The sequence below is a fragment of the Furipterus horrens genome, unplaced genomic scaffold (assembly GCF_987537825.1).
Source record: "Furipterus horrens unplaced genomic scaffold, mFurHor1.1.pri manual_scaffold_2, whole genome shotgun sequence".
Classification (NCBI taxonomy): domain Eukaryota; kingdom Metazoa; phylum Chordata; class Mammalia; order Chiroptera; family Furipteridae; genus Furipterus; species Furipterus horrens.
The window spans coordinates 48,062,980-48,207,158 of NW_028327172.1; the positions used below are offsets into that span (position 1 = coordinate 48,062,980).

General features: G+C 39.4%; 1 protein-coding gene across 4 annotated transcripts; it reads left to right on the forward strand.

Annotated features, from left to right (window-relative positions):
* The first annotated feature begins 12,220 nt into the window (after positions 1–12,220).
* Positions 12,221–94,675, forward strand: EMSY (EMSY transcriptional repressor, BRCA2 interacting). 4 transcript variants are annotated; one of them, XM_090265655.1, is made up of 21 exons: positions 12,221–12,336; positions 14,031–14,139; positions 19,388–19,487; positions 20,939–21,013; positions 22,332–22,373; positions 25,739–25,914; positions 27,538–27,690; positions 29,790–30,052; positions 38,447–38,723; positions 43,793–44,047; positions 57,166–57,315; positions 60,120–60,290; positions 66,345–66,481; positions 68,866–69,039; positions 70,867–71,065; positions 80,446–80,610; positions 82,328–82,483; positions 85,815–85,966; positions 87,874–88,437; positions 89,366–89,866; positions 92,629–94,675. In XM_090265655.1, exons 2-21 carry the CDS (start codon positions 14,070–14,072, stop codon positions 92,821–92,823), a joined length of 3,975 nt encoding a protein of 1,324 aa, XP_090121781.1. In that variant the 5' UTR covers positions 12,221–12,336; positions 14,031–14,069; the 3' UTR covers positions 92,824–94,675. The 4 variants fall into 4 exon arrangements, with proteins under 4 accessions (XP_090121781.1, XP_090121788.1, XP_090121786.1 ...); XM_090265662.1 differs by lacking the exon at positions 87,874–88,437; XM_090265660.1 differs by lacking the exon at positions 80,446–80,610.
* Positions 94,676–144,179: the final 49,504 nt, after the last annotated feature.

The following is a 144,179-nucleotide window of genomic DNA, read 5'->3' on the forward strand; positions in this document are numbered from 1 at the left end:
ATTAGGTTTTATGAAAAGTAAGGTGGCCCTATGAAGTCATCACTCTTTATAATGCAAACCCTGCTTATAAGTTAAACAAGGGAAGGAGATGGGTTTAAGAGAAAGTTGCAGTTCTCCAACAGCTACATTGGTTTTTCACTTTCACAAAGAAATAGACTATTCCCCATTTTTTGGAAGGCCTGGCTCTGTGGTCTAACCTCCATTTCCCCAGTTTCCACAGAGACACAGGTACTAAGAAATACTTCTCCCCTTAAAGAAAAGTAAGAATGCAAGTGTGATGACAAAGGGTGTGGTGGAGTTGAGCAATTTACAAAACACATGGCATCTGAGAAGGATAAACAACACTTAGCTCACGTGGGAACCGGAGCCTAGTGTGGCTAGATCTGCAGATCTTTCAACAAATGCTGGAGATCCAGAATTTTATGTGAAATTTTCCAATTTTAAAATGTTGGCAAACATTTTATTATTATTTTTTGAATGACTAAGGAGATGTTTATTTTTTAATTAATAGTTTTATCTTTATATTTTAATAATATTTTATTGAGTATGCTATTAGAATTGTCCCAATTTTTCCCCTTTTGCTCCCCCTCCATGCAGCAACCCCCACTCCCTCAGGCAATCCCCACACCATTGTTCATGTCCACGGGTCATGCATATACGTTCTCCGGCTGGCTACTCCGTTTCTTATACTGTACTTTACATCCCCTTGGCTATTCTGTAACACCTATTGTACTTCTTAATCCCCTCACCACTTCTCCCATTCCTCTACACCCTCTTCCTATCCAATAACTCTCCAAATGATCTTCATATCTATGGTTATGTTCCTGTTCTTCTTGTTTGCTTAGTTTGTTTTTTAGATTAAATTGTTGATAGATATGTATTTTTGCCATGTTATTCTCCATAGTATTGATCTTTTTCTTTTTCTTAAATAAGTCCCTTTAACATTTTATATAATAATGGTTTGGTGATGATGAATTCCTTTGTTTTTTTCTTGTCTAGGAAGCTCTTTATCTGCCCTTCCATTCTAAATGATAGCTTTGCTGGGTAGAGCAATCTTGGCTGTATGTCCCTGCTTTTCATGACTTTTAATATTTTTTGCCAATCCTTTCTAGCCTGCAAAGTTTCTGTTGAGAAATCAGCTGACAGTCTTATGGGAACTCCTGTGTAGGTAACTAACTGCTTCTTTCTTGCTGCTTTTAAGATTCTCTTTATCTTTAACCTTTGGCATTTTAATTGTGATATGTCTTGGGCCTCTTTGCATTCATCTTGTTTGGGATTCTCAGTGCTTCCTGGACTTGCGTGTCTATTTCCTTCACAAAATTAGAAAATTTTTCCTTTGTTATTTTTTCAGATAGATTTCCAATTTCTTGTCTTTCTCACCTCCTTCCAGCACCCTATGATGATGTGAATGTTAGACCTCCTGAAGTTGTTCCAGATGCTGCTTACACTATCCTCATTTTTTTTCTTCTTCTTGTTCTGATTAGTTGTTTTTCGCTTCTTTATGGTCCAAATTATTGATTTGATTCTTAGCTTCATCCACTCTACTGTTGTTTCTCTGTAAATTGTTCTTTATTTCAATTAGTGTACCCTTCGTTTCTGACTGGATCTTTTTTATGATGTTGAGATCCTCACTAAGTTCCTTGAGCATCCTTATAACCATTGTTTTGAACTCTGCATCTGATAGATTGCTTATCTCCATTTTGTTTAGTTATTTCTTTTTCTGAAGTTTTGATCTGTTCTTTTATTTGGGCCATGTTTCTTTGTCTCCTCATTTTGACAGCCTACCTGTGTTTGTTTCTATGTATTAGGTAGAACTGCTATGACTCCCTGTCTTGGTAGCATTGCCTAATGTAGTAGGTGTCCTGTATGGTCAAGTGGCACAGCCTCTCCTATCACTCAAGCTGGGTACCCAAGGTATGCCCTTCATATGGACTAAGTACACCTTCCTCTTGTAGTAGAGCCTTGATAGGTGTTGGCAGGTCAATGGGAAGGATTTACCCAGGCCAGTTAGCTGCAAGGATTGGCTGTGACTACTGACCACCAACCTCTGCCATCATGGAGAATCAGCTGTGCAGGGGCAGTATGATGGTGTTACAATGTGGTCTGTAGCTATCCAAAGGGTGCGCTGGCCCTGGGGTTTCCCAGGTGGTTCAGGCCAAGGTCAGCATTCACCCATGGTTTGCCAAGGGCCACCCTGCCTGAACTATAAAGCTATCTGAGATGGCTGCTACTTGTACTGGGCTTGGAAATTCCCAAAGAAAGCACATCTCTGGGCCAAATCATCCTAACTATTTATTACCTCTGTCCTGCAAAGTCAGGTCTAAGCTCCTTAACTTGGAATTCAAACCATTTATGACCTGACTTTTGCTCTTTTCCTTCCATTTCCCAACTGTGCTTCCATGCCACGCCAACCCACACATAGTACCCCAGACCCCAATCTCCTATCTTCACACCTCTGCATTACTGGTCTCTCTCTGGAATGCACATCCTCCTTTCTCTGCCTGGGAATCTTTTAAGGAACTTCTCAAGATTCAAATCAAGCTATACTGCCTTCTGAAAACTACTTTTTTCTTTATAAGGTTAGGTGCTCTTCATTCTTTTTATGCTCCTACAGTACCCTGAACATACTTCAACCAGAACTCCTACCACACTGTCCTGAAATTTCTGGCTTCCTTGTCTGTTGTGCACTAGCCTAAGAACTCCCTGAGAGAGGGACTTTCATAGTCTATGATGTGAGGGTGGGAGAGTAATAAATACACCAAAAATGTAAAAATAGTTTTATCACAGGGAAAAATGAAAATTAAAACAAAATAGCCAGAGGCCTGAACATTTCAAGTAATATGTCCAAGAGGTGATAGCAGGTGATAAAGAGAAGACAAGCTCAGGAGTCAGGAATTAAACAGGTTGAAAAGTGTAATGATTTAAGATAGAGGGTATGGATGAGGTAAAGGCATCTGGTGCCTGTTTTTACAGGGTGCTGAGATGTGATAGGGACATAGTTGGGTCTCGCTGCCTTAATGTGTTAGTACTGGGCTAGCTAGTAGCTTGGTAGTAGCTTGATAGTATCTTGATAGTATAATGAGTTCCTATTTTCCATTTCAAGGATTTATTTTTTCACTGAACATCTATTGGGCACTATTCTGTGCCAAACATTGTTAGGCACATAATTATAGAGAGGAATCAGATATGATCTCTGTGTTTTGAGCTTGTGGTCTGGTAGAGGAAACTGACATATAGATAATAACAAGAATGAAATAAATGCTACAACAGAGAGAAGCAGAGGGGACTATGATGGCACAGAGGAAAGGCTCTGGATCTATTAAAGCCCAGAAGTAGTAATTTACCTGATGTCATATAGCTGAAGGGAAGCAGAACCAGGATGAGAACTCAGGCCTCTCAGACTTAAAAGCCCACAAAAGAGTAGAAAATTGGGAGAAGACAGAAATGACTTTATGGTGATGGAAGGAATTTATATGTGTCAGCTTGGTTAAGCTGCAACCGTATGGATCTAGATTAAAGTTGGTTAAATGATAGTTGCTTGAGATTTAGGAAGCAAGAGTGAATCAGCAGCCATTGCTCTCCAACGATCATGGGGTTAGTTACAGCAACATCAGACATGGAAGTGCCATTGGATTTGAGCTTGTCTTCACTCTCTTGTGCTCCACATCAGTTCTTCCCTACTGCTGACTGTCCTGGCTCATAGTAGCTCCAAGCCCACCACCAGACATTTGGCTGTGGACCCAGAGACTTCTCCTGTAGCTCTCCCTTGATAGAAGCTGGTGTGCTTGGCTTCCTCTGTGATTGACTGGTTGGTGACTCCACTGATCCCCTCACCCTCTTCTTTCAGAGCTGTATTGTCCTAGCTTCTCCCACAATTGTGTAAGTTTGAATTTCTATGGAAAATTCCTATCGCATAACTCAGAGTAGTTCTGCTTCCTCAGTTGAACACTGACTGAAATACTTTGCTTTTCCTAAGGATGAAAATAACTAAGTGGATAGAACAGACTAAAGTTAGAAGTCAACTTCACCAACATCTCTATAACTCTAGTGCCCCTGCACTTAGTAGTTCAGTAAATATTTGTTGAATTGCATTAAATTTTCACATTGCTTCCATTTCTTCATTGGTACAGATATCATTTGCAAAGAATAGCTTTGTGTGTGTGTGTGTGTTGTTTGTTTTTTTGCTTCTGTTTAATTATTTTTTTAAGATCAATGCAAAGGTATGAAGTCCTTTATGGCTCAGACTCTGAAGTTTGACCCAGGACAATATTCATTGACTACATGTATTCTTCATCTCCTGGGTGTACAAGAGATTTACCTCTGGCTTCCATTTTTCTCCCTATCCCTCACCTTCCATCCCTCGTAAAAAGAGAAAAGCCTCCCTCTTGTGCATTTTCTCCAAAGAAAGTATTTCACATTCTAATCAGACCAGCCAAAAAAAAAAAAGATGTATTGGCTTACCCTTATGGGAATGTTTCTCTGGCCAGACTGGGTTGGAAGAAGGAGAAAGAAAGACATCTGGAAGTGGAGGCTCTGTTCACTTGGGCTGGACGGACAGCAATCCACTCTGAATCACTTAATTGCCAGAGAATTTCCTCCTTGCTACTTAGGTCATTCAGCACTTCTTGGGAGAAGACATGCTACATGTTCACTTTGCCTCCTGGAAGGCTGGATTAAATGTTTTAATTAGACAACCATTTATGGAATGTTTATCCTAAACTAGTCCCAATGCTAGTTGCTGGAGATACTACTCTTGAAGCATTATCAGCCAAAAAGAGCAGGAAACAGTAAGTTAGAGCGCAAGTCAGTCTATAATAAGTGCTGCAAAGAGGCATAAACAAAGCACCTTGGAACAGAGGGTCAATTAAACCTGCCGAAGGAGTGGTGGGGTGAGGGAAAGAAGTCTAAGAGAAGTGTCAAAGAATATATAGGCAGAGGGAGCTAACATTGATTAAGCACAGAGATGGGTTTCACAGAAGAATGTTAACCAGAGGAGAGAGCTAATAGTTACTTGCTAATTATCTATTCTATGCCAGTAACTGAGGTAGGCACTGTACATACATTATCCCCAAAACCCATCTGGACGAAACTGAGGCACAAAGAAGTGAGGTAACTTATTCAAGAACTTGAAAGCGGTGGAATTGGGATTCAAACAGATCTCTCTGACTTCCAACAACATGCCCTGCTCCCATCTGTGCTTGGAGAATTATTTTCAAAAGACATTTGAGGGAGGAGGGAGTATAAGGGGACTAAATGGTACTGGAAAAAAAAATACAATAAAGATTAAATGAAAGCCCTGGCTGCTGTGGCTCAGTGGATTGAGCATCAGCCTGAGAGCCAACTGTCGCTGGTTCGATTCCCAGTCCGGGCACATGACTAGGTTGCATGTCAGGTCCCCAGTTGGGGGCGCGAGTGAGAGGCAACCACACAGTGATGTTTCTCTCCCTCTCTTTCTCCTTTCCCCTCTCTCTAAAAATAAAACAAACAAACAAACAAATAATTTTTAAAAAATTAAATGAAAAAGAAAAAAGACATTTGAGTCCTGGCTGGTGTGGCTCAGTGTACTGAGTGCAGGCCTGCAAAGCGGGAGTCCCAGTTGGATTCCTGGTAGGTGGTGCATACCTGGGTTGTGGGCTGGTCCCAGTTCAGGGTGTGTGAGAGGCAACCAGTTCATGTAACTCTCACATTTCCATGTTTCTCTCCTTCCCGTCCCCTCTCTCTAAAAATAAATTAAATCTTAAAACAAACAAACAAACAAAAAAAAAAAACATTTGAGGTGGACTATAAAAAAAGAGAAGGATTTTGACAGCCTTCAAAAGGCAAGGGAGTGGAAGAAAGGATGGGGTAAAAGCATTCCGGGAAGAGAACACCCAGGCCGGGATGTGAAGGTACAAGACTGGTCTGGGGCATCTTAGGCAGTCTGGGGTGACTTTGTCAGATGCTCACACCAATGCCTTCTCAAGTTCGACATGCCATTCAGTAATTCCCTCAGCAGTGCTGGTGATTCAGAGCCCCAAAACTATTCCTTGCTCTCAAGGAGTCTCCAATCTAATTAGAGTCTGGTGAGATAACTGCTTTCACCATTGATTATCTTGTACAGTTTAGCTCAAGAGGGGTGTGTGTGTGTGTGTGCGTGCGTGCATGGATGCATGCATGTGTGTGTTGGGAACCCCTGACCCGCAGAGATCCCTTGGTGTCGCAGATGAAATGAAGACTTCCCAGGCACCTTGTGCGAGAGAGAGAAGGCCAGCAAATGTCTGAGAGACAAATGCCTCAATTGCCGTCCTCCAAGGTCTTTTATTGAGTGCAGTGAGCTTAAGGGCATATAGCATGCACTTAAAGCTCATCAATCAATGTTAAACAGTGCTGATTACAGAAAACAGATATTGTTCAGGGATAACAACTGAAGGAACATTGAGATTTCCCTCAGGTCAGGGTGTTTTGGACACAAAGACTTCAGATGGCCATAAAATAGGGAAGGTAAGTTCATTTTGAATTAAAGTTAAAACCTCTGCTGCTGGAATGATAAAGTGATCAAGTGAGGTAAACAGACCGGGCAAGCTTAAAAGGACATAAAACATTTCCTCATAGCCCAATTCCCACCAGGGCCCACTGGCTATAGCATCGAGGCACATATGCACCCAGCTTTCCCAGTTTTCCAGTCAGGTCTTATAGGCTTCATTTCCTTCACCTGGCCTGTGCAGGGCTCCAAGTCTCAATACTTTCCCAGGGGACTCCCACATGTGAGCATACTCATACAAGTGTTACCTGGACCACTTCCTTTCCACACTTATTTCTCAACACATATATTTGGTGGGCTCTCCATAAGCGTGTGTTCTTCTATTGCCTCTGCCTTTAGCAAAGCTTGGCCTTGATGTAATAAGTTTAGAGCCCATAGCATCTCAACAAGTGCCCTTTCAACCCAAGAGAAACCTGACATGGTTTTCCACTAGCCCACTTAAAAAATAATGATCAACCCTAGGGTTGCAAGGAAAAGATCTTCATTGGAACTGACAAGAAAGTGGACACCTTCTACCATTTCTCTGCAGACTTCACAAGTGCTCAACATGTCTTGAAACAGAATATGGCTCCAAGCCTTTCATTCAGCTGGCTGGAACAGTTTTAAAAAATGCATTTAGTCTCTGGCAAATCACAGCAGAACGTCATAAACAGCTGGAAACTCTCTGAGGTGAAGACAAGCTGGATATTATGTTTGGATTTATAGCCCCCTCCCCCCATGATAGCTGATTTCCATTTCCGACAGGGTTATTATTTCCATCTTTATAAAATATCTTGGATCTCACCTTGGATAATTACTGATTATCATCAGCTCCTCACCTGAGGTGGCTTAGCACTTGGGTGAACCCAAACAATTTTTTTCCCCCAAAAAAATCAACTAGGGAAAGCCCTGTGTGTGAGATTAGGTATTTCTATTTTCGTTTGCAATTCCCTTTGGCTTTCTAGTGATCAAGTCATTAATCAGTGTCAAATCACCATCCAGAGCACAGACAATATTTTGCCACTTGGGTTCCAGCATGGATTAAATGGCAATAACTTGTGCTATTAGGTCCGGTGCTCTCTTGTGAGTTACTGTGTTAATCACAAACGGAGACTTTTAAGGTATAGTCAAGATCTCAGTAACTATCTACAGTGTTTAGCTAAGGATATATATCACCAACTTTTGAAATTTGATAGAGCTCCCCAAGTTATTCTGACAAGTACAAGCAGTTGAGGACCTCTAGGAGTCCAACATTTCTCATTTCTTTCTTTGAGGTTGCTAATTCTATGCATCCTTTTATGTTTTCACCCCTTTGCTTTTTCTTCTTCTTCTGTCATAATACCCCATCCTCACCTCACTTCTCTGCCTGGTCAAGTACTGTTCACCCTATGAGCCCAGCCCAAATGCTACTTGTGCTGTGAAACCTTCTGTGATGGAATCCTTTTTCCCTGCTCCCAGAGCACTTCTTCAACACCTTTTTGAACGTTCTGAGTTACCAGGTTCTCCTACGGTATACAGAGCGATCCACATGTGTCTAAGTTCTCCACTCACTGTGAGCTCCAGGAGGATAACGGTTGTACTTTATTCATCTTCCTATTTCCAGGGCCTGGCAAGGCACCTGACACTCATTCATTGAACAAATGAGGAGGTTGACACCCAAAAGAAATATGAAGATTTTTCCTTTGGTCCATTTAATTTAGCCAGAACTAGGGTTCCTCTGCATTTATTCACTAAGTTGCTTACAAAGAAAGATGTGCAAGGATGTGAAAAGGAAGAACCTAAAGGGCCATGATGTTAGTTTTTCATATTCTTTTTAAAAAATCACTTTCCCACTAAAAGCAATAATAGCTGCTTTGATCCAAATTAGTAATGAAAGTCTCGATGTCAACTTGAAATTGAGGAATTGTTTTCAAGGAAATAAAACAATTAAAAATACAAAACTTAATTGATGGTTAAATCACTGTAGGCCAATGTTAGCCTAAAAATCAGACCCGTCCCCTGGTTCCTGTGTGGCTTGGACAAGCTACTTCACCTCTCTGGATCTCAGACACCTCTTCTGTAAAATGGGAGGTTACACTGATTATCTCTGAGGTTCTATTACTTTAATGAGAATCATTAGTCAACTGACACAACACTTTATTTGGTTCTACTCCATCCTTAGGAGAATGAAGTATTCTTAATGAGAGATTAAGAAGTTTATGTTGCTAAACCATAACAATAATATAAATACCTAAAGAAAACTTGTATAATAAAGGAAAAAGAATCACCCATTGTTCTATCTCTGTAATATGTTATTGTTTTGGTATGTTTTCTTTAAAAAAATTTTTTTTATATTTACATGTATATGCTTTTTCCATTTATCATAAACATATTTCTTGATGTTATTTGTAATTCTTATTTTAAATGACTGTGATTGAGATGTGTGGGATATGTACTCTTCTATTTTAATATAATTAGGTTGCAATTTTTGATAGCATTATATCTCTATAACTTTCCCCGGTTTTTATTTTTTATTTTTGAGTTCTTTCTCTTTAAAAAAACTTTTTTTTTCTCAATCCCCTTACCCACCTCCCCAACCAGGCTCCTCCCCAAAAGCTGTCAGCCTTTTCTCTTTATATGAGTCTGTCTTTATTTTGCTTGTTCATTTTGTTCATTGGATTCCATATATGAGTGAAATCATATATGGTACTTGTCTTTATCTGACTGGCTTATTTCACTTAGCATAGCATTCCCCAGGTCCATCCATGCTGTTGCAAAGGGTAAAATTTCCTTCATTTTTACAGCTGAGTAGTATTCCATTCTGTAAGTGTACCTCAGCTTTTTTATCCACTCTTCTATGATGGCTACTTAGACTGCTTCCAAATCTTGGTTATTGTAAATAATGCTGCAATGAACATAGAGCTGCATTTATTCTTTTGAATTAGTGTTTGGGGTTTCTTTGTATGTATGAGTGTATATGCAGAAGTGGAATCTCTGGGTCATTAGGCAGTTCCATTTTTAATTTTTTTTAAAACTCATATGAGAATATACTCCTTTATTATTGATTTTAGGGACAGAGGAAGCGGGGGAGGGAGAGAGGGAGAAAGGAAGAGAGGGAATGCGGGGTGAGAGAGAGAGAGAGAGATCGGTTGCCTTCCATACAGACCTTGACTAGGGACCGAACCCACAACCAAGAGATTAACCAAGTTAATGTATATAAAAGCATCTGGAATAGATAAAGCCTTGGATAAGTATTAGCTATTATTCTTATGTGCTGGGCACTAGAGTGCACACGCCTGGTCTCTCTCCTTAAAAACCTCATTGTCTAGTCAGGACGATTTTCAAATGAAAATCAATGTTCTGAATTCTGTAACAAAATGTGTAGTAAATGGTGTAGGAGGAGAGATGGGAATGCCTGTCTCATCCTTTAAGGCAAGGTAGGGGCAGGATTAACTTCTTGAGGGTGAAGTTTGAGTTTGATCCTTAAAGAAGAGAATTTAATTTGGGGACTACGGAGCAGTTGGAGGCAGCATGGGGAAGGCAGTCTCTGGCTACAAAAGACAAATACGGCTAGGAGGAAAGGGAGGATATATAGTAGATTAGAGTTTGTTGATGTCAGAACATCAACATCACTTGAAAGCTTGTTAGAAATATAGAATCTTAGGCCCTATCCAGACCTACTGAAATTTGTATTTTAACAAGATCTTCAAATGGTTCTTATTGAAACATTAAAGTTTGAGAACCACTGGTCTAGCCAAGCTGCTTAGGTTTAAATCCTGGTTTTACCACTTAATTATAATGTGTGACTAACTTCAAATAGTTTCTACCTTGTAAAGTTGTTTTAAGGACTAATGAATATGTGAATTAATATGTAAAATGCTTAGAACAGTACTGACACCTAACAGGCATAACAAAAGCTATAATAATTCTTGACTCATATGCTACTTATTACAGTCAGAGTTGGTTTTAAAAGTAGCTTGTCTCCATTTCTACTCTATTTAATCTGTCACGTTGACATTTGTTCTAGAGGAAGTCACTTAACTGTTAGAAGATCTGAGGTTATAAAGCCCACCTTCCTTCAATCCCTAGCTTTGTGAAATTGGGCAAGTTGCTGAATATGTTATTCTCATTCATAGTAGGGAGGAATCTCATACCTGCTTCACTAAGATGCCTTGAGGTGCTAACCTACAAAAGCTTCTATTAATGTTTCATTTACAACCTTTCCAAGAGTTCTTAAGTAATTGGACTGAAAATAGGTGGTACCTCAAGTTAGTGGAGAATAGCTGGAAGAGAATGCATTGAAAGATCACAGAGGGAAAGGAGGGAGATTACTTGTTCCACTTCATAACTTTCTGAAGGAGGCTTGGGTTTTAACAATAACAGTTTTCTGGACCTCAAGAGTATTTTTAGCTAATGGGCGAATAGTAGGAAATTTAAATGCTGTTATTTATTTTCCAAACCACAGCACCACTCAAGATCATGAACAGTCTCACATGTTTGTATAGTGGTCCACAATTCACAAATAATTCTTCCGTGTTATGCATCACAACATCTCCACAGGGTAGTTTTTTCTTTTTTTTAAAGATTTTATTTATTTATTGTTAGAGGGAAAAGGAGGGAGAGAAAGTGAGGGAAACATTGATAGAATGCCTCTCTCACACCCCCAAATCAGAACCTGGCCAGCAACCCAGGCATGTGCCCTAACCTGGAATCGACTCAGCAACTCTTCCAGTCAGGGTTCCAAAGGGTAGTATTGACCCCGTTTTTTTTTTTTTTTTTTTTTTTTTTAAGGAAACTTCGTTAATTCCAGAAAACACATTAAAAACCACTTGTATCAAATGTTTCCAAAAGTACAGAACTTGAGGACAATCATAAAATTTGATGGAATCCTTAATACCAGGTACTGGCTTAAATTTTATGGCTTGAGTAAACTATATGTTGGGACCCTTTTCTCATCTATGAAACAGGGAAAACAAAACCTTCACACAATTGCTCTGTGATTAGATAAAAACAAAAGCTAAAGGGCGAACCTGCCACGTCATAGGGCCTCAGATAAATTCCTTTTCCTCTTGTCTTTGACAGATACAGCACAAGACATCACTATCATTCTCACTTCACATGTGAAGAAACCCGAAGTCAAGGACGCTCGGGCTCCCCAACTCTGCAAGGCCCACATCAGGTACAGGCCAACTGCGATGTCTACTCCATCAGTTCTCATAGCGCAGATTCTCTCTCCCTGAATTGAGTCGGGGGTGGGGGGTGGGGTGTAGGAATGGAAGCCGCTGGCAATTCCTCTTATGCCTCTAATGAATACGATCCTAATCCTCCCCGGCGCTTCAGGAACAAGACTGCTTTCCTACTGTCCCTAACCTCGCTTAGAATAAAGGTCACATAAAACCTCAGCAGCTGCTACCAACGCCATTTTGACCGCTTCGTGTGACGCCACACGTAGCAGAGAGCGCAGCTGATTGGCTGGGAGACGGCAGTCGGAGGCGAGGCGCGCGAAGCCATAGAGAAGGGGCTTGAGAAGCCAAGAAAAGTACAATCCCAGTCCTTGTGCGTGCGACAGCGGGAGTTTGGGTTCGGACCACAACTCCCAGTACCCCTCGCGATGTCTCCCGTTTCCTTTCAAAACACGGAGGTAAAGAGGTACAGGGAGAATGGAGGCCTTCTTCGCTCTGTCTCCCAAAGGCGGGAAAGGCGAACTACAACTCCCGATTGGCAGCGCGTACTTGCGCCTGCGCCCTGAAACCTGTCGCCATCTTCCCCCTTCTGAGGCACCGCAAACAAACCCAATTCCTGGTGTCCCCTAGTCTTGGCGAAGGAGCCTTTTAGATGAGCCCCGAAAGGCCGGGCAGGTGGGTGACTCTGAGACAGGGTGCTGGGAAGAGCTGGCAGATTGGCCAGGCTGGAGGAGCGCTGGATCAAGCACTTAGAGCCCGGCTTGGGGCGCCCAGCCTCATCCTCCGTTGTCTCCTAACGGGATCGTTGGGCTCCCGAGGTGGGTTGAGGGGGATTCTTGGCAGGCCTCGTGCTGGGATCCCGGGTGTCCAGCTCAGGGAGCCTCCCGGTGAGTCTTGGTTGTCTGCCCGGCTGTCCACGCGTCTACTGTCTTGTCGTTGTCCTCTCCGCAGAGGAGGGAGCGAAGCGCTGATGTTGGCCGGGGCCCCTGACACCGGCTGCTGGTCCGAAGGGTTTGGGTCGTGGGCTTGACATTAGGGTTGGCGCTGAGCGGCATTGGCGAGGAGGGTGGCTGGTTGCTCTTGTAGAGCTGCGAGAGTGCGTGTTTGGGGAGGGGGCGGGGCGGACTTGTCTCCTTGACACTTGAGTAGAGGGAAGGATTATACTAGAGCCGGGTTCCGGGATCAGGCTCCGACAACTGCTGCACAGGTTTCCAGGGCGATGCGGCCCCGCGGACTGGTCCGCTTGCGGGGGCTTGTCGGGGTGCCGTTACGTGGTTGGTGTTCGATTCCGGCGGTCGCCGGCCGCCTCAGAGATCCTGTACGGAGGCGAGGACTGGGGCTGTGGAGGGAGCGAATTCCTTTGGCTCTGCCCCTTGTTCCTCCCCACCCCTTTTCTTTTTGTCATCCTGCCGGCTGGGGCGCGCTGTCCACTTCTCCTTGCGCAGGGTTGGTTCTGAGCTGAGAGGACTATGGGAAGTCGGGGGATGGGGACTTAACTCCGGGTGAGGAGTTGGAAGTTAGCAGCCCCAGCGCCTGGAATGGGACATAGCTGTTTAGTTCGTAGGGTTTGGTGCCTGACTCCTGGACCAGACCGTGAGCTCGCTCCTTCGTTCATTCATTTCCTCAGTCATTCATTTTACTCCTCTTAGTCATTTATTTATCTATGTAACAAATATTTACAGCGTATCTACTGTGTGCTAAGCAGGTGGTGTGCAAGTGCCCAGCTCTGTTGTCTTTTTATCCTCCAGATTAGGGAATTCCATTACCACGTAAGTTCCTGGCATCTAAACGTTTGGTAAATGATGGTTTGCAAATTATAGGGTGTACGTACATTCATCTTTCATTGTTAGGATTGAGGAGAAAGTTCTTCATTAAGTTCCAGTAACTCACGTAGGTGCTAGGATCTTTACATATTTTATCTCATGTAACTCACAAGTGAAAAAGCCCAGGCTTACACAGGTAGTAGTGCCCGTTTATTGAACAATGTACTAGCCACGGTGGTAAGAAGTTCACATACACAGTTCTCTAATCGTCATAACAGACTGGGTGATGATACCTCTTTTTAAGATGTGTAAAACATATATGCTTAGATAGATTCATTTTCCCAGGATCACACAACCAGTAAGTTGAAACCTGGAACTAGAATTGAGAGGTGTCTGGCTCCACTGTCAGAGGTGCTTTTTCCATTGCCATTGGCTGGAATAGTGAGTTCCCAAATGGTTGTTTAGTTCATTTGTCATAAGTTGGAAAAGTGTGGTGGTGAAATAGGACTGTGAGGTAGTCTTACTGGTTTTACTTTTTAGCCTTTGTATCTCCAGGTGAGTGGCCTTTTGAATGTATTTTGGTAATTTGACTTTTTGTTTTGGTAGAGAAGACAAGCTCTTTGGGGCTACCAAAAAGAAGCAGCAATGCCTGTTGTGTGGCCAACCCTTTTGGATCTCAGCAGGGATGAATGCAAAAGGATTCTTCGAAAATTGGGTATGCTTTTCATTTTCAATGTTTTATTCCTCTATGATACTTTTCTCTTTTTGTTTGGGTCATGGTTGTTTGCATGGATAACATATCCTTTGTTGCATTAGAAATTCTTTAGAGGTATTGTTCCCATCTTACTTATTTTTATTTCCCCAATGCCTGCCATTGTGCTTTGTACATAGTAGGTGCATGAGTCATAATAATCATAGCAACTCAGAGTTCTTGAAGGGTACTGGGCTCTTCTGGGCTGTTTACATTCTCCTTTAATCCTCAAAGCAAAAAGATAGGGTTTTTTTCTTTTTTTCTTTTTTTTTGTCCCTTTTTACAAATGACAAAACTGAAGCTTAGAACCCAAGGTAGTACTGATAGCAAGTCCTGGAGTCAGGATTTCAACCCAGGGAATATGAATCCTGTCTCACTTTAGCATACTTTTAACCTTCATGAATGTATGTGTGCATTACATATTGTTTCTCATTTGTAAGTTAATAAGCTATACGGACTTTCCCAAATTGTATTTTACTATCAGCAGTAAAACACCCTTTATGGTTGTAATGAATTATGTGGTATATATTTCTTTTCCTTTATAGCAGCCTTACTCAACTAGCATTTAGGGACTTAAGCCCCAGTGCTAAGGCATCCATTGTAAATAATGAACTAACTTCTTCTCATACAACTAGAAAGGTATTAGTTATGGGAAAAGTGAGAAAAAGTTACTCAAATCATTTTCTGTATTCTGTGGTTCAAAATGAAGATCCTTGGTTGAGAACCTTATTGTCTTATTTACCACTGTAGTCTTAGGCTAGCACATAGTAGATGCTCAATAAATGAAAAAATACTTGAAAGGAGCATTAAATGTTTTAGCAATAGATAAGAATTATTTGGATAGCTGTGATTTTGAAGGGGAAAGTGTAGGCCATGAATTCAGACAGACCCAGGGTCTTGGTTCTGTTACTGATGACCCAGGTGATCAAGGATAAGTTACTTAGTCTTCCTAAATCTGTTAATACTTTTGTAAAGGAAGGATAGCGATATCTGCTGCATAAGATAGTTATTTGGATTAACTGTGTATAAAAAGGGCCTATCACAGTGCCTGACATCTGTGAGAGTATAGTATTTTAAAGCAATTGCTTTCAGACATAATTTTTTGCAGATGAATCTTTTCTTCAAAGGAAATTTTGCTGGCAATTCCTCTGTATAAATCTGGTCATAGCTGCTCTGGTCCTGCCTGCTAGTAACTTGGGCTGTTTTTATTTCCCCTCAGGCCACTGTGAGAATTTCTTTATTTTAATCTACTACTTAGCATTGTATTTTAGCACAACTAGAGACCTTTTTTTTTTGGTCAGTCATTCCTGTATCTTTTCTTTAACCTTATATCTGAACTTTTAGTACTAATTTGAGGATGGTTTTCTATACACTTACATTCAACTGCTTTAATTTGCTAGCTATCAACTAGAGTTGGGCTTGTAATTATTTCTTAGTTGAAATAATTAGAGGAACAGATCACAGCTACAGTAGATTGATTAAAGTTTCTGGGCTTTTGGTGCCATGAATCAAGGCATTACATTTAAATATAAAAATGATAACCTTTAAGTCTAAATTTCTCCTTAATTTTCCTCAAAGCTGTGTGAGTAATGCTCCTGGAGAGCTGCTGTATACAAATGAAAACAGGCTTCCACAGGGTAATGTCATCTACAGTGACCCTTTACTTGGGGAGTTGAGCCTTGATGGTGATTTGCAGAAAGGTTTCCTCTCCACCCATTGGCTAATTATCATAATAATGAAACCTTTCTTGCAAACACTAGCTCCAGGTTAGAAATTTAGAGAAGATACTGTATATAAGAATTAGCTTAAAATATTTTAAGAATTAGCTTTGCCCTTTTAAAAGTTGTTGTAAATCATTGTAAGGTAAGATGCTAAACATGAAGATTTTGCTTAAATATAAAGACATTGGGATAGAGACTTTTTTTTAATGATGTACTGAACATACCAGTGATAGTTAAATGCTTCCTTTCTTTCATCCTGCCTCTCCCCTGCCCTCCCCACCTTTTTAAAATGAGGATTCTTGAGCTATACATCTAATGCGGGGCTTTTCGGACTATAATATAATTGAATGGCTGATTTGTTTAAATGGAATGGGTTGAGGGCTTTATAAAAATAATTTGGTAAATCTTATGTTTTCTGTGGTGTATGCACGTGTTTATTATTTCATTATACTTATGTGTCATTAGAATTAACATTATAATAGAATGGCACCAAAACTAATATCAGAAATTGGTATTTGTTAGTATCTGAGGATACCCATCAAACTGGAAATCAATAACTGTGAAGGAGCTATTAAAGGTTCTTTCCAATGAGTGAATTTCTGGGGAAGGGGAGGAAGTGTCTTGGATTTTGTAGCTATAATAACTGTTCTGAGTCCCAGTATTGTGTGAGGTTGTCACCTCTTACTTTTGTGCATGACTTTTAGTTAGACTTGGAGTCATGCTTGAGATGTCAAAAATCTTTGTCACATTTCTTTAGTTAATTTCATTTGTTTTGAAATAGTGTCACTATCACCATAAATTTCAAAGGCAAAAAAATCAACTTCTTTTTCTTTTTCCTTAAACCATTTTCTCTCTCTGACCTCTTTATTGTCTATAATATTGACATTCTCTTAAATATCTTGTAAACTGCAAAACCTGATTCCTTTCCTTCTGCCATTCCTTCCACATTCAGTTACTGAGTCCTATCAAATAAAAACTTTTTATACTAGCATCAGAGGCTTTTCTTAGTCTTACACCAAGCTACTTTTCCATTTTTATCCTTCCCTATTACCTTACATGAGTCCCTTTTTGGATTTTAATCACCTTGAGAATAGGGACTTTGTTTTGTTTATATAAATATTCTCCATGGTACCTAATAGTACTAACATTCAATTAGGAGTTTGGTTTGAATTAGTGACTGTCCAAATGTAGAGATATTTTTACTTCCCCTAGTGTGAAACTCTCAAAAGTCACTGACCTACTGGAAGTTTGATATCTGTATGAAACATTATATGCTCTTATTCTCTATCCCTTTTGCACAGTTGCTTTTCTTCCCCTGCCTGCTTGCCTGGAGCCCAGTTTTCTTTCTGATTAAAACTTATGCTTCCAGACTGGATGCTCTGTTTCATCTCTGTGCCTTTACCATTGTATTGTAAACTGTATTATAACTGTCTGATGACTTGTTTCACTGTAGTTTTATTCTAGAGTTAACTCCTTGAGGGCAGGATTTAGCACACTATCTGGTATATATAGAAGGACTCAATACTGATTTCATAAATGGGGCATAAACATTTAGAGTATAGTGATATCTTTGTTATCCACAGGGCCTTTCTGAACTATACTTTGGGTCCTGGTAATAAGTAAAATATATTTTTTGGAGCTAAGTATTTTCTTCACTGCTCCAGAGCAGCAGAGCTTTGTTCTTCCAGAGAGACCTCGTGAAACATCAACTTAATGTCCAGTATAGATTGGACATGCAGGATGTTTACATTTGGGATAATTCATTAATGTCCAGTATAGATTGGACATGCAGGATGTTTACATTTGGGATAATTCAGTTGGACCAGAGATACAGCTTTTTGTTGACAGAACTGTGAATAGTATGAACTGAATGAGACTGTTAGTTTATTATTCATGTAATACTCAGGATACGGGTATCCTTGCTTTCATTATTTGGCTAACATTGAGTGTCTGTTTTGTGTCAGGCATTGGCTAGTAGCAAATTCTGGTAGCAACTTGAATTTAGTAAGAAGATAACTGTAGTCTGGACACTTCCCATCATTTTGTTTTACTCAGCTATACCTGTTTTACAATATTAATGATTTAAAACAACAACTATTTTATAATTTCTTAATATTCTGTGGGTTGCTGGTCTTGGTCTTGCCTGACTGCTCTCATTTGGCTGTATTCAGTTGGTAGCTTAGCTGGCTGACTGGGCTCAGCTGAGATGGCTGTACCTCTCTTTCCATGTGGCCATTTATTCTGGGATTTTCCATGGCTTGGTGATTTCAGGGTTCCAAGAGAGCTATCCCCTGTGTGCAAATACTTATTTGTTTGTATCATATATGCTGATGTATCATGTATGCTGATGTTTCATGGGTGAAAGCAAGTCACAAGCCAAGTCAGTGTGGGAGGGGTCCTTATACAAAGGGAGTACACAAGGTGTGCACTGGAAGGCAGGCATGGTTCATTGGGAGCCATTGAGGACTTTCTGGTTTTATATTTTAACCAGTATTAGGGATTAACATTCATTTCATAGTGTTTGTTGCTGTGGAAAGGTAGTAAAATGTAACTGTCTGGCATCAGGGTTTAGTTTATTAAGTCCTGGCTGCTGTAAGAGCAATTCATGTTCCCTAATCTGCCTTAATCATTTTGATGGTGGTTTTTATAGAAGATCTTAGCCCTGGGAGGTACCTTTAAAGTCTCTCCTAGATAAAGAAACTGAGGTTCAGAGATGAGAAATGACTTGCCCAAGGTCGTACAACTAGTAAGTGGCAGTGCTGGAGCCAGATCTGTCCCAGTAGTTTCTTTTTCTTTTTTTTAAATCCTTTCTCGAGGATATGTTTATTGATTTTAGAAAGAGGAAGGGAGAGAGAGAGAAACATCAATCGGTTGCCTCCCATACGTGCTTTGACAGGGGATCAAACCCGCATCCTAAGTATGTGCCCTGATGGGATCAAACCTGCAGCCTTTCGGTGTACGGGATGACGCTCCAGCCAACTGAGCCACCCAGCCAGGGCTCCAGTAGTTTTTCAGTTGCACAGTACTCACCGTACTCTCACCTACCCAGGAGACATGTGGAATATAGTTTGAATTCTTAAGCAGGCCTTAGGAATTATTTCAAGGATTGGTAGTGAGGGTACCTTACAGTAATACTAAAAACTTCTTCTATTAGCCTTATTATGATATATCATTTAGAGCCTGTTTCCAGTTGTTGATAGCATCTGAATTGAATGTTCCTTTAGTGATAATATGTGAGACAAAATATTTACCATTAGATTGTTCTACCTACACATTTTAAATATGTGACTTCTTGAGGCAATAAAAAGAAAAGAAAATTATAAAAGCCACATTATGTTATTAGATAAATATTTTGAGAGGAATTTAGAAAAGTATTTATGTATTGATTTTTTAATTGATTTTTAGGTTTCTTGCCCTGAAGTTTCACTATATGTAGCCACAGTATTGAAATATTGAAGGCCTTTCTTGATAAAATAATTTTCTTTTTCTAGAATTGGAGGCATATGCTGGAGTTATCAGTGCACTTCGGGCACAGGGGGATCTCACCAAGGAAAAGAAAGATCTTCTTGGAGAACTCTCAAAAGTTCTTAGGTAAATTATCATAAAAGTTTGTGAGACATGACTAGAATGTTCATTTTGAGGGGTTTCAGTACTTTTCACACTTAGGTTGAAGACAGGTCTTCAAGTTGTTGGTGCTTAAACATCCCATCCCAGTTGTGTGCTTTGTTATAGAAAATTATGCAGTTTACTGTTTATTCTATAATATAATCAAAAAGAATTTAAGGCATGTTATTTTAGGCTTGGGCCATCTGGGAGAGGGAGGTGGTTTTGACATGGGTAGAGGAAAGAAGAGCTGACAGCAATTGGATAATGAAGATCTAGAGGGATCCAGTCACATTTTTTGAAGGGAAGGAGGAGACACTAGGAAGTTGTCTTAATTTATAGAAATGGGTGGTGATTATGTAGTCACAACCTTGAGGATAGTTTATTCCTTCAGCTTCCCAATAGAGTGGCACTTGAATTCATTAAAAAATTATCATGAAAGGAGTTCTTTGATATTTTGATTAATCCATTCTAACATCTTGAACTTTCTCAGAAAATATTCTGTTTTAATGGAAGTTTCCTTTCTACATTTCAAACAATTTTTTAAGAAGTGAATAAAGGGAAGCAGCAGCCTTTCCTATATTTAATTAACATTGGCATAAGGACATTATTAAGACAAATCCTCAGTCTTATTGTCCTCATATTTGACAGTTTATATTTTTTGTTGTTTATACTTCCTCATAAATTCTGCATTCTAGCCCCTTAAATTTTATTTTTGTCCATGGTGTAGATTAAGCTTGTATAATAAAGACTACAATTTGAATAGTGGCATTTATTTTATTGAGTATTTATGAGTAGAATGGGTGTAGTCTTTCTTCAGTTGTTTAGTATGAACTTTACATGTATTTAATCAGGGTCAATATAAGCACATTTTTACCATAGTAGTAACATGATATACTGTAGAAGACACAGCTGAAATGTGGAGTAATAAAGGAGTAATACACTGGTGTTAAGTTTCATAGCATCTAGCCACGAGAAACAGAGTATTTTGTCACTTTTCTTTATTATATTCATCAAACATAAAATTACAGACTCTTGAACTTTAGAAAGGACTTCAGAAGACTCTTTCCTGAGTAATTAGCAGTCATTCAGTGACTGTTTGTATATTAGACAACAGGAACCTCTGCTAATCTTGAACATGGTCTGACATTACTGAGTTTTGAAGGTAATGATTTGACATCAAGCTGAATTTGTCTTTTTGGGATTTCTAATTTGCAACTAATTCTCTCTGCAGTTACACAGAATCACTATGAATCCTTTTCTATGACTTTAATTCAGTAAAGCATTTGAAGGTATATGTTAGGCCCCATCTATATCTTTTCACAAATCAACCTTGATTTCCCCTTCCCCAAGCAAAATGTTGACTTAAACATTAATAAAAGTATAGAAAAGAGCTGCCTGCTTGGCAGAATTCTATAATGGCTATTTTTTTTTCATAGCATCTCAACAGAACGCCACCGTGCTGAAGTTCGAAGAGCAGTAAATGATGAACGGTTAACAACAATTGCACATAAGTAAGCCATTAGTCATACCACCCCTGATTTTTTATGATGCAGTATAATGTAGTTTTGATAGTCTTCTTATTGTGTAGCAGATTCCTGAGTCTTTTATCTTAAAACTAATACATATATACTCAGGGTTCCTGACCATAATGATATTGTTTATTCAATTGGTTATGGTTTTGCATTTGTCTAGGCAAGCTCTAATAGGTCAAATCCCATTACAATGTAATCTCTATATAACTAAAGGCCTCGGCAATTTAGCAGACGATTCAGTTGAAGCAAAGTTCAGTAACAAAGTAATGTGTTCCCCAAATTTGACATTCCCTCAGAGGTTCTTTGTAATGGTATTTGATATGTATATTGCCTTATAAATTTTTGATAACTAATATTTCATGTGTTTTGAGATTCACAAAAAGATTATAAAATATATTCTGCTTTTAAGAAATATGAATAGAGCATATTTTTAAAAAGCCAACAGAATAAAATTATAAAGGAGTCTTTCTTATCAAATTGTTTTTAGATCATTATAACATTAGATCATTTAGATGGGGTGGAGGGTGGTGGAGGACTAAGGAGGGTATGGGTCAAACGTTAGTGGAGTGTGTATGGAGACAGTGCCTCCTAAAGAATAGAAAAATAGAAATTATCCTTTAAATGTTAATGCAAGGTGATAGGATATTTCTTAAAATATGTTATAGTATAAGTCATTTGTTTTTTATTTTTATGTCTTAATGTGCAATAAAACTAAAGGAAAAAATTCAGTGCATTTTCATAATGTGATAAATAGTGCATTTAAACTAATTGACCCTGAAGATCCATTAGCTTCATGTTGAGCTTCACTGTTCCTCATTTTACTTAAACTATAAAATGGGTGCTATCTTTTTAACTGCAAAGTTTGAAAGTTTAGCTATTTGAATTTTGAGAGTTTTCAGTGGTAGATATGTATGCACTGCAGAAATTTTAAAAAGAAAAAACAAAAGAAAAAATTTTCGTTAGAGACATTAAGTATTTAGTTGTTAGGCCAGTATGGTTAAAACATTAAAATATTAATGGGTTCCTTCTTTAATTTGCTGTAAACTTCTGGATTGGGATGCTCTAAAAGTAATAACTGAGCCTAGATTCTAATTTTAGAACTGGTAATAGGAAATGTGTGTGCTAGATAATAGAGTAGTTAACAGTAACTTGCATTCAGAGGCACTTAGATACAAAATTAGTACCTTAAAACCATTGAAACAGTATTGTGGGGCAATTAGTTGTAAGTTGATGCATCGGTGTCATACGTGAAGATTAACATTTATTTAGTCTCCTTTTCCTTTTTTCCCCTTTAAAGAATGAATTTATCCTTATATTTGGGTGAAAGACCAAGTTACAGGTATGCAAATAGGTTATTATTATTTCAGGCTTTTTCTTGTATTTATTTCAAAATTGAAGCTCTCAATTATTCAGGGGCGCATATTCCATTTACAAATTAACCGTGCCCCTTGCTTTTCCTTCTCTTCCCCTCCTCCCCGACCTAATACTGCCCACCCTTTAGCCATTTTGCTGCTTGGGAGTACCTCTAGTCAGAGGGTGGGAAGGGAGAGGAGGTGAAAATTTTAATTAGTCATTTTACTACTTATTAGTTGTCTTGGAAAAAGTTTGTTGGAAGAATTTTCAAGTATTTGCCAAAGTATTTTTAGATAATATGTGGGTTTCTTTAATCTGTTTGACCTCTCCCTTTCCCTCCTCTATTAGCATGGATAATTGAGAGTTGGCTTTTATCTGCCTGTTTCTTTTATTTTCCCCTCTTCTTTCTGATTTAATACATGGATTTAACTTTTTGAAAAGTTTACCTCAGTGTATAATTTAAAGCTTCTTAGGTCTTTCCCTATTCCTGTTTTAATATTTTATATTGTGGTTTTAGTTTGACCATATGTCACTATCACTTGCTGAGCCCAAAGGTCAGTGAGTGGGAACGGTGAGGAAGTCATAGGTCCCCCAGTTCTCTCCATCTCCTCTGCCCTTCCCTCAGAGGTAGCAACAGAACCTAGTTTCAAAGAATAGCTATAGGAGGGGATCCTACTCAGAGCCTGAAAAAGCAAAAGCAACTTCAGCCAAGGAGGAATGCATCTGAACTGACTGCATTCCCTTTCTCCTCTCCCTTCCCTCCCCCAATCAAAACAGCAGCTTAGGCCCCAGGAATGTGGTTGAAAAGTGAAGAGAAAGCTGAGAAGATTGAGCACAAAGGAGGTAGAAACAAAAGGAGTGGAATGTCTGGAATTAAAAAAAAGAACCTTGCCTGTGGCTCGAAGCATAACATTTGTTTATTATTTTGCACCAGGCCATTTAATAAGTTTAATTCAGTTTTGAACCATGTCAGAATATTATAGTATTAAGGACTGGAATGCCAAGGGGCTTTAGAGTTTTTAATTAGTCCATTCATGCCAGCATTGTCTCTAGACTTCAAAGAAAGTGGCAATCTGGAATTATTGTTCTCTTAACTCCTTCATGAGCCCAACTTCATAGGATACTGTGTGAGTTTCTGTGTGAAGATGAGGATTTCTTGCTGATGCCCTGCACACCAAAGGATGTGAAGGCCAAGGTAGTTTTATTAGCATCATGTTAGATTTCTCAGAAGAGGGGCTGAAGCTGGGTTTCTACCCTCCTTTGCCATCTTAGTATAACTGAGGTGTGCCAGGGAAGCCCTGGAGTAAGATGGTAAAAATTTCTAAAATTTAGTTTAGATGATTCGTGCAACTAATGCATATTTACACCCTCATTACTAAGCAGATAGGAATTTTTGATCTAAATTTAACATGATGTTTAGTTTTTCATCACTTAAAGTTTGAGCATGTTTGTATATGTTGAAATTTGGAAGATTTATAGGTTAATAGTTGCAGTTGTATCTTTTGAGCTGCAAATTTTCTTTTCAATAGCATATATTCATGTGTTTCAAGTTATTAATCTTCCATAATTTCTGCCATTTAAATAATGCACCAGGTAAGTGTAGATACCACTTTATTTTTGTGGGGAACTCTCACCAAATAAGTTTATTAGTGATATTCTGATAAAATAATAGTAAAATTGGAGTTAGCCAAGAAAATGCTGAATAGCTTTTAGAATTTTTTCCTTTGACAATTAGCTATAGCTGTTTTCTGTGTCTCTTTCTTGTTTATACCACTCTCTGTTTCAAAACTAGATCAATTAGAGATAATGTAACAAATATGTAAGAGTTACTGGTGGTCTCAGGAACTCTTTGTCTTGTGTGAGGTAGGACTGTGTTAAATCATGAGGGAATTTGCAGATTTCTCAGAGTAACCCAATTGAATTCATTAACTCCTAGAAATTCCTTTCTAAAGTGAAAGTAAATCCTTCTCAAGTTGTAAAGTAATTTATTTGTTCCATTTCTTGAAAGTTGGTAGTAATTAGATAGCAGTACCCAGTTAGAATAAATCAAAGACAAAAGTTAGATGTAATACACGTTTGAACATTTTTATATTCTCTACATATAATGAGGTGAATAATTTCAGTAGCATGGTATATGCTTGTTGAAGGAGACATTTAGTAGCTGAGTGACCTTAGGCAAGTTAGTTAAACTCTCAGTTTCCCCAATACGTATCACCAATTTCATAGGATTTTTAAGAGAATTAACATGAGTTAATAATATATGTAAAATGTTTAGTATAATGCCTGACATATAGCAAGTGCTTAATTGATGTTAGCTATCATTATTACCATCATCATTATTATTCCACTGTCCCTTGATAAGGACTTTTATGTACTCTAAATATGAAGAACCAGTGGACATGGAGCCGTAAGCTCTAGGTTGGGTTGTAAAATCTTTGGTTTTGAAAAGGTACAGAAATATTTCTGATTTAGTGAAGAGCTTGCTTGCTTCTGAGTGACTTTTCAACTTCAACCCTAATCATTAGTTGGGAGAAGTGACACAGCTTCCTTTTATGGAGACAAGTAAAGAGAGGTGATACAGCTACCTTCTTATTTCAACCTCTGTTTGGATTCCTGGGATAAAATTTGCTAGAAAGTTTAGGGAAACTGAGACTAGTGTCTGCCTAAGGTAGAGTTCAACAGCCTCATGCTTAGAGTGAAGACTCTAAATAAATAAAATTAAAGTAGTGGCAGGTTTCTTCCAGTGTCCTCAGATCTAATCTATTTTAAGTGAGGATAATAATATAACACATTGCCAGTAATGTATATAGTCCTATTCTATCCCTGGAGTCTCCCTCATTTACTGTCTCAGTTGCCCATCTTTGAAAGCCTCAGAACCTCTGACCCTGCAGGCAGTTTAATAATTTTGTAAAGGTTCACTACATTCCACCCTTAATTATTACAGAAAATCTGATTTTTTAAAATTATGAGTACTTTTTACCTTTCTAATTTAATTTCAAAGTTAAGTTTTAAAAGTTAGTAGAAATGCTGGTTTTTATTAGCACTCCTGAATTTAAACTAATGAAATAAGGTCAATATTTATTTAGACATAGGAACATCTTTTATCATTTCAATTATGTTCATTGTAAGATTCAGATTATAGAATAAAATATGTAAGAAGCTATGTATATGTGAAATTCCTTGAATTCTGATTATTATTCATAATTTTGATCTTGCTTGCTTAAAATGAACCCTCTGCTATTCACCTAGGGTACTTTGTAAATTTAAAAAGTTGTGTTTGTTTGAGAAAACATATTTGATTCGCTTTTGGTGATTGAGAACCTTCGTAGCAGCGTTTTCTTTTTTGTTCAGTATGTCTGGACCTAATAGTTCTTCAGAATGGTCCATTGAAGGTCGTCGTTTGGTACCACTGATGCCCCGGCTGGTCCCCCAAACTGCCTTCACAGTAACAGCTAATGCTGTTGCCAATGCAGCTATCCAGCACAATGCATCTCTTCCAGTGCCTGCAGAAACAGGAAGCAAGGAAGGTGAGTAGAAAAACATTTGTGTATAGACATGACTTCTAGATTCTTTAAGAAAAGTTGTTGTATTTTTTTCATCTGTTTTCATCATAGTGTTTACAGGTTGCTGAGCAATTCTTATTCTGAAACTAGAAACTGCTAAGATTTTGGTCTCAACCAGAATTAAATCTCTCTTTTGTTCAAAGTGTGAATTATATTAATCACAAAATTGCAAATAACCTTCTTGGAATGAATTTTTGATATCAGTATATTTTGTTAGGAGTGAATAGATAGTCTTAATGGGTGACATAGAAAATAAATAAGATGATAGAAGTCAGTTAGCTGCTTGGGAAATATGCTGAACTTATACTTTAGACTATAAAGCTCTGTATTTGTCTTCTGGAATCAATGGTATATGATGCTTCTCTGTTCTAGTCAATGTGCCAAATCCATTAGGGATTACCTGACAGATGGAGAAAGCTTTCTTACTGTTATTCAATCTAGTGATTGACACGTACTTTAAAAATCTTTGAATTCTCCTGTGGTCGCTGAGAGTAATATTAAATTTGGGAGCGCACATTTTAATTGACTTTAGTAGCTTACTTTGGTGTTGCATGAAAATGGCCCTGAAAATAATGTAGTTGTCAGCTGACTTTAGGGAATTGTCTTTCTGGGCTAGTGGTGGGCTGTGGAGCAGAGTGAAACACACTTTTCATGCATGCCAGGCTCTCTTTTAAGCTGAAGAAAGCTATATTCAGAGAGAGACAATTACCAGTGTGTAAACTTGACCTCCATTGAGTTTCTGCTTTGTTTGTTGTAGGAGAGGTGTCTTTTTTCCCCCCACTTAACCTTTTCTATCCACCAGCTCTCTGGTAGAATGGAGAGAATATAGCATTTCCAATAGTCAAATCTATGTTTGAATCCTAGTTTTGTCATTTCCTAGCTATGTGACCTCCAGCAAGTTTTTTAGCTTCTGTGAACCTTGGGTTCCTCACCCTTAAAATGCAGATATGGTATTGTGACAATTAGTAATAATATATGATAAGGATTTAGCATAGTACATTGTACTCAGTAAATGGTACCTATGAGCTATTTTTGCTTGTTGTTGTTATTCAAGATACTGAAATATGATGTTGTCGTTACTTTAGTTGAGTTCTTGTTGCACTGCTTGGATGACAAGTGACTAGTGAGTTGGTTTATAATACAGGAACCTTGCCATGGTCGTTCCCCCCGCCCCCCCCCCCAACCAAGTTGGAACTTGTATGGTTAGGAAAAAAATTATCTCTCCATCATTGGTGCTATTAATATTAAAAGGGAATACAAGTACTGTTTAACTCCTACCATGAATGAAAAGAGATTTTCATTTTTCTCAGTATAGTTTTAGGCTTGATTTCTTTGTAAGTGTGTTCTTCTCCATTAGCAGTGTTACCTGTAGACAGTTGTTAAATACTTTGGGGAAACCCAGTTAAGTGATAATTTTCAGGAAAGGTTATTAATGCCTTTTAACTTCTAGATCTAACACCTAGCACTGGCCTCTAACTTCTGATCACATGAAAATGTTAAAATTGGCCTGCAGTAAAAACTAATATTTCTGTATGAGTGGACAGTTTTGGTGAAAGTTAACAGCAAACTTTTTTATTGTTCCTTCAGTAGTGGTTTGCTATTCCTACACAAGTACCACGTCAACCCCAACCTCTACCCCTGTTCCAAGTGGCAGCATAGCAACGGTTAAGTCTCCAAGACCTGCCAGTCCTGCCTCCAATGTAGTTGTCTTGCCAAGTGGAAGTACTGTTTATGTCAAAAGTAAGTGATATTCTCAGTGTTATTAGGGCCTTCTTGGCTAAATGCTACAGCATAGGTTCTGATTAGATCTGCCTTCCTGAATTAAGTTAATAATCCACTGGCTATTAGCAGTGGTTAGTTTTTGAAGGTTCTAAAGAGTTCTTTTCTTTACATGTGACTAGGTATACATTGCTTTTTAATCAGTTCTGGGCATTAAGAAAATTACTTCTTTTTTGTCCTCTGTGGGAATCTGCCCTGAACAGTGTTATCCTTCAAGCATTTGCTTGTTTTGATTGTCATGAAATAGTAATGTGAGTAGAAATGAAGGAATGAGCTTATTTGATTTATTCAGTGTTTACTCCTATAATTGTAATCTTCGTAGTATTTTTAAAAAATATTTGTGTAACATCTGTTAGATTCAGTGAAGCATTCTGGAGAATCTGTCTTTTATATTTCTAATTGACTAATTTTTTGAAGTTTATTTGCAGTTTTTAACCCCTTCATTCTACCTTATAAAGCAGTTTGAGGCCCAGTTCCTTTATTTTGTTTTTAATGTCTTTGTCTATTTTTCTGCTTTTGATATCAACTGGAGAACAGTAATATTTGATTTTCATTTTTCTCAATATAGTTATAAACTTGATTTCTTGGGGTAACTTTTAGAGGTGGGGTTTGCTGTTTTAGACGGGAATGATTTTCGGTTTTTGTCAGCCTTTAGTTAGAGTCTAAAAATTGAACATGTAAGGAGTTGTATTTTTAAATGTTTGCTCTGTAGAGATTTTCTGTGTATGTTGCAAAGTTTTATGTTTCTCATTTGATTTTTTTTCAAAACCAGTTGAGGCTTTAGTATATAAAGAAAAGACTAAAAATTTGGGACTATTAAGTTTGTATCTGTTTTCTGTGGATTTAGCCAAATGGTCTTTTAAAATAATTTTAGAGATCTACTTTTTGATCATTTAGCAAAACCTTGAGAGTGACTCCCAAATATGAAGGAACCATTTTATATAATATGTAGTTTGAAGTAACAGGAAGTTTATTGCTATATTCCTTTTTTTTTTTTTTTTTTTTTAGATTTTATTTACTTATTTTTAGAAAGAGAGGAAGGGAGAGAGGAAGAGAGACACTGGTGGGTGTGTGAGAGAAATAATTGGTTGCCTCTCACACGCCCTCAATTGGGGACCTGACCTGCAACCCAGGCATGTGCCCTGACTGGGAATCAAACCTGTAACCTTTTGGTTCGCAGACCAGTGCTCATTCCACTGAGCCAGAACAGCCACGGCTATTGCTTTATTCTTAAAAGTCACACAAGCAACATTAGTCTGGAATATAATCATTCATTCACCTAACTTTATATGTGCAAGGCACTACTGGGGAAACCAACCAATAAGACTTAGTTATGCCTTCTGGGAGCCCCTTAATTATGGGAGATACACAGACTGACAGTCACATTGCTATGGGGCAAATGATACAGAAGAGAATGTACAAAGGGCTTATGAGCTCAGAGGAGAGGTGGATTCACTGAGGAGATGGCTTGCAGAATGGTGAAGTGGTCATTGATGCGAAGTGGTATTGCCCAAAGATCAATAGGATGTAGAGACCTCAGATGGATAGAATGTGGTATGGCTTTGGGGAATGGTGAGCAGTTCAGGGTGCCAGGATTACAGAGATACACAGGGCTGAGTGGAACAGGGTACTCTGTTCTTGTAAAGATTAAGGACTTTGAATGATATGATGAAGATTTTGTGCCTCGTCTTGTAGGGAGATAAAAACTTAAAGAATTTGAAGCAGAGCATTCCCATGACTTAGATGTGAGATTTATAACTGATAGTAGGTTGGAGGGTGGAAAAGAACTAGAGAGATCAAAAGCATGAAAACCTTTTAGGAGGCTGTTAGTAAAATATAGGCAGGGGCTAAGAAGGTCTTGACATGGCCACAGGGTTAAATAAAGGAGGGAAGACATTCAAAGACAACTTCTCTGAGGGGGGGGTTGATAGGACTTACTGTCTGAGCATGAGGCAAAGGGGCAGATCAATGATGATTTGATAGCACAAAGATTTAAAAATAAAATATAAAATGCAGTGTTAGATTGGTATAAATATAGCAATATTGTCATTGCCTTTCAGGTGTTAGCTGTTCAGATGAAGAAGAAAAACCCAGAAAACGAAGGCGAACAAACTCTTCTAGCTCCTCCCCTGTTGTCCTAAAGGAAGTTCCAAAGGCGGCTGTTGTTCCCGTCTCAAAGACCATCACTGTGCCTGTGAGTGGCAGTCCTAAGATGAGCAATATCATGCAGAGCATTGCCAACTCCTTACCACCCCACATGTCTCCTGTGAAAATAACCTTCACCAAACCATCAACACAGACGACAAACACAACAACACAGAAGGTATGTGGTGGAAGGAGGCTCTGCCCGCCAATAGTTATTTCCACCTCTTTCCGTCAGTATGATTCAGGTTTAACAAACATACACTGAGTGCTTACTATGTGCTTGGCATTATGCTGGGAATGTTCACATCTCTTATTTTAATTATGCACATAAAGCCTTGGGATAGGTATTATTCCATTTTTTTCTAGATGAGGCTCAGAGATGGAAAATGACTTGCTTAATACATCACAGCTAGCAGATCCCCTACTTCTAAGACTTTCATTCTATTATTGTGAAGCTATTTGCAAAAATTTTTAAATACAAAAGATTTTTTTAAAACCTGAAATAAGATATAGGATGACTTTATCTTTAGAAACTCAGTTTTTAATTTGCCAGAGTAACAAAGTTGTCAGGTGTTTCATAGAAGGAGGAAACATATGAATAAGTGAATAACTGTTGTCTTCTCTTTTAATTCTTTGTTTGCTGTCATCAATTTATTCCTCAACTCTTGTCTCAGTATGTTTGAATCATCTGTATTCTGTCAATTTCATGTTGTTAGGACCTTCTAACATCCCACATTAATCTAGACTTGTTGCATGTCTGCATTTTTGGGATCTTCCTTCACCACATTCTGATCTTCCTCTTTCTTGGTTTATTTACTCATTTACTAGACCATATTCTGTGTTTCTTGGTGTATAAATGGGTGGAGGGTACATTTTTGAGACCTTGAATGGTAGACTGAAAATTTCTTTATTCTACTCTCCCGCTTTCTTGATGGGGTCATATTCGAGGATGGCGGTCATTTTCCCTAATAATTTTGAAGATAATTGTTCCATTGGCTCTTGGCTTCCAGTATTGCTTTTGAGAAGCCCAATGCCATTCTAATCTCAGATCCTCTTTTACTTTTTGAAAACTCAGTAACTTTCAGAGTTAGAATTTCAAGGTAGTTTTTCTTAGTGTGAGTCCTTATTTTATCCACTGGGTTGAGTACTCAGTGGCTTCTTTCATTTATTTATTTTTTTTATTTTTCTCTGTTCTCTCCTTTTGGACCACCTATTATTCAGGATGTTGAACTGCCCGGATTGATCCTTTAGTTTTTCTTATCCTTTCTCACTTACATTTTCTATTTGTTTGCTTTTTCTTTCTACTATAATTTAATGGTTTCAAGTCTGGATTTTGGAATTAGACTTCCTGAATTCAAATTCCAGTATTTGCCACCTACTGTCTATATGACTATTGGAAAACTAAGCTCTAGGCTTAAGTTTTCTCATTTGTAAAATAGGAAAAATAATATATCTATTTTATAGAGTTTAGGGGTATAAATAAATGAGATAATAAGTGTGAAACTGTTAGAATAGTGTTCTCCATAATAATTAATGCTTTATAAGTACTATTTTTCTTTATCCTTTACTAATTTATGGAATTTTTAAAATTTTGCTCTCATACTTTACATTTTTAGTAATTTTTTATTCTCTGAAAGTTCCCTTTAAAAAAAAAATAGCATCCTGCTCTTTCATACAATCACTATAGTCTCTTATCTGATAATTCAGGGTAATTTTCTTGATGTTTTCTTTTTTCATGTTTTCTCTTTTACCTGTAAGTTTCTTTTATCTATTTGTTTTGCTCTCTCTTATATCAGAGTTTCCTTCCATGCTGGCTGTCTGTTTATGTACAACAGTGGGCATTAAAAACCTGACAGAAAGCTCTGTGTATTGGGTGGGATATATTGGCGGGTGACTGTCACTGTAGGGTGGTCTAGCTGGGACGTTTTGTTGAGAAACATCCACTACCCTTTACCTCCACCAAGCTGTCACTCTCATTGAGGCGTTTTCATGGACTGGTTGGTTTCCTTAGAGGAGAATCTTTTAGTCTCCTATCAAGAGCAGTGAGTCTTTCTGCCCTTACTTTGAAAGTAAATGGAGAGAGGGCTGGATAATCCCACCATTTGTATATAGACTTTACCTCTGTTTTCAGCACAGCACCCACCCCACCCAGCCTGGTGTCATCAAATTCCCTTGGATTTAGTCTTTCTTTGGGATAAGGGAAGATAATGGGATTTAAATGCTATTTAAACAGACTTTCAACTAATTTTTTTCTCTCTAGTCCTACTTTTATCCCCACTTTAGATGTCTGTGGTGCTTTCAGTTCCTGAGTCTTTCTTAGGTTCTCTGATGCAAGTTATCTTATTTTTTGTTCTTCTGTTTGCTGTTTTAGGTTTTCATTTTTGGGGAATGCTTGCTTACTTACTGCTTGTCTTGCTTGTTTTCCAGTTTCAAAAAACTATAGCTGTTGTCTCCTTTCCATTTGACCTTATAGGTTTATGCCTCTTCCCTTTAAAAAAGTAAATCCCTTCATACTTTTAGAGGGATTTTGGGGAAAGAGTGGAGGTAAATTTTTGTGTTCAGTGTGTGGTCTTTCTCACCTTTGAATCTTCATATCCATGATAATTTTCATTTAAAGAACCTCCTTGAGTTTTCTAGAGAGATGGCATTCGATAACATATAAAAAATGATCATTTTTTTATAAACTAGAAATGATTATGAGTTGATCCATGGAATATAGTTCTGTTTTCAGTCTTAGAATGAAGCATTATGGTGTAGTGTTAAAGTCAAGCAAGAATTTTTGTAGTTAAAGCAGCCAGGCTTGGAACCTCAGCTCTTCCAGTCTGACCCAAGATAAATTAGTCTTTCTAAATCTGTTTACCCATCTGTGAGTTGAGAATAATGCCAGTCTTTCAAGGTTATTGTGAGGATTAAATGAGATTGCGTATTTCAAAGTGCAGCATTAACATATGTACTCAAAAAATGTTAGCTCCCCTCTCTTGCAGCTTTTTATGGAAAGCAGTGTTTTTTTTTTATTTGCACCATTGTGAGCTGTTCAAAATAATTGAATTCATCAGTTAACTGAAGCTTACCTCTTAATATATTGAAATTGACTATTTTTGATGACTTCTTAAGTGTTACACTGAATGTTATATCTGCATTTGTATTTGATGACTCCAAGGTAATCTTTCTGAATATCACTTAATATAGTTATGCTTTCTGGGCTAGCCCTATAGTAGGTGGCATCACATGCTATGTACTCAATGAGCTTTTAAGTGAACATATTATAATTTTTTTACTGTCTTTGCTGAATCCTATTTTATCAGTAATTCTTCTCTCCTCCCCCTTATCTACTTTTTTAAATTTGGTGTTTGAGAAATAGTGTAGTGTAGTGTAGAAGAGCACTCAGCTCCTATCCATGTCCTTCTATCCCCTTATTCTGTTTTATTTTTGTTTGTTATGCATATAACTAATTGACATTATATTACATATTTGTTTATTTCCTTTTAGAGTGTAAGTTGCCAAGGGTAGGGAATTTCTCTTATTCATCATTCCTTAGTGGTTAGAATAATGCCTGGCAGGTAGTAGGTGTTAATATTTGTTGGAATGAATGAATAGGTTTAGTTTCAGTACTGGCTCTACCATCTTTCTTGAGCTTCAGTTTGCTTATAAAACATTTAATGACTACTTACTCCCTAGGGTTATCAGGATAATTAAACGAGATGATTCATGGAAAGTGCTTTACGTAGTGCATATGCCAAGTTCTCTAAATTTCACCTAAATTATTAACTTTTGAGTTTTCTTTGGTAGATCTATATAAAGGTACTTAGACTAGATGGGGGTCATGTATAAGTGAAGCTGGTGAATTTTTTTTTTAATTTAGTGACTTTATCATATTTTTATTTTTGTTTTTTTCCTTCTGACTTGTCAAAGGAGAATGGATAGTTGAGGTTGTCATACTTTTGATGTTTATAAGAGGGCATATTTATCTCCAAAGTCATGTATGAGCCATACCATGAGATTTCAGGCTCAGAACCTTAGATTTTTTTCTATTGTGTTTAAAAAATAAACATTTAAAACAAGTTAAAAACAAGATTTATTCTTTCCATAAATGTTTATTATCTACTGTGTTCCAGATATAAAACTACTCTTTATTTATACTCAGTATTGTTGGTTTTATTATTTTTCTGGACAAGTGTGGGTAGGACTATTAGATATTTGTTGGAATTTTTATTTGTTTTTTGTTTTTCTTTTGCTGGGTAGTTGGATTTTTTGAAATCTTTGTGAGGCTGTTGACATTATTGTATTCACCTTGTATTTCTCACTAATGCTATGTAAGTTAACTTAGGAATTACTTCAGATAAAGTGACTTACATTAAATATAATTTTTTATGGTTTTGTGGACTTGATTCAATTTCAAGTAGGTCAGATATTTTCAGGGTAGACAAATTTCTACCTATGTTAATGTGGTGCCATCATTTTAAGTGTAACATTGGTATAGCACTTATATAAACAAAGCAGCAGAATATAGCTTTGTGCTTTCATGTGCTTGATTGATATTTTTCATTTTATCCTTAGGGTGCAAGTCCCAGCACTCTTAAGGAGTTTTTGTGAGTGCTAGAAGGTCAGTAATTTGAATTATGGCCTGAATAAACAATGTTTGGTTCACTTGGTTTCAAAGTCCCTTTATTTTTCCCTGTTGTAATAAGTAACTTTGAACTGCAAATAAATTTTCTTCAAGGTAGATTTCTAATTTTGGATAACCCCCTTTTAGATCAAAAATCGATTTGTAGACTGAAATCTCAAAATATGTTTTATCTTTGAATCTGTAACTTAAAACATGCTCTTAAAGACTTGAGATTTATTTTGCTGAAATTTTGTTTTCTTAATGTTAGAAGCCTATAAGCATACTCCAGTTCTGAAATTGCAAATATTTTACACGAGTGTGAATGTTTCCTCTTTCTCGCCCGTGACAGACACTGTTAATCATGTCATACTTTTTTGCCAAGCCTGGTGAATCCTCATCTGTATTGCGAAGTCCTTATAAACACTGTACTTCAGAAAGCTGCCACTATTAGTTCAGAATCGGCAAATGTGAAACCTAATAGCCATTAGTACTCTAATTGGCTTGGCTGTGGTAGTAGCTACCACAGTTCTTTTGGATCCTCAAGGGAATCAGAATTTTGGAAAAAAGTACCTAAAATTTTTCAATGAAACAAAAATAGAGACACTAAAATATGTTTCCAGATTGATTTTATATATAATGCCTTTACTATATCCTTTTAACATTTATTAAGTAGTAATAATAAGCCACTAATTAGTACCAATTGTTGACTGTCAAATATTGACCACCTGCTATGTGCCTAGCACTGTGTTAGATGCTTCATATCATTATCTCCTTTAATCCTTATAATGATTTGCAAGGTAGGTGTTATCATCCCTATTTTTTATTTTTTATTTTATGTATTTATTTTTAGAAAGAGAGAAAGGGAGGGAGAAAGAGAAGGAGAGAAACATCAATGGGCCAGAGAAACAATCAGTTGCCTCTCACACACCCCCAACTGGGGACCTGGCTCGCAACCCAGGCATGTATCCTGACTGGGAATCAAACCAGCAACCTTTCAGTTTACAAGCCAGCACTTAGTCTACTGAGTCATACCAGCCAAGGCATCATCCTGATTTTATAAATGAAAGTTGGAGCCCAGAGATTTGAAACACACTCAAGGGTCTGTCATTTGTCAGTGGCAGAGGCAGGGTAATCTCAGGTTCTTTTGACTCTTAAGTTTCTGGTTTTTTTTTTTTTTTTTACGGTATTAGTCTACTTCTCAGTTTATATGATGGCTGATGGTTGTTTTTGTAATAATACTATATAGGTATTTGCTGATCAAGTCTATATGGAAGTATGCTGGTCAACTCTATATAGGTGTTTGCTGCTCAAGACTTGTATTATCTCTCTTAACTGCTCAAATGATTAACAAACTCCTTAAAATAATGGATATGTACTAATTTTCTGTAACACTTGAACTATATATAATGATATAGTCAAAGATTCTTTGAGATTTAAGTACTGAGTAAAGACATACTTAGTAAATTTTGACTGATTTAAGTTCAGATCTTCCTTAGCAGGGATAGAAAAATGAAAAGGAATTTCTCCCTTCAATCCTTTGAGGTTTTCAAAAACAATTTTCTGCCCTCAGCACAAGAAATTATGGTGAAAGAGGAAAAAGACACTCGATTCTGTTTTGGTTATCACTACACCATCATTATATTCATGTGGAATAAAACTGTGATACTGCACATTTGTAAATGATTTTTGTGTTCTCAACTGTAAGATTGGGATAATAACAGTATCTATGTCATAGGATTGTTGGGAGATTTAAACAAGTTAATGCATATTAGTTCTAGGAACTAATCTTGATTCTTTTCCTTAATCCTACTATTTCCATACATTAAATCCTATTGACTCTACCTCTGAAAATAATCTGACACTGCTCACTTCTCTTTATTTCCACAAACACTCCAGTCTCAGCAGCCTCTGTCATTGCCTGGTCTACTGCAATGGCTTCTTTACTAGTTTCACAGCTTCCGCTCTTGCCTCTTTTATCACTTAGCAGCTGGAGTGATCTTTTAAAATAAAAATCAGATATTTTTGCTTTCCTGCTTAAAAGCATTCCATGGTTTCCATTATACGTAGTATAAAGTTTAAATTCTTCACTTTGGCTTACAAATTTGATCTGGCCTCTGCTTACTTTTCCACGCCCTCCTTGCCCTGTATGGATGGTTTTACCACACTGGCTTGCTTTCTGTTTCCCAGTACATGGAGCTGATTTCCCACCTTAGGATCTTTGCTCCATTCTGTTCTCTTTGAAATGCTTCATGTCTATTTCATTTACAATTTTTTATGCATACTGGCTAAACTAAGTTGCTTCCTGCCCTTTATTTTTTCTCTGTTCTCTGTGTCACCCTATGAGCAAATCCTGTTGGTTTTACCTTTAAATATATTCAGAATCTGTTACCTTTTCATTACTTCTACCATGAACATTTTGGTCACCATCATCTCTGCTTTGCTTATTGCAGGAGCCTCCTAATTTGTCTCCCTGTTTCTGTGTTTTTACTGTCTCTGCTCTACTATACTAACAGAGTAGTGTTTTCTATTTATTTATTTACCTATTTACAGAGGGGACGGGAGGGAGAAAGAGAGGGAGAGAAACAATAATGTGTGAGAGAATTATCTATCGGTTGTCTCTCACATGCCCCCACCCGGGGACCTGGCTCAGAACCCAGGCATTTGCCCTGACCGGCGACCTTTCACTTTACAGGATGACGCCCAACCAACTGAGTCACACCAGCCAGGGCTAGAGTAATGTTTTCTTTTAAAAAATACTTTATTTTTTAACAGTTTTAGATTTAAAGAAAACTTGAGAATAGTACAGAGAGCTCTCATATACCTTACGCTAAGTTTCCATTTTTAACATTTTATATTAGTATGGTACATTTGTTAGAATTAATGAACCAGTATTGATGTATTAACTAAAGTCCATGGTTTATTCAGATTTTTTAAAAAATTATTTAACCTATTGTCATTTTCTTTTTTGGGATACCATATTACATTTACTTACCATGTCTTTTTAGGCTCCTCTTGGCTGTGAAAGTTTCTCACTTTCCTTAATGTTTGATGACCCTGACAGTGTTGAGGATTACTATTCAAGTATTTTGTAGGATGTTCCACTATTGGAATTTGTCTAATATTTTTTTCATGATTAGACGAGGGTTATGGATTTTCAGAAGGAAGACCACAGATATAAAGTGCCGTTTTCATCATAATCAGATTAAGAAAATATACTGTCAATATGATCTTCCATCATCTAGTCCTCCATTACTTCTCTGAATCTGTCATCTATTGCTCTCTATACCTAATAAATTCCAATTCCGTTTATTAGGTCCTTGAAGTTTCTTAAACATACCAAGCTTGCTTCTGCCTCAGGGCCCTTGTGTTTACTGCTCCCTGTAGCCACATGGGTCATACCCGTTGGTTGCTTACTTCTAGTTTCTGTTCAAGTGTCACCTTATCAGAGAGATCTTCATTAAATCTTTATAAAAAGTCATAAAGCACTCCCATTATCTTTTATGTCCTACCCTGCTTTATTGTCTCTTCCAACATGACATGTGGTTTACTTATTTATTTGTTGTTACTCTCTCCCTACTAAAACATAGTTCCATGAAAGTACACACTTTGATTTGTTCATTCCACTATCCCCAGCATCTAGAATCATGCCTGGCACATAGTAGATGCTCAACAAATATTTATAAATGAGTGACTATATAAATTACTTCCTAAAAAGATTGTACCAATATATGTTCCCTTAGCAGTATATTAAAGTTCTATGTCTTGAACAGCATTGAATGTTGTCTTTTAAAATATTTGGTTGGTAAAATTTTTGTCTTTAAATATTTTTAGTTATATATTTATTGAATTGTTTCTTCATGCTTCATGTTTTGTAAGCTATTTTTTAATTATACATAACTAACTATGACTCTAGATATAGTAGTAGTATAGTAGGTATATGAAAAGAACTTATTTTTCCTTTCTTAGGTTATTATAGTGACCACATCACCAAGTTCAACCTTCGTGCCCAACATTCTCTCCAAATCCCATAACTATGCAGCAGTCACTAAGCTTGTACCAACATCAGTAATTGCTTCCACAACCCAGAAGCCACCGGTGGTTATAACTGCTTCCCAGTCCTCTCTGGTCAGTAGTAGCAGCAGTGGCAGCAGCAGTTCTACACCATCACCTATTCCTAATACAGTCGCAGTAACAGCTGTGGTATCTTCCACGCCATCTGTGGTCATGTCAACAGTAGCACAAGGTGAGTAGTAATTCAACCTGTAATTCTGTCCCTGTAGTTTATGAGAACTTTGAAGAAAACTCTATGGGTTTATTTTTCTGCTTTGGGTCTAAAGGTCCTTCCTGCTTCATCACAGATTACCACTCTCCCTCTCCAGTTAGAGAATGTCAGGATAGTGGGTTACTCATGTTTCTTATATTAATAAATGCTTACTTCAAAGTTTTTTATTCGTTTACGTAGTATCTACTCACATATGCAATTAACATTCCTAAAATGTAGGTTAAACCTTGTCACAACAAATTTCAAAGGTGTACACAAATATCTTTAGTAGGATTTTTTAATAAGGAACTTAAAATTATTTTCCTATAGGTTCTTTAGAAGAGACATTAAGTATATAACCTCTTCAAAGTAAGTTACCCAGTGATAAGAAGTAGGGGGAAAAGGATGATTTCAAGAATCTGCCATTTGCCTTTTTTTCAATCTCCTAAATATTTTTGTATGGGTGGGGAATGGGAAGTATTGAGAGGAACTGAGGCTGAACTGAAAGACAGTTGCTTCTTTATAGTAGAGGAAAGGATATGTGGGAACCCCAACTTTCTGTTAGCTTAAGTCAGTTTAGATCTCCTCTATATTTTTGTGCTCCTCACAGATGAAAGGCAAATAGCACATTGTTAGAAATTTTTTTTTTATGGTGTTGGTAAGTCTTAAGATGGGGCTCAGAGGGATATACTTATTACACAGAATTCATACCAAAGGCAGCATAGAAGCAATATAGAATAGTACTTAATATTACTTTTCTTTTTCTTTTTCTTTTTTACTTAATATTACTTTTCATTGAATTTTACTTGAGTAATATATAGCTCAAGATAGACCGAGACTTGGAAATATTTTAGTTTATGAACTAGTAGCAAATGCAAGCAAATATAATTGCTTTAGCCATGTTTAGTGTGTTCTATAGGAAGAGATTTCATAGATGTGATGTGGTTAGTATTCCTTTTTTATAACCCCCATGATATAATGTGAGAGCATCTGTTATTATTTTCTGAACCTAATACCTATTTAATGTCTCAGTCAATAAAAGGAAATAGCAGGCTTGAAACTTTCTTTTATTTGTTACCTTAATAACTTTTTAAAAACCATTCCAACTTTTCTATTTGCAGCAGTAAACTATAATATAGTATTATTAAAAATATAAATAAATTTTATATAGAAAGTTTGTTTAAAATGCTGGTTACAAACATGATCCAAATACATCATTTCTAAATTTGAAGGTGAGAGAAGGGAAGGCCACCTGTTTTATCACCTGACTGATCCTCATATCAAAACTATCATCCATTGAGAGTTATTTTTCCCTTCTAGTCCTCATTACAGTTTGCTAAAGTTTTACTATATTAGAAAGTTTGCTGTTCTTAGAACTTATTGAGATAAAAGGACTACTCCTCTTAGTTACTAATGAAATATCTTTAGATGAAATGAATATTCCATGCTTCTGTTTTTTTAACAATATTTTTAAAGTATATTTTATTGATTATGCTATTACAGTTGTCCCAGTTTTTTCTTATATAATTCCTTTTAACATTTCATGTAATAATGACTTGGAGATGATGAACTCCTTTAGCTTTACCTTGTCTGGGAAGCACTTTATCTGCCCTTCCACTCTAAATGATAACTTTGTTGGATAGAGTAATCTTGGTTGTAAGTCCTTGCTCTTCATCACCTTAAATACTTCTTGCCAGCCCTTTCTTGCCTGAAAAGTTTCTTTTGAGGAATCAGCTGACAGTCTTATGGGACCCTCTTTGTAGGTAACTCTCTGCTTTTCTCTTGCTGCTTTTAAGATTCTCTCTTTATCTTGAACCTTTGGCATTTTAATTATGATGTGTCTTGGTGTGATCCTCTTTGTGTCCATCTTGTTTGGGACACTCTGTGCTTCTTAGACTCATATGTATTTCCTTCACCGGATTAGGAAAGTTTTCTCTCATTATTTTTTCAAAATAAGTTTTAAATGTCTTGCTCTTCCTCTTCTTCTAGCACCCCTATGATTTGGATGTTGGTACATTTTGAGATGTCCCAGAGGCTCCTTATACTTTTTTTATTTAATTCTTTTTTTTTCTTGTTGTTCAGGTTGAATGCTTATTTCTTCCTTATGTTCTGAATCATTGAGTTGAATCTTGGCTTCATCCCCTCCACTGTTGGTTCCCTGAAGACCAGCCCTTTTCAACCTATGGGTCACGACCCCTTTGGGGGTCGGACGACCCTTTCACAGGGGTTGCCTAAGGCCATCGGAAAACACATATATAATTACATATCGTTTTTGGGATTAATCACTATGCTTTAATTATGTTCAATTTGTAGCAATGAAAATACATCCCGCATATTAGGTATTTACATTACAATTCCTAAGAGTAGCAAAATTACAGTTATAAAGTAGCAACAAAAATAATTTTATGGTTGGGGGTCACCACAACATGAGGAACTGTATTAAAGGGTTGTGGCATTAGGAAGGTTGAGAACCACTGCTATAGACTTTTCTTTATCTCACTTAATCTAACCTTTGTTTCTGCCTGGGTATTTTTTATGCTATTGCCATACTCAATGAGTTCTTTGAGCATCCTGATAACCAGTGTTTTGAACTCTGCATCTAATAGTTTGCTTATCTCCATTTATTTTTGTTCATTTTTTTAAAAAATTTATTATTTTTAGAGGGGAAGGGAGGGAGAAGAACAAGAATAGAGTTGCCTCTCGCCTGCCCCCAACTGGCGACCTGACCTGCAACCCAGGCATGTTCTCTGACTAGGAATCGAACCTGCAACCTTTCAGTCAGTAGGCCAGCACTCAGTCCACTGAGCCACTCCAGCCAGGGCTTATTTAGTTCTTTTGGGGCAGGGTGGAGGGGTTGGTTCTGTTGTTTCATTAGAGCCATATTTCTTTGTCTCTTCATTTTGGCAGCCTCCCTATATTTGTTTCTGTATATTAAGTAGAGCTGCTTTGACTCCCCATCTTAGTAGCGTGTCCTATTGTAGAAAAGTGCACCTGTAAGTTGTATGGGGCTGAGCCTTAGGTAATCGCCTTAGGTTAAGGCTTTTAAATAGTTTAAAAATAATAACTTTCCCTTGTATAACACTTTATGCTTATTGAGTCACAAAATGTTGGTGCCTAAAGGGGCTCCAGTGATAACTGGTTCAGCCCAACTAAGCAATATAGCACACATGCCACCAAAACTAGTATTCAATGGGAGTTGGAAGTGGGCAAGATAGGAGCATGTGTAAGTGAGTAAGCCCTCCATTTCGTAGACAAAAATATGACTACAGTAGTCCCTTTCTATATCGTGGTTCACTTATTGAGGCCTCACTGTATCACAGGATTTTAAAAAATATTATTTTTAATTATCACGGATTTTTCGCTATATTGTGGGATTTTGTGGTACTGTATATGTATGTTGTTAAAGTTATGTAGGTTTAAGAGTGTAGAATATGTTTAGGAACATAAGTAGTGTTTATAAAAGTGTGGAAAAGGTTAATAAGGAAGAGGGAAATGTTAATAAGGGACTGGGAACGGTTTATAAGTGTGTGGGAAGGGTTTATAAAGCCTTAAAATATATATAAATATTAAAATAAATGTAAGGTTCCTACTTCGCAGATTTTCACCTATCGCAGGGGACAGATCTAGAATGTAATACCCGCGGTAAGTGAGGGAATACTGTACACCTTTTGTCTACTGTGAAGGATTTCTCATTCTGTGATTTTACCTGACCCACACAGCAATCCTTAGACTTCTAATGCAAGGAAAATTCAACAAATGAGGAGGCTGAGGCCCAGAGAGTCAGAGTGAATTCTTAAGGTTTCTTCCCCATCTTTATTATTCTCCAGAAACATTTTACTTAAGGATGTGATATTATTTAAAATGTTTCTGTGATACAGTGTCATATGGGGGTGTGGAGGAGGAGGGTGTGAAATAGCCTAAGTACTTTATAACTAGGCTATTTATCAGTTTCTTTTCATTGTTTCAGCTGTGTTCAGCAAGTTGAGTATGGTGAGCTATATTCTAGGTTCTTTCTGTTAGGAATATTAATTCATTTACAAATAGTCCTATTGTGTTGTTGGTGAACTATAAAATTATTGATGAAAAGTTGGGGGGGAGGGAAAACTTTCTCTCAGACTCATAGATTTTAGTGGAAGTTATTGGTACTCTTTAATTATTCATGCTTGCTGATACTAGTTTTGCACTGAAAAGAAATGTCTTACAGCCTGTTTTCATTGAGTTTTTTTGCTATGGATATATTGAGTATGCCCACTTGTAACTTTTCATATGATTATATAATGACCCAATTAGAGGTTTTTAAAATTATTTTTTTAGAGAGATGGGAAGGGAGGGAGAAAGAGAGGGGATATGAGAGGAAAACATCAATTGGCTGCCTTTTGCACGTGCCCCAAGGGATGGAACCTGCAACCCAGGCATGTGCCCTGAGTGGGAAAAGAAGAGGTGACCTTTTGTTCACTGGACAATGCCCAACCAATTGAGCTACACCAGCCGGGGTCCAGTTAGAGTTCTTAAATGACTTTAATTTATAGATTACTGGAAAATTAGATATAGAAAAGCTACTTTACCATGCTAAATAGTTCAAAAGATGAATGTTTCATTGTGAATTACTTTATTTCATGCCATGTTTAAATTGACTCACTAGTACCTGAAATGGAATTTCTGGAAAAAAAATGTATTAGAAAAGGATTCAAAACAGTTTGCTCTGCTCTTATATTACATTGAGGAACCTGTATTTTCTAACAGCGAATTTATTGTGACATCTGTGAGACTATCCTACATGATATTTTGTTTCTTTTGTGTTAACTCTTCACCAAGAGAAAATCTTTTTTTTTTTTTTTTTTTTTTTTTCGTGTGAGAGCAATAATGCCTCTTGCAAAGTTTGGCTGTTAGAAATCAAATATGTAAAATACCACACATTATATCTGACACTAGGTGCTTAATAAATTACTACTTTTATTGATTTACCTAGTTTGTATTATCTACTACAATAATCAGAAGTAACTTTAAAAAGGCTTTACTATTGAATTTTCTTTTCCCCCACTCTTCTACAGGTGTATCTACATCAGCAATCAAAATGGCATCTGCCAGACTTCCTTCTCCCAAAAGCTTAGTGGGTGCCCCAACTCAGATTCTTGCACAGTTTCCGAAACAGCATCAACAGTCTCCTAAGCAGCAGTTACATCAAGTGCCACAACAGACACAGCAGCAGGTGGCCCAGTCTCCTTCAGTGTCTCATCAGCAACAGCCTCAGCAATCTCCTTTGCCAGCTGGTATCAAGCCCACCATTCAAATCAAACAAGAGTCAGGTAACTGGGAAATGTTTACGCAATATGGCAATCCTTGTCCAGTCATCAGCTCTCTGCAAAAATAATATGGATTTACTTCCATATACAATTTTCTCAAGCTCCAGATTTTTAAATTCCAAAATGTATTTTGAGAACCTCCTGTTGGAAATACCTATATATGAAGAACTGGAGCTTGAAAATAGAAAAGGAATAAAAACAATTTGCACAGCAGGAAGAGGGTTTTTTGTTGTTTTTCAGTGAACTCTCAAGAGAGAGAAAGAAAGCTGAGGAAATAAACCCAGATTTGGAATTATATTCTGGGGCCCACTGGGGTTATGGGAAGTGGGCAGTGGAAAAATTAGTCTGGGGAGTCTTGTGTTAGAGAGCAGTTCATATTTATGAATATGATATAAAATTGTCATGAGCAGAAGAGGTGCTAAGATTATAGGACATCATGTACAATGAATAAGTTTGTGGTTTGTGGAATAACACTTCAGCAGTTTATTGAAAGCATCTCTCGCACAATGGGAACTCAAGTCTGAGTCAGTTACTGTAAGTTATTAAATCATAAAAGTATTAAATAGAAAAGATAGGTAGAATGGAGGCGGAGTGACAGAGAAATTAAAAAGCCTCTTAGAATAAATATCTTTAAGAAAAGAAAATGGATAGTTTTCTCAAATGAATCTAGACTTTATTTGGTGGTAGAACAGGAATTTGGAGGATACTGACATTTTTAATTTGTTTTTTGATAAGAGCATGTAATTTTTTTTTTTTTTTTACTGCCATATACTGTATTAGTTTTAGGTGTATAACATAATGATTTGATATATGTTTACAGGGGTAGGCAAAAGTAGGTTTATAGTTGTGAGTATGCAACTTAATTACTTATTAAGAATTATTTATTACTGCTTTATTTTCCATATGAATAATTGTAAGCCTACTTTTGCCCATCTCTATATATTGCAGTGATTACCCTAATAAATTTAGTTAAACTCCATCATCACACATAGTTACAGACTTTTTTCCTCGTGATGAAGACTTTGAAGAGCTACTCTCTTAGCATCTCTCAAGTGTACAACACAGTATTGTTTGCTGTAGCCACTATGCTGTACCTTACGTCCCCAGGATTTATTTATCTTAAAACTGGAAGCCTGTACCTTTTGATCACCTTCACCCATTTCAGCCAGCCTCTTATCTGTTGTTCTCTTGTGTCTATGAGCCCTGTATTTTTATTTGTTTTTTAGATTTTGCGTATAAGTGAGATCATACAGTACTTATATTTCTCTGACTTATTTCACTTAGCATAATGCCATCTATGTTGTTGTAAATGGCAGGATTGTATCTATATATCACATTTTCTGTTTTTTATTATTCAGATTTAATGTTTTATTTTTTTTTAAGTTTTTTGAAAATTTCCACATGATTTTTCACTCACGTATAAGTAAACCTTAATTTGTGATAAAATCAGTGATGAAAGAAACAAAGATTCGTGTGAGTGAAGATTATTCCCAGTTCATTCAGGCCTCAGTTACAACTCTGTCAGCAGCAGAACCGGACAGCAGAGCAGTAATATATGCCATACTATTGCTTTTAGCTTTGTCTGCATTATCCCTGAAAGGAAAGAAGGCATCAGAGCTGATAGAAACTTCACTAAGTTTGTCAAACCATTCCTTCTTCTCATCCTTGGTTTATAATTCAGGGACTTCCTCAAACAGTGCCTCCCACTTTACTAAATCTTCATTCTCACTGATGATTCCAAGAACATATTGATCATTGGCATTGGAGATTTCTGCTCTTTCCACTACAGTTTTAAACTTCATTGAAAGCACTCATGGATGATGTCTAAGCCATCAAGTTTGCCTTATCTTCTGCGAGGCGTGTGCAGTTATCCCAGATGGCTGTTCTGCTCCAATGCCAATAACCTGATTGTTCTTGGCATAGTGCACGGTGTTAGACTGAGTATACTTGACAGCAGAGGTGGCCACAATGAGGTCTCTGAGTACAGATTCCAGCAAATCTTTATCTTATTTTTTATATTTTTTATTGTTCTATTGCAACTGTCCCATTTTCCCCCCATTGCTTTCCCCTTTCCTGCACACCTACCACCTCTCCCACAGTCAATCCCTATCCTGTTGTCCATGTTCGTGGGTCATTTATATTATTTCCTTGACCCTTTCCCTTCTTTCCTCCTTTTTCCCTCCTCCCCTCCCTTCGCCTCTAGTAAGTGCCAGTGTGTTCCTTGTTTCCATGTCTTTGGTTCTATTTTGCTCGTTTGTTTGTTTTGTTCATTAGTCTCCTGTATTAGGTGATATCATATCGTATTTGTCTTTCACCACCTGCCTTATTTCACTAAGCATAAAACTCCAGTTCCATCCATGTTGTTGCAAACGGTAGGAGTTCCTTCTTTCTGCTGCATAGTACTCCATTGTGTTAAATGTACCACAGTTTTTTGATCCACTCATCCACTGTTTCCAGCATTTGGCTATTGTAAATAGAGCTGCTATGAATGTAGGGGTGCATATGTTCTTCTGAATTGGTGTTTCAGGATTCTTTGGGTATAATCCTAGCAATGGAATTGCTGGATCAAAAGGCAGTTCCATTTTTAGTTTCTTGAGGAAATTCCATATTGTTTTCCACTGTGGCTGCACCAGTCTGCATTTCCACCAACAGTGCTCAAGGGTTCCCTTTTCTCCACATCCTTGTCAACACTTGTTTGTTGATTTGTTAATGATGGCCATTCTGACTGGTGTGAGGGAGTATCTCCTTGTGATTTTACTTTGCATCTCTGAAGGCTAGTGATGTTGAGCATCCTTTCATATGCTTATGGGCCCTTTGTATGTCCTCCTTGGAGGTTTCTTTTCAGGTCCTTTGCCCATTTTTTAATTAGATAGTCCATCTTCCTAGTGTTGAGTCATATAAGTTCTTTATATATTTTGAAGATCAAACCCTTGTCTGAGGTATCATTGACAAATATGTTTTCCCATATGGTTGGTTCTGTTTTTAACTTGCTGATGTTTTCTTTTGCTGAGCAGAAACTTTTTAGTTTGATGTAGTACCCTTTGTTTATTCTTTCCTTTATTTCCCTTGCGCTGGGAGATATATCGGCAAATATATTGCTGCCTGGGATATCTGAAATTTTCCTACCTATGTTTTCCTCTATGACTTTTATGGTGTCATGGCTTACGTTTAAGTCTTTTATCCATCTTGAGTTTATTCTGGTGTGTGATATAAGCTGGTGTTCTAGTTTCATTTTTTTGTATGTCCCTCTCCAGTTCTCCCCAAACCATCTGTTGAAGAGGCTATTTTCACTCCATTTTATGCTCCTTCCTCCTTTGTCTAATATTAATTGACCATAGAGACCTGGGTTTATTTCTGGGCTCTCTCTTCTGTTCCATTGATTTATATACACTTGTTCTCATACCAGTACCAGACTGTTTTGATCACTGTGGCCTTGTGATATACTTTGATATCAGGTATTGTGGTTTCTTCTACTTTGGGATCATTTTTGGTTCCATGTAAATGTTTGAAGTATTTGTTCTAGGTCTTTGAAATATGTCATTGGTATTTTAATAGGGATTGAGTTGAATCTATAAATTGCTTTGGGTAGTATGGACATTTTAATGATGTTAATTCTTCCCATCAATGACATGGTATATGCTTCCATTTATTTGTATGTTTCCTAATTTCTTTCTTCAGTGTTCTGTAGTTTTCCAGGTACAGGTCTTTTACCTCCTTGGTTAAGTTTATTCCTAAGTACTTTATTTTTCTTGTTGCTATAGTAAATGGGATTTTTTTCTAGTTTCTATTTCTGATATTTTATTGTTGGTGTACAGAAATGCCTTCGATTTCTAAATATTGACTTTGTACACTGCTATTTTGCCAAATTCATTTATTAGGTTGAGTAGTTTTTTGGTGGAGTCTATAGGGTTTTCTATGTACATATCATGTTGTCTGCAAATAATGGCAATTTACTTCCTTCTTTCCAATCTGGGTGCCTTTTATTTCTTTTTCTTATCTAATCAGTGTGGCTAGAACTTCCAAAATGATGTTCACTAGCAGTGGAGAGGGTGGACATCCTTGTCTTATTCCTGATCGTAAGAGGAAAGCTTTTGGTTTTTACCCATTGAGTATGATGTTGGCTGCAGGTTTCTTGTATATGTCCTTTATTATGTTGAAGTATGCTCCCTCTAGGCCCAGTTTGCCATCCGGTCCAGGGCTTTTGAGTGCCAGGAGGTTTTTGATTACTACTTCAATTTCACTAGCTGTTATCAGTCTATTCAGGCTTTTTGCTTCTTGATTCAGTTTCAGAAGATTATATGTTTCTAGAAATTTGTCCATTTCACCCAGGTTGTAAAGTTTGTAGTAATTGTTTGTAGTAATTTCTTAACAATCCTTTGTATTTCTGTGGTATTGATTGTGATTTCTCTTCTTTCATTAATGATTTTATTTATTTGTATCCTCTCTTTTTTTTCTTGACGAGTCTTGTCAGTTTTGTTTATCTTTCCAAAACCAGCTCCTGGTTTTATTGATCCTCTGAATTGTTCTTTTAGTCTCTATGTAATTTAATTCTGCTCTGATCTTGATTATTTCCTTCCTTGTACTCACTCTGGGCTTTGTTGTTGATCCTCTAGTTCTTATAGATGTAGGGTTAGGTTGTTTATTTGAGATTCTTCTATCCTTTTTAGGTAGGCCTGTATTGCTATGAACTTTTCTGTCGGGACTGCCTTCACTATGCCGCATAGGTTTTGGGCTGTTCTGTGTTCATTTTCAGTTGTTTCCAGAAACTTTTTTATTTCTTCCTTGATGTCATTGTTATTTCATTCATTATTTAATAGCATGTTATTCAGTCTCCATGAATTTGAATGTTTTTGAGTTTTTTCCTTGAGGTTGATTTCCAATTTCAAGCCATTATGATCTAAGCAGATGCTTGATATAATTTCGATTTTCTTGAATTTTGTTGAGGCTTTTTGTGTCCTACCATGTGGTCTATCTTGAAAATATTCCATGTGCATTTGAAAAAATATATATATTTTGCTTCTTTGGGGTGAAAGGTTCTGTATGTATCAATTAATCCCATTTAATCTAGAGTGCTGTTCAGTGCCAGAATATCCTTGGTGTTTCTTTGCTTGGAAGGTCTGTCCATTGTTGACATTGGGGTGTTAAAGTCCACTACTATGAGTGTTTTGCTGTTGATATTTTTCTTGAATTTCTCCAAGATTTCCTTATATATTTGGGTGCTTCTACGTTGGGCGCATTTATGTTTACAAGGGTTATATCTTCTTGGTGAATTGTTCCCTCAAGTATTATTAAATGTCCTTCTTTGTCTCTTGTTATGGCCTTTGTTGTAAAATCTGTTTTGTCTGATATAAGTATTGGTACCCCAGCTTTTATTCATGTTTGTTTACATGAAATATTTTTTTCTATCCCTTCTCTTTCAGTCTGTGTAGATCTTTTGTTATGAGGTGGGTCTCTTGTAGACGGCATATACGTGGGTTTTCTTACCCATTCTGCTACCCTGTGTCTTTTGATTGGTGCATTTAATCCATTTACTTTTAAGGTCATTATTAATAGGTACTTTATTCATTTTCATTTTTCCCCTTTGTACCTGTGTTCCTCTCTGTCTCTCTGTTTCTTCATCTTCTTAAAGCAGACCTTTTCGCATCTCTTGCAATGTTGGTTTGGCGGAGATGTATTCTTTTAGCCTTCTTTTGCCTGAGAAATTCCTTATTTCACCTTCCATTTTGAATGAGAGCCTTGCTGGGTAGAGTATTCTTGGTTGTAGGCCTTTGCTTGGACTATTTTTTTGCCATTCCCTTCTGGCTTGTAGTGTTTCTGTTGAGAAATCAGCTGATAGGTTTATCAGAGCTCCCTTGTATGTTATTAGCTATTTCTCTCTTGCTGCTTTTAGGATTCTCTCTTTGTCTCTGAATTTTGCCATTTTAATTATGATGTGTCTTGGAATGGGCCTCTTTGGGTTCATCTTCATTGGGACCCTCTGTGCTTCTTGGACTTGCGTGACTTTTTCTCTCATCAAGTTAGGGAACTTTTCTCTCATTACTTTTTCAGACAGGTTTTCTATCCCTTGCTCCTCTCCTTCTTCTAGTATCCCTATGATGCAGATATTATTACGTCTCATGTGGTCCTGCAGCTCTCTTAAAACCTCTTCATTCTTTTTCAGTCTTTTTCCATTTCGTTGCACTATCTGGGAATTTTTTTCTATGTTGTCCTCCAGCTCACTGATCCGATCCTCTGTTTCATCTAGACTGCTTTTGATTCCTTCTACTGTGTTCTTTAATTCAGAAATTGTCTTCTTCATATCCTCCTGGCTTTTATTGATAGTTTCTATGGCCTGTTTAATGCTGGTATAGTTCTCAGTAAGTTCCTTGTAACTTCCCTGGAGTTCTTTGTAGTTTTCTTTGAGCTTGCTGCGTTCATTGAGCTTCCTTATAATCATTATTTTGAATTCTGTGTCTGATAGTTTGCTTGCCTCTATTTCATTTAGCACTCTTTCTGGGGATTCCTCCTTCCCTTTCGATGGGGGAGTTATTTCTTTGTCTCCCAATTTTTTGTGACTCTTCTTGTTTGTTTCTGCTTCTTAGATCTGTTTTGACTTCCTATCTTTGTGTTGTGACCTTCTGTGGTAGGAGACCTGTGGGATTCAGTGGTGTGATCACCTTGATCTCCTGAACTTGATGTTCTTGGGATACCCTTTGTGCCGTTTAATTGGGCTCTCTGGTTGTACTTGGGTTTTGGTTGTTGTTGTGTTGCTCTTTGGTGGGTCCTTCCCTCCAGCCAGCTGACTGAGAGTCCCTCCTCCCACTACATCTTACATACTGTTGTAGAGATGCACTTTCTTTACTTTCCTGATCTGCTTCTGGTGATACCAGATCATATCCCAGTCTGGGCCTAGGCAGCCTGTTCGAGACTACCAGAGATCTGCTCTCTTTGTTTGTCTCCTTTAGTTGTTAATCTGTTCAATCTGTGATCAGCCATCAGGCTTAACCACCGAAGGCGTGCCAGATTAATTCCTGGGGGCAGGGCTATTGCTTCCCCTCAGGCCTCTTGGAGGGGAGTGTTCTGTCTGCAGTATGGCAGATTAGTCAGCTCTGGGACCTGGTCTGCTGCTCCCTCAGTTCTCTCTTCAAAGCCGCCACCCCAAACTCTCCTTAAGCGTCTCTAGTTCACTCTGCCCTCCCTCTGCTGGAGCCCCGGGTAAGTGGGTGCCAGTGTATTTTTGTACATGGTCCCTTTAAGCACTCTCCGGCTATCTCTCAGGCCAGCAAAAAATACTCCACGGCTTTACACTTTTCACAGCTGGATGCTGTTTTACTCTCAGCTCTGTTGCTGTAGGCTGGAAAGCCCAACTGGGGTTTAGACCCTACCCTTCTTAGGGGGAACCCCTGGCTACTGAGATGTTTCTCCATCCCTTTTGCAGCCCCCCCGTGGGAGCCCAGCCAGCCCTTTCACATCTCCGCACTTCCTATCAGTGACATTGTGATGAAGCAGCCTTTTCTGTCTGTCTATGGTTATAAGGCTTCTCTCAAGCTAGTGTTCTGTTGGTTATTCCGGATGATTTCTCCACAATTAAGTTGTAATTCCACATTGGTTCTGGTAGGAGGTTAGTATAGCTTCTACTACTCCTCTGCCATCTTGGATCTCAAAATCTTTATTCTTGGTAACAAAATTACTAAATAATGACCTGTTGATGACACCACTATTCTTGTCTGGTTTAAATGAAGACTAAAGAGAGTCAAACTTTATTTTCATCTGGATTATAAAACTGATCCATTTGAAGAACACAGTAGATTCCTTTTTTTTTTCTCTTCAGCTTGCATAATCTCTGCTGATCTATTTTCAATTTTGCTAATTATTTTTTCTGCCAGTTCAAATCTATTGTGAGCCTCTAATGAAATTTTTACTTCAATTATTGTACTATTCAACTCCATATTTTTCATTTGTTTTTTTTTAATAACTTCTGTCACTTAATTAATATTCTCTATTTGATGCCTATTTGGCAATGCTGTCTTCTGAAATCATGCGTTTCTTTAGTTTTGGGAACATTTATGACTACTTTGATTTCTTTTTTATTTTTGTTAAATCTGACGTCTGGTCATTCTCATAGGCTGTTACTGTTGCTTTTTAAATAGCGTGTAGGTTATATTTTCCTGTTACTTTGCATGCCTCCTAATGATTTTTGTTGGAAACTAGACATTTCAGATGTTTGTATTGATATATTAGATATTAGATATGGTTGGATACTATCCCTCAGCCCTTGATGTATTATTTTCATTTGCTTGGTTATTTGTTGTTGAGTGACTAGATCAATTATTTTAGTGAAGTTAGGCCTCTGATGTTATTCCTCAGGGAGGTACAGCTTTGGGCATGTCCAGTCATTTTGAGATGACTGTGGTATTGGTATTGCTCTCTTTCTTTCTATGACCACATTCAGCTGTTAAACTCTACCAACTGGCTACTCTATTGATTGCAACAATGCCCTGGAGCATAAATTGCTCTCTACAAACTAAAGCAAATTGTGGCTTCTTTGAAGGAATAGTTTCAATGTTCTGCTTTTGATATTTGTTCTGACCACATGAGGATTCCTCTCAGCTTCTTTATTTCTCAGTTTTCTCCTGCAAACTATCTGGCCTGTAGTCTAGAACGTGTCTATTAAATCCATGAGTCTCCTTCCAGTTGCCTTTTATCACATCCTCTACTGTTCTTAATGCTATGTTACAAATGAAGTCAGTTCCTTTGGGAAGAGATTAAGAGCTACCTGTTTTATGGCTGATTTCTACCTTCAGACAGCCCCTGAGCTCTGGGGATAGGGTCAATGGCGTACTTCTCAGAATGACACTCCTGCCCTAGGAGCTGAGCACTCAGTGAAGGCAGGGTTGGAAGGATGGCTATCAGCCTGACATCCTCTCAGCTCTCTTTTCCCGGCAGTGCAGCCACTGCCTCACAAGCCATGGCAATGGGGATCAGGACCCCAGTATTCTCAGCAGCACCATGCCCAAGGAAGAACCTTTGATTCATGAATTGGGAGTTGGACAGAAGGGAGTGCCCACCTCTTGACTGCACTTGGCCAGGACTCAGTCTTAGCAATAGGTACCTGGGGGCAAAATGCAGTAAGCTGAAGGCCTGTTGCTCCTCAAAAGAAAGCCCTCCAAATGGGAGCTGGAGGAAGAGTAAACCCTGTGTTCTTGACTGCAGCAGTCTGGAGAGGAGTCTGCCTCACTTAAGAGCAGGGGAAGGAGGAACATATCTTGGTTTAAATACCACAGATCTTGCCTTTCTTACTGAATTTCTCTGCATTTTCTTGAATAGATGTTTCTTCATTTGTCTTTAAGACCATTTCCAGAGATTTCATTGGTGGTTTTTATTATTTTTACCAGTTTCATTGTGCTACCTTCCCAGAAATTGATCCATGGAATGTTTTTTTTTTTTTTTTAAGTATATTTTATTGATTATGTTGTAGTCCCATTTTTTTTTTCCCTCTGCTCCCCTCTGCCCATTACCCCCCTTCCCTCCAGCAATCCCATCCACCTTAGTTCATGTCCATGGGTCGTGCATATAAGTTCTTTTGTTTCACCCTTTCCTATATTATTCTTAACTTTCCCCTGTCTATTTTGTACAAACCAATTATGCTTCTTAATCCCTGCACCATTTCTCCATTTCTCCCCCTTCCCCCTCCCAGCTGATAATCCTCCAAGTGATCCCCATACCTATGATTCTGTTCCTGTTCTGGTTTGCTTAGCTGGATTTTGTTTTTATTTTTTAGATTCGGTTGTTGATAGTTGTGAGTTTGTTATCATTTTAGTGTTCATAATTTTGATCTTCTTTTTCTTAGGTAAGTCCCTTTGACATTTCATTTAATAATAGTGTGGTGATGATGAACTCTTAGCTTTACCTTGTCTGGGAAGCACTTTATCTGCCCTTCCATTCTAAATGATAGCTTTGCTGGATAGAGTCATCTTGGTTGTAGGTCCTTGCTTTTCATCACATTGAATCTGCTTGCCAGTCCCTTCTTGCCTGCAAAGTTTCTTTTTAGAAATCAGCTGATAGTCTTATAGGCACCCCTCTGTAGGCAACTCTCCGCTTCTCTCTTGCTGTCTTTAAGATTCTCTCTCTATCTTTCACCTTTGGCTTTTTAATCATGATGTGCCTTGGTGTGGTCCCCTCTGGGTCCAGCTCACCTGAGACTCTCTGTACTTCCTGGACTTGTATGTCTATTTCCTTTGCAAAATTTGGGAAGTTCTCCTCCATTGTTTTTCACATAAGCATTCAATTTCTTGCTCTTCCTCTTCTCCCTCTGGCACCCTTATGTTTCGGATATTGGCATGTTTAAAGTTGTTTCAGAGGTTCCCAAGCCTTCTCATTTTTTTCAATTCTAGTTTCCTCATTCTGTACTAGTTGACTTTTTTTCTTCCTTAAGTTCCAAATCATTGATTTGAACCCCGGTTTTCTTCCCTTCACCATTGGTTTTGTATGAATTTTCCTTCGTTTCACTTAGCATAGCCTTCACTTCTTCTCTTATGTGTTTGCCATACTCAGGTATATGAGCATTTCAAGCCTGTAAGCGTCTTTATCACCAGTGTTTGGAATTCTGCGTCTGTTAGGTTGCCTATCTCCTCATCTGTTAAGTTGGCTATCTCCTTGTCACTTAGTTCTCCCACTGGAACCTTGATCTGTTCCCTCTTTTGAGCCATACTTTTCTGTCTCCTCATCTTGACAGGCTCCTGTGTTTGTTTGCCTCTGTGTCTTAGGTAGAGCTGTCACTCCTGTTACATTGTAAGGGGCGGAGCCTTAGGGATTCATCAGTACTAGGCGACCTGTTTCACCACATTGTGGTGCTGTGTGTGGGGGAGGGGTCTGAGAGGGAACAATACCCCTTGCCCAGCACTCGCTCCTTTTCTAGGCACGTCTCCCACTTCTGTATCAAACTGGTGCCTCTCTAGCTGTTGCCCTGGCTGTCGTTCCCAGAGTGGATGGATCTGCGGATGTTCTAGGACCGTGGGGGCCCTTTAAACAAGTGGACTCTGCTGAGAGACCGGCAGTTTCTGCCTCCGCCCCAACCCCCACTGGTCTGCACAGTCAGAAGCAATGAAGCTTGATTTTCCGCAGTGCTGGGACCATGAGCTGCGCAGTCTGGTGAGGAGCTGGGAACACCCCCCAGGTGTCCCTCCTGACTTTTTAAAACGTGTAACTGCTTTCCGCCACTGCTGCTGACACCACCACACTGCGTCCTCTTCGCTCTTCCTACCTGTCTGGATGAGTATTTCTTCTTTATATCTTTGTTTGTTGGACTTCCATGAAGTTTGATTTTCTGGAACTTCTGGCTGTTTCTAGTTTTGAGGTAGTTGTATTGCTTCTTAGTTGTGGAGGGAGAGACGCAGCATGTCTGTCTGCATCTTCGTCTTGGCCAGAAGTCTGGAATGGTTTTTGTTTATTTGTTTTTAATTAAGGTATAATTGACACATAATATGTTATTAGTTTTAGGTATACAACATGATGAGTAGGTATAGCTTAAGTTAACATTAACCTCCATCACCACAGAGTTACAAATTTGTGTGTTATGAGAACTTTTAAGAGGAATGGTTTTTAAATACGTTATAATTACCTCATTTTTAAAGGACTGTAGAATTATCCTGTGACAATATCTGGGTCTGCTATTTTTTGGTAAAGGGGGAACTCTTAATTTATTTTGAGGAAATTTTTCTGTATAAATCTTTTTTCTGAGTTCGATTTTGATTAATAATATTTTTCTAGAATATAATCTCTTTCATCCAGATTTTTAGCTTATTTGTAGGACTAAGCAAAACAGTTTCTTATTATTCTCTTAAATTTTTCTGTCTTGATTATTTCTCTGGGGACTTCTTTTTATATGCCTTGAGTATTATTATTGTAATTCACTAATGTGACAATATTAATACTAGAAATAATTTCCCCCTACAACTTCACTGTTTCTAATTTATTATAATCAGGATTTCTGTATTTCTATGATAGTAATATTTTATTGAATTCTTGGTATGTACTAGGCACTTTACAGTTTTGATTTATTTAATCTTCACAATAGCCCTAGAAGGTATATGCTAATAGTATCTTCATTTGGATAAGTAAACTGAGTCATAGAGATTAAGTAATTGCCTAATCATGCTTAGATGTCGTAATGTTAACTTCTTTATTGGCATATGAAATTTAAAATTATTTAAAACTATTAAAGAAATAGATTTGTTTGTTTCCTAATGTCTCAACCTATATACCATTTTAAAAAGTAGAAATTTTAATTGTCTATGGCAATACACTCAATTTCTTGAAAATAAGGTCCTGGTGCAATATGTTCAGTTCCATGAATTATTTCAGTGAAGTTAATGGGGAAAAAGTGTTCCTAAAATTTTCTTCATCAATTATTAGTACTTCATTTTGTAGTTAGCATGAAATATTTCTTTTAAATGGACATTTTACATTTGAAAAGTCAATTTAACAATTGTAACATTTAAATAAAATTTTTGAAAAATGTATAAAAAACCCATAATCTCACCACCGTAACATATTCCCTTCAAATTCTTGTCCAGATGTATATTTTTGTAGGCGCAATGATAATGTATTTGACGAAATGAGGTATTAAAAATACTTTTAAAAGTAGTCAACTTAAAAGTAAAGGTTCAGAAAGGAACTGTTCTTACTCATTTATAGTTTTCAACAAGTTTTATAATTTAAGAGATTAGAGAACTATTTGGTGTAGTTAGGATTATATAAAAACTGCATTAATATTTGTTTTTGACTTCTTATCCTAATTCTTTTACCCCCATCTGCATGGAATAGATTGTTTATCTGTAAAAGTTCAGGTCAGTGACTAATTTGGTTTGAACACTCTTCTATAACATGATCATAGACAAAAGAAAAAAATCGTTTTTAGAATTTAATAGCTTCTCTAATGTTTTAATTGTATTCTTGAATGAGATAAATTAGGAAAGGGGAATTTGAGAAATAAAAGTTGGTAAAGGGTTTTTATCCATACAAAGAAAGCATCTCTTTAGGCAAGGAGAAGTAAGTGTGTGTAACTACTGCCCTCTTGGGTTGGTATAAGGCACATGTATTTAAAATAGTCTATACTGATATTTATTTTTCTTCTTTCACAGGTGTTAAAATCATCACACAACAAGTTCAACCAAGTAAAATCTTACCCAAACCAGTGACAGCAACTCTGCCCACCAGTAGCAATTCCCCTATTATGGTGGTTAGCAGTAATGGTGCAATAATGACAACTAAACTGGTAACCACTCCTACTGGTAAGTTTTCTTGAGCATCAGTCCATTCATTCATCATCTATCTATTGAGTAATTTCTCTGTGCCAGCAATGTGTTTGATACTGTGGTGACAGAGATTGTTGAGACAGTTCTTTAAGGAGGCCTTTCTTGATTTTCCACTTCCCTCCAACTAAAAATAGTTCTCTTATTGTTGTACAGTCCTGTATTCTTTTCCTTCATAGCTTACACTGAAGTTTCTAACTACTTAGCTACTATTTGTTGATTTGTTTAATGTTGTTCACATTATTAAATTATAAGCTCTCATAAGGGTAATAATCTGTTTTATTACCCATATATAGAGAGAGCTGGTCTGTAAGTAAATGTTTAGTAGGATTTGTTGAGTGAATGAAAATACATTCCCATCCATAAGGATCTCACTTTGATGAGGTTGAGTCTATGTTACATTACAATATAGTAAGCGTTACTCAGACTGAGGGAGGCAAAATGGGATGACATTCTGCCTAGAAATGACAGAAACCACACCATGCCCAAGAAAGTGACAATGTAGAACATTTTAAATAATACTACCCTTTGTGACGGTGAACAGTTACATAATCCCTCAATCTTTTCCCTTGTCTATGTAAATGAGGTAGTAATACCTATGCCATAAGGTTATTGTAAGTATTAAATGAAATCAAGTATATAAGGTCCCCAGCAGAGTGCTCAATAGCTATTACTATTAATTAATATTAGAATTAGCTGTTGTTATAATTTTGAATTTGTGCATTCTTACCAATTATTTTTTATTTTTTATGAGGATGGCCAGTATTTAGATAAAAGAATCTAACTAGTATAAAATGATACCTATCTGGCTCTGGCTGGTGTGGCTCAGTGGATTGAGTGCTGACCTGCAAATCAAAAGGCTCAGGTTTGATTCCCAGTCAGGGCACACGCCTGGGTTGGGGTCCAAGTCCCCAGTTGGGGGTGCACGGGAGGCAAGCACACATTTCTCCCTCTCTTTCTCCCTCCCTTCCCCCCTATCTAAAAATAAAATAAAGTTAAAAATATTAAAATAAATAAAAGCTTTTTAAAAAATTTAAAAATATATAAATGATACCTATCTGAAGTTTATAAGCTATTATTTATTAGCCAGTATGTAAAGGTCTGCATAAACAGTACGCTTAGTACCCCTTAGTCTCTATTATCTCCATTTTCAGCAACAAAACAGATTTATGTTAAGCAACTTGCCCAACTTTGCATAGTCAATAAAAGGCAGAACTGGGATTTGAACCTGTATCTGTTGGACTCTAAATGGACTGCTTTAAAAAATTTTGCAGTAAAATATACATAACATGAAATTTACCATTTCACCATTTTTAAGTGTACAGTTTGTTCGTATTAAGCATATACTCATTATTTTGCATCCATCACCGCCATCTAGCTTCAGAGCTTTTTCATCTTCCCAAACTGAAACTGTAGTCCCACCTTCTCCCAGGCTTTGGTAATCACCATTCTACTTTCTGTCTCTGCAAAACCTCTGCTTTAGAAATACTGTTATTCTTGTATTAAATCTGTCATACCTCTCCCAAAACTTTTCACCATTTGGTCCAAAGACAGTAGTGTTAGGTATATATGATTCTTCATGTTAGGAAAAAGCAGCAAAAGTAATGTGTCTGTGCCATGTATCCATATTGGAATAAGTGTTTCCTTTTTTTAAAAAAACCGAAGCTTAAGTTGAATTTTTTTTCTGGTTATAATTTAACTGATTCAAACTATATGTCTATATAACATACTTATTTTGCACTAGATTTTTTTTCCCCTTGATTCAGTTGTACGTTTGTAACCAATTTAAACTAATTCTACTTAATATTCTTTCCTCTTTTGGATAGGGATTGTATTTTTAAATGGTGAATAACTTGCTAAAAGCATTTTTTAGGAGAAGGGATTTTTGAAAATGGGTATCACAGTGGCCTATGAATCTAATTATCATGAAAAAATATTTTTCAGTTGAAGAAGGTGTTATCTTAGTCATTTTCATTCTCCCCAGGATCAATAGTTCTTAGCTTATGAATGATATTTCTGAGTTACCAGATTTGTAGGAAACTATAACAGGCTCATCTGGTTAGTTTTTAATTCCTCTTTGGGAAAAGAAAAAAGTTCTAGAAATAGTGGGCAAGAGTGTAAAGTCCTTTGAGAGACATGAAGAAAAATAAGAGGTCAGTTAAAGCTGAGGAAATATGTAAATAATGAACTTTTTAGGCTAAAAAGAAATATTCCTGGCAATTCTTGGCAGCTTCAACTTTAATCTCTAGTAAAGTGATGGCATAACTCTTTAAAGGATGGAAATATAGGGCAACAGAGTACAAAACAGTAAAAGTTTATAACATTTTAGGCAAACAATATTGCCTTATTTGCTGAGTGATGACATTGGGCTTGGCACTGAGACAGCATAAAACAGATGCAGAGACCTTAAAATCTGTAACAGAAATGACTAAAATGCTCTCGCAGGAAAGATGGCTAAATTTATGTTTCTTTTGGCATAAAACTAACGGAAAAAAGGTAATGGAAGAAGCAACAGAATTGGTTATACTTTATCTTGGGGTTAGTAATTTGATGCAACATATCACAGTATTTTATGTGTAAAATTGATTCAAATCGACTTGGCTATAGTTCTTGCTATGTGCGTTGAAAACTGGCTGTAAATTATTACTTAAGTCTTAACACCTTGAAATTTTGTTTTCAAGTTAAAACAATGTAGGTTACATTGAATTATACTTAAACTGTATAAATTGTCATTCTTCTATAAGTAATGACAAGTTTTTCTTTCGGTTTTTCCCTTTTTATAGGCACACAGGCAACCTATACCCGGCCAACAGTGAGCCCATCCATAGGTCGGATGGCTGCAACCCCTGGAGCTGCAACTTATGTGAAAACTACCAGTGGTAGCATCATTACAGTAGTACCCAAATCATTAGCTACCTTGGGGGGCAAGATAATTAGCAGTAATATAGTTTCTGGTAGGTATATCTGAAACATGTACAAGGTATAGGTGATTCATAAGAGGAAAAAAAATTTCAACTGTTGAAAGATTCTGTTTGGTTTCAGTTTTCCCCTTAGAAGTCCTGAGCTTTTTCCTTTTCTTTTTTTTTTTTTAGCCCTGATGTTTAATGATTATAGGTTTTAGTTCTAGTATTAAATCTTCGCATATTAAGCTTCTGACATTTTAAAAATAGAACACAAATTTGCTTTTAATCAGGATGCAAAGATTATGGCTTACATTTGCATAGAGATGTTTCATTTATAAAATATTCTTTCATTTGTTAATCCGTTCAGACCTCATAACTCTGAGAGAGTCGTTATCATCCCCAGTTTAAGATACAAACAAATTTAAGGTTACAGAGATGAAATTGACCTGTCCAAGACCACACAAGCTAGATACTGGAAGAACTAGTATTTATTTATCTAAATATGTTTGAGAAACCACAACTTACCATTTCAATTACTAATGTCACTTTAGCTTATTAAAAATAAAAGTACTTGAATACCTTATTTGCTTTTCACCATTTATATTGACTGTTTACTCTTAAAAACTATTTTACTTAGGTAGTGAAGGCTAATATTTATTGGTATTTTGGAACCTTACCTGGTTTTTAATGGCTCATTAATTCCTGAAGTATTTGGGTTGTGGATCCTGAAGTGGACTATTAACATGGTATTTGTTTTCATTGATTAGTATTTTTTTAATTAAAATGGTGTAAATTATCTTTGATTAAGCGAGCCCTGTGGACTTTTAACTGTTTAATATTTTTGTAGATTAGCCATAATTTGTATGCCCCAGGTGAGTTGTTCTAACATTTTAAAGTGAAGGGATTGATGTCCCTGGCAGTAATACGATGTTGCTGATAATTCAGGGAGTGAAAAAAAGCAAAGCAGGGCATAGTATTGGCATAAAGTACTATATTTAAAGCTGTTAATTTTGGCTCTACTTTTAAGTATACATGAACAAATCCAACGTTTGCCAAACCAAGGAGGGTGAAACCAGTAGGGAAAGAATTATCGTACTCCAGATTTTTAAGAGGATACTTTAAATAACACAGTTAAAATTCAAATTATGATTTATTACCTGACAATATCTTTAAATAGTACAGAACACATACCTAGTTCTGCATTTCTCAAAAAATGATCATGTTTTTCATTGGTATATAGCTTTTTATGACTAAGAGTTTTTTCTTTACTTATATATGAATTCATGGTTCTGTGTAGCTTGAAAGGATGTTTAGATGTTATGAGGCCTCTGTTTTCAGACATTATTTATGATTTAGTTGCTTTGTACCAGGTTAGAGCAATGCAAAGCAAACACATTTTTCTGGAAGCAAAGAGGTGATCACATATAACATTTATAGATTTTATCATGTGTATATTTTATCCACCTTTCTATTTAAATATAAAGCAGCTCATAGTTGCTATTTCAAGTGTATGCATATACATGAGAAGAATTCTTAAATTTTTCAGCACTGTAGGATGTCCTTGGCACATAGCTGAGACAGCTTTATCCATTGCATGGAGCCCGCTTTGTCTGTACCTCTGCTTCACTGTTTGACACCTTTATTCTAAAGAACTTCTCTCATTTCTGGCTGTTATAATTGATCCTTCTATTATACATATCAATATCCTTTATAAAGCCAATTCTCATATTATTCTTGTTCTCTGTGATACTAGGATTATAGGTTAGTTTTTAACCCCAGATTATTTATAGTAAAATGCTAAGTGTCGTTGGATGAATTCAGACAATTTGTGCTTTCATCCATGAGCAGATGCTGGATTCTAGATTCCGTACCCACCTCAACCCAATGCCATCCCTGTTCTCCAACAACAACAAAAAAGAACACTTTTCTTAAAATACACTAAAAATTCTAGCTGTAAGAGTAGAAGACTTTTTTTTTAAATGATACTTTGTTCCTCATTGTAAGGAATTTGGAAAATATAGAAAGGTACAAAGAAACATTAAAACTTGTAATTTTTACCACCCAGAAGAATATGTTGAGATTTAAGAATATATTTCTGTACATTCCTCTTTCTATTTTCTTTTTGTATAAATGTGTTTGTGTGTATTTTTTTAATTGAGAGCTAACAATGTTTTTATCATTTTTTGTATAATAATAATATACGTTAAATGTACTTTGACACTCCTCCTGCCCTCACTTAATGGCTACACAGTGTTCCCTCATATGAAGCACCATAATTTAGCCAGTTTCTTTGTTGAATATTTTAGGTTGCTTTCACTTTGTTTTGGCCATTATCAATAATCCCATGAAGAACATCATTTTATATGTATATAAAATTATGTGAAGGTCTTACTTCCTTTGTATAATATCCTAGAAAGCAAGTTCATGCTTCTAAAGTGCATTCTAAAAAAGGTCAAGTTTTTCTTTTTATTGGAATAAGCAATTAAATGGAAGGCATGACTTTTTTTGCAGTTACTTAACTCATATCTTAATAGAGTCAAATATTTACTTACATGTGTATACATAGAACTATCAGACATGTAAGAGTTTTTGTGAACTTTGCTGAGGATTTGTTGAAGAATCATGCATATTTTATGCAGATGATTGGATCCTTCAGAGGTGAACTCATTATCTTGACCTTGAGGACATTATTAGGAGCCACGACAATGGCAAAGCTTGATTTTGATTCTCTTAATCTTTAGTACAATGTCCAGGCAAGGAACGAGTGTTTATATACTTTTTAATTCATTTATTAATTTGCATATTCTTTGAGCAAAACAACATAAAACATTACCTAAGATAATATAGTCAATAATGTCGAGATAACTGGGCCCGGGGCCCGGTGGGTTCTTAGGGCAGTGTGGGGACCACTCTGTAGAGAGCATCGTTTTCTGGCTGTTTTTTTGTACATCTGAAACTGGTGCTAAATGGTATTGAATGTAAACTGTGGTTGAAAAAAAAAAACATTACCCATGAGACCAAGATTGTCAGGGTGACTTAAGAATCTGATTTTTTAAAAAGCGGTGGTACATATAAACAATGGAATATTACTTGGCCATAAAAAGAATGAAGTCTTACTATTTGTGATAGCATAGATGGACCTGGAGGATATTTATGCTAAATGAAATAAGTCAGCACAGAAAGATAAATACCATATGATTTCATTTATATGTGGAATCACAAAAACAATGTAAACAAACCAAACAGACACAGGCTCACATATAGAAATTGATGATTACCTGAGGGGAAGGGAATTAGGGGACTGGGTGAAAAAGGTCAAGGGATTGAGACATATATGTTTAGATATTAAATAAAATTGATTGTAGACACCGAAAAAAAATGAGAATCTGTGAATAGTTAAATCCGGGCCAGAAAATTTGTATTCTTTTAAGCCTACCTACCATAATACTCAAGATTTTATAGGTACCTTATTTTTAAATAGGAATTTCTGGAATACATCAATATCATAGCCCGTGATCCAAATGTAATTCACAGTTATTTGCACCCGTTGTATCTTGATGCTTTATAAGTAAAGCCTGTATATAAATGGGTTTTCTGATACACTGTTAGCCAGATGCAGGGCAGGGTGCTGTGAAGCGTAGCGGTGTACCTGAGGTATATTCTCTGCCCTAAAGAATGCTCAGCTTGTAACATGAGAACTGTAGACTGAATTCTGTGAAAGCATAGAGGAAGGCCTTTTTAAAGAATGGGTACTACTAACACTATACTTCAGGGATCATTTCTATAGTTCGCTAAAAAATGGGTACTATTACTTTCTTCAATATGACATAGGGATCACCTGAGATGAACATGCACACTGTAATTTTAGAGTTTTAGAATTTGATAATTCTAGTCACAAATTATATTTTAATATAATGCTGTACTTGCTTTGCTTTATTCTATGCCTTTTTCTTCTATTTCCTAACACCACCCCTCCCCCCCACACACACATTTTGTTAAGCTGATGGTCCTTGTACTTTGGTGTAGAGTTAAAGCTTGGTTTATATTTCGTAGAGGTAGCTGTTAATGCTTACCTTCTAGGTTTTTATTAGGCAGAACTTGGTGAGGCTGCACTGTCAAAGGAGACAAGCGCACATGAGGGATTAGAGATAATTAAGAATTAAAGTTGATGTAGCTGAATAATGGGCAGCTTGGTTTTTGTGTTCTTGGCCTACTATTTAGATCTTACAGATAAAGGAAGAAACATTTATGAAGCTGGGGGTGCATAGATAAAAGTGCTTTTTGTGTAACCTGATGTTGCCTTAGACTGATGAGATACTAGATGATGGCAAGTATATTGCAAAGATATTATAACAAGATTACCAAAAATTGACATATAACTAGAACATTCTTATTCTTAGTACAGTCCTATTGCTAAACCTCAAGTAAGGAATGATAAGGTTTTTCAGTTGAAAAAAAATAATATTTTTCTCCTTTAGAAATATTAATCAGTCACATTTTTAATGAGTACCTGTTCTGTTCTTAGTCATTTAATAATGATATGTAAGCCTATAGAAGAGAAATATGACTTGCCTGTTTTCATAGGCTGAGGATATTACAGGTGCAAAAGTTGCATTGAGACTGGTGTGCTTAAGGACCAGTGTGGAAACCAACACTGCAGGAAAGCTATTTATTGGATAATCCTGAAAATTGAAGTCTGACAGAACCTGGAAAGTGGAGTTTGGGCTTTGTGTAGTAGTTAATAAATAGGAAGCCATAGTGAAGAAGTTACATGTTAGACTAGAGTTTATGATATGTATCGTGGAGCAGGAACAAATAAGATCAAATTAGTAGACTAAGGGCCAGATCATATAGGAATTTGAAAATCAAAATTAGAAGTTGGAACTAGATATAAGAGGGATTAGGAAGGTTTGAGTTTTTTTAAAATAATTTATTTGTTTGGATTAGGAAGGTTTTTAACCAATTTCAGATATTCTGGGTTATTGACATGATGAAATTAGGATTCTTTTTATGTTTGATACGACAGGGACCATCCTCTGATGCTATTTATGTGAGAGAAAGTTGAAATAGAGAGAAAATAATGGGAAGCCAAAAGAGATAAGGGCTTGTCTATGGAGCTGATATTGATAACATTTTGAAAAAAGATATATGTTGGTGACAAATTAAGTTCATTTGCATATCCATAACTGAATAATTAATTGCCGTATGCTGTGTGCTAAGCACGGAGGGATCAGTGACATGAAAAGGTAACAGTGGACCTCAGGAGGCTTTAATTTTGTTGGGGGTTACATGGAATGAAGAAAGAGTGTGAGTTAAAAGATTTGCACCAGGAGTTCCAACTTGGACAAATAGAAGAATATATAGTACAAATTCGATAGGTAGAATAGAGTTCATAGGTAGGAGAGAAGCATTGTGGAAGGATGTGGGGGAGAGGGCAAGAAAATATGATATTTGGGTCAGATATAGCACTACTAAGATCTTTAGTAATTTGAAATGTAAATTTATATATGTGTGTATAAAATAGTTTCTTCCTCACTCGTAGAGTGTTGTAGATTATAAGAACAACATGTTGGTCTGTGAGTCAGTGTTGATTTTGTCTTTTTTGATCACATAAAAATACATGACTTTTTTTTTTTTTGTAAGTTTTCTCTACCGTCTCGTGTTATGTGAATTTTGATAAGCATTTAACTACCTCTTTTTTATGATCTTCTTGAAGAGTTTTCCCATCACTCTAGTCATATAGATATATAATACTGGGTTTGGGGGAAATATATATCATGGAATAGAGATTTTGATTTGTTTCAGTTAACTAGTCAGGAGAAGAATATTGATGGAGACACTGATAGTGATCATTTTAGGTTCTGAGTTTGGTGTGTAGGTCCTCAGATTCCAAAAAGATGATCGTTTTAAGAGTCAGTTCTTAATACTCTCTCATTCTAGGACAACTTGTAACTTACTATTCTAAGTCTTCATTTTCATCCTCATGACAACCTTCATGTCATCTTGGGATGACATTGATCACATGTATTGTGTACAACATAAAAAGAAATAATCAAATATCACTAGTCCTTAACTCAGGCCTCCTTTTCTCCCCCCTTCTCTAAGGAACGACTACCAAAATCACTACAATCCCAATGACTTCCAAGCCCAATGTGATTGTTGTGCAAAAGACCACAGGAAAAGGAACGACCATTCAAGGCCTCCCGGGCAAAAACGTTGTCACAACATTGCTAAATGCTGGAGTAAGTAAGAGCTTGAACTGCAGACTCAGCAATCCACTGAGGACTTGAAAGACCAGCTATACAAATATTTGCTTAAGAACTTCAGAGCCCCACAATGGCCAGAATGGCTTGATTTACCACCACTGTGATATAATAACTGTTAAAACACCATCTACTGATGCCATTTTTCACTGTAATTTCTAAAACATGTTGCTCATAGCCAGGTTGCTTAAACCATGATTTAGATGCTTAGCTTGGTTCAGAAGAAGGATTCCACTGGCTTAACTACAGGGAGCCTCTGTTAGAGGATGATTTGGTTCCTGCATATGGCCAATAGATAGAGACTTAGTATTTGGCCTAGACTGCCCAAACAGAGATATATGGGGTTAAGACTAAATTAATTGACAGGGATTTATTACTTTCATTTTTACCTTGGAGCTGGTAAAGAAATTCAAATAATAGATTTATTTATAGTTTTGTTTGTTTATATGCAGTTAAGAGGTTTGGAGTTAGATAAACCTCGGGTCTCTCAGTATCATAGTTAACCTTGGCTAATCTATTTAACTTCTCTTAGCCTCACTTTCCTCATTTGTATGTTGGGGATGATAATCTCTGCCAGTGAGGTTTTTTACTAGTTAGTAGCTATTTCGAAAGTGCTTAGAACAGTGCCCGGCACATGGGAAGTCCTCAGTAAGTGTTGTTTGTTTTTTTTAATTGTTATTAATCTTGGTACTTAATTGTTTAGGCTTCGTAACATCCCTACTTTGCTAGAAAAAGAATGCTGTACTTCATTATAGCAGGTCTCTTCCTAGGCATCATGATCTTTACAGTGTTGATAGGAGTCCAGCATAGATTTTTTTCATCATGGGGAGGACAGATTGTTTCTAGCCTGAGTTCACATAGTAAGCCAAAAGTAAAGCCAGGATTAGAATTCAGCTTTTCAGAACCCTTTATAGACTGGTTTGCAGTTTTATAGAATTTAACATAAGAGGAGTTGCCATGTAACTTAGGTCCTGTGGTCATGTAGATCTAAGAGTTATTTTTGAGTTCTAGCTGCTAGATATATCTAATAGCAACAGTTTGACACAAGAAATGATAGTTACAGCAGAAAAGAGTATAAGACCATCCTCTTTACCACACGTGAACATGCAGTTGTACTTAGCTACTTGTTCTCCTATGCATGCTCACACACACATCAGAAGAGCTTTTTCAAAAAAATAGCCTGCTAGTTGGTTTTGAATTGGCTTTGAATGGGTCATTTTACTTGGACAGGGGCCATCAAGCCATTTTAATAGAGCCAGCGGTTCCTGGCAAGTGAACTAGATAGCGCTATTTCAAGAGATGCTCCTGTGAAAGGGGTATATGTGTTAAAAGTAAGTAAGCACACAGTTGGCAGACACATTATGTTTCCCTTACATAATTATAGCAGACAGTTAATCTTGTGATTTTTGTAATCATGTTTAACTCTAAATCATAGTGATGACCTTTCTGCCAGCTCACCTGGGTGCTTTGTTTTTACTGGCTGTTAAGTTTAGACAAACATTAATCACTAAAAAATAAAATCTGGTAAGGTGAAAAACTTCAGATCCTTTCTTTTTTATTTATGAATTTCAATTTTTTAAATTTTAATAATTTAGCAAAATCACTGTTAAATTCAACCAGAAAATGGTACTTAAGAATAAAGCACATGAAAATATACAAAAATGGTGAAAAGTTAATGGGCTTAAGCTATCTAGTCAAGAAACTAAAGTGATGTTAGTAACATACTAGTAATAAAATATGGGATATGCCCTAAGTTTTTCCTCTGTATTTTTCCATTTCAGAAGGAATGTTAAATAAATCTTTGCTGAATTTTACCTCTTGCCCATTCTTCTTCACATAGACATTCTGCTATTTATCCTTCTAATTTATATTTGGGAACTTAGGCATTTGTTTTGTATGTGTACATTTAGCTATTAGTTTAATGCACAGTAATTTTTTATTACATAAATGTTCATTTTAGGTGAATTAGAAAATAAAGATGAGTGTGGGGGTAGAGCAAGACTTATAGTCCCAGCTCTAGGTAGCCATTGTTAACATTTCAGTATATGTCTTTCTATAATTTTCTGACTTTCAGTAGAATGTGTTCTGTGAATGAGATAGTATAATAAGATTTATGTCAGTAATTTTTTAAATTCACTTATTAGGAAATAATGCCTTCTTTGGATAGAAAGTTAAATGACTTTTAAGATCCTTTCAAAGAAGTCTGAAGATTTTTGGTCACCTGGAAACATTGTACTTTGTCACACAATTTATATTTCTTTTCCCCATCATCTTGGTAAAATCTTTCTCTGATTTTTCAGTAAAAGGACAGTTTTTATCATTTAAGTGCTTATAAATGTCATATATTACTAACTTCAATTTAGGGAGAAAAGACTATTCAGACAGTGCCAACGGGAGCAAAGCCAGCTATCATCACTGCAACAAGACCCATCACCAAAATGATTGTAACTCAGCCAAAAGGAATAGGTTCCACAGTTCAACCAGCAGCTAAAATCATCCCAACAAAAATTGTTTATGGGCAGCAAGGGAAAACACAGGTATGCTATAAGATATGATTTTTCTTGGTTCAGGTATACTTTAAATTCCTAAAACTCCAAGGAAAAAATTGAATGAAAAGGTCAGTAATATTTAAAAAATCAAATTATTAAAAGTTATGACTGCATGTGTATAATTATCCATCTGTTCTCAAAATTCGTGTTTCTCTCTTCATTACTTTTTTTTGATATCTAAATATTTGTGTCATATCATAAGCAAATAACTGGATAAAAGAGTCCCCTTGGAATAAAATTTGCTGAAGGTATATATTGTTATTTGAGGAGTATACTTCTGAGGAAGAATGGTAGTTATTCAGAATCTCTCAGAGTAAAGTGTTTACTTTTTATGAGCTAATAATGGCCTTCAAAAGCATTTTATTTACTTATAAAATTTGCTTTATTTGAAACCTAAATAATGGAGAAGCTAGAGATCTGTTTGTTTTCCATCCACTAAGGGAACTTTTCTGGAAATTTACTGGGGAAATTGAGGCTCAAGGTTTAACCTTATGTTGCTGGGCTACTGTTTATTTTCCATGATGTATGTGGTATCGAAGGAAGCAAAGTCAGCTTTGGTTGAGAAATGCTATCCTAGAATTTTTGTCAAAGGTAGCAGTCTACCTATAAAGTAATTTGCCTTTAGAAAATTTCCTGAGAATTATAGTTTACTATCTAAACAAGTTTAGTGATTAGAAAAATAAGTCCAAATTGCCTTTAAGACTCAACTGGAACAGTTTTATTAGCTCCATCATATAAGTTGTAGTATGTTTCCATTCTTGAATTCTTGGAAATGGGCAACTTAATAGAATTTGAAAAGGTTTAGAATCTTGCTCTGTTGGTTGGGTGTCATCCCACGAAGTGAAAGGTTGCTGGTTCGATTCCCAGTCAAGGCACATGCTTGGATTGCGGGTTTGGTCCCCGGTCAGGGGGCACCAAATGAGAGGCACATTGATGTTTTTCTCTCTCTCTCTCTCTCTCCCGCCTGTCCCCTCTCCCTAAAAACAAATAAAATATATTTTTTAAAAAGGTGTAGAATCTTATATATGGGAGAAATGAAAAAAAAAATAAATATGGTGAGTTAACATTTTTATTCCATGCAGCCAATTGAAGTCAACTCCTAGTCCGAATTTTGAAGTGTATTAGTTCAGTTTGAAAAATTTTTTCCCATTTCACTTCTTTTGGTGGTTGTGATTATCACCTTTGCCAAGAGTTGATCTAGCACGTTTCATGTTGCTTCTAATAGTTGACTACATCATTGTTGCTCTGGGGAATTGTTCAAAGATGATTTAGGTCCCAGGCAAGTTTTTTTGTGCACGTGTGTCAATTAGGAATTTCATTTGGTTGCTAATGATAGAAACCCAAAGAACAGTGACTTAAACAAATTAGGGTTTTATTTTCATTGTATTAATTAACATTGAGACTGGGGAAATCCAGAATTGTTACTGTAGCACAAAAATTCCACAGGGACTCTAGGCTCCTTGTATCTTTCTGTTCTGTCATCTTTAGCTTGTGACTATCATTTCTGCTATTATAGCCTAAGATTGTAAGTGGCTCCTGGAGACATCATAGGCAAGAAAAACCAAGGGCAACAGCTCTTTTCAGAATCATGGCTGTTGTAATTTGACATGTACAACTTAAAATGTTGTATGTGACTTGATTATAATTTGTTCACAGATTAAATTAGTCTTTGATGTACAATGATGTGCCCAAAGCATAGTAAATATACAGAATGTTGTCTTCCACATCAGGAAAATATTGTTCATAACCTAGAAATATAACATTTTTAGAAGTGCTTTAAAATTTAAACTGGGTATATTTCTACTTTTCTTTTAGGTTCTTATTAAACCCAAACCAGTGACATTTCAAGCCACAGTTGTTAGTGAACAAACAAGGCAGCTGGTCACAGAAACGTTACAGCAAGCATCCAGGGTGGCAGAGGCTGGTAATTCTTCAATTCAGGAGGGAAAAGAAGAACCACAGAGTTATACAGATAGTAGTTCCTCTTCTACAGAGTCCTCCCAAAGTTCCCAAGGTAAGATCCTTTTTATATAATTACTGCTGACATAGTGCCTTAGTTCCAAAATTGTTGCATCTTGAGATTTTAAACAAACACGTATGCTTTGATTTGTCAAGTCTTTTGATTTTATTCTCTTTTGTTTGATATGTAATTAGTGAGCTAAAGTTTTGTTTTTAGTAAGGCTTACCATTCTTGACTACATGGCATATGTTTGTCAAATAATTAGTAAATTTTAGATGATGATTTTGACAGGTAGGTACTATCAAACTTCTCAGAGCTGTGATTCCTCCTGTCTTTTTTGGGTAGGTAGTAGAAGTATGCAAGGAAGATAGTAAAAGTATGCAAGAAAGTGAATACACCTTTTGAAACGGTTGTTGCTGAATCTTGAGAAATAATCAAAGTTGCCAGAGGTGGGCTATAAGTAGGCTGTAAGTAGGGTGACCATACATTGCAGTTTGCCTGGGACAAGTCCTAGTTTATATCTGTTCTAGCATAATTATTAATAGTATTCCTTCTCACTCTCAAAGCTGCCCCAGTTTAAATAATGATTGTATGGCTTTCCTAATTATAAAGGGGCTATGAAGCTGTACTTAATAGTAGGGAAGCTCTTTGTCCTCAATGCTGTTTTAGTTATGTTGTTCTTCTAGGAAGTCTCTTGAAAGTAACTCATGATCACTATCTTTGAGACCTTCTACAGATCTACTCAATTACCTTAAAACCATCTGTATTGTCAACACAGTGTATTATGCCTACACTTATACACTGATTCATCTAAGCAAAGCTGTTTACCTTCCCTTGATCATTCCTCACTTGCTCTATTCCCACTCCCCACCTCCCCATTATCCTTTCTGGAGTATTTTGTTAGCACTTTCTAATACAGATTCTTCATATTGTGCAAACACTTTATTATTTTAAGTCTTAGGTAGAATCTTCCCAAGTTGGTCTTACATGGTTCAAAATGCTAATTATTTCATTAATTCACTTTGAAAATATTTATTAGTTTATATTATGTAATAAATATTGTGTTAGAGTAAATTTTATATATTTTTGCAAAGGCTGAGTAAAATATAGTTCTTGCTGCCTAGGAGCTTAAACTCTAGAATAGGGGGTTAAAAAAACACACATGTATAACTTCAGTATAAGAATTTTATTAGTAACAAAAAAATGCCAAAGGCTGAAAGTTCACACTCCAGTGAGGAGAGAATGAGAAAGCTTCAGGAAGGAAGTAGCATTTGAAAACTAATCAATTCAAAATAAATTAAAAAGTTGATTTTAACAAGCAATATGTCACTTATTTTATAAAATATGTAAAATATTTAGCTTATGAGTTCATACTAGAAGGGAGATATGAACAGTAGGTGTCTATATGTATGTATGTGTGTGCGTGTGTGTGTGCGTGTGTATATTTACATACAAAATCTCAGATTATATTTTGAATGCTCTTCTTTTCCTAAGGGAGCTCTAAGCCAATCAGTGCTTCCCACACATGTCATTTCATTAGTGAGTCTTTAGTTTTCTTTCTAAGAATGGGGCAAGAGTTTGGCTCTTTTTAGAAGTGACTGAGTATAAAAGTTTTTACTCTGATCTGTTGTAATACAGGGATCATCTCTTTTTGTTTATTACTTTTCTGTCTTTCATTGTGTATTTTTTAAAAAATATTCTGTAGTACAGAAATATAATTTAGAACAGACGTATCCTATTTTATAGCTCCTTAGTACATTCTCGCAAAGACAAAGAGCTGGGAATGTATATGCTATGATTTAAAGAGAAAGGAGAGAAAGGGATAAAGGTTTGGGTCCATCTAAAATCAGGCTCTTTATCAGAGTATATGGGGGTCATAACTACTGGGAATGTAAGTACTACATAGCAGTCTGTTTTTCCTTATGTTGCTTTTGTGGTTTTTTAGCCCCCCACCTTCCTTCATCACTTATAGCAACATTTTGTTTTAATGTAATTGCAAACATAGGAAAAAGTAACAGGAAGAATAAAAGGAGCTCCTATTTATATTCTTTACCTAGATTCACCACTAGTTTATATTTTGCCCTGTTGGCTTGGTTGTTAATTCTCTTTATATCTCCCACATACCCCATGTGTTTACAATTTTTAATTTCTTTCTTTTAATATATTTTATTGATTATGCTATTAAAGTTGCCCCAATTTTTCCCCATTTGCCTCTCTTCGCCTGGTACCCCCATTCCCTCCAGCATTCCTGCCCTTAGTTCATGTCCATGGGTCGTGCATAAGTTCTTTGGCTTCACCCTTTCTGAGCTATTCTTAGCATCTCCCTGTCTGTTTTGTACCTACCAATTATGCTTCTTAATCCCTGCACCTTTTCCCCGATTCTCTCCCTTCCTTCTCCCAACTAATAACCTTCCAAATGAACTCCATACCTATGATTCTGTTCCTGTTTGCTTGTTTGCTTAATTTGTTTTTTAGATACAGTTGATTGTTGTGAATTTGTTGCCATTTTAATGTTCATAGTTTTGATCCTCTTTTTCTTAAATAAGTCCCTTTAACATTTCTTGTAATAATGGCTTGGTGATGATGAACTCCTTTAGCTTTACGTTGTCTGGGAAGCACTTTATCTGCCCTTCCATTCTAAATGATGGCTTTGCTGGATAGAGTAATCTTGGTTGTAGGTCCTTGCTTTTCATTACTTTGAATACTTCTTGCTAGTCCCTTCTTGCCTGCAAAGTTTCTTTTGAGAAATCCGCTGATAGTCTTATGGAAACTTCTTTGTAAATAACTCTGCTTTTCTCTTGATGCTTTTAAGATTTTATCTTTAACCTTTGGTGTTTTAATTATGATGTGTCTGTGTGGTCCTTTTTGGGTCCAGCTTGTTTGGGACTCTCTCTGCTTCCTGGACTTGTAAGTCTATTTCCTTCACTAAATTAGGGAAATTTTCTTTTAATTATTTTTTCAAAGTTTTTAATTTCTTGCTCTTCCTCTTCTCCTTCTGGCATTCCTATGATTTGGATGTTGGTACATTTGGGGATGTCCCAGAAGCTCCTTATACTATCTTCATTTTTGTTATGTTTTTTAAATTCTTTTCTTGCTGTTCTAGTAGAACGCTTATTTCCTTCTTATGTTCCAAATCGTTGATTTGATTCTTGGTTTCATCCCCTGCATTGTTGGTTCCCTATAGATTTTTCTTTCTTCACTTAAAGTAACCTTCATTTATACCTGGGTTTTTTTTAATGCTGTTGCCATACTCAATGAGTTCTTTAGCATCCTTATCACCAGTGTTTTGAACTCTGTATCAGATAGGCTGGTTATCTCCATTTTGTTTAGTTCTTTTTATGGGGTTTAGTTCTGTTTTTTTGTTTTTTGTTTTTCATGTGGGCCATATTTCTTTGTCTTCTCATTTTGGCAGCCTCCCTGTGTTTATTTCTGTGTATTAGGTAGACTTGTTTTTGACTCCCTATCTTAGTAGCATGGCCTATTGTAGAAAAGGCACCTGTAAGTTGTGTGGGGTGGAGGCTTAGGTAATCGCCAGGGCATGGCGACCCACTTCACTGCTTTGTGGCTCTGTGTGGGGGTAGGACTTGGAGAGGAGACAGTACTGCTGCCTGGTTTCTGGAGGTTTGCCTGGCACTCGCCTTATTTCCAGTCCCTTCACTTACTCCCGATGAGACTGGTGCCCTTCCAACTGTTGCCCTGGTGCTGAATCCCAGAGGGGGTGGGTGTGCATGAGTTCTAAGTCTGTGCAGGCCCTTTAAGCAGTCTCCTGAAAATCTGGCAGTTTTTTGTACCGCCCAACCCCCACTGGTTTTTACAGCCAGAAGTTATGGGGATTTATCTTCCTGGCACTGGAACCCTGGACTGTGTGGTCTCGCCTGGGGCTGGGATCCTTCACGCCCACAGTAACCCTCCTGGTTTTCGTCCACCACACATGAATGTAGGACCACCTATTCTGCCACCTCTCCACGCCACGCTGGGTCTCCACGCCTCTCCGCCCATCCCCACATCTCCTCCCCTCCTACCTGTCTGGATGTATGGCTTCTGTACGTCCGTGGTTGTTGGACTTCCATACAGCTTGATTTTTCTGACAGTTCTGGGCATTACTTGTTTTGAGGTCTGGTTGTAATTTTCTCTGTAGTTCCACAAGGAAGCGAAAAGTGTTCACTTATGCCTCCATCTTAACCAGAAGTCCAATTTTTAAATTTCTTAACCACTTGAAAGCAAATTGTGATATCATGTCCTTTACCCCTAAATACTTACATTTGTAGGTATGTGTATATATATAATTTAATTAATTAATTTTTAAATAGAGGGGAAGGGAGGGAGAAAGAGAGGGAGAGAAACATCACTCAGTTGCCTCTCATACATGCCCCAGTGGGGATCAAACCTGCACCTCAGGCGTGTGCCCTGACTGGGAATCAAACCAGCAACTTTCACTTTGCAAGACGAGGCCCAACCAACTGAGCCACACCAGTCAGGGCTGTAGGTTTCTTAAGGGTTAGTCTCTTCATAACTAAAACACAGTTATCAAAATTAAGAAACTTAATGCTATGATTCTATAATCTACAATTTGTTCAGATATCATCAACTGTCCATTAATGTTTTTGGTACTTTTTCCTCTCGTACATAGTCTAATTCAGGAACATACATTGCATTTAGTTGCATATAATTGTCGTGGTTCTTTATTTTCCTTTAACTTTGGATAATCCTTCAGCCTTTCTTTGTGTTTCTTGACCTTGACATTTTTTTGAAGAGTATTGATCAGTTACTTTGTAGAGTATTCTTGTTAGTTTTTGTCTAATGTTTTCTCTTGATTAGATTCAGCAGGAATTCCACAGACATGATGTTGTCAGTTTTATCTCATCAGTAGGCACGTGATGTCAGTTTGTCCCAATATTGATGGTGTTAATGTTGATCACTTGTTTTCCCATTGTTTTGCATTATGAAGTTACTATATTTCCCTTTGAGATTTATATTAATTTGTGGGGAAATACTTTGAGACCATATAAATACCATGTTTCTCATTAACAATTTATCTGATTTTAGCATCCATTGATGATGTTCTAAAATCCATTATTTATATATTTGATAGTTGTCATTCTACTGTAAAAATGGATCAACCTTTTTTGACTTCAGATCTTTTTTGTGATGACTTCCCTTACATAAATCCAGGAAATAAGGATGTCTTCTTTGCCTGGGGAATTTCTTGATTCTGCTTATGGTTTCTAACTCTTCCCCACCATCTCCCACCCCCAAGGGGGAGCAGTTTAGTTCTTATACCTTATTCTTGAACTATCTCCTCACAGGCTAGAACAGAGGTCTTTATCTTTACCCTGCTATACAACTTTTTTATATCACGTGGGAGGGTTCATCATTCCTTCTACACTATGCTTCCAGAATTGCTTTGTACTGCCATCTATTTTATCATTGATCATTTTATTTTGTACTTTTCTTTTGTTTATAATAATTGTTTTTCACAAGGCTACTAGCTTCTCAAGGGCAAGGGTCGTATTTATCTCTATATCACCAATAATTAACAAATAGGTTAACTAGCACTAAGTAGATACTCAGTAATAGTTTCATTGAATGAACAAACAACAGAATAGCAACCATAGTATCTATGGCATAGTGTTAAGCTTCAGCCTTATATACTCATTTTTGTCGCCTGAATCTAAAATGTTGGTTTTTTTTCTGGGGTTTCCTCTAACCTTGTGGTTGGGCTTATGAAGTGGTATACATGTGGAGCATTTTTAGCTCTTGTTAGACAGTTAGATGACCAAGCTTAATGGATCAAGACCATCCTTGCCTAGGTCATTTACTGGAGATGGAACCATATGCCTTCCACAGCTCCCAAACTTTTCTTTATAATTAGATCTTTTTTGCCCTTTCTTACTTGGGAATAGGCTAGATATACTGGTCTAGATTTTTTAAAAAGAAAAAGATATTAAAGTTCTCTTTTCTTACATTCTGTTTATTTCCAAAAAGTTTGAAAGTAGGTTAGATAGAATACAAGATTATGTGAAATAAAGTTGAAGAGAATAGGAAATAAAACCAGGGGTAGGGGTTTAAGATGGAACAAGGCATGAGGTAAATACAAAAATGCATCCTGTCACAACATTGCTTGAAGTAGGCCATAGCTTAGTTTCTAGGATGATTTTTCTAGAAGCTTCATGATCTGGGCAGCCATGGTGAGTGTGGAGAATAAATCCGAGTTAAGCAAAACATACTTATTATATAACTCCAGAGCTGTTATGTGCTAGTATATATTGTGAAAGCTGAAGAGTAGATTATATAATGTAAAATGCTTCCCAACTTTTTTGACCATGGAACCCTTTTTTTTGTAGAACATCTTTAGAAACTAATGTTGTCTGGAACATTTTGGGCAATGATGTCTAGGCATTTACTGTGAAGGCCTTAGGCTTTATGACAGTACTTCAGAGGGGAGGTACATATTACGTTGTAGAAGGGATGTAGACATCTTGGGCTTAGTTTGAAAGAGATAGTTTAGGTGGGTAAGACATCTGGGAATCATTTCATATGAGGTATGGGTAGTGGAAACTGAACATTTATTATGGAGAGGAGAAAAGTGTTGGGTTAGGTTGGGGGGACTTGGGAGCTGTCATAAGTTATTTTGAGGACTGAGATGTGGAAGGGGGAAAAGAATTGGTCTTTGTGGGTACATGGATAGAAACTAGAACCATTGGGTAGAAGTCACAGGAAAATCTGCTTCCACTCCATATAAGAAAATTTTCTAATTGTCATAACTGAGCAGAGATGGAAGGAAACTGTTTTGGAAAGTAGTGAGTTCTCAGGTGCTAGAGTTCCTGGACTGGTGGTGATACTTTGTGAAGATTTTAGCATAGGATGATGATAGTGTTAAATGAACTTTTAGATCTTTTCTAGCTGACAGGTCTTAAAGTTTTATGAATGTGTGGTACAGGCATTTTATAGTTAAGACATAGGAGACATTCTTCTGTAGAGATGCCTGAGTCTGCCTTTGGATATAATAGTGCAGTGTGTATCTCTAGTGCCTAACATGTGGTAGGTATTTAAGTTTGTTAAGTGACTTGGAAGAGGTATCTGAGGGTCAGCAGGCCACCATCTTCAAGAGAGATAGGGAAGTCATTAAAAAACAAACAAACAGCCTTCTCAAAGGAAACAAAATGAATATACAATAGATCTGGAATTTTTAATTATCATTTATAAACTGTACTCCTCCCCCATCCCCCCCACACACCCCAAAAACACTGGGTAGAATATGCGCCACACCAGGAATGTATAATCTTTGTTAAACTTCCAAAAATCTAGAAGGTAAATGCATACCACATAATCAAACAGTGCTGTGAGATCAGGCTCCTGGTATCGCAGTCAGTGTTTCTAACCCCAGCGTCAGAGCTGATTGGCAGTAAATTTATCCAGACAAGTGTAAGCCAAAAATAGAGAAGAAAATCACTCAAGAAATGGTTTTTACATCTAAGTTCACTCTCATTTTATGTCACAGTTGTTGGGGTGTTTGCAGTAATAATTTATGATGCTCAACTACTCTTTCTGAGTATGGACAAAAAGAGTGAGCGATCTCCCCAGTCTCAATGGGGTGATGTTATTTCTGGTGATGCCTCTGATAGGTGCTCCTGTGCAGAAATTTATGTGCCTTTTCTAGTCTCTGTCTTTCATATCCCTCTACAAATACAATTGATGCTTTTTTCTAAATATTCAGTATATATAGAGTGGGGTTGCCAAGTCATTCTTTGCATATAGCTCCTGTCACTGAAAAAAGGGGGTACTTGTATCCTCAATAGAATTTTTTAAACTTGAGAATTTATATTCCCTAATATAATTCTTTTAAGTTTAAATTTTATATATCTATTTGGAATGAGTAAAGAAAAATTGTTATATGCTTTATATGTCATTTGGTATTTCAGGAAAGTGTCCTTCAATTTTCTAGATTTTGGGGGATGTTTAATGAAAATATACATCCCTTCTGTGGCATATGTCCTACCAAGGGGGTGTTGTTTGGGGGGGGGCAATGTTGGGGGGGTACAGTTTGTTAATTGTACTTCAAAATTCCAAATCTATTGTAAACTGATTTTGTTTTCTTTGTTAAGGCTATTGTTTTTTTTTTTCTGTTTGTTTTTAAAGAGTTGTTATCCCTACTCCAACATTTTTGGACAGCTTTTTGGTTTTCAAATGTATAATAGTGTTCATAGAGGGTAGAACTTACGTTGTATTTAGTCTTGTTTTGGGGGCTACATGAATTCTTTTTATTCTTCTGTGATGCTTTCATTGACCATTCTAATTCAAAGCAGTCTTTTTATATATTTCTCTTATTTGCTCTAATCATTTGATTTTATTCCAAAATACAAAGCTATATATATCTTTATTTTGTGTCTCCTCCATTATAATCCAGTCTTGGGAGTAGGGATCATGGCTTTGTATATCCTGCCCAAAGGAGTTTAGGAACTTAACAATAGTCTAGGCCAACCTGCTTATTCTATAGATGGAAAACTCATAAATAATTTGTTGCTTTATTTGATGCACATTTAGTATTTACATGCATACCTGTATAACATGAATATAATAAATTTTGAATTAAGGTGTAATTTATTTTGAAACTAATGAAAAGTCTTGAGAACTTTCAGGTCACCACCACCACCACAATAACATTTCTTTTGTCCTTCATAGTTTATAATGCTCTTTTACATATATCATTTCCTTATATCCTCAGATCCTCAGAAATTCTGTGAGGTAGGGAGGTGATATTATTGTTGCCATTTTAGAAATAATGATACCAAGACCCAAAGAATCAACTTGCTAATAATTGATAGAGCTGAGACTGTAACCTACGACTTCGAATTCCAAATGTTGTATGTGTCCTATTATATCATGCTGCTTCTACATTATCTGTTCATTCTTGTTGTCAGTGGACAGGATTTTCTTTCAGTAAAATTAGTCATCCAATGAATGTTGACGGAATGCTGAGGTTGTAATACGGAGCACGTTTTCAGGTGTGTTGGGGGAAGTAATACTCCTACAGCATTTTGTTCTTACTCTTCACAAATAAGCACCCATCTACAAAAATGCACACCTATTTATTACAGCAATTATTACATTGAATTGTAATTTGTCTTTTTACATGTCTGTCTCCCCAACCAGATTGTATGCTTCTTGAGAATCCTCTGATTATTCTGTGAGCTCCTTTGTATCCTCACTGCCAAATATAGATCTTGACACATAGGTGTCCAGTTTGTTGAATCAGTGAATGAATGATTAAGTGAATACAGACATGAAAGACATGCCCTCTTGGGGCTTATAGTCTTCTTGGGGAGATAAAGCATGAAATTTATAATAAATACAAAGATTTAAAAAAAAAAAAAATTTTAAGAGAAATTTTGTTTATAGGGTTTTTTTTTTTTTTTTTAACTAATATAAAACAGATTCCCAGCCTGTAGTTCATGTAATTGCTTCCCGGCGTCAGGATTGGTCAGAACATGAGATTGCAATGGAGACTAGCCCCACCATAATTTATCAGGATGTATCCAGTGAATCACAATCAGCTACTTCAACAATCAAAGCTCTATTAGAACTCCAACAGACAACAGGTATGAATTCACATGCTCAATTGAATGAAGCATGGAGATGGGTTGTGCGAAAATACTACCACTGTTCTATTTTCTTTGTTATTATTTGAGCACATTTCCCCCCTCTGGACATGTCTGTAATCATTGGTGAGTCTGTTTACTTGTCAGTTCATTAGGATGTGCACAGGTGTCCTGAAGGATAGATATAGTCAGCAGGAAGGTGGGAAAAAATGGCAGAGCTCTTTCTTTTCTGTCTCCTGATTTAAATGGATAATCCTATTGCCTTTTGTCACCAGAAAGGAGTAAATCTGTCACTTCTATGTGGAAAGATAGATGCAGTACAGTTGCCAGTTCTAGTCAAGAATAGTAGGAGGTAGATTGAAGGGCCCCTGCCATCCTTGATATTGGTGGAGCAGTTTTATGTTCATAAAACACCTTAATGGCCCTTTTCAGCATTCTAATTTGTTTTAATTATATCTTCATATTTCTTTGTATATTTGAGCTTCCATGCAAAGCTATCCTTATTTTAAAAGATCCTATCAGTATTCCTAGTTACTTAATATCTTCAATGAACTCTAGGCAAAATTTGTGTTATAAATACTGACTTTTCTATTATAGGTCAAAGACTGTCAAGAGTATTTAAGGGACCTCAGCAATGATCTTATCCAATCCTTTATTTTATGGATAAGTAAACTGATATCTAGAGAGGTTGGGTTACCCAGTTGGTTAGAGTAGAGTTAGACTCCATGTCTTGATTCCTAGTTCAGTGTCCTCTTTACTTGTGGGGTGACTTTGTATTTTCTAGGTTTTATTTTCTTTCTTTAAGTGATTATTTTGATTTTGTCACATTATATGCTTTGTTGGAATAATCTGAATGATCATTCAGTGGACTTAATTACTGGTTCCTACTGTTCGTTGTAACAGCCACTCTACACTACCCAAAGAATACTAGCACTTACTGTCAATCTTTGGTTAACATTTCTATATATTCATGTTATTTTTGGCCTTAGTCATTTCCTCAGCTCTTTGTTTTTGACATATTTGGCCATTTCTATTAATGCCTTATAGAGAGGGTAGAAACTGAATGAGTAGATTTTGTAGAAAAAGTGATCAAGACAGAAAAGTAAATCTATCCATTCCTGTTGCCAGACTCATTCCATAAGACATTTTTCTGCAGTCACAGAGAGGTCATTTTTTCCTAACATTAAAAATTTTTTTTCTTTAAGAGTCATTGAAAACATTGTAACATTTCTTTAGAGATTATCTCAGATTTTTAACAGATCAAATGAAACTCATCACTGTGTTGCACTATTCTGGGTAGGTGTGCCTGAGAGGAAATTATGCTTTGTACTGCTTATTCACTCTTTATTTTCAGGTTGGAGAATTCAAAGATACCAGGGACTACCTTGAAGAAGGGTAAAGGAAATGTTCTCAGAGCAATGTGTACAAGGGAATCAGAACCAGTTTTCTGGCCTAGTGAAAACTGGGGGGGAGCTGGGGGGAGACTTTCCTCTGATTACACAGGTGTCCTCTTTGCTAGGCTTCTGGGTATGATTGAACACGTCATGGACTGCATAGCCCTGCATAGCAGTCTGCTTCTCTCTTTTCAACCCATTGTCTTCTTGGTCATTGGCAGCGTAGTGCCCCAGAGGTCTGGTTCGTTACTCCCATGGACAGCTCTGGTGTTTGATACTTGTTTGTAATAAAAGTTAACTTTTCCCCTGACTTTTTTATGCAGTAAAGGAAAAATTGGAATCTAAACCAAGACAACCCACCATTGACTTGAGTCAAATGGCAGTGCCTATTCAGATGACCCAGGAAAAGAGACATTCTCCTGAGAGTCCATCAATTGCTGTGGTAGAGTCAGAACTAGTTGCTGAATACATCACTACTGGTAGGTATCCTCTTAAAAAGTAGTAATAAGGTAGGAGAACTACCCTTTCTGGATTTCACAGGATGCTTGTTTGGGGGAGAATATATATTTTATATTTCTACATCTTTTTTAGTTTGCTCTAAGAGAAAATTCACTTTGTCTTTGGGATTTACTCTTTTACAATTAGGAGAAAAGAAATCAATAGGTTGTTACAAAGTTTCAAAGTTTGCAAGTAATATAAAACTGCAAATTGGCCATAAATAATATCTGAATATAGTGCAACAGTTGTAGAGAAAGGATAAAATCTTTTTTATCTAAGAATAAACATTGTTATGCATCTGAATTTTTTAATTTGGGAGGAGGGAAGGTGGGTCAAGGGAGAAAGAAGGTATAAAGTCCAACCCTTTTTTAATGTAAAGGAAAAAATATGTGGAAAATTTTAAATTCTTATAAATACTTAGGAGTTCTAGTGGAAAGTAAATTAAGTATTTGTTTAAAATATAGTCTGGCAGCAAAACACTAATGAGGTTTTTGGATGGCATATATAGAGAATGGAGCAGGAAGGATAATAGATTCTTTTTCTCATACTCTGGTGAGACCACACCTGGAATACTGCTTTCTGTTTTGGACACTTCATTACCTCGAGATTTGAAATCGTTGAGAGAGTAGTAATGTGAATAATTAGGGGTTAGGAGAGAGGGCTTATGAGGCACTATGTAAAGAACACCTGTCTTAAGTATTCTTTAGCAGTGATTAAAAAGAATATAAGGTTACAAATATTTGAAGGATGTAAATTCCAAAGCAGAAAAGGAATTTTTTGACATCATTTTAGGAGATATTAAGACTAATTGGTTAAACTTGCCAAATAGGGAAATCCATGTACAGATTATGGAAAGCCATCGAGCATCCTTCTTTAGAGGTTTAGCAGAAAGTGAAAGGAAGCAGAGGGCAGTATGTTAGGGTAATCAGCATTGACCTCTGGGGATAGACTACATTATCATAAATAGATGAAAAGACCTATGATTTCTCCCCATACTTACCCTTTTCAGAACGCACTGATGAGGGGACAGAGGTTGCTTTTCCCCTTGTAGGTAAGTGGTGTGCATCCAATTGTATAACCAAAGGTAAAAGATGAATGTTTGGGGGAAAACCACTTAAATGGATGTGCTCTACTCTGACCTGGTAGAGGAAAGGGAAGCTTCTTCTATCAGTGGAAGAAAGGAAGAGAGATTTTCATTCTTTCTCAGAAATGAGCAGTTTGACATTGGAAAAATAAGAGTTCTTTAAAGAAATAAGTGACTGTTTTATGGTATTTATTTGGCCCAGTTAAGGTCACTTCAGCTGTTTTCCAAATGTTCCCTCTGTAACCTCCTTCCGTAGTCTCCTCCCACCATGTCCTCAGTTACAGGACCATTTTGTTTGACTTCAAAGCCAGTTCAGTGGCCCTAGCCTCTTGTATTATCCTGTAGTGAGTGTTAGTTTTGTCTTAACTTTCCTGCACTGTGGGGAAGAGATTTATAGTATCTTGAATAAAGATTATTTTTAAATCTTTTTAGTTGATCTCTATTAAATCCATTTCATTTTTTAATAAAAAATTAATGTAATAATTATAAAGATTAGTATGGACAGCAGAAATGTTCCATATAATCTGATAATTTCATCAGAAATTGTCTTTACTTTTCAAATGTCATTTATTTCTGATGATGCTTCCATCAATAATAACTATTAATTTGATTGCTTAATTTTAATATTAGTATGATTTGTTTTTCTTTTATCCAGTCATACTGTAAATTATTTCAGTAGTTTTGATATAAACCCTAACTCCTTTTTTCCCCCCAGTTTGGTTGAACACATGAGCACATATGGCAGATACTATTCATATAGTTTAAAATGTACATACAGAACAGACTGTGGGGAAAAAAAACCAAAAAAATATTGCACTGCAATATGTTTATAAAAGAAGACTGGCGATGCTGCCTGTGGTCTCTTAATATTAGATGAAGGCGTATGTGTGTGTATAGCAACAATAGAAAACTGTATTTGTGAATATAGATAGACTGAGTTATAGAAATAACTAAAGCTTGTTTATATTTCATTGGATAGTTTTAAGGTCCTGTACTTAAAACATACAAATGGCACTTTACATTGATTTCTGTGGTGATCATCTTACCCTTGGACACCCCACTAAGACTTTTCTAAGCACAGACCACTACTACTTGAAATTGTAGACCTAGATATCCAAGCATTATAATCATGGATTATTGAGAGAGTTTTGATATTCTCAAAATCCTTAACTACTTATCTGGATATTTTTACTCTTTTTGTTCTTGATTCATAAAGTTGGTTTCTCAGTAAACATAATCATTTTTAAAGCTCTGTAGAATAAAAAGTGGTGAATGTATATACTGTTTAAAACATTGAAATTATGATTGGCATCAGTATAGATGAATAGTTTACTCAATGGTACCTTTGTAGCAAGAGAATAATAAGTGGGGTTATTTCAATCTATACTCTTACCTATTTGTGTCAGATAAGCTAAATTTGAGAAGATGAAAGAACACTGATTTTTCTATTATTTTGTTAACTTTACATTTTAGTACTTAACAATTTAAGGACTACTTTCAGTCTTTTACTTCATTTGGTCCTCTTCTAGATAGAAACAAATTTTTATTATCCCTTAAAAAAATAAAATAAAACAAAACCTCTTAAGTTTTAGAGGTCAAATAGAGTTTCATTGGTTTCTTCAAATTCACACAGCTGGTTGGCGGCAGAGTGGGACAGAATCCAGGTGTGACTCTCCGTCCATTTCTCTTTCTGCAATGTCTTCTTGACCTCTTACATCTTCAGGAACTATAAGGAGTGAAATAGTGCCACTTCTTATAAAGGAGTGGGTGTTTCTGGTTTTTGTTACATTTGGAACTGGGATCAAGAGATTAAACTTGTATAGTCTTACTATCCTTAAATTAATCTGAGATTCTATTATAGAAACTAATTATTGTTTTGTTATCTTAGTGGGATAAAGGTCATTGGAGAAAGTGAGTACAACTCACAGAAGGTTTGTTCCTCCTTTGTGATAGTATTTTTCCCGATGCTTCCACATATATTTCTCCTGTCATCCTTATAATAGCTCTGTTATTCCCATTTTACAGATGAGGACACAAGTCTCAGAGAAGATACGTGACTTTCTCAGAGTCACACAACTCATAGATGGGCAGACTCTGCTCTTCTGCCTCCTAGTTCACAGTATCACACTTTCTCTGTGATGCAGTATCACAGACATGTGTTTAAAATGACTCCTGGTGACAGGTGCTGTAGTGATTTCTGGAGAACTATCCACCTCCTCTCTTTTCAGTCAGCCATCGCTCCCAGCCCCAACAGCCCTCCCAGCCTCAGCGGACACTGCTCCAGCATGTGGCTCAGTCCCAGACAGCAACTCAGACTTCCGTGGTGGTGAAATCCATCCCAGCGTCCTCCCCAGGAGCAATCACCCACATTATGCAGCAGGTTGTATCTCTACTTTTTCTTCCTACCTTCTGTAACTTCATCGTTTCCTTAAATAAGGTTCAGTTTCATCTCCTGTTATAAGAGAGATAACTGAATCAAAGCATGTGTGTGTATTTCTTTCATCTATGAGGAGCGAATAGGGGAAATGAATTGAGAGTCTTAACAGAAAGTAATTGAGAAATAGTATTCTTGGATTTTCTGTGAACTCTTATTTCAAAATGGCAGGGCTATCTAGATGAATCTGTGGCATCAGAATTGGTCACTGCTTCTATGAATTTTATTGTTATGCAAGAATTTATCACTGAGGTAAGATTTTCAAATGAAATGGAAGTTGGCTTGTTTTGCTGTTGCTGGTTTTTGTTTTTAAGTTTTGTTTTACTTTTTGCTTTTATAATGAATCCTTGTGGGAACATTATGAATAAGTAGGTAAATAAATATTTGACTTCTTTTTACCACATGTGACCAGTTAAGAAGGAAAAGACTCAGTAGTAAGGAGAATGAATTAATTAAAACAGAAAATCTGGTCCCAAGGATATGGGAAAAAGGAAACATGTTGATAAGTTGATTTTGTGTCAGATACTGTGCTTTGAGCTTTAAATACACTAACTTGTTTAATTTTCACTATGATCCTATAAGGTAGGTGTGTTATCCCTCTTACAAACGAGGAAACTCTTGCTCACAGAAGTTAAGTAACTTATCCTACATGGCAGAGCCAGGATTTAAACCCAGAACAGCCTGCCTTTATTATAAAGAGATAGCATAGATATTAGATATTTGCATGACTTATTAGCATTTCCATAAATCACCATCACTCAACTGGTAACAGTTGACCCTAATGGTAGGCAAACTTCCTGACAGGCAACGAAGAGATTTTTGAATTAAAAACCTATGTGTGTATATTCATTGAGATATGGGAGGATTTCAGTTGAATCTCAAAGCCTCCAAGTTTAGAGTGGAGGTGTAGCATATGACAAAGTAGCAAGAAGGATGGGGCTGGGATAGATCTTGTGTCACTGAGGGAAGCCAGATGGCCAGAGGTTTTGATAGGTGTCAGATCTCAGCCTGGAGTCTGGCCCTTATCTGGCCAGTCCTTGACATTGACCTTTCTCAAGACAACCAGAGAGGTCAGACAGGCTGGCCCTATCAGTCAAGGTCAAGTCCTCCTCCCAACACTATTAAACTGACACCAGACAATCTCCCTTTCCACTGACAGGAGTGCTCTTGTCCCCTCCCCACCTCCCTTCCCTCCTGGGAGCCAGGTCTCTGGGAAGCTGTTGCCTGGTGGGCCTGCAATCTGAGCGAAGGGGCGAGGAGGCATAGGGCAGAGGGCGGTTTTCCTAGACCTTTGTGAAGTGTGATAACTGTCTCTGCTCTGATCAGAGAGGCCCTCCGTGGGGACTGGGATAGGCACGTTCCTCAGACAGTAAATCCTACCTTCTGGACAGCATTGGACATGCACATGGCCAAAGTGGGCTTCTCTGAACCTTGGCTTTTTTCTGGACTCCTCATTCCTGAGTGGTTGCATCTTTCTTTGGATGGTTAACATCGATGGCCAGGCTTGAGGGCTGTTTCTTTAGCCAGGAAGCCTTTTCTTCTCTTTATGTGTTGGACTGTCCTTGCAGAGCACCCTTCTTCCTGCCTATAAGTTCTGGCCGCTCTTGAACTTTTCTTATAAAAGTGAGTAGACCAGTTTTTACAATACTTAATGTCTGAGGATTGAAATTAAAAGAGTCTCAATATGAGTCCCCTTTAGATTTGGAAATCTTGAGGTTTCTTGGTCTTTTTAGGCTCTTCCCTCTGAAAATTTTTGCATGAATCTTATAACCAAGTCTTTTCAAATTTGAGGAAGATGCAGCAATGTAGGTGTTTTTCTTATTTCATTCTTACTTTGTGCCTTTTTTACTTAGGCATTAAGCAGTCACACTGCTTTTACCAAACACAGCGAGGAACTTGGAACTGAGGAGGGCGAGGTTGAAGAGATGGACACTTTAGACCCTCAGACAGGTCTGTTTTACCGATCTGCCCTGACTCAGTCACAGTCCGCTAAGCAGCAGAAACTTAGCCAGCCCCAGCTGGAACAGACTCAGCTGCAAGTGAAAACTCTGCAGTGCTTCCAGACTAAACAGAAGCAGACCATCCACCTGCAGGCAGACCAGCTCCAGCACAAACTCCCGCAAATGCCCCAGCTTTCCATCAGGCATCAAAAACTCACCCCTCTCCAGCAAGAACAAGCACAGCCCAAACCAGATGTACAGCACACACAGCATCCTATCGTGGCCAAAGACAGGCAGCTTCCTACCTTAACGGCACAGCCCCCGCAAACTGTAGTACAGGTGCTTGCAGTGAAAACCACACAGCAGCTCCCCAAACTGCAGCAGGCTCCGAACCAACCAAAAATCTACGTGCAACCCCAAACCCCCCAGAGCCAAATGGCGCTCCCAGCCTCGTCAGAGAAACAGCCGACAAGCCAGGTAACGGAATATTGATAGCATGCAAAGTTAAACTTCTCTGTTCACGGAAAAATGAGACCATCACGACCCTAACGTGATTAGCAGTGCTTTCTCCTGGCAAGAGGAAACTTGAAAGCCACATTACGCTAGTGTTAGTTTACCATCAGAAGGTTGGCCTTAGGGAAGAAATGCACACACTAGCATAGGAAGGAAAAATACCGTAGCACTCAGAACTTGATTTTCCAGGCATTTTTTAAATGAAATCACTTCAGCATTGATCAACAGTGCATAGAAGTGATATTCCTAAATTATTTTTATTCTTTATGTATGAAATACTTATTTCCATGCCTGTAAACTCTTATTTCTATGACAATAATGCTAAGTAAACTACAGTCTTTTAAGGAGTTTCATTGAACATCTTGCTTTGTAGTTTACATCATCACCATCTAGTTAATAAATTATCTTTTAGATTGCAGAGGAATTATCTATGGATATTTGAAAGAAAAACTATATTTGGGAAAGTCAGGGGCTTTGGAGTGATGTTTGTATGTGTAGATTATATAGAGAAAGAATATGTTTGTATAAATTATTTTTAAAAACCTTATTTTAAAAAGCCAAACATTGTGTGAAACAGTTTGAGACAAGTTGAAGGTATACTGTGTGGGAATATAAATCCCAAAGGAAAACAAGGCTGCTGTGACTTTTTTTTCCTTTATTGCTATGAACCTTGGCTGGCTGAACAAAGGTTCTTTCAACCCCTCCTCTCTCCCTACGTTCCTTAACAGTGACCAGTGCTTTCCTACCCAGCCCTTTTGTCCAGACACCAAGCTTCACAATGTCTTCCTAGTATTAACGCACGAATGTTTCTTTTGCCATATTATCTGGGGTGTTTGATAGGTTTTCTCAAAGAGATGTAGCTGTAACACACACAACCCCAATTTGTTTTCAGGTGGAGCAGCCAATTATAACCCAAGGATCCTCTGTTACAAAGATAACTTTTGAGGGGCGCCAGCCACCCACAGTTACAAAGATAACTGGTGGCAGTTCTGTGCCTAAGCTGACATCACCAGTTACAAGCATATCTCCCATTCAGGCCTCTGAGAAGACAGCAGTGTCAGACATTTTGAAAATGTCTTTGATGGAAGCTCAGATTGACACAAATGTAGAGCATATGGTAGTGGATCCCCCAAAGAAGGTTCTTGCCACTAGTATGCTCACTGGTGAAGCAGGATCATTATCCTCCACCCACGTGGTAGTGACAGGGATGGCGAATTGCACTCCCCAGCAACAGAAAAGTAGAGAGTCCTGTTCAAGTCCATCTGCTGCTGGCCCTCCCCTAACAACAAGGAAAATGGATGCGCCAGGAGTGCCTACGACAGGCCAGTTCATGCGTATTCAGAATGTAGGCCAAAAGAAAGCTGAAGAGAGCCCAGCAGAAATTATCATCCAGGTAAGAATTAGAAGGAATGTAAGAACTCTTGGGCATCTTGGGGGGCTGGGGTCGGTTTGGTGTGTTCGGGGATGTCACAAAGATTCAGGCCAAGATGGGAAAGATTATTTTGATGACTATCTTGAAATGGTGTTTGACAAATTTGGTTTAATACTTACTCAAATGCACAATTTTATATTTACTCTTTGAAAGCAAGTCCTAGAAAATTGATGGACATTGTCACACAGCACACCTTAGAGGCAATCCATATGTCAGCTTGATTTATAGATTCAAGCCACACTTCCCAGTGTTAATTCAGCACGTCATCCCTGAAGATTGGCAACTTACTGGGGTCAGTTTTGGGCTCCCTAACCTTTGCTCAAACACTTCTCGGAAATAATTGAGTTGCACTTCTACTTCAAGTACATTTCAGGGACCCTTTCCTCGGATAAATATGGTTCTTGATTTTGGTCCAAATTTATGGTTTCCAGGACAATAAAATATTCGTTAACTGAAATGTCTGGAGAAACATGTTGTAAGAGAATTTTCTAAGTAATTTAATTTTATATCTAACTTGGGATTAACCAGAAAGCTTTGCTTTTTATTTTGATCATTGTTATTGAAAAATCTTGTTATGGTTACTGTTCTGCCTTGGTAAGTACAGGCTAGTGAACATAATGTCTCATTTTCCCTTCATTCTGAACTCATCTTTTATCATGCATAGTAGATCAAGACTGAAGAATTACTTAGTTTAGACTAGCCTTTAGAACTTGTGTTTTATTTCCCTTTCCCCTTGCAGGGTACCAGGCTGTATTCTTGATAGTTGTCTTTTTTTTTTTTTTTTTTTAATGATAAGCTGATAGATGTCCTAGAAGGTATCAGAGCAGCACATTTTAGTTAATTCAGAACTTTTGGATTTATGAAATGTGGATACTCTAGGATTTACCATAGATTCAGACTTAGAAGTTTCTGTGGTAAACTTATCCTTTTCCATGATGCCAAGCTATTAATCCAAATACGATATGATTAAGTATGGAGAAATGCTTAAAAGCACATAGAACTAGCCATTGAATTATTCAAATAATTTGGTTTTCCCTGTTAAAACAAATGTTACTAAGTTAAATAATCCTTGACAAAGAGATTTTTTTCCTCTGAAGAGGTAAGAGTATAATGAAAAAGGAATGGTTTCCTGGCTTTGCCATTGACTGTGGTACTTTGGGCAAGGCTGCTTAACTTCACTGAGCCTTAGTCTCCTCATCAGTAGAACGCAAATGAGGTATGCGTACTTTACATGGCGGATGTACGGATTACATAAAATTGTGATGAAGCACCTAGCACAGTACCTGGCTCATAGTGATTGCCCAACAAATGGTAACTATTACTATTTTTACTAAAATTTACTATGGCTCCTGGGGGTTTAAATTGGTATGCATACTAAATTGAAAATAATTTTGGATAGCTTAACTGAAAATTATTTTCTGCACTTTATGAACAGGGGTGAAAATAGAATTTGTTTCATATGTCAAGGATAATAGCTAATTAATGGTTTCTCTATAGAATACTCAGCTAACTTTTGGCATGTATCATGTACTAGATGCAGTGTCAGAGGGGAGGGCAGCATAGTGATTAGGGATCAAACTTTTGGAGTCAGAAATACTAGATATGAATCTCACCTGTACTCCTTATTAACATTTTGGCTTTGAGCAACAGAGTTAACCTCTGTGAAATGGAAACAGTAGCATTTGCCTTACAAGGGTTGTATTGAGAATTGGGTGAGAAGATGTATATAAAATAGCTGGTCAAGTGTCTGATAGTAAAACTCAGTAAAGATAGCTCTTGTTATTATAATAATCTTTAATACATTGTTAGAACATTTTCAGATCATATTAGTAATACTTAGCTTTGACATGAAGTACTGATTTTGCTGATTCAGTAAAATGCCTATAGGGATGGGTGAAAGAAATCTGCAGAAGTGCTTTGATATTAAATGCTTTGAATGAAAAGAGTTGTCTTTTGTAGACAACGATAATGTGTATTTCATTCATTTGTTCATTCATTCCATATGTATTATTTAACCTCTATGTTCCAGTAGAACAGTAAACAAGATGAGTCTACTACCCTGAATGAGCCTATATTGTAGCATTCGTACTATTTTAGAACTCCAAGGATCTTTAGAGCATATCTTCTCCAACTATCTTCTTTTACACAAGATCAAACTAAAGCTCAAGGAGGTGAAGTGACGTTTTCAGGGGTCCACAAGTTAGAGCCAGAGCTGGACAAAAATCCTGGTCTCCTGTCTCTGAGGCTTTTTCACAATGATGAGCTGTATGAAAGGGGGGAACAGATGCACAAAACCTGATTATATTTACATTTAAAATGTGCTTAATGATCAAATGAAAGCATCCTTCTAAGTCTCTCTTGAATTAGGCACAGACTTTAGCTTCCTTTATTGGAAGAGGAGCCATCAAAGAGTAGAAAGATTACTTTAGGTTTTATAGGACTTGGCTTTGAATCCTGACATTAACCCTGACCCAACTGTGTGACCTTGATTAAGTCACTGACCCTCTTAATTTCCTCATTTATAAAATGGGAATAATGTTTTCCTTATAGTGTTGTTATGGGGATTTAGTAGAATATCATATGTGAAAGGACCTAGCACAGTGCCTAGGCTGTAGTAGTTGTCCCATAAATGTCAGGTTCCCTTTCCTTCTTTAGTGTTTTGGAAAAATCTTTCTGTTACCTTTTCTTACCATAAAGCTTCTCTCGTGTGTGTTCTCTTCCAGGCCATTCCCCAGTATGCTATTCCGTGTCACTCCAGCTCCAATGTAGTCGTAGAGCCCAGTGGGCTCCTTGAGCTGAACAACTTCACCAGTCAGCAGCTGGACGATGAGGAAACAGCAATGGAGCAGGACGCGGACAGTAGCACAGAGGACGGGACTGAGCCCAGCCCCTCTCAGAGCTCTGCTGAGCGGTCCTAGTGTTTTGGACACAGGAGTGCACTTTAAAACCTACTTGGTTACCAAGTGTCCAGGGAAACCCTTGTATTTTCATGTCTGAAGAGAGCACTTTGCCCACGCTTAGGCTGTTAGACCCTGCAGTAGCAGCAGTGTTTCAACAAGAATGGCTGCAGGAGCAGCATTTTAAAACAAGGTAAAACTCACAGGAGAATGTACTTTTAAAAAAAGAAGAAGAAAGAAAGAAAAAGGAGAAAGAAAAAAAGAAAAGGATGCACATCCACAGTGGTGTAAGATCTGATATTCTTCCTCTTTTGGAACATGACTTGTGAAAGAGTTTGTCTTGCAGTGCAGAGAGACTTTTTCTGTGAGTGTTCCTCAGCTGGTTTCTACTGAGCAAAACACTGTCAAGAAAGGAGAATGTGAATAGTTTGTGCTTTGAAACAGTGTTTCAGGAACAGTTTTTAAAAAAATCTTCTATGTTTTTGCAAATCCCTGGAAGTGTTAGTTAAAATGGTTAACACTTTACATTTGCTCAGATCATAGTTTATAAAAATAACTAGAAAAATGCTGGCATTAAAGAATTATTGTTGGATGGTGAAAATCAGATCCCCAACCAGTAGGCAGTGCTTTTCTGGGTGGCTTGCACATGCTCCCCAGTTGTATGCTAATTTATTGTGTTATTGTTCCTTTGTGCTCTAGTCTGGCACACTTGCCTTCTATTTATTTAAATGTAAACATTTCGAAGCAGACTATATTTCTTCTGACAAATTTCCTGTAAACCAGGATTGCCTACCTTTCCACCTCCCCGCTCCCCACTTCAAGAAAACTTAATGAGAAAATGTTTCATTGTGAAGCAGAGGAAAAGGAAATATTTTCTGACCCAAAGGAAATGGTCAGTTATATTCAGGAAAACAAATTATTCATATGATGCTATCTTTACATTGAAATTGCACATTCACATTGGACTGAGTTTGAAAATCCTTTACATACTTTTGTTTAACCCCCTTTGAAATGTATAAAAAGTTCATTTACAGTTGTAAATGTAATGTTTTTAAGCATTCTACCTTTTTAGGACAGAGTTTGTTTAAGCAATATGTTTGGGCCTTGTGATTACCATCTGTCACAAGTAGTGAGGGGATGGGGGTGGGAGGGTAAGAGGCAGTTTTGACAAGTTGTGGCAAAGGAAATTATACTTTTCATTTTTTAAAAAAATGTAAATAGAAAAGTTTTTAACGGTTTTATATAGATTTCACTATAATTAAGCATTTTAAGACTGACAAATGTTGAACTGTACATACATATATCAGCATAACTGCCCAATTTTTTTGGTGCTGAAGTACTGTAAGTAGAATTCATCAACAGTCTCCTGATTTTTGCATCTGTATCTGGAAAGAAAAACTGTGATACGGTAGTTAGTCAATTCCCACTAGAGTGACACTGAAGATTTAAACACAAGCATTCGTAAGATGCACTGATCTCTGGTAGTTGTCATTATTTCTGTTAGGTGATAATGACTTACCCATAGATGGAGCTGTTGGATATAATTTTATTGTACAAATTCATGTTTGAAAGACTTTGTGACTGTTTATAGTTAAGTAATTTTTTAACCTCTGGTCATAGACTTTGAAAATCTAATTACACTATGAACTCTCACCAAAAAGATATACATGCCAATATACATGTTAGATTTTGCATTCAATTTTAGGAGTTCATGGGCCCTTCAGCCTATCCTGTATTCCAGGTTAAGTCCTCTGTTATGGTCAATCCATTGCTTACAGATGTAAGTTTTTATAAAATAAAATATCTTTTAAATATCTGTGAATCAGGTAATATGAGAAAACTTGAATAAAATTACACATTCTACTTCTACATATTCTGGCAGCATAGCATACCTGTGTCCCTTTGAGAATTTAGCTTTAATATGTTTCAGCAACCAGAATGGTAAATGAAACTTCCATAAGCTACCTTCTTTTTTAATTAGTGTATATATTAACAAATTATCAAATGAAGCGTTTAAAAATTTTTCTTTTAAAGGGTGTTAATTTCAAGGACAGCAGGAATTCTTTTAATCAACAAATATTAATTAAGCATCTAATATGTGCCAGGTTCTGTTCTAAGCACCAGGGATACTACAGTGAATAACAAAGTCCTACCCTTAATGGAGTTTACTAACAGGGCTTCCTGCTGATGACATGGATGTGAGGGCTGAAGGAAGGAGGAAACAGGAATGACTCTTGGGTTTCTTGATTCAGCGGATGGTGATAACATGTGTGGATCTCCAGGCATCCTTTTACTTCAGGTCTTAGCATTAGTAATTTCATTTTTAAGTCCGTGAGTTAAATGTAACTTGAAGTCACTGCTGTGAAAAATATTCCAAGATAATGCTGCAAAATTGTTAAGAGTCCTAACAACTGTTATAGGTGGTGATTTTTAAAAATGCATTTGGTTTAAATGCAAATGCAGTTCATGGTGAATTTAGAGAACTTCTTTCCCATTTTTAAAAGATTTATTTATTTATTTATTTATTTATTTATTTATTTATTTATTTATTTATTTATTTTTAGAGGGGAGAGGAAGGGAAGGAGAAAGAGAGGTAGAGAAACATCTATATGTGAGAGATACATCAATCGATTGCCTCTTGTTGCCTCTCTTACACCTCCCAACTGGAGACCTGACCTGCAACCCAGGTGTGTGTCCTGACTGGGAATCAAACCAGCGACCTTTCAGATTGCAGGCTGATACTCACCAGCCAGGGCAGAGAACTTAAAAAAAAAAAAAAGTTTTGTTGAGATTAATTCACATGCCATATAATTCACCCATTTAAAGTGTACAGTTCAGTGGTTTTTAGAATTAAGTCACATGTTGGGCACCCATCACTAAAATCAATTTTAGAACATTTGTATAATCCCCAGAAGAAAACCTTTACCCCTTAGTTGTCACCCCTGAAACCTTCACCACCACCTTTCCAGCCCTAGGTGACTACTAAACTACTTTCTGTCTCTGGATTTGCTTATTCTGGACATTTCATATAAATGGAATTACATAATACGTAGTCTTGTGACTGGCTTCTTTCACTTAGCAAGTATTTCCAAGGTGCATCATGTTGTAACATCTATCAGTGCTCCATTCCTTTTTATGGCTCAGTAATATTCCATTGCAGGGATACACACACACACACATATATATATATACACACTATATTTTATTTATTTAGGCCCCTGGCTGGTTTGGCTCAGTGGATTGAGCGTCGGCCTGCGAGCTAAGTGTCGCTGGTTCGATCTTCCAGTCAGGGCACATCAGAGAAGGAAAACTCTGACTCCAAAAAACCTCCACTGCCTTGCGGCATACCTCTTCAGGGGAAAGGCTAAGGGAGTAAACCCCGACAGAAAATCCAGAGCCGGAGTCCCTAAGGCGGTTTGACGTTGTAGTCAACACCGGCAACTCCTGCGGCGCACCTGAAGCCAAGCTGTATTGACTCCGTCTTTCCCTTGGATCCTTCAGCTGCGAAGAGAGGGGGGGTCTGCTGCATGGGCAACAGCAGACCCTCCATATCACCCTGCCCAGGCTCTGTAGCTTCAGCTTCACTGGAGAGGACACTCCAGCGTCATCGCAAGATGTCGATTCAACACGGGAGGAGACAGGTACCGTGTCACTCCCGAGTCGGACTGCACAGCCATTCTCGGTGGTGCAGATAGACTCTTAAGAAGCTACACCATCGTCTCTCGAGACGGACGGCTGCCTATATTTTATTTATCCATTCATCACTTGATGGACATTTGTGTGATTTCCAGATTTGGCTATTATGAATAATATTGCTAAGAAAACTTATGTCCAAGTTTTGCCTGTTTTCAGTTCTCTTGGGTATATCTGGAAGTGCAGTTGCTGGGTCATATAGTAGCTCTATTTAATCATTTGAGGAACTGCCTAATTGTTTTCCACAGCGACTGCACATTTTACTCTCTTACCAGCAGTGTAGAAGAGTTCCGATTTCTCTATATCCTTGTTGACACTTACTGTTGTCTTTTTAATTATAGCCATCCTAGTGTGTGAAGTGGTACCTCAGTGTGTTTCTGATTTACGTTTCCCTGCTGGCTAATGATGAGAATCTTTTCATTTCCTTATTGGCCATTCGTATATCTTTGGAAAAGTGTCTGCTCAGGTCCTTTTGCCCATTTTTCAATTGAATTATTTTCTGTTTTATTATTGAGAATTTTTTAAAGATTTTATTTATTTAGTTTTAGACAGAGGGGAGGGGAGGGAGGAAGAGGGAGAGAAATATCAATGTGTTGGTTGCGTCTCACTCGCCCCCTACTGAGCACCTGGCCTGCAACCCAGGCACATGCCCTGACTGGGACTCAAACCAGCAGCGCTTTGGTTCACAGGCTGGCGCTCAATCCATTAAGCCACACCAGCCAGGGCAAGAACTTTTGATGTACAGGAAATATTTCAACTCTTAAAAGTAAGCTCTTCTCTGGTAATTAACTCATCATCCTTAAAATCTTAATCAGGTTCTAGTTCTTCCTCTTTAATGTAACACATTGCTTAATGTCCCTAAGACTGTATAGACCTTTATAGTTGAAAACACTTAAATACATTTTTTGTGAGGTGGTTCTCAAAGCTGCTGGGATAGGAGACATAGTACAAAGGAAATAGTGGTCAGATGGTCAGGATTTGAGCCCCAATCTCTTAATTGATTATATGAACTTGAGCAGGTCATATTACACATAATACAATGTGTTTCTGACCCCATGGGATTGTTGTGAAGACTAGATAAAATAGTGCATGTAAAATAGCAGGCACGGAGTTAGGTGCCCTAGTACTGAAGTCTCGTATTTCTATCATTCTCACTTTCTGTTGAATAAGAGAACTCTGAGACAAACGACATACCCAAAACTCACAGGTTAAATGCTAACAGGCCTCATGCTGAGCCATGAGTTGGTGCTTTCTATAGAGGAGTGTGTTCCTCCCTTTGGAAGGGTAGAGGAACCTGGCATTGATGAACGAGGCAGGACCCCAAAAACCCTGGAATTATCTTCTGGAGGGCGGGCCCTGTGTAGTACAGGCTTCCCCCACTAGATGAGTGTTCTAGGAGCCCACCTGTATCAGTGTACCAGTTGTTTCAAAAGCCCATGTTCGGCTTCAGTAAAATTTTTTTAAATATGCTTTTAACACGTTTGCCCATCTTATGATGGGTGATTTACGAGTGCACCTGCCCCACGCCACACTGAGTGTTCAGTAGTTTTTGACCAAAAACAGCATGGCCCCCATGCCCCACCCTCCCTGTTCACCTGATCTCACCCCGAGCAACTTTTGTTTCCTTGGATGAAAAAAGTCCTCAAAGGGAAACGTTTTGCTGATGTGGAAGAGGTGAAACGAAACGGCAGAAACACTGAAAGGCATCAAAATCGATGAGTTCAAAAACTGTTCTGAGCAGTGGAAAAACCATCTCGATAGGTGTATTTGCATCAAATGGAGAGTACTTTGAAGGTGACGAGTTTAAACATGTAAGAATAAATACTCATTTTTATAAATAAATTCCGTTTTGGGGGAAGGGACTCTCCTTCATACAACATCTCTACCAGCCTTGGGTGATTTCACACAGGTGCTCGATTTAAGTTTGTGTTTTGAGTTCAATTATGTGTCACAAATCCCAGATAAGAGGAAGTCAAGTGAAAAAGCGCCATATAAGCAAGGCCTTTCCAAGAAAGGACGGTGAAAAAAATAGTCTGCTGTGTCTGTAGGTTTATAAGCCCTTAAAGTAGGCAAGCCTTGATGACCTATATTGAAGAAAAGAAACACAACAAGATCAAATTTGTACTTGTGAGAGGCTTGCTCCACCTTGCCTCTTCCTTGCTCACGTACACACACTAACTGAAAAGACGTGCTTGCTTTTTTTCTTTTTCTTTTTCAACCAGACAAGCCTGGGTTTGAATTCTGACAAGCCATATGAACTTGGACAAGCTCTGAGAGGCTCAAAACAGCAGAAGATGGGATGAATTATAGTGCCACATTATCTAACTCCCAGTTACAAAAACAAACAAAAAAACCCTGATAGATAAGCAAACTTTCCCCAAATAGGTCTTTCTGGCTTCTTGACTTTTCCTTTTTCTTTTAACACATAGGTACTGGGTACTTTTCATGTGCTGACATTGGCGATATAGTTGTCAGCCAGGTAGAAAAGCCGCTATCTAACGGAGCTCCAGCCCAGTAAAGGAGATAATGGTAGAGCCCTCAACTATGTTGCTGAACACACTAAGTGCTGTGATGGAGAAATAAGTAGTACCATGGTAGTATAGAAATGGGGAGTGTGGAGTCTGCCTCAGGGTACTTAAGCCGTGATCTGAAGGAATGTTTAGGCAAAGAGGATGGGGACAGCTGTCCAGGCTGATGGACAGCAGGTACCAAAGCCCTGGGGTGGGAGGGGAACTTCGAGTAGGCCAGAGTGCAGCAGCATGGTGGGAGCAGAAAGTACAGAGTGAACTATATGGGTCCTGAGGGTTATGGTAAAGGTTTGGGTTTTTATTCTAAGAATGAGAAGTCATTGAAAGGTTTTTAGGCATTGGAGTTGCAAAATGAACTATTACATTTACAGACTATTTGGAGTTATGTTGGTCCATTAGAACAGGAAAATAAATTTGACATTTCTTTAGTGATGCCAGTTTCAACTCATGTCCTTTTACCAAACATCAGTGGTTTCCCCAATACTGTACTGTGAATCTGGCATACAAGGGTCTCAACCAAATCTTCAGTCTATGTTTCTAGATTCAAAACCCTTTTCACTACCCTGACCTACTGCCTATCCTCCAGCACACACTCAGTTTAGGCTCTGCATTTGAAAGTCACTCATTCCTCAAAGCCTAGCTTGAATTCTCCCCCTTATCCAAGACTGCCCTGGCCTCTTCAATGAGGACTCATCCCACTGCACTCTGGTTCATCTAGCATTTGGGGAGAAATACACGTTCAGTTAGTACTTAGCATTAATTACCAACTGAATTATTTGCATTGCATAATGGTTCTGTGTGTGGACAAGGATTCACATTTTACTTTTCTGAAGTCACCCAAATTTTTGTACCTAATAGTAATTCTAAGTGTGCACCATCACACAATTTGAGGGTTCCCGACAATGTGTCTTCCAGTTATTCTAAAATATTCTTTCAGTCTAATGTGAGAGGTACTGAGCTTTCTACATTCTTTTTCTCTCATGCCTTTGAATCTCAAAGCTTAATATTCAAGCATGTTAGAATTTAGTGAGATCATTGATAATCTTGGTAGGATTCACTCTCATATTCAGCCAATAACATTCTATTTGGTTCTCCACAGAATCAACTGCTTTTTGCCTGTGTGGTCAAGTTTGTCAGGGTTTGCCATCTTCCAGAGGCTACATTTACTCTATGGCTTCAACCTCCACCTACATCTGTGTTAAACTGCGGAATATAGACTTGTTGAGCAATTGTCATGTCCCAGGAACTGTTCCAGCCACTGATGATATAGAGTGAACAAAATAGTGGGGAGGGAAACTTATGCCCTATATAGTTTACATTCTAAATGGGCTATAAATATAAATTTAAGAATACATGGTATGTTAGTGATAATAAGAAAAGCAGGAGAATATGAAGTTCTAGGGCCTATGGGTGTGAAATTTTAGGATGGACAGGGAAGTACTCACATGAAGGTAGCTTGAAGAAACCCTGAAGAAGTGGAGTCAGCCAGGCTGATGTCTCTAGGAAGAGTGGGGGAACAGCAAATGCAAAGCTCTGAGATGTGTATCTGACATGTTCAAAGAACAGTAAGGAGAATAATGAGATTGGATCAGAGTGAATGGGGAGAGAGGGAGCAGAATAGAAGATCAGAGGGAGAACTGGATTTCTTAGTGGTTTTATTATGAAAAAGTTGAGATGATCATGCAGGTTTTTCCCCTTTCTATTAATGTGTAAGTGGATTGATTTTTCTTATGTTGAACTATTCTTAAATTCCTGTTATAAATCCCACTTGGTTATGGTATATAATCTTTTTAATATGCTGCTGGATTTGATAGTATTTTGTTGAGCATTCTTGTGTCCATATTCATGAGGGATATTTGTCTGTAATTTTTTTTTTTTTAATTTTTTTATTTTGGTTTTTCAATTACAGTTGTCCCCTTTTCCCCCAATTTCTCTCCCCCACCCAACCCACCCCCTCTCCCACAATCATATCCCTCCCCGTTGTCCATGTCCATGAGTCTTTCATACAGGCTCTTTAATTAATCCCTTCCCTTACTTATCCCCCTTCTCTCCCTCTCCCCTCCCCCCTATTGACTGCTATTCTGCTCTTTGTTCTATTTAGTTCCTTTGTTTGTGTTGTTCTTTAGTTTCCTGTATTAGGTGATATCATATGGTATTTTTCTTTCTTTGCCTGGTTTATTTCACTAAGCATAATTCTCTCTAGTTCCATCCATGTTGTTGCAAATGGCAGGAGTTCTTTCTTTCTGCTACATAGTATTCCATTGTGTAAATGTACCACAGTTTTTTGATCCACTCATCTACAGATGGGCACTTAGGTTGTTTCCAGCACTTAGCTATTGTAAACAGTGCTGCAATGAACATAGGGGTGCATAAGTTCTTTTGAATTGGGGTTTCAAGATTCTTCGGGTATAATCCTAGTAGTGGAGTCATTGGTTCAAAAGGCAGTTCCATTTTTAATCTTTTGAGGTAATTCCATACTGTTCTCCATAGTGGCTGCACCAGTCTGCATTCCCACCAACAGTGCAGTAGGGTTCCCGTTTCTCCACATCCTCGCCAGCACTTGTTGTTTGTTGATTTGTTGATGATGGCCATTCTGACTGGTGTAAAATGGTATCTCATTGTGGTTTTTATTTGCATCTCCCTGATGGCTAATGATGTTGAGCATTTTTTCATGTGTCTATGGACCTTCTGTATGTCCTCTTCGGAGAAGTGTTTGTTCAGGTCCCTTGCCCATTTTTTAATTGGGTTGTTTGTTTTCTTGATGTTGAGTCGTATCAGCTCTTTATATATTTTGGAAATCAGTCCCCTGTCTGTGATGTCATTGGCAAATATGTTTTCCCATATGGTTGGTTTCCTTTTCATCTTGCTGATGTTTTCTTTTGCTGAGCAGAAACTCTTCAGTTTGATGTAATCCCATTTATTTATTTTTTCCTTTATTTCTCTTGCTTTAGGAGATGTATCCGTGAAGAGATTGTTACATGAGATATCTGATATTTTCTTGCCTATGTTTTCCTCTAGGACTTTTTGTAATTTTCTTGTTATGTCTGTAGTCGGCTTTGGTATCAGAGTAATACTGGCCTCATAGAATGAATTAGGAAGTGTTCTCTTTTATTTTTTAGAAGACTTTCAGAAGGATTGGTGTTAATTCTTTAAATGTTTGGTGGAATTCACCAGTAAAGCCATCTTGGCCCTGGAATTTTCTTGGTTGGGAGGTTTTTGATTATTGATTCAATCTTTTTTCTTTGTTCTAAGTCTGTTGAGATTTTCTATTTCTTTTTAAGCCAGTTTAGGTAATATGTGTGTTTTTAGGAATTAATTCATTATTCTTCATGATCTGACTTGTTGGGTTATAATTGTGTAGCGTATTCTTATAATTTTATTCCTGTAAGGAAGCAGTCATGTCCCTGCTTTCATTTCTGATTTTAGTTATTTGTGTCTTCTATTTTTTTGTCAATAGCAATTGATATTTTTCAAGAACTGAGTTTTTGTTTCATCAATACTTTCTATTGTTTTTCTTTTTATTTAATTTTTCTTCATTCTGTTCTATGTTATTGCCTTCTTTTTGCTAGTTTTGGGTTTAGTTTTTCTACTAGTTCCTCAGAATATAAAGTTTTGATTTGAGATCTTTCTTATTTGCTAATATAGGCATTTATGGCTATAAATTTCCCTCTGAGCACTGCTTTTGCTGCATTTCATAAATTTAGGTATGTTGCGGTCTTTTAAAAAATGTTTATGTCAAGGTATTTTCTAGTTTCTCATGTAATTTCTTTAGTCTTTGTGATAAGAGTGTGTTGTTTAATTTCCACATATTTGTGAATTTTCCAGTGTTCTATTACTGATGTCTATCTTTATTCCACTGTGAATATTCTACCCACAATTGAAAGTGGTATACTGAAATCTCCATTATTGCAGAATTGTCTGTTTTTCCCTTCAATTCTGTTACTATTTGCCTCAGATATTTTGGGACTCTGGTGCATATATGTTTATAATGACTTAATTCCTGTATTTATTGTCCTTTTTCTCGAGTAACAATTTTTTACTTAAAGTCTGTTTTGTCTGATATTAATACAGTCACCTCAGCTCTCTTTTGATTATCATTTGCATGGAATATATTTTTTCATATTTTCACTTGCAACTCGTTTGTGTCTTTAGATCTAAAATAAGTCTCAGGGTAGCAACTTGGAATTTTATTTTTTTTAATACAGTCTACCAATCTCTGCTTTGAGTTTAATCCATTTGCATTTAATGTAATTACTGATAAGGAAGGACTTACTTCTGCCACTTGGTATTTGTTTTTCTTATATCTTATACATTTTCATCCCTCAGTTTCCCCATTACAAAATTCTTTTGTGTTTAGTTTGTTTTTTTCTTTTTTATAGTGAAATGTTGATTCCCTTCTCATTTCCTTAGAGTACATTTTTAAAAGATATTTAGATATTTCTTTTATGGTTACCATAGAGATTACATTGAATATCCTACATTTATCAGTCTAGATTGAATGATACTAACTTAACTTCAACAGCATGTAAAACTGCCCATACAGCTTTGTCCTGTCTTTATGTTGTTTTCATCACAAATTACATCTTTGTAGATTGTGTGTCCCAATAACATAGATTTATAATTATTTTATGCATTTGCCCTTTAAATTATGAAGAAAATAAAATATAGAATTGCAAACCAAAAACACAATAATACAGAGTTTTATATTTGCCCATGTAGCTCCTTTTTCCTGGAAATTTTTATTTCTTCATGTGACTTCATGAAGGCCATTTGAGTGGCCTGTAATTTCTACTTGAAGGACACACTTTAGCATTTATTTTAAGGAATATTTATTGGTAATGAACTCCCTGAGCTTCTGTTTATGTCTTAATTTCTCTCTCATTTGCAAAGGACAGTTTTGCCAGATATTGGATTCTTGATTAACAGGTTTTTTCCCCCAGTACTTTAAGTATGTTATCCCAGCCCTGGCTGGTGTGCCTCAGTTGGTTGGAGCATCATCCCATAAACCAAAGGGTCACAGTTTGATTCCTGGTCAGGGCATATACCTGGGTTGCAGGTTTGGTCCCTGGTCAGGGCATGTATGAGGTAACCAATCATTGTTTCTCACACTGATGTGTGTCTCTCTCTCTCTCTCCCTCCCTTCCCTTCTCTCTCAAATTGACAAACATGTCCTCAGGTGAGGAGAAAGAAGGAAAGAAAGAAAAATCATTTCACTGCTTTTTAGGCTTCATGGTTTCTGGTGAGAAATGGGCTTTAATCTCTTTGAGGAGTACTCATACATGACAAGTTGCTGTCCTCTTCTTTCAAAATTCTCTGCCTTGTCTTGACAGTTTGATTATAATATGTCTTAGTGTGAATCTTTGAGTTTAACATGCTTGGATTTCTTTGAACATCTTGAATGTACAGCTTCATGTCTTTCATCAAACTTGGGAAATTTTTAGTTATTATTCAGATTCCCACCACCCACTTCTCTCTCTTTTCATTCTAGGACTCCCAAAATGAATAAATGAATATATTCTTTTTGATGCTATCCATCAGGTCCCATAGGCTCTGTTTAGTTTTTTCTTTCATTCATTCTGTTTCTTTCTTTCTTTCTTTTTCTTCCTTCCTTCCTTCCTTCCTTCCTTCCTTCCTTCCTTCCTTCCTTCCTTCCTTCCTTTCCTTCTCTCTCTTTCTCTCTCCTTCCCTCCCTCCCTCCCTCCCTCCCTCTCTCTCTCTATCCCTCTCTCTCTCTCTCTCTCTCTCTCTCTCTCTCTCTCTCTCTCTCTCTCTCTTTCTTTCTTTCTTCCTTCTTTCCTTTCTGCCTGCCTGCCTGCCTGCCTGCTCTTGGACTGGACAATTTCACTTGTCCTATCTTCAAGATCACTGACTCTGTCTTCTGCATGCTCAAATTTTTGTTGAACCCCTAATGAGGTTTTCTTTAAGTTTTTATTTACCAGTATTTCCCATTTCCCCAGCCCCTGGCAACCACCATTTTATTCTCTACTTCTATGAGTTTGACTTTTTTACATTTTACCTGTAAGTGATATCATGCAGTATTTGTCTTTCTGTGTCTAACTTATTCTATTGTACTTCTCATGGTTACCTCCAGGTTCATCCATGTTACATATGACAGGATTTTCTTTTTTTAAGATTAAATAATATTCCTGTGTGTGTGTGTGTGTGTGTGTGTGTGTATTTCACATTTTATTTATCCGTCTGTTGACAGACACTTAGGTTGTTTCCATATCTTAGCTATTGTGAATATTGCTGCAGTGAACATGGGAATGCAGATATCTCTTTTGAGATACTGATGTCATTTCATTTGGCTATACCCAGCATGGCTTTGCTGGATCCTATGGTAGTTTAATTTTTTTAAGGAAATGCTATACCATTTTCCATGAAGTTTTTATTTTAATAATTATACTTTTCATCTCCAGAATTTTCATTTGGTTCCTTTTTATAATTTATCTTTCTTGATAGTCTCATTTTGTTCATACATCACTTTCCGTATTCCTATAGTTTTTTGTCCATATTATCCTTCAGTTCTTTATGTATATTTAAGAGTTATTTTAAAGTTCTTTGTGTAGTAAGTCCAATGTATGGGTTTTCTTGGGGACTGTTTCAGTCAATTTTATTCCTTGAATGGGCCATACTTTCCATTTATTTGTATATTTGTGATTTTTGTTGTTGTTGAAAAGTGAAACATTTGAATATTATGATGTGGTAACCCTGGAAATTAGATATTCCCATTCCCTTCGTGTTTTCTGGGGTTAGGTTTTGTTTGCTTGCTTGGTTTGTTTTTTTTTTAAACACTTTATCTATTTTTAGAGAGGGAGGAGGGAGGGTAGGAAAAAAAGGGAGAGAAACTTCAATGCGAGAGAAAGATCAATTGGTTGTCTCTTGTACATGCCCCATCCAGGGACTGAACCCACAACCTGGGCATGCCCTGACCAGGAGGAGTCAAACCAGTGACTTTCTGCTTTGCAGGTCGACACCCAACCAACTGAACCACACTGGTCAGGGCTGGGTTTGGTGTTTTTGATTGTTAAGGACACTAGTGACTGCTCCTATTTTTTTCCAGAGTCTATATTCCTTTTTGTGTGTGGTCACTGAAGCCTTTGTTCCTCAGCATGTGTTCAACTAGTGTTCTGAGAGAGATTTCTTGAGCCCCAGAAGTAAGCATACAGCGGGTGAACAAACAAACACACTTCTTGTCTTTGCAGATTGGCTTTGTGCTGTGACTCTTATTCAACACTTACCCAGACATCCACTGAGCCTAGGGACCAACTTGAGGTGAAAGCTTGAAGTCTTTCCAGTTCTTTTCTAACCATGTATGTGGCTTTCTAAATTCCTCCCCTCTCTTCAGGTGCTTTTGAATGCCCCAGTTTTCAAAAGAAATTCTCTCCTTGGATTCTTATGTGGTCTATTGTATGTCTTAACCATGATCTTTTGCCTCAAGTGTCTGAGGATTATTAGCTTTAGTGTGTTTTCAAGCAATTTCTGCAGCTTTTCCAGGCTGGGTAACTTCTGATTTAGGTAAAACAGAGACAAATGCCTTGCAGTAGTTCTTCAAATAGCCCTGAGACAGGTTAGAGCAGAGGTGCACAATAATTTGCACATAAGGCCTGCTGTGCTTCTTCCAGAAGCAGGGAACAGGATCTCACACTGGTAACGTGGGCTAGCATCTTCACTGCTGCCAAACTAGGGAGAGAGTAGGGCAAAAGCTACTAAAAAATGCCATGAAGTTATCCTACAGTTCTTTATGTCTCATTTTTTAAAGTATATTTCATTGATTATGTTGTTACAGTAGTTTCAATATTTTCCCCTTCGCTCCCCTCTGCCCAGTACCCCCCTTCCTTCCAGTAATCCCACCCCCCTTAGTTCATGTCCATGGGTCGTGCATGTAAGTTCTTTGGCTTCACCCTTTCCTATATTATTATTAACTTCCCTCTGTCTGTTTTGTACCAACCGATTATGCCTCTTAATCCCTGCATCATATCCCCATTTCTCCCCCTTCCCCCTCCCAGCTGATAACCCTCCAAATGATCCCCATACGTATGATTCTGTTCCTATTCTGGTTTGCTTAGTTGGATTTTGTGTTTATTTTTTAGATTCAATTGTTGATATGTGAGTTCGTTGTCATTTTAATGTTCATAATTTTGATCTTCTTTTACTTAAGTAAGTCCCTTTCACATTTTATATAATAATAGCTTGGTGATGATGAACTCCTTTAGCTTTACCTTGTCTGAGAAGCAGTTTATCTGCCATTCCATTCTAAATGATAGCTTTACTGGATAGAGTAATCTTGGTTGTAAGTCCTTGCTTTTCATCACCTTGAATTCTTCTTGCCAACCCCTTCTTACCTGCAAAGTTTCTTTTAAGAAATCAGCTGATAGTCTTATAGGAACCCCTTTGTAGGTAACTCTCTGCTTTTCTTTTGCTGCTTTTAAGATTCTCTATCTTTGACCTTTGGCACTTTAATTATGGTGTGTCTTGGTGTGGTCCTTTTTGGGTCTAGCTTGTTTGGGACTCTCTGTGCTTCCTGGACTTGTATATCTATTTCCTTTGCCAAATATGGGGAGTTTGCCTTCATTATTTTCTCACATAAGTTTTCAATTTCTTGCTCTTCCTCTTCTCCTTCTGGCACCCCCATGGTTTGGATGTTGGCATGTTTAAAGTTGTCCCAGAGGTTTCTAAGCCTCTCCTCATATTTTTCAATTCTTGTTTCCTCATTCTGTACTGGTTGACTGTTTTTTCTTCCTTAGGTTCCAAATCATTGATTTGAACCCTGGTTTCCTTCCCTTTACCATTGGCTTTGTGTGGATTTTCCTTCATTTCATTTAACATAGCCTTCACTTCTTCCCTTATGCATTTGCCATACTCAAGCATATCTGTCAAGCCTGTGAGCATCTTTGTCACCATTGTTTTGAACTCTTCATCTGTTAGGTTGGCTGTCTCCTCATTTGTTAGGTTGGCTATCTCCTTGTCACTTAGTTCTCCCACTGGAAGAGTTCCCCCTTTTGGGCCGTACTTCTCTGTCTCCTCATCTTGACAGGCTCCTGAGTTTGTTTGCCTCTGTGTCTTAGGTAGAGCTGTCACTTCTGTTATGTTGTAAGGGGTGGAACCTTAGGTTTCTCGTCAGTAGAGGGCAACCTATTTCACCATGTTGTGGCACTGTATGTGGGGGAGGGGTTTGAGAGGGAACAATGTCACTTGCTCAGCAGCTGCCCCCCTTCCAGGCACTTCTCCTACTTTGTATGGGACTGGAGCCTCTCCAGTTTTTGTCCCGGCCATCGTTCCTAGAGTGAGTAGGTCTGTGGATGCTCTAGGATTGTGGGGCCCCCCCAAACAAGCGGACTCCGCCGAGAGACCGGCAGCTTCTGCCTCCACCCTAACCCCCACTGGTCTGCACAGGTAGAAGCAATGAGGCTTTACGTTCCCCAACACTGGGACCGCAAGCTGCGTGGCCCAGTCTGGGGTCTGGTTCTGGGAGTGCTCCCCAGGTGTCCCTCCTGACTTTTTAAAATGTGTGACTGCGCTTTCTGGCAGCCTGCCGCTGCCACCACCACACCGCGTCCTCTCCACTTCTCCTACCTGTCTGGATGAGTATTTCTTCTTAATATCTTTGTTTGTTGGACTTCCATGCAGCTCGATTTTATGGAACTTCTGGTTGTCTTTAGTTTTGAGGTAGTTGTATTCCTTCTTAGTTGTGGAGGGAGACGCAGCATGTCTGTCTAAGCCTCCATCTTGGCTGGAAGTCCTTTTATGTCTCATTTTTTATTGTGATAAAGTACACATAGCACAAACTTTACATTTTAACCATTTTAAGTGTACAGTTATTGTTGTGCAACCACCGCCACCATCTAGCTCCGAAACTTTTCACCATTGCAAACTTAAACTCTATATACCTATTATAAATAACCTCCCATTTTGATCTCCCCAAGCCCCTGTTAACCACCTTGCACTTTTGAAGTTGCCATTGTCTTGGTTCAACATTTGGTTGCTACTGTAAACATTTGACTATGTTGTGGAGTTCTGACAAACTTGATTCTGACCATTTCTGCTTGTTTCTCAATGTGTCTGTGGGAGGATAGGAGCTTGGAGCTGCCTATGCTGCAATTTGCTAACGTCGCTCTCAACACCAAGGTTTTGTCCTGAGCAGCTTAGAAGAGCAGAATGGTCGTTAACTGAGGTGGCAAAGATTGTGAGGAAATTTACTTTTGAAGGAGAGTATCATGGTCTCAGTTTGGAATAAATTAAATTTAAGTTACCTATTTGACATCAAGTGGAGAAGTCATTTAGGTAGTTAGAAAAGAGGTCCAAGGGCTCATCCCTGGAGAATCTAGCACTTAGAGGTCAGGAAGATGAGGCAGAACCAGAGCAGATACTAAGGAGGGGCAGCCAGAAGGATGGGAGGTAGAGCTGGAGATTGAGATTGTAGTGTCTTAGAAACAGAAAAAGAAAGGTGCTAAGTCAATGAAATGAGGACTACGGAGTTAGACAAGTGCAGTCATGGCTGACCATGGGAAGAGCAGTTTTGGCAGAGTTGAGGACAAAAGTCAGAGGAGAATGTGAGGAGGGAATTAGAGACTGAGAATACATTATCCAATGAGTGGCTGTAAAGACGTGCAGAGATATGGAGCAGTTGCTGGAAAGGCAAGTGAGATCAAGATGTTTCTGGCTTTATAAAAATAATAACTTAAAGCAATGGGATTCCCAGTGGCACTGTGCAATGGAAAGAAGAGAGTTGATAATGCAGGAGAGGAGCATGCTAGCGCACTGTTCTTGAGTTGTGGGAGGGCACAGGATTTTTGGAGGTGCTGGGCTCACCCATTACAACAGAAGAGAAAGAAGTCATGCAGGGGCAGAAGCAGGTAGATGGTAGATACATTTGCTTCTATTTTATGAGGCTCAAATCCATATCTACAATTATTATCTCTTCCCTGACCCAAATGCACTGCCTGGGACATCCCCAACTGGATTCCCTATAAGTACTTCAGCCTCAAGTTGTCCCAAACCAAGATCAGCTCCTTTTCTTCCAATTCATGCTTTCTGCTGTATTGCTACCTGTCCATGGTGAGGAGAGGAAGTGTCAAGTTTTGGGGAGGGGTGGAGGGCTCAAAAACAGGCAATCCCAGAGCTGAAGCTGGAAGACCAGTAGATACATGCCATGGGCAAGGAGATAGAAAAATGAAATAGAGCACCCACAGAGGGGTGGGAAGCTGGGTTTGGGTGTGGAGTGATTAGGGAGAAGAGAGCTCAGAGCAGTCACCTGCAGGCTGTTACACACCCAGTGGCCAACAAAGCATTCTGGCAGGGCCCATGGAGTTATCCAGTTTGTTACATGATCCAAGGGGCTACTTATCTTGAGTTTTTCTTCCATAGCATTAGATGGTTGCCCTGCTGGAAGAAGAACACTCCCAAGCCCTTTCTGTCTCTGGGCCTCATGACTATTGACCAAACCCCCTTCCCACCCTTCATCTCCAAGGTCACCCCCTGAGATGCTTTCCAAGACTCTTCCTTCCTTTGCCTCCTTTTCTGTATCTTCCTTATGGCTTCCAAATTTTGCTCCATGAGAGTTTTGCTCTGAGAGGTGGATTCATCTTTGTGGTTTTTGGAGGAAGCATTAACAAGTTCGCTGATTGATAATACAAACACCCCCGTGGACCACCCTGGTCCTGGGGCTCTACCCGCAGGTGCACAAACGCTTGTTAACTAAAATACACAAGCAAACCTCAGAAATAGCATCCTTATTGCAGGCTATTTTTGGGTAAGGATGTTATTGTTGTGAGATGTTTGTGCATTGGCCTTTCTGGACTTAGGGGACAGTGCCCATTTCTGCTGTCATTTGTTCTGTCACTTCAAAGTGCAGGAAAACCATGGGAGGTGATTTTAGAATCTTATTTAAAACCCTCAGGGAATGACTCATTTTGCACTGACGCCTTTTCCGGATAGCCACAGTGCAAATCAATTAAGCAATAGGATATTGTTGTTATTGTTAATTTTAATTATTTTAGATGATAAATTTAAGAAATTTATTATCATACTCTTCTGAACATTCTATCATTTCTTATTTCTTTAGAATTATTATTATGAGCATAGCTACTATAATTTTCCAGCTCAGGAAGAATACAGAACCTTGCTAAAGAAGTAAGAGCAGGGTAACTAATGTTCAGTTTCTGTCTAGAACAGATCTGGTTCAGAGCCCAGACTCTGAGGTGGAGACAGCTAAGCTGCCCTAGAAATCAGAGAGGCAATGAGGGGAAAGAGGCAGGCCCTCACCCCAGCAGCAGGACCAGTGTCTGGCTTCAGTGCTCATTCACACCACCAGGGGATCTTGTAATGTAGATTCTGATTCAGTAGATTTGGAATCAGTTCTGAGCTGGGATTTGAGGTTTACATTTTTAACAAGACCCCAGAAGATGCCAATGCTGCTGGACCACAGACCATTCTTTTGATATCAGGTCTTAGTTGACCTCCCAGAGATGTTCTTGTGATCATGCATCAGTTTTATTGGGAATCTTATCTTTAGCAACTTTTTCTGGGGCATCTTACAAGTTCCAGTCTTCTAGTAGTAGTAATCCCTCCATGTGCACAGTGCTGTAAAGTTTACATAATGGTCTCACGTTCCCCGTTTTTCTTCATTCTCACAATAGTTGCAGGAGGTGAGTTAGCACCATTTAACTGACTGGAAAACCAATTCTTGACGTCCCCCAGCTCATGAAGGGAGGAGCCAAGCCAGAGCCCATGGTTCCACATTTTGTGCTCTTTTCATTGCTTCTTCCATACCTGTGTGCCACACACAGCCCTGTGGCTTCTCGGTGCTGTGAGGATGCTGGTGGAAATGGTTGCGTGGGCCTGCACATGCGTGTGCCTGCATTAAATGACCGGTTGAGCTGTAGCGCACGGGGTCCACGCAGCCTCCCTTAGGATGCCCCGACTAAGAATGCACACTCTCAGATGGTGTTGCCTCGTGTTGTATAGATGCAATACTGGATCCACAGCAGCAAGATGAGATGCTGAGGTTACACGCTAAGGTACTGGCAGTGCCCCACCCATCACCCCTTTAAGCCTTTCCATTTCAGGGCAGGCTGGCCAGGCTTCATCTGCTTAACAGCTTTCTCTGGGCTGCTCTGCCCCGGGCAGGCCCTGAGTCCTGGGAAATTTACACCCTCTAGTCAATCAAGGACTGATGGAGTTGATGTAAAAATAACCCAGCTCTCTTGCCTCTTCATTTGGGGTAATATAGGCATTTCCCCCACATTCAGGCCCTGTTACCCAGAGCAGTAACTTGCTTGATAATGTTGCCTTTGTTTGCTGCCTTCCTCCTCCCTGTCTCACTTCCCCACTCCCGTAATAGCATTTCCGGGGATCCCCGCCTAAGTACATAACTCACGGCTCCTTATCTCGGGGTCTGCTGCGGGAACCCCAGTTAAGACACTCTCCCAACCACTATTTCTAGGGATCTAGGAACATATGGACCCACACACCTGACTTTCCTCTAATCATAATGGAAAAAGTATTCCAGTTCCTTAGGTCACACCCTCTACCCAGACCTGCATTACATCCCTCCTGCTTCTCAAGGACTTTCCCCTATAATTATCCCCTTTCTCTGAGGCATCTACTCACCCTCTCTCCTCTCTCTCTCTCCTAGGTCATTCCAACCTGCAAGCATGCCTCAATATGACCCTTCAGGCCATGGTTTCTGATTCTGGCCAATATAGAGTAACAGGGGCTGTTTCTCTTCTGCCTGAAACAACAGCAAAAAACAAAATATATGAACCATGGTTTTCAAGACACTGGACATCAGTCAACAAAGGACAGTGATTCTTGGTTATTGGGGACATTGTCATTAAGGGAAGTGAGTGAGAATACTTGGGAACAAAAAGATATATAACTCAAATAGCAAGATGATAAATTTAAATTAGCTGTATAATTACATTAAGTGTAAACAACCTACCCCCAACTAAGAGGCACAGATAATTAGATTAAATATAAAAGCAAGCCCCACTATATGCTGCCTACAAGAAACACACTTTAAAAATAAATTCAAAAATAGATTAAATAGATTGGGAAAATAGACACTATGCTATCAAAGAAAGTTGGAATAACTATATTAATGAGGAACAAAGTAGAGTTCAAAGCAAAGAATATTACCAAGGATAAAAAATATTCTTTTCTAATGAGAAAGAGGTGAAATCATCAAGAGGACATAATATGCTCCTAATAATAAAATGTCAAACTATATTAGACAAAAACTAATAGAACTGCAAGGAGAAATAGACAAATTCACAGTTCTGTCTAGAGAATTGAAGATATCTTTTTAGTTAATTAATAGAAGGAACAGATAGAAAATAAAGAAGACTTAAGCAATGTCATCAACCAACTTGACCTAATAGACATTTTAGAACACTCCACCTGACAACGGCTAAATACACATTATTTTCAAGTACACGGAATATTTACCAATATAGACCAAATTCTTGGTTAACTTTAAAGGATTCAAGTCATACAAAGTATGTTTTCTGATGAAAATGGATTAAGTTAGAAATCAATAGCATAAACATTTCTGGAAAATCCTCAAATATATAGAAACTTAACACACTTCTAAATAATCCAAGGATCAAAGAATAAATTGAAAGATAAATTGCGAAGTATTTTCACTGAGGAAAATAAAAACAACATACCAAAATTAATTTGTGGATTACCACTAAAGCAATGCTTCAGGGAAACTTATGACACTAAAAATCTATATCACAGAAGAAAAAGCAGTTCCACATCAATGGCCTAAGCTTCCACCTTAAGAAACTAGGGGGCAAAAAAAAAAAAAAAAAAAAAGGAACAAATTAAACCCAAAGTAAGCAGAAATAAAATGACAAAGATCAGAGCAGAAATTGGTGAAATAAAAAAAAATGTAGAGAAAATAAATGAAACAAGAAGCTAGTTTTTTGAAATTCATTAAAATTGATTAATTCTAGTCAAACTATTCAGGAAAAGGGAGAAAAGCCACAATTACCAATATTAGAAATCAAAGTGTTGATATCACTACAGACATCAAAGGTATTGAAAGGATAATAAGCCCTGGCTGAGTGGTTTAGTTCGTTGGCACATCATCCTGTACACCAAAAGGTTATGGGTTCAATCCCCAGTCACGATGTGTAAGGGAGGCAACCAATTGATGTTTCTCTCTCACACAGATATTTTGCTTTCTCTCTCTTTCTTCCTCTCTCTCTAAAATCAATAAATATAGCCCCAGCTGAGAATTAAAAACAAAAAAGTCCGCTATGTTTCTTAGCTTTGTGCCTCTAAGTAATTTGTATTTTCCTCCTCTGGTGTCTTTCAAGATTTTCTCTTCACATTTAATTTTGAACATGATGTCTCTCTTTTGTTTGATTTTTATTATTCTTAATGTTATCTTAATTTCTTGAATCTGTAGTGGTAAAAATCACTGTTTATTATAGAATATTATATCTTTTAATGGTATATTTTAGCCATATAATTATTATCAAGGTTCCCAAATTTTTCTCCCTTAAATAATTTTTTATTTTCCAATTACAGTTGACATGCAATATTATATTAGTTTCAGGTGTACAACCCAGTGATTAGGCATTTATAACTTATGAAGTTATCACCTTGATAAAACTAATACCCATATAACACCATACAGAGTTATTGATTATATCTTCTATTTTATACTTTACATCACCATGACTATTCTCTAACTACCAATTTGTACTTCTTAATAACTTCGCCTTTTTCACTCATTCCCCCAACACCCCTCTTATTTGACAACTGTCAAAATGTATTTATAAGTCGGTTTCTATTCTGTTTGTTCCTTTATTTTGATTTTAAGATTCTACATATAAGTAGAATTATATGGCATTTTTCTTTCTCTGACTTATTTCACTCAGCACAATACTCCCTAGGTCCATCCATGTTGTTGCAAATGGCAAGATTTTATTCCTTTTTATGGCTGAATCATATTCCATTTTATATATGTGCCACTTCTTCATTCATTCGTCTGTTGATGGACACTTAGGTTGCTTGGCTATTATAAATAACTGCAATGAACATATGGCAGTATATGTCTTTTCAATATAGCATTTTGGGTTTCCTTAGATAAATACCCAGAAGTCAAATTGCTGGGTTCTTGTTATAACCTTTGTTTTAAAGTCTATTTTTTCTGGTATAGATATTGCTACTCTAGGTTTTTCTTTTCCATTTTCATGAAATATCCTTTTCTATCCCTTTACTTTTAGTCTGTGTGTATTTTTCAATCTGAAGTGAGTCTCTTGTAGACAGCATATATAAACATCTTGTTTTCTTATCCATTCAGCCATCCTATGTCTTTTTAAATCATTTAAAAATTTTTTTAACTTTTTAAATTACAGTTTACATTCGATGTATTTTGTATTAGTATCAGGCATACAACATAACACCCTGTGTCTTTTGTTTGAAGCATTTATTCTATTTGCATTTAAAGTAATTATTGATAGATATGTAATTATTGCCATTTTATTATTAATAATTTGATTTTTTTTCTTTTTTTTTAAAAAAGGCCCTTTAACATTTCCTTAATATTGATTTGGTAGTAATGAACTCCATTAGCTTTTTTTTATCTGGGAAGTTCTTTATCTGTCTTTCGATTCTAAATGATAGCTTTGCTGGGTAGAGTAATCTTGGTTGTAGGTCGTTGGTTTTTTATCACTTGAAATATTTTATACCAATCCCTTATGGCCTACAAATTTTCTGTTGAGAAATCAGCTGATAGCATTATGAAAGCTCCCTTTTTAATTATGATGTGTCTTGGTGTGGGCCTCTTTGGGTTCATCTTGTTTGGGAATCTCTGCACTTTCTGGACTTGTGTGCCTATTTCCTTCACCAGATTAGGAAAAATTTTCAGTCATTATTTCTTCAAATAGATTCTCAATCTCTTGCTCTCTCTCTTCTCCTTCTGGTACTCCTATGATGCAGATGTTGTTACACTTGACATTGTCCTAGAGGTCTCTTAAACTATCCTCATTTTTAAAAACTTTTTTTTCCTGTTCTGATTGGGTGTTTTCTGCTACTTTCCAAATCGCTGATTTGATCCTCTGCTTCATTTAATCACCTGTTGATTCCTTCTAGTGTATTCCTTATTTTTGATTGATTCTTTTTTATGGTTTCTATGTTTTTTATTTTGTTGTTGAAATTCTCACTAAGTTCCTTGAACATCATCTTCATAACCATTGTTTTGAACTCTATATCTGGTATTTGCTTGCATGCATTTGATTTCTTTCTTTTTTTATTTTGGAGATTTCTCCTGTTCTTTCATTTGGTATCTGTTTCTTTGTCTCTCCATTTTGACTGCCTCTCTCTCTCTGTTTGTTTTTATGTATTAGGTAGATCTGCCATGTCTCCCAGTGTTGGTAGAATGGCCTTATATAATAGTAGGTGTCCTGTAGGGCCCAGTGATGCAGTCTCCTTAATTACCTGAACTAGGAGTTCCAGGTGCACCCCATATGTGGGCTGTGTACACCCTCCTTGACTGAGCTTTGATTGCTGTCGGCATGTCAATGGAAGGGTTTGACCTCCAGGTCAACTAGCTATGAGGACCAGCCACGACTACAGCTGTGCTGACCCCAAGGAGCAGAACTTGCTTCTGTGGGGTTCTGGTGCCTTCCTAGTTTGCCCCTTGAGTGTGTTGCCTGTGAGATAGTTGGGTGGTGCTCCAGCAAAGTCTGAAGCTGGCCACCAGGTGCACTGGCTCTGGGTCCTCCTGGGAAGTGCAGGCCAAGCTTGGTACACTACTCCTTATGTCCTGTCCCAGACCACCTGGCATGAACTACATAGTGATCTGCAGGTGATGCTAATTATGCTAGGCTCAGAGGGACCTGGAAGAGGCCAAGCCTCAAACCAAGTCCGGCTGTTGCTAGTGCTGTGCCTGGGGCCACTTAGCAAGAGGTACATGGCTCACCAAGTCCAGATGCTACTTGCCTGGGGTTTGTGAACCTTTGAGAAAATTTAGGAAAATACACAGCATGAGCCAAGACAGGTCATTTGAATGGAAAAGTCACTGGAAGTTGCTTGGGTGGGCCCAAATGTTGGATGGGGCAGGGTCTCAAGGAATCATCAAGGTAGGGTAAACAGTATTAAGCAAATTAATGGAGACTCACATATGGTACCCACCTGTACCTGAAGGGGGACTGTTCAGCAAAGGCACAATGGCTTCTGCCAGCACTTCTGTCTAGGAGGAAGCTGCGCTTCCAGCCTTTACCCCAGAGCCAGAAGAATCAGTTCCTCCCCATGTGTACCTGGCAGCTTTCAAGCTGCAGCTTCATCTCTGGGGCTCAGAATGAGGGTATCTGCCAGTGAATCTACTGATGAGCCATTGAAACTTCTTTATCTTTAGTACTGTGGTTTTTTAAAAATTATTTATTTGTTTGTTTATTTTTTAGAGGGGTGGGAGGAGAAAGAGAGGGAGAGAAACATCACTGTGTGGTTGCCTCTCACTTGCACCCCCAACTGGGGACCTGACGTGCAACCTAGTCATGTACCCTGACTGGGAATCAAACCAGTGACACTTGGCTCGCAGGCCGACGCTCAATCCACTGAGCCACAGCAGCCAGGGCTAGTATTGTGATTTTTATTTTTAGGATGTCCATTAGACTCAATCTTATAGCTTCTATCTCTTTGCTAAGATTCCATCTATTTTTGACATTGTCCATCTTTTCCACTAGATTCTAGAACATATTGTTTTTAGTTGTTTTAAAGTCCCCTTCTGATAGTTTCAACAATTTGGATTATTTCTGAATTTGGTTTTATTGATTGCTTTGGCTATGACAATAGGTCCTTTGTTTCTTGCTTTTTTGATGTCTTGTATTTTTTACTGAGTATCAGACATTGTCTGTAGAATAGTAGATACTGAGATTAATAAAATTCACATCTGAAAATAGGCATGTCTCCTGTCAAACTTTCAGTGTGTGGGATTGAATTGGGATTTGGGCTGGGTTTGGGTTTTTGTTATTATGGTTATCTTCAGTACATCACAGGTTTCAAATTCCTCTAGAATCGTCTTGTGTTCAGGATTGAAACTAGGATGCTGGAGGATTTTTCGCAATAATCTCTCCTCTTACTTTAACCATCCTTTCCCTCCTTCACCACAGAAGGACTCACTGTCCACATAGTGATTGTTACTTAGTGCCTGTGAGGCCCATTGTGGGTACAGGGAGGTGTTCTTTGTGTTGTGGTCCACCCTTGGACTTCGGCAGGCACTGTGTGCCTGGGCCCCAGAGCTGGGAATTTTTCAGTATCCCTGCACCTCGTCCCCTGAAAGCCAATGTCTGCCTTCTCTATCTGTGGTGCAACTTGTACCAGATGGGATCCCTCTTCTAGCCATAACAGATCTCTAGTCATGTTAGTTTAGAATTCTAAGCCTGGGACAGTTTCCTGCTTTCTACCAGAGTAGAGATATTTTTCTTTTATCCTTCTCATCAGAGGTGGGATTTTGCCTGTGCTCTTGGGGACAATGGGTTTGATGCTCTTCCCAAGTAATTTATGGAGTTTGTTCCACATGAGAGAATGGTCTTGGCAGTGTAACAGCAGTGTGCCTTTCCTCCAGTAGTTCCTGAACCCCTCCTACCTACCTGCACTCCTGAAGGTGGCTCCCTACAGTCTCTCACCCCTCCTCCGATCTTTCTCATGGCTATCTGGTAGGGGTGCCTGGAAAAGAACCTAAAAGTATTTTAAAACTCCACTGCATCTTGGGCTCTATGTTATCATGCTAGCCAACACTTGGCTGTTGGCAATTATTACAGTCCTGACTGTTTTCTTCTTATCTGCTTGTATGGTGGCCAGTGCCTCTTCCTCCTGGGCTCTGTCCCAGCTAAACCAATCCCTGGTTTCATCTCTCCTTGGAGGTACCTCTCCATCCTGGAGATTCAGGGTACTTAAGTGTCCTCCAGCCTCGGATCTCTGATGGGGTCAAGTTCTGGTTTGTAATTTAACCGGCCTTTTCTTGTGAGGAAAGAGTGACACTCTTCCCAGCTTTCTACCTCTTGGGTCTACATCTTGGCAGTAGTAAACAGTCCCTCCTGTATTCTTTTTTTTTTTTTTTTTAAGATTTTATTTATTTATTTTTAGAGAGAGGGGGAGGGAGGGAGAAAGAGAGGGAGAGAAACATCATTGTGTGGTTGCCTCTCATGCGCCCCCAACTGGGGACCTGGCCTGCAACCCAGGCACATGCCCTGACCAGGAATCAAACCAGCGACCTTTTGGTTCACAGGCTGGCACTCAATCCATTGAGCCACACCAGCTAGGGCCCTCCTGTATTCTTAATCAAGTAACAGGATTAATCTCCTTTGCCAAGTCCTTCCCCTTCCCTGCAGTCCTCTGATCCAGTTCTTCTCTGTTTACCCTCCAACACCATTCACCAATCCCAAAGTAAAAGATCCTACCTACCTGGCAGTGCAACACCTTCCTTAGAAGATGAGGATGACAAAAAACTGAAGGAGAAAAGCAGAGTCTTGTTAGTGGGCTGGGCTTAAGGGAAGCCCTTAAATACTATTATGTTAATAATTTTTTCCCTGGCACAGCTTTAAATACTAGTAGTAAATAGCATGGACACAGGTTATTATGCAGGGTCCCCATCCTAAAGGGAATCCTATGAGGGATCCTGCAGTTTTCCCCCTTATTTTCTCTATCATTGGATGAGGGGCCAAGCTGATCCACATAATAAAGTATTGAGGTTGAGGAGAGGGAGAAGGGAAGAGGAGAAAAAGCTGAATAGTTTAGGGTTGGAGGAGTTTTCAGGGCGTTTGAGGAGAGTGAAGCCAAACCAGGCACAGAAGAGAAGTGGACCAGAGAAGACAGTGGCTTCTGAGAACATTGCATGTACTCTATTTAGATTCACTTTTCTCTTCAAGAGCATCCGATAAAGAATGGATTATCTTATGGCTTTATCTGTTTAGGTGCACTTTGTAGATGCAAAGCCACTCTGAGCCTGAACCATGAATGTCCCTGGCTCCATAAGGGATGCACTGCAGGCTTATGTGTGCACCAGGCTGTGTTAGTCCTTCACAGATGAAGAAACTGAGGGTCAGAGATGGTAGATGACTTGCCTCCAGTCACACAACTAAGAAATAAGTATCAGAGCTCGGACAAAAATCCAGCCAGGTCTGAGTTGGTAGCCTGAAGTCTTTCAGTGTTGCTGCTCAGACAGCTTTCCTTGATCAGCCACTGCCCCTGAGCCCACTCCTGCCCCCCCCCCCCCCATCCACAGGGCTGGCCAGGCCTTGCCTCATGGCAGGGCTGAGTCTGCACCCTATCTAGCTCCTGCAATATCAGCCTCCAGAGAAATCTCCCCCTGCCTCCATCAGTGACAAGGAAAGTTCTTTGCTTCCTGACAGTCTCCAGACAGCCAGGCCCCAGGGGCTGCAGCCAAGCGGAACCCCTCCAGTGCCCCAGCCTGGGCTCTGGATGTACTCCCCGTCACAGCCCAGGAATGTGGGCACCCAGGCATCAGCAGCAGACACGCTGGCTGTCAGCCGAGCCAGGGCCCCTGTTAACTGACAGGAGCTCAAAGAACCATTAGAGAGGAGGGCTGGGTCGGTGGAACACATTTCAGAGTCGCCTGAGCCGTGCAGAATGATGAAGGGCAGCTGGGGATGGCAGCCTCGGGTCAGCTGCTGTCCAGCGGGCCACAGGTTCCCCTCCGTGGGACAGGGATGTTCCTTGGCCTGCCTATCTCACCAGGCAGCTGTGAGAAAAATGATTGTGGTTATTACACCTTCAGCTGGTAAGAGAGTCGGGACCTGACTCCAGGCTCCCTTTCTCCCCTATCAGGACCCTTCTATCCAGTTTCAGTCTTTTCTGTCCTAAGCACACCAGAGAGGGAGGGCAGCTTCCTGAGTGGAGGGACACGATGAGGCAGAACTAGTCTGAGGACCCCGGATGGGGCCAGGAGCACTGGACCCCAGGCTTAGTGCTGTCAGTGACTCACTGTGGAAAGTTAAAACTGGCCAGAGAGCTTCTCCTCCCAGGATCTTAGTTCATAACATTGCCAGAAACAGTACTTCTCGGACTTTCATGTGTTTGTGAATTACTGGGATCTCGTTTACAGGCAGATTCTGATTTGGCAGGTCTGGGGCAGGGCCTGAGATTCTGCATTTCTAACAAGCTTCCAGAATCTGCTGATACTGTTGGCTCTTGGATTACCTTTGAAGACCAAGGGCCCAGGGGAGCCCTAAGGGCTTCCAGGTCTGGACTTTGTAGGCTGCCGGGCCTCCGGGATGGCTCCTTTTCTTCATCCCAGCAAACCCCCTCCTCAGGGCTGACCAGAGGTTCTCAAAACTCCTCCTTGGGAGCACATCCTCCTCCTCTGGGATTCTCCCCACCATCCGTTCCTACTTCACCTTCAGGATCAAAAAGTCTCAAGTTGCTCCTTCCTGCTACTGGGACTTGCCTCAAGATCACCCCCCTCCAGCTCCTTGTAGGAGATGGAGCCCCATCCCCACTGAGGATGCAGGGAGCTCATTGTACAGCTACCCAGCTCTCCGGTGCAGGCTGAGGACGCATGAGAACACAAGGCTCCTGGGAGCCTCCCATCCCAGGGGCCTGGCCCGCTGGCTACCTGGGGCGCCGCTGGGCTTTCCTGCCCCTCCCCCCTCACACCCACCCAACAACAGCAGCTGCGGGAGTGTGATTTACGTGGATACCATTGGGATTTGTAAAGAAAAGAGGGTGTGTGTTCATAAGGAAGGAAGAAAACCAACATTTATTAAGATCCTATTGTGCAGCAGACACATTCACAAACATCACTTCCACCCAACCCTTGGCCCTGGAAGGAACACTTGCCTTGAAGGTTGTGGTGAGGGTGAACGAAGATGAAGCATGTGAAACTCCTGGGGGACTCGTCAGCACTTTGAGGAGCAGAGGCCAGTCTAGCTTCATTCAGAGCACAGAGAAAGAGGAGGCGGGGGCAGGCAGATGATGGGGTGTCCAACTCAAGCAGGCCTTGCAGACCTCAGGTGGAGTTGGATTTCTTTTGAGGAGTAGTGGTAGTCTGGTAAAGAATTAGGCAAGTCTGGGGCCAAATCAGATTGGCCATCCAGAAGTACAGTCTGGCCACCGAGTGGGGATGGACAGGTGAGGGCACGGCTTGGTGTGTGGAGGCTTACGGGGGTCTGAGGAGCCTCCAGGGAGGTCCCTTCCAATTCTGGGATCCTGAGCTGGACAAGCTGTGTGGAAGTTCTGTTGCTTGTCTTTACCCTCTTTTCTCTAAAGCACATTCATATCTACAATTTGAGTCCCCAGTTCAAGTCCCCAGAAGGGGACAGCCCAAGCCTCCTGCTTGGTGGATAAGGCCTGAGGAGCACCAAAGGCTTCCCCAGGATCCCTGTGGATGAGTCACTGGGCTGCACTGCTGCCCAGACTCGGGCCTGGGAGGAAGAGGGGCCGGAAGGCTGGGTCCAGCCTGGGTCAGCCAGTGTCCATCCATCACCAGGAGCATCACCCGGCTGGCCTGGCTCAAAATAGCTCTCCAGACACAAGGAAATATTTTATCTTACTCTGTCTTCCCACCAAAAAAATAATAATAAATAAACATTTCTAAATCTCAACAGGGCCAGACTCCAAAGAGGAGGGAATGGAACAACATCATGCCCAGCCTCCCACTGAGAAGTCCACTTTTTGTCCTTTTAGTTCCTTTCTTGAGGGTCAAGACTTTGCTTCATGACACGAGTGAGGAGGCTCCCACGGCTTTCCCAGCAGTGACTGGCTTTCGTTTGGTGTCAGGCTGCCCTTTCCCAGGGGTCACCCATCTCAGACACGGAGCCGCTGCTGGGACGCTGCAGGGACCACCATGGAGGGATGAAGAAGTATATGACACAACTCTGCCCTCAAGGGGCTTGCCTGTTACTGGGGAGCAGGGCTGGGCTTCCTCTCTCCCTGAGAAGCTCCTAAAAACTGGAGGAGAGCCCTGGCTGGTGTGGCTCCAGTGGATTGAGCACCAGCCTGAGAGCCAACCATGTGCCTACTATGTTCCAGGCGCTTCCATACACATCATTTCATTTGAGCTTCAGAACAAGCCTTTGAGATGTATATCATCACTCTCCAAGAGAAAAAGACTTCCACGCCTCAAAAAATGAGTGATTTTCTAATATAATCAAATATCCACTGTGTTAAATTTCCTTGGTTGTCTTTTTAATGTGTTTGCTTGAATAAGTATTCAAAATAAGATCCAGACATTGCCTTTGATTGTTTCTTAAAATTCTTTTTAAATTTTGAAACAATCACAAACACGAAGAGTTGCAAGTACATTACAAAGAACTTTCCTTCCTGTGAACCTTTCGAAAGTGAGCTGCGGACCTGGTTTCCCATCAGCCCCGAATCTGTGATGTTTCCTGCAAACAAGGACTGTCTGCTCTATAACTATATGACAACCATCAAAACCAGGAGGTTAACATGGAATCATTGCTATCATTTAGTCCTTGGACCCCATTCAAATGGCCAGTTGTCCCAATAATGTCATTTATAGCCTCAGGATCCAGTTTCAGAAGCACGTACTGTATTTAGTTGTCAAGGCTCTTCAGACTCCTTCAGTCTGGAAAAGTTCCTCAACTTTTACTTGACTTAAAAATTTTTTTTACTTAAAAATTTATTGGGGTGACAACAGTTAATAACATGTAAATTTCAAGTGTACAATTCTATAATACATCATCTTTATATTGCATTGTGTGTCCACCACCTTACTTGACTTCTTTTAAAAAAATTTATTTTACTGTTAATTTTTAAAAATTGTTTATTTATTTGTTTGTTTGTTTACTTTATTTTTAGAGAGAGGGGAAAGGAGAAAGAGAGGGAGAGAAACATCACCGTGTGGTTGCCTTTCACTTGCGCCCCCAACTGAGGACCTGACGTGCAACCTAGTCATGTGCCCTGACTGGGAATTGAACCAGTGACACTTGGCTCACAGGCTGACGCTCAATCCACTGAGCCACAGCAGCCAGGGCGACTTCTTAAAGCCTTGACAATTTGGAAGTTATTTCATAGTTCTCCCTCAGTCTGAGCTTGTCTGATGTTGCCTCGTGATTACCCATCTTTAGCAGGAATATCATGGAAGTAATTCTAGTTTTCATCATTACACCTTCAGGTGGCGTTTGATTTTGATCAGCCCCATTCTCGGTGATGATTATTAAGGTGTTGTCTACCAGTCTTCTGTACATGAAGTTACTCTTTTCTCCTTTGCGATTTTATAGAGGTTCTTTGAAATGATGCAAATATCTCATTCCTCATCAAACTTTCAATTTATTCATTTGCTTATTTCAGTATGAACTTAGGGTTTTGTTTTATTCACTGGGTTATACGTTCTTACTATCATTATTTATTCTTTGACTACTTCCTTACTTTCTGGCATAACAAAATGTTCCAAGTGTATTTTGGATCTTTCCTGTCCCTATTTTGTAATCAGGAATTCTCTAAGGAAACGTAAAATGGTGATATTCTAATTCTATTATTCTTTATTAGCTAAAATTCCTTAATTCAAAACCAAAAACTTCCTTTCCATCAACTACACTGGTTCATTTCCTTGAGGTACAATTTAAATAGCAAGTCAGGATAAATGTTTGAGTCTGTTCTTCTATTTGCCAGTTTTCATAATAATGAGTTCATTTTTTAGCATCCTCTAAATGTGTTCGGTAGGGTTTTTAAAGTGTTATTATGAATTTATTAATCTTTATGCATTTCAATCTATTTATCATTATTGTTATTAATGTTCAAATGATCCTGTCTTTGGTCAATGGGAGCATGTCTTGGACCCTTTTCTTCCATATGAATCTGATCATGAGGAACCAGGAGGAAACAAACCCAAACTGAGTCTTTTTCCCAGTGAGAAAGTTCATCGGAAATTCTGTTTGAGATTGCATTGAGTCTTCAGGTCAGTTTGGGGAAAACTGACCTCAATATAGAGAGCCTTCCTGTTCATGAATGTGCTACACATCTCTGGTCAGTTAGGTCCTTCCTCTCTAATGTCTTTCACTGAAGTTTCATGAACAATCTTCCACATCTTTTGTTAGATTTATTAAAATATATTGCATTTTTCATTGCTAGTACAAATTGTATCCTTTTAAAAGTACATTCTCTAACTGAAAAAAATGGAAAATGGTGGTATATAAAAGTACAATTGGCATTTGTATGTTGATTTTACATCAAATTGCTAAACTCTCTTAAGTCTAGTAATCTGACGATAGATTATTTTGCTTTTCTATATAAAAATTACATTAAATCATAACGCAAATCATAACACGATTTTGTTTCTCCCTTTTCAGTTCTTCTAACTTTATTTCTCTTTTGTCTCATGTTTTCTGGAGCTATTAGTGCAATGTTGAATAGAAATGGCAATAATAGGCATCCTTGCCTATTCCTGTTTTTTAAATAAATATTTTTAATGCTTCAGAATTTAGTAAAATATTTTCTGTAGGATTGTGGGTTGTTGTTTTTTTTGTTGTTGTTGTTCTTGTTGTTAGATATCAGGTTTAGAATGTTTGTTTATATTACCAATATGCTAAAAGTAGCATTTTTAACTATGCATGAATATTGACTTTTATGTTTGCTATATACTTATTGATATAATTCTAATTTTTCTCCTTTGATCTGTTAATAAAGCACAATTGGCTTATAGATTTGTCTAATGTTGAACCGTGTGGTCAGAGAACATGGTTTGTAATGAAGCTGATTCTTTGGAATTTGCTGATACTTGCTTTATAGCCCAGTCAGTGTGCAAAGGTGGTACATATGTGCTTTATATTGGGTTTATTCTTGAGTTATTGGGTGCAGGGTTCTGTATCCATGCATTAGGTCGCAAAAGTCTTATTTATTTTTTTTACGTAATCTATCAAACCTTGATAGATCTCCCACTACATGTATTATACTCATATATGTATGTCTATTATATGTATATATGATATATATCTATTAGGTAAGCTATTATGTAAATATGAATTTAACAGTTTCATATATTCTTGGTTAATTGAAATTTTAATCATTTTGTAATGGCTTACTTATCTCTAGTAATGCTTTTGTCCTCATGTCTGTTTTGCCTCATATTAATGTGGCTATACCAAATTTCTTTTGGTTAATATTTGTCCCATCTTTTGACTTTCAACTTTTCTGTGTTCTCTGAGCTGAACTTGTTTTTCCTACCTTAACAATCTTCTTGTTATTGTGATTTCTGATGTATTCAATTTATTTCTAACTATACCACATAGTAGGTGCTTAGGAAATCAGCCATTATTAACCCTGGGTCTCTGAGAGGCCTGCTGTGAATAGGGGGCAGGGTAGAGAGGTGGAGCCTCTTCTCACTATTACCCCTTATTCTGCGGGGCCAACAGGACATGGTTTTTCCTGAGAAAAGCATGGCGTTTCCAGAAAGACTTGGCTGAGAAAACCCCAGCCTAGTCTGAGGCCACATAACTGTTTCCTAGAAACTAAATGTGAGTGAAACTCGGCCGGTGCCCGAGTCACAGCATTCATTTCCTGTTTTTCATCCACGAGCTAATAAAGTTATTTCCTCCGTATGCTGCACTGCTGAGCAGGAAGGTCCCGCTGCCTCAAGGCTTGAGGCCAGCAGTTATCCACCACCCGGCTCCAAGCAGTGGGAGGAAGTGGCCTGGGCTCCCAGGGGGAGGGCTTCCTCTCCGTCAGGGTTGTCAACTCTTCCCTCCACATGTGCTTCGAGGGGGCAGCAGAACCATCTCCTCCTGACAGTCACCAAGGCTCTGTCATTGGCCGGAGCCTTCTGTGGATCACCTGACCCATCCAGCCGCTCCTCTTGGAATTCCCCCAGGATGTCTGACCAGCACCTCAAACCCCACAAGTCCCACACTGACCTCCTCTTGATTCACCATGTTCTTCTGCTTATTCTTCAAGTTTCCCATCTCTGCGGTGCTGTCACCATCCACCTGGCTGCTCGGTCACCAGTCAGGGCCTCACTGTGCCCCTTGCCCTATCCCTGTAGCCGGGCAACCAGCAGCCTCGGTCTGGGCTCCCTGGCCCATGGAGCAGTGTGGCAGGGTGCTTGTCTGGCCCAGCCCCATCTCCCGATTACTGCGGGTTCTCCAGGGCAGGCACAGGGTAGACTCATCTCTGTGTCCCAGCATCCAGCACAGAGCGTGGCATGGATGAATGAATGAATGAATGAATGAGCCAACCCCTCTGGAATCTTCTCCAGGATAACATCCTGTTACCCCACCTCCCCCAGCTATCCTCCTTGGTTGCAGTTTCCAGAACCCTCTGCCTCCTGCCTCTTCCTCTGAATCTGCTCCAGGCCTCCACTTTCTGCCCCGCATGTGGAATCCAGCTGCATACAACTGTCCTGGTCACTGCTCTGGGACAGGGTCCCAGCTCCTACTCTGTAGGTGGCATGGTCCTGCACAGACAGCACTGGATCTAGGTGCCAGGGCTATTTCATGGGGTCATTCACTCTTTTTAAAAATTATATTGTATTGATTATGCTATTATAGTTATCCTGATTTCTGCCCTTTTGTCTCCCTCCCCCAGCACCCCTCACTCCCTCAGGCAATCCCCCCACCATTGTTCATGTCCATATGTCACGTATATATGTTCTTTGGCTACTCCATTTCCTATACTGTACTTTACATCCCCATGGCTATTCTGTCACTACCTATTTGTACTCCTGAATCCCCTCACCTGTTCACCCGTTCTCCCTCACCCCCTCCCATCTGGCAACCATCAAAATGCTCTCCATATCCATGATTCTGTCTCTGTTCTTATTTGCTTAGTTTACTTTTTAGATTCAACTGTTGATAGATATGTATTTTTGCCATTTTATTGTTCATAGTTTTGATCTTTTTCTTAAATAAGTCCCTTTAACATTTCATATAATGCTTGTTTGGTGATGACGAACTCCTTTGGTTTTTTTTCTTGTCTGGGAAGCTCTTAATCTGCCCTTTGATTTTAAGTGGTAGCTTTGCTGGGTAGAGATTTCTTGGCTGTAGGTCCCAGCTTTTTTATGACTTTCAATATTTCTTGCCAATCCCTTCTAGTCTGCAAAGTTTCTTTTGAGAAATCAGTTGACTGTCTTATGGGAACTGCCCTATAGGTAACTAACTTCTCTTCCTGCTTTTAAGATTCTCTCTTTATCTTTAACCTTTGGCATTTTAATTATGATGTCTCTTGGAATGGGCCTCTTTCAGTCCATCTTGCTTGGGACTCTCTGTGCTTCCTAGACTTGCCTATTTCCTTCATAAAATTAGGGACATTCTCTTTCATTATTTTTTCAAATAGATTTTCAATTCCTTTCTCTTTCTCTTCTCCTTCTGGCACCCTTATGACGTGATGTGAATGTTGACCTCTTGAAGTTGTCCCAGAGGCTGCTTTTACTATCCTCATTTTTTTGGATTCTTTTTTCTTCTTGTTCTGATTGGTTATTTTTTGCTTCCTTATGTTCCATATCATTGATTTGATTCTTGGCTTCATCCACTCTACTGTTGTTTCCTTGTAAATTGTTCTTTACTTTAATTAGTGAATCCTTCATTTCTGACTGGATCTTTGTATGCTGCTGAGGTCCTCACTAAGTTCCTTGAGCATCCTTATAACCAGTTTTGAACCCTACATCTGATAGATTGCTTACCTTCATTTTGTTCAGTTCTTTTTCTGGAGTTTTGAGCTGTTCTTTCATTTGGGTGGTGTTTCTTTGTCTCCTTATTTTGGCATCTTCCCTGTGTTTTTTCTTTTTCTTTTTTTTTTTTTTCTATGTATTAGGTTGAGCTGCTTTGACTTCATGTCTTGGTAGTGCGTCCTAATGTAGTAGGTGTCCTGTACGGTCCAGTGGCACAGCCTCCCCTATCAGCCAAGCTGGGTATTTGAGGTGCATCCTACGTGTGGGCTAAGTACATCCTCCTCTTGTAGTTGAGTCTTGGTTGCTGTTGGCAAGTCAATTGGAGGGATTTACCCAGGCCAGTCAGCTGCAAGGATTGACTGTGACCACTTATCACCAACCTCTGCCCTCTGTGGAGGATCAGCTGTGCAGGGGCAGGGCAGTGGTGCTCCGACATCTGTAGCTGTCCACTGGGTGAGCTGGCCCTAGGGTCAGCCTCCACATATGTGTATTGCCCAGGGCCACCCTGCCTGAGCTACAAAGCAATCTGAGATGGCTGCTACTTGTGCTGGGCTTGGAGATTCTCAGGTGAAGCCAAGCTGTGAATCTAGGGTGGCTGCTGCTAGTGCTGGGACTGGGGTTCACTGAGGCCAGCTGTTGCTTGTTTGAGAGGATTTAGGAAGTTGTGAAAGATGAGCCAAGACCAGCGATTCATATGGAAAAGCAGCTTGGGTGGGCCAGTCATTTGGGTGGGGAGGAGTCTCTGGGGATCTCCAAGGCAGGTCAAACAGTGTTAGCCAGTTTGATGGAGTCTCAGATATGGCACCAGCTTGCTGGCTCTGTGACTCTGTCGGGTGAGGGTTTAGAAAAGGGACAATGTCCTCTGCTGGCCTTAATGCCAGACACTTCAGTTCCTCCCTGTGTGCCACTGGTGCCTTTTCAGCTGCTACCCTAGTGCTGGGGCTCAGAGGGAGTGAGGCATCTAAGTAGGTGAGTCCATGTGTGGGTTCTTTAAGAAGAACTGCTTGGGAGTCCAGCAGTTTCTTTCACCGACTCAATCCCAACTGATTTTTGCAGCCAGAAGTTGTGAGGACTTATCTTCCTGGCACTGGAACCCTGGTCTGGGGGGCCTGGTGTGGGGCTAGGACTTCCCACACCTGAGATACCCCTTCGGAATTTTTACCTACCACACATGTGTGAGAAACCATCTGCGCCCCTCCTAACCTTCTCAATAGATATGGTTTCTTTAATTCCATAGTTGTTAGGCTTCCATACAACTTGATTTCTGATGGTTCTGGCTGATGGTTGTTCTATATCTTAGTTGTAATTTTGCTGTGGTTGTGCAAAGAGGTGAGCCATATCTGCCTACATTGCCATCTTGACCGGAAGTCATTTATTCTTTTGGGGGGGGGGGTTGTCCTCACCTGCAACCCAGGCATGTGCCCTGACTGGAAATTGAACCTGAGACCTTTTGATTCTCAGGCCAGTGCTCAATCCAATCTGGGTCACTTATTCTTAATTCATGCAGACATTCATGGAGCCCAGAGCATGTGCCATGCATTGGGAACACAGCACAACAAAGACAGATAAGGTCCCCCCCCCCCCACTTGTGTCTTACTCACCAAAGTGGGGAGCAGAGGACCTAGCAGCACCCAGTCACGAACAAGGTCCAGCTGAGCTGGGGCACCTGCAGGTGTGAGTGGTGGGTACAGACTCACAGTAACAGGACAGGAGAGCTGTAGGAAGCTTATGCAGCTACCAGCCCAGATAGCAAGACTGAGTGTGGCTCCCAGAATGAAGTGTAGCAGAAGGATTGGAGGGGAGTGGCCTAGGGGGCGGGGTCCACTGCAGACGACCCAAACAGATGGTGGAATGGCAAAGTCAGGGTTTGGGAGTTCAGCAGCCCTGACAAACTGCAAGGGTTGCTCTCTGAGCCGGTTTCCTTTTCTGTGAAATAGATGTTAATAATCCTCACCTCACTAGAGGATGAAATAAATGCACACCAAGAGGCAGTGAGCCCACAGCCCTGGAGCATGAGGCTGGGACCCTCCTGTCCTCCTCTGCTCAGGGCCACAGTGGAGGGGCAGGAATTCAAGAGGATCAGGGTTAGGGTGAGGGTGAGGGGCAGAGGGTGGAGGAGATTCAGTTTGGAGCTGGGCAGTTTATGTGTATGAATAACACCCTCAGTTGCCTAAAGCAGAGCTGGTCTCCCCCCAGGAAACAGAGGCTTGGAGAGGAAGAGACTTGCCACAGGGGGGAGCAGAGCTGGGCTCACTTCCAGGTTTGCGGAACCCATGCTCTCAGGCCCCTGGCCTTGCACTGAGGCTGGCGACTTGATCATGGCACTCACATCCTTGCTCGCAGGTTAAGGCTCTGGGGTTGACTGAGCAATCCTCCCTGCTCTGGCCATGTGCTGCTGCATTTTTGAACATCTTATTCATCCCTGATAAGTTCATCTTTGTTTCCCAGGTCAAGTGTGGTGTATCCAAGAGTGGCTGGTATTGTTCCCACATTGGCACAGGTCAGCCCCTCAAGGAGACTCCCTAAAGGGCATTGTTGCATGTATTCAATAAAGATAATTACAGCATATCCATAAGGGTGAGATGTTGAGGAGAGGACCCTGGTTTGTGGGAGAGGGGAGACCTGGCCCCTAAACCTATTCTGCTATGAACTAGCTGTGTGGCCCTGGCCAAGCCCTTGCCCCTTCTGGGCCTCAGCTTCCTCCTTATACAAAGACCAGGTGCAACAGGGGACACTTTCTCCCGCAGTCCCCAAGGCCCCTTCTCTTCTGTTATCAACCTCAGTCCTCACGTGCCCCAGCCAGGAGGCTGCATGAGCAGCTCCCTGTGCGTAAGGAGGGGGAAGCAGTGCTTCCCAAGGACTTCTGCTCCCGGTGTGTTCGGTCTGCTTGTGCACCAGGGCCTCAAGGACAGGGTTCTGGCTTTCTCTCATTCATTCATTCACTCGCTCACTCACTTGTGCATTTAATGAGCCCTAGTCTGTGCCAGGCCCTGTGGGGGACCTGGTGCCTGCCTTCCAGGGGCTCCCAGTCCAGTGGGTTGTCAGAGCTAAGTACATGTGTGGCACTTCGCTGGGCCTGCAGGGACAAGATGAGATCCCAGAGCTGTCTGCCCTGCAGAAGGGTGGGGTGGGGAGTGGCCTGCGGTGCGGACAAGCTGTGGCAAGTGTTCATCTCCTTCAAGCTCTGTCTCCTCATCTGCAAAGCAGGTGTGAATAACAGCAGCTGTCCCATAAGGCTGTTGTGAGAAGCAACGAGGAGGGCAAGTAAAGCACAGCTGCTCAGGAACGCTTGGTCTCATGTGAACAGCCCACAGGTGGGGTGGACCCTGCTGGGAAATGCTGCACTTCTACATCCATCCGTCCCTCAGCAGAACCCTTCCCAGCACCTTTCAGGTGCAAGTGTATGTCAGGTGCGGTGTTGTACAGCCCAGATGGGCTGCTCGGTGCTGAGAGGTGCTTCTCGGGAACCCGTAGAGATGCTTATCTCCACTGCTGCGGTTCTCAGAAGGGACCTACTTGCTGCTGGTGGAGCATAAGCCTCGGGTTGGGGACACAGAAGCACAAGACCCAGGCCCCTCCCTGCAGATCCGTGGTCTCATGGAGAGGAGACAGGTGTGAAACTGTAAGCAGCCTGCCCTGTGTGGGGTGGACGGTGTGACCCCAGGACTGTGCCCCCAGCAAGGGGTGCTGTGGAGCAGTGGGAGTGGCTCAGTTCACTGATGGAGGAGAGGATTGAAACTGAGGTAACGGACTGTTGTGGCCCGTTCTGATGTTTATTCTCACAGTACCAACGCCCCCCCCCCCCCCCACACACACGGTTTATATCTACAATTCCTATGTTGTAGATGTGGAAGCTGAGACTTAGGAAAGTTTTCCACTTGCTGAAACTCACACTGTTGGCAGGTGGGAAGGTCAGGGTTCGAATGCCTATTCATGTGACATCAGAGGCCACCACACTCCGATCCACTGTCTCGCAGTCTTTCTGTCTCCCCTTCTGTGTCCGCCCCCTGCCTGCCCCCCTGCTTCCCTTTTCACCAGCTCATTCTCTGACCTCCTTCAAGTTTGGCCAGAAGGCTCCCTCCCCTTTCTGTTTCAGGCATCAGGCAGGGACTTTCTGGGTGCAATCCCCAGGAAAGCTGTAACTTTGTAATCCGGATCCTCCCACAACAACAGCCTGAGAATGTCCTGCTCAGGTACAGCCCAGGTACACAGGCTCCACCCTGGGGTGTGGAGCTGGGGACAAAGCCTCTTTGTTCCATTGTATGGCCCCAAGAGGCCCCACCCTGAGCAGCCTGGGTTTGGGGAGGGCCCAGAGTAATTGTGCCAACCAAGCATGGGTTTGCTGATGAGGCAGCGGCGTCCGTGTATCCAAGATTTAGTACAGAGGCTCTCATCCTGCCTTTGCATCAGAGTCACTGTGGAGCTTATAAAAAATTCCTCATAGATTCCCCATGCCAGAGCCCCACCCCAGACCAATCAAAGCAGGATCGTGGGCAGGGTCTGGGCATCAGCATTCTGTGAAAGCTTCTTATGGAACCAGGTTCATCTTAGTGAGCTGCATTTCAGTCCTGCTAGTCATGACAGAAGGCATAGCTTGGGCAGTAATTTGCAATGATCCTCAAACCTCCCCACCAAACTGGTTTCATACCACCTCATGTGATGGGTTGAGTTTTGTCCCCCAGAAATACATGTAAAGTCCTGATCCCTAGTTCCTCAGAATATGATGTTATTTGGGGACTGGATCTTCACAGGGGTAGTCAAGGTAAAATGAAGTCACTAGATTGGGTTCTAATCCAGTATGACTGGTGTCCTCAGATAAAGGGGACACATGGACCTAGCCTGGAACAGGGAAACGCCATGTGAAGATAGAGGCAGAATAAGATGATGCTTTGACAAGCCAGAGAATCCCGAAGGTTACCAGCAAACCAATAGAAGTGAGGGGAGAGGCATGGGATTGTTGTAGTAGGTGAAATAAATATACTATTGAAATTAAGTTCACCTTTTTCCTTTTATTTTCATGAGGTGGCTACTGGGGGACTAGAACGCAGCACTGTATGTGGCTTGCACTACAGTACAGCAGTCCCTCTCTATATTGCGGTTCACTTATCGCAGCCTCGCTGTATCATGGAATTTTTAAAAATATTATATTTAATTATTTATCGCAGATTTTTTGCTATATTGCAGGATTTTGCGGTACTGTATACGTACGTTGTTACAGTTACGTAGGTTTAAGAGTGTAGAATATGTTTAAGAACAAAAGCAGTGTGTATAAAAGTGTGGAAAAGGTTAATAAGGAAGTGGGAAAGGTTAATAAGGGACTGGGAATGGTTTATAAGTGTGTAGGAAGGGTTTATAAAGCCCTAAAATATACATAAATACTAAAATAAATGTAAGGTTCTTACTTCGTGGATTTTTGCCTATCGCAGGGAGGTCTAGAGCGATAAGTGAGGGAATACTGTATACTTGATTGGATAATGCTGCTCTGGAACTCGGAAGGGCCTTTTCCAGGACGTGTTCCTGGTGGCTCCCAGGAAAAGCAGCCTCGGAATTCTTGCTGAATTCCATTCAGCCTCAGCCTCTGAAGAATGTCTGCTTCCCAGGCGGCCTCTGGGTTCCGGAACCCACTCAGGGAGTTCACGCACTCCTCCCCAATTCCCCATGTGTCACGCAGCCTCCCAGGAAGCTGTCCCAGCCAAGAGATCTGTGTCACTGTGAAAATGTGACCACCAAAGCCTGCAGACCCTGCTCCAACTGGAGCTGCCCAGCTGGCTAGAACCTCAAAGCTACGTGGGAACTTCCATGGTGTCACTTTCTCCCTCCCCGCAGGCCCCAGGGATGTGGCTTTTCCTTGCCCCAGGCCCTGAGTCAGCTCCAAGGAATCCCCTCTTCTCTCAAGAGGGTTCTGAGGGTGAAAAGCAGGGCCATGTGGTGCTCAAGAGCATGGCTTTAGGAGCGAGAGAGATGTGGACAGGAAACCAGGCTCCGCCTCCCACCATCCACACAAGCGAGTCCTCTCTTCCCTGCACCCCAGTTTCTTCATTTATGAAATGGACATAATCATTGTACCTCCCTCACAGGGTTGTTGGGGATTAGATGACATCATCAGTGCATGGTCCCCAGCACCGTGTCTGGTTTAAAGAGAGTGGTAGTTGTTAGAGGACAGGAAAGAGTCAGGGATGTGGCTTTTGGCTACAGCTTTACTCAGCCAGCCAGGGACCGAGAGGAGGCAGGTACCAAGGGGGCAGGATCCAGGTGGGAAGGAGGTGGTAGGACTGTAGTCCCCTTTAGATCATGGGCTGTATGAAGCCCAACAGTCGGTCTAGCTGGCCCATTTCCAGAGGAGGAAATTCAGGCTTAGGAGGGAAAGTGAGCTGCCCAGGCTGGTGCTGGGGGCTGCCCGTCTCCAAGGCCTGTGCTCTCTCTACCACACTGCCTCATGATTCTGGGGGAAGTGGACTCAAGAGAATTTGAGAGGAAATAAGCTAATATGTCCCATTTCCCACTAGTGGTATTGAGCCTTTGAAAGAAAATAGTCATAACTCCTATCAAAAGTGGGTTCCCCAAAACAGACCGGAGCCAAGGACTCGCTTGCAGGGAGTTCATTCAGGAGGCGACCCCGGGAAACAGTGTGGACAGAGAAGCAAGACAGAGAGGGAAAGAAGCCAAGAAAGAGTGCTTGGGTGAGCAGGTCACTGCTGTGGGCACCGGGGCTGGAGCCCGCTGGGCACCCTCTGAGCTGGCATAGAGAACGCACACCAGGCTTTTCAAACTGAGAAGCTGGAGACTAGGGTGTCTGTTCAGCTTCCACCCCTGGTGACCAAAGACTGCCCCGGGGGCCCAGTCTCTGGCCCTTCCCTGCATGGGCTGCACAAGATCCACTGATGCTGGAGGAAACCCTTGGGTAGAAAGAGAAGAGAGAAGCTGGAGCTGGGATGCTATGGGAGCGGCGTCCACGGGGTCAGCCTTGGCCCATGGCTGGAGAGTCCTCTTGAGAAAAAATTTTCCTTCTTTTTAAAAAGATTTTATTTATTTATTTTTAGAGAGAGGGGAAGGGAGGGAGAAAGAGAAGGAGGGGAACATCTATGTACAAAATAAACATCAATACATTGCCTCTTGTATGTGCCCCAACGGGGGGACCAGGCCCACAACCCAGGCATGTGCCCTAACAGGGAATCGAACTGGCAAACTTTTGCTTTGTGGGAAGATACCCACTCCACTGAGCCATGCCAGCCGTGGTGAGAAAAACTTTCAAACTATGTGACGATGCTCATGACAGTTTTAAAAGTATATGTATATAATAGGGGATATTTAGAAATAACGCGGATAGCCAGCAAGAGGGGATCAACTTAGTTAATTACGGTGTATCAACAAGATCAAATAACTTTGCAGCCAACATGGAGAAGTGAGAGGGAATGGTGAGTAACGAATGGCAAGCGTATGCAGTCCCGCATGGATGGTCTGGCAGTCAGGTCCACGTCAGAGAGGCAGAGCCATAGGAGATGAACGTTGAGAGATGTATTACCAGGAATCGGCTTATGGAGTGTGGGGCTGGCTAGACAAGTCGGAAGGACTCAGTTTGGGACCAGCTTGGGCTTGCCTGAGGCCATGAGCTACATCAAGCTGCTGTCACTCTAGCCTGAGGCTGGATCCTTCCAGAGTTCCCTCCTCCTTCAGCCCCCAGGCCAGCAGACCTGAGGTGGCCAGGGTGGTGGTCACTTTCTCTCCTTGTTCTCAGCCTCAGCCTCAGCATTCATCACTCCTGGGCTCAGTGCCTGGACTGACACACACAGTCCTCTCCCCTCCTCACCTCCCAGGCCTCTGGGGCTGGGTGGGGAGAACTGGAGGAGAGATAAGGCCTGCACACAGGGATCCCATCAGTGAGCTCACTCTGACTAGCACTCACTAGACTCTCACCAGCCTGGAAAGGTCTGGCCGAGGCTGCCCTCACCCCAGGTGTGGGATTTGTTGAGCTTCCAGCCCCCGAGAATGGACCAACACTAAGCAGAAAGTGAGGCTATGATTGATTACCTTAGGCAAGTCTCTGCCCCTCTCCCGGCTCTCCGGCCGGCCATCCCCAGCTCTAACATGGGAAGTGTGTGATTATGTCAGTGTTAGCCCCTGTGCCTCTTGGGGTCAGTGTCCAGAGATGAACTGCCCAAGCAGGGCTGTGTGGACATGGGGACTGGGCCATCACACAAGCTAGACCAGCTGACCTGGGGCAGGGGCCTTCAGGCCTGGAGGCTGACCTGTCCCTACTGGTCCCACACCTTGTACTTCATCCTCGGCTGAGCTCACCAGATCCAGGGACCCTGTAGGCATTAGGGCTAAGCCCACGGTTGGAACAAAGGGGGGGAGGGGGTACTCGGTGACTAGAGAAGAAAGGGAGGGAGAGAATAGGGGAGTGAAAAGGAAGAGAGGGAAGAGTAAGATGAAAAAGGGAAATGAAGGGGGGGAGGGAGGAAAGGAGAAAAGAAGGAAGAAAAGGAAAAGATAGAGGGGAAATGGAGAGGAGGCAGAGGAGATGAGCAAGTGAATGAGTGACCACGTGGGCAGGAGAAGGGGCCGCGTCCTGAGCAGCCCATCGCCTCTGCGGCCCAGTGTTGCTGCTGTCTCAGAGCGCAGAGCTGGACGGGCAAGCCCAGCCCTTTCCACGGATGCAGGAAGCAGTGAAAAGATGCATGAGGCTCAACAGAAGCAGGGACAGGACCAAGGCTCGTGGCCCAGTGCTCTTCCTACCTCCTAAGGCCACCCCCAGAGAAATGATTTCCTAGAGCCAGTGGGAAGGTGATTATGGGAGACAGGGCCCAGGACAGGAGGGGACCAGGGGCTCTAGTTGCAGAGGGAAGCAAGAGGGAGGGCGTCCTTGGGTAGGGTGCGATGGCAGGGGCTGGGCTCTCACAGGTCAGCGGGCAAGAGCTGGCCTCTCCTGGTGTGACTGCGGCTGCCCCAGTACTGGCTGCAGCAGGTGCCACCTGGGCTCAGGCACTCCAGCCGCTCGGAGATGTCCCATGTTCCGCCAGCCTCGCCAGCTCCGGCTGTCCTGGCATTTTCTCAGCCTTGTTCAATGCCTTTTGCGGCTGTCCCTCTCCTTCCCCTCCTCCTTCCTCCCTCTCTTTTTCTCCCTTGCCACCTCTCCTCCTCTGCTCCCCAGCTCTCTCTGCTCCCCTCCAAGGGTCCATCCTTCAGTGCCTTTCTCTCCCTGCCTTCCTCTCTGTTGCTGTCACTCCCTCTGGCTGCTTCCCACTCTCACAGCTGCTTTCACTCATTCTCTGTCTTGCCCTGCTCTGTCTCAGTGTCTCCCCCTGTCTCTCTCTGTCACCTTCTGTCTCTGATTTCTTCTGTGCCTCTGTCTCACGCTCCCTCTTTTCAAGTCACCAAAGGCCCCACTGGCTGCACTGGGCAGCAGCGCCCCACCCCTTCCCCTCTGCTCCCACCTCTGGTAACAATTACCCTGGGCTGGAGTGGAATCCTCCAGTGCCCCAGATATAGCCACAGGCAGCACATGGGGACCAGATGGCAACAGATTCCTCAAGAAACTAACCACTGTGGGCAAGGGAGCAGGGGCCCCAGAGGAGGCCAAGCCAGCCAGAGAGCAGAGACTTTCTGCCAAAGCCCGCCCGGGAGTCTCTGGGGCTGCTCTGGCCACTGCAGCAGGAGGCACAGGAGTGGTGTTGGTGCCCAGGGCACGGACACCAGGAGCAGCCAAAGGCAGAGGAGCAGGAAATCAAATCGTTCTTCCCCCACTTCACAGGTCACTGGTGTCTCGGCAATATACCCAAAGCCTGAGTCAGAATCCAGGCTCTGCTCCCCAGAGTAAATTGTTTCTTATTCTGGAGCCTGACTGTCTGGATTCTAGGCCCAGCTCTACTTCTTCCTGTGTGACCTTGGACAAGTCACTGAACCTCTGAATGTAAAGCAGAAATCATAGTCGTACCTGTTACAGAGGGATGACGGGAAAATTAATGAGTTAATAGGTATAAAGTACTAGCTCAGGGCTTGGCCAGAGCAAAGGATTAATCAATGATAAATAATAGTAATTATTATTAATCTTCCTAAAACATACCTCAGCTCAAGCCACTTGCTGTTCAGAAACCTACCATGGCCCCCAGTGTCTACGGTGTATGTCTAAGCATGCTACAAAGATCAGTTTTCTTCCCTTAGCTTGTTCAGCTTAGCACAGCCAGTCTCTCCCTCTTGATATAGAGGCATTTTGTTCACTGGCCCCTGGGTCTCTGCCCTTCCCATGAGCAGCGTATTCTCCCTCTCCTGCTGAGAACTGGCCATTACCATCCACCCCTTTCATGTGGCCTGGCCCCAGGGCTCTTTCCGTCCACCAACTCCCTTGGCCACCTCAAGCAGGCCCATGGCGCTCAGTGTCGCCAGACACTGAAACGCCCACGTGCAGAGCAGATCTCCAAGCTGGGCCCCTCCCTGGGACTCCTCACCATTCCCAGCTAGTTAGCTCCTTGACTCTCACACTTAGTTTGTCTGAACCAGAACTCGTGATTTTCTCTCCAAACTGTTTTCTTTTCTTTCTCCCACTTCCCACTGCTCGGGCCAGGAACCTCGCAGTCATTCTTTAGTCCTCTCTTTTTCTCTCATCCTACACCCAAATGTCAGCAAGTCCAATCCACTCAGCCTTCTGAAATGCCCTCTGATCGGAGCCAATCCACTCAGCCTTCTGAAATGCCCTCTGATCGGAGCCATCGCAGCTCAGAGCCACCATCTTGCCCCTGGGCTATTGCAATAGCCTCGAGCTGACCCCCAGTGAGGCCATCTTTGCCCTAGAAAGAGTGTATTTTATTGTATGTGAATTTTGTATTAATGTTTAAAAAAATGGAACAAATAAGCAAAGGGACCACATTGGTCCTGTGTATAAACTCGTTTAATGGCTCCCAGTGCACTTTTTACAATGGTCTATAAAGCCTTATCAGTGTTTTTCAAACTGTGGGCCATGACCTTTTACTAGGTCAGGAAATCAATTTAAGGCTCATGACAAATATTACTTCTTTAGATAAAAGAGAATAAAATAAAGTAACATATGTAAGTGTATTCCTATAGTAAGGGTATGTTTCATGAGATGACTACTTTGGTTATATTTTCGTATATGTATGTTTGTACTGAGTTGCAATATAAAATTTATTCCTTACTGTGGATGATAATCAACAAAATTAAGACAGCTCAATGTGGTCTGCTCCTCAGCCCCCAGTATCCTCTTACTTTATCTCTTTCTTCCCTCCCTCCCTCACTCTGCTGTGGCCTCATTGACTTCCTGGCTGTTCCTCTGACACTCCTGGCACAATCCTGCCTCGGGGCCTTTGCACCGGCTATTTTCGCTACCAGAGACTTTTCTCCTCCAGATATCCCCATGGATTATCTCTCACTTCCTCCTGGTCTTGACTCCACTGTCAACCTCCAGAGAAAGGCCTTTCAGACTGGCCCATTTAAGTTTGCTTGTCCTTCATAGCACTTTGACTACCTGGAATATTATATATTTATTTGTCGACTTCCTTCTGCTGGGATGTCAGTTCCACAAGGGCAGGGACTGTGTCAGTTTTATTCACTGTTGTACCCCAGTGCCTAGAACAGTGCTTTGTACACAGAGAACATTTATTTGATAAATTACCACTGAATAATTACTATCCTTGCCCTGAAGGGAACATACAGTCTGGTTTAGGTGGCTTCTGTCAGTTCTCTTCAAATGGTAAAGTTCCTGGATGCCACCTCTAATCTCTACCAAAAGGAGAGAGGGCACACACCTGAGAAGCCACTGGGGTTCAAGGCCCGCTGAGACTAGAACATCCTCTGGGATCTTTGTTGCCTCACTGGGATCTCAGGGAGAACTGGCACCTCTCCAAGTTCCATAAGCACCTCTGTCAGAATTCCCTGTCATCCTGTCGAGACCCCGCTCATCTGTGCAGGACCCTGGGCCTGCGCTTGCTGACATCAACAACATGGAAATGCTGTGGTTGGTATGTTTCATTCCAGTTGACAAGACTTGTGGGCTGAGTGTTCCAGTGGAGACAAAACACAGAAACCTGAACCAGATGGATGTGAGAGAGAGTCCTCCTCGCCTGGGAGGCTGCCTCCCTGGTTTGGAAGCCGGCCTCACCACAGCGCCCTGTCCCACTGGCGGCCACCAGAGAACCCGCTCAGGAGCCCACACCTGCCTCAGGGACAGTGGTTTTGTGGAGAAGGTAGGGGGAAGAAGAGAGGACCAAACATCTAATAGCTTGAGGGTCAGAGCAAGTTCTTTCTACCAAAATGACCTATTTCCCCAGAGGGTGAATCACAGGCTCCAAGTGCCAGCAAGGCCCATTTCACAGGCAGGGAAACTGAGGGCTGGACAGGGGAACAACAGCCCCAAAGTCACACAGCCAGTGGAGGCTAGAACCTGCATCCTGCTGATGTCAGGAGGTTTTAAACTTCACTGAAGATATAGGGTGGGCAGGCCTGGGAGACCAGGGGCAGGGCACTGATGCAGGACCGCCTGCCTTGAGCACATGGCATCGGAAGGCCTTGGGGCCCAGGTGGCATTTGCACTAACTCTTTACTGATTTACTGGATTTCAACATGTAACAAAGGCATTCCTTGGGGGTGGGGGCCAGAGGGGAGGCTGGGTTAAGCCAAGTTTCAGAGGTTCAGCGGTGGGAAGCTCATTTGGGACCCATGTGGAATAGTGTGGCCAGCGTCCAGATTGCGTAATGGTGGGGAGTGGCTGGAGCAGAGGCTCAGGCCTTGTTTGGCAATCAGCAGTTAGCCTATGCTCCATGCAAGGATCAGGGGCCACGGACTTCATTCATGCTCGGTAGGGATCAGGGAACGCAGAGTGTGCTACCTGGGAGTTTTCTGTCCGCGCAACCCTTTCTAATCCCCCTTTTCTCCCCACTTCTAGCACTGTCCCTACAGGTGGCTGTCTCTCTTTGCCAAGAGCTCATGCTATTTTAAGATTCAGAACCTGCCTGTTGAGAGGGGCCTGGGCTTGGGGCCCCACCTCCTGCAGAGAGGCCAAGGGTCCGGGAAGCAAGAGCAGGGCCTGGGAAAATAGGCCATCAAAGCAGCCTGGGCAATTCCCTCTGGCCATAGAGGAGAGAGGGCTGCAAGGTCATGGCGGATGGACGGCTAAATATAGAGACACTAGGAGGTGGAAGTGGTTCCTGCCAGCCACAGGGGGCCTTTCGGTTCCTTCTCACAGGAGCGGGGATACGGCTATCAGGAATGGGGTTCGTGAGACGGAGCTCTGAGTGCCGGCACAACCTGTGCTGGACTCAGGCGCTTTGCTTGGAGGACCTCAGTTCAGATTTGGTGTCAAATCTTTGCCCATGGCTGGGGTAGTGACAAGGGTTCCGGCCTATATTATTATTCTTTAATTTCAACCATTATCCATTGGGCCTCTGTTTGGGACTAAGACTTGTGCTTAGAGCTCAGAGACCCTGCTCTTAGGATCAAATGCTTTCCTGGGGGGATAGACTTATAAATGGCCAACCCACCTTGAGGGTAAACAAAATAAGAACTGACCTTAGAAAATCAACATCTACCCCACTAGAATATGGGCTCTCAGAGGGAGGGATTCTTTCTGTTTGCTTCACTGCTATATTCTCAGCAACTCCTAGATAAGTGCTTGGCATATAGTAGGTGCTCCATAAATAGGTGTTGACTAGCTGAATGAATGGCTCTGCCCACAGAATCAGAACAGGGGAGAGCATGACCTGGGGATGGCTCTTGAAGAAATAATAGATTTTTAAGCCAGTTCACTAGAGATGGGCATATCAGGCAAAAAGACTGTCACTGGGAAGACACAAAAATGTGCTATGTATCCAGAAACGTTGAATCTAGTTTTGAATAGGAGCCAAGGTGGGCGATAGACTGGAAAAGATGCTGAGGGGCTGTGAACATGGCCAAGGATTCTGAGGGGCTGTGAACAGTCCAGAGGAGTCCAATATGGGGTGCACAGAGGGATATGTTCAGGTATAAAGAACATTCTAGAACTTCTATTTATTTTTTTTTTTTACCTTTTTTTTAAAAGGAAGAAAAACTTAAGTTCTACTAATATTTAATAAATACACTGACCTTGTCCACCCCATGGTAGGTCATGTGTCCCACATCCCAGGTTTCTTGGGAAAAGCAGTGTGGGGTCCCCTGGTTGGGCTTGGCTGACAATGGTGCCCCCACCCCACTGTGGTGCCTTTGGTCAGCCTGCCACAGGATTCATCAGGCACTTCATTTTATACAAACACAGTCTTTAAATTGTAGCATCTTTACAAAACTAATTATTGACAGAGGTAGGGGCACAAAAAAATTATTTTTTTGTACCAGGTAGAAATTTGCTGGCTATTTCATAGCAAAACACTTAAAAGAGTTACCACCTTAAAGATAAATTTTACCTTTTTATTTTATGAAAAGACAAATGACCTAGATGTGCTGACTCTTTCTGTGGTGGCAAGGATAACTATCTAGCCGATGCCATTACAAATAAATAGCATGGGTTCAGATGTTGTTTTTAAATTGAGTAACGGCCTTGGAAAGAAACTCATGCTATAGAGATACAGCAGTTGGATATTTTGGAATGACTTTGTGGCTGAAGTGATTGTTAGAACATCACCTTTCTGTTGCATCTTTTAAGTACCAGACATGCACCACTTAATGTCGGGGGTAAGTTCTGAAAAAAGTGTCATTAGGGGATTTCATCATTGAGTGAACATGATGGAGTGCACGTACATAAACCTAAATAGCATAGCCTACTACACACGTGGGCTATATGGTTCTGTCCATTTATTGCTTCTAGGCCAAAAACCCAAACAGCACGTGACTGTACATAACAATAAGAGATTAAATCGAACACAAGAGAAAACGGTGCAACCAAGAGGCGCAGTAAACGCAGGATGTGTGAGACCGCTCTGGTGTAACTTGATGTGCTGTTTTACAGCAAACTTCTTTTATAAGTAGAAAGAGCAGACTCTAAGATAAGGATAAAAGTCTAGTATAGTAAATACACAAACCAGTAACATAGTCGTTTATCCTCATTATCAAGTATTATGTAATTGTATGTGCTGTACTTTAATACGACTGGCAGACAGTAGGTCTGTTCACACCAGCATCACCACAACCACAACCACATGAGTAATATGTGCACTATGACATTATAGCGGCTACGGCAGCACTAGGCAATAGGAATTTTTCAACTCCATTATAATCTTATGGGACCACCTTCATCCATGTGGTCTGTTATTGACCAAAAAGTCATTATGTGGCACATGTCTATAAAGAGTTTAAGTGGGTTTTGAACTCATCTGTTAAAATTATTTTTTAAATAACATTTTCTGATTAGTTTCCAATAACAACTGATTGACATCAGTTAAACCAAATTTCAACAAAGACTTTGCACAGGATTGGAAATCACCCTGCGTGATTTAGGAGCCACAGTCAGGGACATGTTCTTCCATGTGGTGCTTTGCCTCTTTGTGAGATCCACTTTTCGACTACAACAGACATTAAATCTAGTCTAGTGAGAAATAAATAAAATTTAGTACCAGATTCTCAAATAAGTGTACCCCATTATT

Excerpts from the sequence above, each read along its gene's own strand:
- EMSY (XM_090265655.1), top strand. The coding sequence starts at position 14,070 with ATGCCTGTTGTGTGGCCAACCCTTTTGGATCTCAGCAGGGATGAATGC. Across the intron at positions 85,967-87,873 it reads TCACCCACATTATGCAGCAG|GCATTAAGCAGTCACACTGC; the intron begins GTTGTATCTCTA and ends TTTTTTACTTAG. Across the intron at positions 89,867-92,628 it reads CAGCAGAAATTATCATCCAG|GCCATTCCCCAGTATGCTAT; the intron begins GTAAGAATTAGA and ends GTTCTCTTCCAG.